Source organism: Lagenorhynchus albirostris, chromosome 1 (genome assembly GCF_949774975.1).
Source record: "Lagenorhynchus albirostris chromosome 1, mLagAlb1.1, whole genome shotgun sequence".
Classification (NCBI taxonomy): domain Eukaryota; kingdom Metazoa; phylum Chordata; class Mammalia; order Artiodactyla; family Delphinidae; genus Lagenorhynchus; species Lagenorhynchus albirostris.
This window is the reverse complement of record NC_083095.1, coordinates 141,564,052-141,708,230: the sequence shown is the minus strand read 5'-3', so window position 1 is coordinate 141,708,230 and position 144,179 is coordinate 141,564,052. Positions and strand designations below refer to the sequence as shown.

Below are 144,179 nucleotides of genomic sequence, written 5' to 3'. Positions count from 1 at the left end.
GCCTGTGCTCTGCAAAGGGAGAGGCCACAGCAGTGAAAGGCCCATGTACTGCAGAAAAATAAATAAATAAATAAATAAAATAAATACTCTAGAAGGGATCAATAGCAGAACAACTGAGGCAGAAGAACGGATAAGTGACCTGGAAGATAAAATAGTGGAAATAACTACTGCAGAGCAGAATAAAGAAAAAAGAATGAAAAGAACTAAGGACAGTCTCAGAGACCTCTGGGACAACCTTAAATGCACCAACATTCGAATTATAGGGGTTCCAGAAGAAGAAGAGAAAAAGAAAGGGACTGAGAAAATATTTGAAGAGATTATAGTTGAAAACTTCCCTAATCTGGGAAAGGAAATAGTTAATCAAGTCCAGGAAGCACAGAGAGTCCCATACAGGATAAATCCAAGGAGAAACACGCCAAGATACATATTAATCAAACTGTCAAAAATTAAATAGAAAGAAAACATATTAAAAGCAGCAAGGGAAAAACAACAAATAACACACAAGGGAATCCCCATAAGGTTAACAGCTGATCTTTCAGCAGAAACTCTGCAAGCTAGAAGGGACTGGCAGGATATATTTAAAGTGATGAAGGAGAAAAACCCAAAACCAAGATTACTCTACCCAGCAAGGATCTCATCCAGATTTGATGGAGAAATTAAAACCTTTACAGACAAGCAAAAGCTGAGAGAGTTCAGCACCACCAAACCAGCTTTACAGCAAATGCTAAAGGACCTTCTCTAGGCAAGAAACACAAGAGAAGGAAACGACCTACAATAACGAACCCAAAACAATTAAGAAAATGGGAATAGGAACATACATATTGATAATTACCTTAAATGTAAATGGACTAAATGCTCCCACCAAAAGACACAGATTGGCTGAATGGATACAAAAACAAGACCCATATATATGCTGTCTACAAGAGACCCACTTCAGACCTAGAGACACATACAGACTGAAAGTGAGGGGATGGAAAAAGATATTCCATGCAAATGGAAACCAAAAGAAAGCTGGAGTAGCAATTCTCATATCAGACAAAATAGACTTTAAAATAAAGACTATTACAAGAGACAAAGAAGGACACTACATAATGATCAAGGGATTGATCCAAGAAGAAGATATAACAATTGTAAATATTTATGCACCCAACACAGGAGCACCTCAATACATAAGGCAAATACTAACAGCCATTAAAGGGGAAATCAACAGTAACACATTCATAGTAGGGGACTTTAACACCCCACTTTCACCAATGGACAGATCATCCAAAATGAAAATAAATAAGGAAACACAAGCTTTAAATGATACATTAAACAAGATGGACTTAATTGATATCTATAGGACATTCCATCCAAAAACAACAGAATGCACACTTTTCTAAAGTGCTCATGGAACATTCTCCAGGATAGATCATATCTTGGGTCACAAATCAAGCCTTGGTAAATTTAAGAAAATTGAAATTGTATCAAGTATCTTTTCCGACCAAAATGCTATGAGACTAGATATCAATTACAGGAAAACATCTGTAAAAAATACAAACACATGGAGGCTAAACAATACAGTACTTAATAACGAAGCGATCACCGAAGAAATCAAAGAGGAAATAAAAAAATACCTACAAACAAATGACAATGGAGACACGACGACCCAAAACCTATGGGATGCAGCAAAAGCAGTTCTAAGAGGGAAGTTTATAGTAATACAATCCTACTTTAAGAAACAGGAAACATCTCGAATAAAAAACCTAATCTTGCACCTAAAGCAATTAGAGAAAGAAGAAAAAAAAAACCCAAAGTTAGCAGAAGGAAAGAAATCATAAAGATCAGATCAGAAATAAATGAAAAAGAAATGAAGGAAGCTATAGCAAAGATCCATAAAACTAAAAGCTGGTTCTTTGAGAAGATAAACAAAATTGATAAACCATTAGCCAGACTCATCAAGAAAAAAAGGGAGAAGACTCAAATCAATAGAATTAGAAATGAAAAAGGAGAAGTAACAACTGACACTGCAGAAATACAAAAGATCATGAGAGATTACTACAAGCAACTCTATGCCAATAAAATGGACAACCTGGAAGAAATGAACAAATTCTTAGAAAAGCACAACCTGCCAAGACTAAATCAGGAAGAAATAGAAAATATGAACAGACCGATCACAAGCACTGAAATTGAAACTGTGATTAAAAATCTTCCAACACACAAAAGCCGAGGACCAGATGGCTTTACAGGCAAATTCTATCAAACATTTAGAGAAGAGCTAACACCTATCCTTCTCAAACTCTTCCAAAATATAGCAGAGGGAGGAACACTCCCAAACTCATTCTACGAGGCCACCATCACCTTGATACCAAAACCAGACAAGGATGTCACAAAGAAAGAAAACTACAGCCCAATATCACTGATAAACATAGATGCAAAAATCCTCAACAAAATACTAGCGAACAGAATCCAACAGCACATTAAAAGGATCATACACCATGATCAAGTGGGGTTTATTCCTGGAATGCAAGGATTCTTCAATATATGCAAATCAATCAACGTGATACACCATATTAACAAATTGAAGGACAAAAACCATATGGTCATCTCAATAGATACAGAGAAAGCTTCTGAGAAAATTCAATACCCATTTATGATTAAAAAAAACCCTGCAGAAAGTAGGCATAGAGGGAACTTTCCTCAACATAATAAAGGCCATATATGACAAACCCACAGCCAAAATCGTCCTCAGTGGTGAAAAAGTGAAAGCATTTCCACTAAGATCAGGAAGAAGACAAGGTTGCCCACTCTCACCACTCTTATTCAACATAGTTTTGGAAGTTTTAGCCATAGCAATCAGAGAAGAAAAGGAAATAAAAGGAATCCAAATTCGAAAAGAAGAAGTAAAGCTGTCACTTTTTGCAGATGACATGATACTATACATAGAGAATCCTAAAGATGCTACCAGAAAACTACTAGAGCTAATCAAAGAATTTGGTAAAGTAGCAGGATACAAAATTAATGCACAGAAATCTCTGGCATTCCTATACACTAATGATGAAAAATCTGAAAGTGAAATCAAGAAAACACTCCCATTTACCATTGCAACAAAAAGAATAAAATATCTAGGAATAAACCTACCTAAGGAGACAAAAGACCTATATGCAGAAAATTATAAGACACTGATGAAAGAAATTAAAGATGATACAAATAAATGGAGAGATATACCATGTTCTTCGATTGGAAGAATCAACATTGTGAAAATGACTCTACTACCCAAAGCAATCTACAGATTCAATGCAATTCCTATCAAACTACCACTGGCATTTTCACAGAACTAGAAAAAAAAATTTCACAATTTGTACGGAAACACAAAAGACCCCAAATAGCCAAAGCAATCTTGAGAACGAAAAACGGAGCTGGAGGAATCAGGCTCCCTGACTTCAGACTATACTACAAAGCTACAGTAATCAAGATAGTATGGTACTGGCACAAAAAAAGAAATATAGATCAATAGAACAGGATAGAAAGTCCAGAGATAAACCCATGCACATATGGTCACCTTATCTTCGATAAAGGAGGCAGGAATGTACAGTGGAAAAAGGACAGCCTCTTCAATAAGTGGTGCTGTGGGCTTCCCTGGTGGCGCAGTGGTTGAGAATCTGCCTGCCAATGCAGGGCACACGGGTTCAAGCCCTGGTCTGGGAAGGTCCCACATGCCGCAGAGCAACTAGACCCATGAGCCACACTACTGAGCCTGCAAGTCTGGAGCTTGTGCTCTGCAACAAGAGAGGCCGCGACAATGAGAGGCCCGCACACCACTATGAAGAGTGGCCCCCACTCGCTGCAACTAGAGAAAGCCCTCGCACAGAAACAAAGACCCAACACAGCCCAAAATTAATTAATTAATTAATTAAAATTTAAAAAAATAAAAATAAATAAGTGGTGCTGGGAAAACAGGACAGGTACATGTAAAAGTATGAGATTAGATCACTCCCTAACACCATACACAAAAATAAACTCAAAATGGTTTAAAGACCTAAATGTAAGGCCAGACACTATCAAACTCTTAGAGGAAAACATAGGCAGAACACTCTATGACATAAAACACAGCAAGATCCTTTTTGACCCAACTCCCAGAGAAATGTAAATAAAAACAAAAATAAACAAATGGGACCTAAAGAAACTTCAAAGCTTTTGCACAGCAACGGAAACCATAAACAAGACCAAAACAGAACCCTCAGAATGGGAGAAAATATTTGCAAATGAAGCAACTGACAAAGGATTAATCTCCAAAATTTACAAGCAGCTCATGCAGCTCAATAACAAAAAAACAAACAACCCAATCCAAAAATGGGTGGAAGACCTAAATAGACATTTCTCCAAAGAAGATATACAGACTGCCAACAAACACATGAAAGAATGCTCAACATTATTAATCATTAGAGAAATGCAGATCAAAACTACAATGAGATATCATCTCACACCAGTCAGAATGGCCATCATCAAAAAATCTAGAAACAATAAATGCTGGAGAGGTTGTGGAGAAAAGGGAACACTCTTACACTGATGGTGGGAATGTGAATTGGTATAGCCACTATGGAGAACAGTATGGAGGTTCCTTAAAAAACTACAAATAGAACTACATTATGACCCAGCAATTGTACTACTGGGCATATACCCTGAGAAAACCATAATTCAAAAAGAGTCATGTACCAAAATGTTCATTGCAGCTCTATTTACAATAGCCAGGAGATGGAAACAACCTAAGTGTCCATTAGAGGATGAATGGATAAAGAAGATGTGGCACATATATACAATGGAATATTACTCAGCCATAAAAAGAAATGAAATTAAGCTATTTGTAATGAGGTGGATGGACCTGGAGTCTGTCTTATAGAGTGAAGTAAGTCAGAAAGAGAAAGACAAATACCATATGCTAACACATATATATGGAATTATAAAAAAATGTCATGAAGAACCTAAGGGTAAGACAGGAGTAAAGACACAGACCTACTAGAGAATGGACTTGAAGATATGAGGAGGGGGAAGGGTAAGCTGTGACAAAGTAAGAGAGTGGCATGGACATATACACACTACCAAATGTAAAACAGATAGCTAGTGGGAAGCAGCCGCATAGCACAGGGAGATCAGCTCGGTGCTTTGTGACCACCTAGAGGTGTGGGATAAGGAGGGTGGGAGGGAGGGAGATGCAAGAGGTAAGAGATATGGGAACATATGTATATGTATAACTCATTCACTTTGTTATAAAGCAGAAACTAGCACACCATTGTAAAGCAAATATACTCCAATAAAGATGAAAGAAAGAAAGAAAAGAAAGAAAGAAAGAAAGAAAGGAAAGGAAGGAAGGAAGGAAGGAAGGAAGAAAGAAAGAAAGAAAGAAAGAAAGAAAGAAAGAAAGAAAGAAAGAAAGAAAGAAAGAAAGAAAGAAAGAAAGAAAAAGAAAGAAAGAAAAAAAAGAGAAATAATGGTCCTGTTTGTTAACATGTCCAGGCTTCAAGGACAGAAATAACATTTTCAGTAGAACAGAGGAAGTATATAAGTACAGTTTTCTACTTTAGCATTATCCTTTCATTTCAAAGAAATCTAGAAAATCAATCAATTCATGTTATGTAAGTGTAAATAAATATGAATAGGTACTTAATTAAAAACCTATTTTGAAAAAGGAGAGAATAAAGAAGCACAATAAGTATTTGATAAACTGAACTGAAGAGGGAAATGACAGATCTTAGCTCTAGAAGGACCTTAGACTAAGATGAAATTTCCTGAACTTTCATTTTATTGATATAGAATAGAAGGGAAAAGTCCAAGAGGAAGAAAAGAGAACGTGAACTTCTGCTCCCATGTAAATGGTTCAAAGTTAGGTTAATTACCAGGGAATGAGTCTCAGGTTTGCTACTACTGCAGAACTGAGCCCTCAGATGGCCTCATTCAGACACCCACATAGCCCGCTCTTCCTTTAGCACTACATCAGTTACCTGTGAGCCAAAAGCCAAGGAATCCCAGAGCACTACGCCCCACATATTTTTTTTTTCAATATTGTTTTGTAGAATAAAAAAGAAGGCAGGCCTAGGCTGATATTAAGCATGTGAGGGCTTCCCTGGTGGCGCAGTGGTTGAGAGTCCGCCTGCCGATGCAGGGGACGCGGGTTCATGCCACAGTCTGGGAGGATCCCACGTGCCGTGGAGCAGCTGCGCCCGTGGGCCATCGCCGCTGAGCCTGCGCGTCCGGAGCCTGTGCTCGGCAACGGGAGAGGCCACAGCAGTGAAAGGCCCGCGGCCCTCGAACCGCAAAAAAAAAAAAAAGCATGTGAAGTTTAAATACTTCTCCTAAACAGAAACAATAGCCTATTGCCATTAAGATTGATTCCCATTTCCTAAGGTTTGAAAGGCTCTTTGACCAGATTTAATCAGAGGGTTTTATATGAGAGAACAAAATATCTGAAGTAATGCAAGTCTCAGATAACATTTAAGTCCAATGTACTATTTTGAGACTGTTTCAATTGAAGACAGTTAGCAACAATCCTTTTTCAACTCCTGTAAACTGCTACACCTACCCTTCTTTAAAGAATCCCATCATGCCCTCATGTTGCTCAGTGGAAATGGTAGAGGTGGGGTATCTATTCATTGTACCGTTAAGTAAAAGCAAAAAGATTACCTTCTGATTTTACCACCCCCATCCCTGCCTTGGACTCTTCCAGGACCATAAGTTACTCTGAGATAATGTGCTTATTCCACAAGTGCTTAAATTTGAGTAGCTTAGATCCTCTCTAAATCATACTTCAGACACAAAAAAGAATGTATAGAAGAGTCTGGATATACTAGTTAGAAATTGTTATTCTAGACCCCTCCCCACCAAAAAAATTAAAACATAAGGTAAAACTTGTAAGGAAAGGAAATTCTAAATACAAAGCAAATGTCAGTCACTTTCAAATGATCTACTTGTTTGTTCTTTATCCATCTGTCTCTCTACTCCTTTCTGGGAAGGGCCCTTACTTCCTCATCTTAAATGGCTCCTGGTTAGTACTAAAAGATAAAAATAAGCCAGCCAAATCACAACTCCTGGTCACTTCCTAGAATGAGGAGGTGTAACACAAACACAGTCCAGGACAAAAGAAGGAAGCGTTCTTGTGATACATATACCATAGGATATGCTGAAACACTGTGTCAAATTTATACGAATTTTTGATAGTTAAGAAAAGTTCACATTTGCTATCATTCCCTTAAGCCATGTCTTCTATACTCCCAAAGGATATTAATTTACTCTCTTTTGCCACCAGGAGTATATCATTGTGAAAGTCCAAGAAGTACCGGTACAGGGGAAAATAAAAACCCAGCAACCCTGAACCTGGTGTCATACCATGGGGGTTAAAGTCCCAGATCTACTCCCGACATACTAACCATGTGACCTTGGCCATCTCACTTACCTCTCATTTTCTTGACTGAGATCACACCACTTATGATTTTCTGTACCTCTTAAAATATAAGTTTCTATTCAAATGCAAGGTGTAAGTAATATTTTATTTATGATCTAAGTGGTTTAGTCTAAGGCAAATGATATAGAAGCCCTGAAAAAATATAAACTTATACTTCAAAAAGCATGATCTTGCTCCCATGTTAAATTTTCCTTCCTTCTATTGCATTAAAAGAAATATGAAAAAAAAGAGAGATATGAGATTAGTGGAGCAACACATAGTTTTCTGTAGTGTCATGGGATGGAAAAAACTAAGCGTGAGTAATTGGTAGTTAAAGTTATAAGGAGTTACAAAAGACTATACTTAACTCCATGAGAAGAAGCAAGAATGGTCCTAGGAATTAAAAGAAGATTGGATTCCTTCCTGATAATTGTTGGAGAGGCCAAGACCAGGGCATAACAAGTTGGTCCTCCACAACTATGCTGCTTTGGCAAACAAAAATTTTTCTAGTTCACTGTCTGATCAAAATGTTAAAAATGGATCTGTCCACCAAAAAGTAGGAAATCTGCAGTGCAAATAAGTAGAGGACCTGGATGACAAGTTCAAAGATCACCAGACACTGCAAGAAAAGCAAGTATTTCAGGACAGCAGAGTAATTTGCTAATTTGGAAGTGCAGTGGCACAATGCTACTTTATTTAGGCATTCTTTGACAAATCCAAACATGTGAGTAAAAGTAAAATTAACTGTCAAAAAGGGAGAACATTTTCAAATGTTCTCAGCTAGAGCTTAGTGGTATTGAGGGGCTTTCTTTTCCTCCCAATAGCAATAGCACATTGTTGGCCCAAGTGAAGCTGTTATTTGTACAAAAACCTTTTGGACAATCCATGAAACAGAGTTGGTCAAACTAACTCTTGAGATAAGGACCCTGCAAATGGTTATAAACATATGATCTGCATTACAGTTAGTCTTGGACAAAATGATCTTTATCAGATTTTGTCTTAAGTTTATCCAAGTCTTGACATTTGAATATTGTTTTTGCTCCAAAAAAATTAATGTGCTAATAACAGTTTTTTGAAATAGAGACAACTACAGAGATTATAGATGAACATTTATCTTCAGTTATCATAACACTAGTACAGTTTTAATAGAAGGTTGGAGGTAATATCTATTTAAATTAAATTAAGAAAAAGAAAAGAAGTTTACTTTTTCTGAGAAAGCAAATTGATATTTTTCTTTGATTTCCTTATACCTTGGAATGAAGGTCTGCTATTAAAACTTTCAATAAACCTTTAAAGTAAACTATGCTATAAAGCAATATTAAGTTTGGTCTTTAATGAGCCATTTTTGCTATTTTATAGGCATTCTAAAATGATAATGCATCCCCTAGTCACACTCTCCTAATACTGCCAACAAAGACATGGGGATGCATATCCATTGTCAGACAACATGGTACATGGAACATAAGCTGAGTTCTTGTACCGTCATTGACACTAATAAGCTCTGTGATCCTTAACCTCTCTTGATCTCAATTTTCTTCATTGTAAAACTAATGTACTTGAGGAGATTGTGTTTCTAATTTTTATTTGTTCAGTCTAGATAATATTTAGTGTGCATTTAATTTCATGAACTCCCCTAAGAACCTGTAGCCCATTAGTGGTGACCTCCGAACAACACATTCTTTAAGAATCTTACCAAAATTCTTTATTCTAGAGGTGGGGCAAAGAAGGGGAATGGGGAGGAAAGACATACAAACACTACTTACTTTTCAAAAAAATGTCTGATAATTATCAAGACAAAAGCATATGGAATGGTCATACATAAATGAGAGGGTTTCACAAAGACGAGTCCATCATGATCTTCAAGATCTGACCACTTTATTGTTGGAGGAAGCCAGAATCTTTCCAACCAAAACCATTCTTTAAACATCTGAAACATTCTAGAGAGATGGAAAAAGAATACATTAGACTTATAGAACAAATACTTAAAATTGAGACAACATTGACACCTTTAATCAAAATAACTAAACCCGAGAGTTTAGAACACAGGGTACTATTATTGAACAGAACGGAGTACTATTATTTACCGGGCTCCATGGAGCTTCATTGCATTAAACAGGAATTACTCTGCCAACACTCTCAGAAGAATTTCGGCTGTGGCACGGCAAACTGAAGTTTAATACACCACTGTTCACACTCTTGGCACAACATGTGTTAATATTATGGGTATGTGTCTTCCTCTTATATGTTTCTATCATATGAAAATTAATCTAACAATAATCTCTACAACTTCAACATGCCAAAGGCCAACCTCATGAAAGTTCCAAGTATGTATAAACCTTCGCTAGTATCCTAAGAACTTCTCCAGGAGATAAAGGGCAAGCATATTTAACTTTGTATTACAATAAAGAATTCAAATTAGTCCATGTCAACAAATATTTACAGAGATTCTATTATTTGTCAAGCCCTGTGCTAGGCACTGAGGATGCAAAGATTAAAAAGACAGCGTTCTTGCCTTAAGGACCTTATATTCTGTGGGCAAGGCAGGCCTGACAGACGACTCTGACACACTTTTTTCAGGTACAATGAAACAGGTTTGTAGTGGGTGCTGTGGGAACAAGGTGACCAGCACTGAGCCCAGCCAAGATGCGTCGGGAAAGCCCACTGGAGCAGATGATATTGAACAATGTTCAAGATGTCTTAAACGGTAAGTGGAAGTAAACCAGAGAAAGGCAGGAAAATGGGAAAGAGGGAATAGAAGTTTTAAGGAGAGGAAGTACACTGATCAAGTAACCAGAAACATAGAAGAACATTTAGATGCTCCAATCTCATCATTTAGGCTATGACAATTTTAATCTTGACATTTTGACCTTGAGGATGTTTTGATGTAATCCTTTAACAGTTAATCAGACAAAGAAGTCAAACGTCCACAGATTCACAGCAGGGTGGTCAAAATAACTCTGTCAAACCCTCTTGATTTGTAAATACCACGTGCCCATGGAACACCACCAGCAGTGTGGTTCCACCACAGCCTAAGAATCCAAGGTGTGGGATGCTGGGTCACACACAAGTGCCCAGAGTCTCGGTTTATTGTCCTGGCATAATTAATAATAGTGCCCCTTCCTTTCATAAGTGTCCCAGTTTGCGTAATAAATCATACAGTAACTCTCATCAAAAGGCTGGTGAGGGCTTCCCTGGTGGCACAGCGGTTGAGAATCTGCCTGCTAATGCAGGGGACACGGGTTTGAGCCCTGGTCTGGGAGGATACCACATGCCGCAGAGCAACTAGGCCTGTGAGCCATAACTACTGAGCCTGCGCGTCTGGAGCCTGTGTTCCGCAACAAGAGAGGCCACGATAGTGAGAGGCCCACGCACCGTGATGAAGAGTGGCCCCCGTTTGCCACAACTAGAGAAAGCCCTCACACAGAAATGAAGACCCAACACAGCAAAAATAAATAAATTAATTAATAAACTCCTACTCCCAACATCTTCTTAAAAAAAAAAAAATGGCTGGTGAGACAGTTCAGACTTGGTCACAGAGTGTCTGCAATCCAGGCTAAGGAGCTTGGGCTTTAACCAATGGAACCCAGGAAGAGTATTATGCAGAGGAATAAAATAATCAGATATTTTAGAAAGGTTGCTTGGGCAGCCAGGTCCTCTGAGAGCCCATGTGGTATCTTTTTGTCGATTACAGGATGGTGTCCCCTCTGGGCAGACACAGCCCTTCTTGCCAGCAGAATGAGATCTGGGTTTCAGCCTCCAGAACCCTCGGCCAGGCACACACATGGCTGCTCTCTGGCAGCAATATGGAGTACATTTCAGGACACAGGAAGACTGAAGAGCAATTAGGAGTTTGAAGCACTAAATATGGTCAGAAATTGGAAGCTGCAGAGAGCAGTGGTATCAGGCAGCTGAACCTGCTGATCACGCCATTTATGAGATTACACATGAGATCTAAACTGGGTAGAGAATAAAGAGAGGCCAAGAAAGAAATGAGAAGGAGGGAAAAAAATACAAAACTCAAGGGACCAGAGGCCAAAGAACAAGTCTGTTGGAAGTGGGACCCAAGAGAGCGGAAAGACTCAATCAGAGATGAGGATCAGAGTTGAGTATCAGCATTACAGATTTCTGATTTCAGATGAAGAAGAATTCCAGAGTGTGGACATCAATATGCTTCAGAAAAATCCACACCAAAACCAAATAACTAACCATGGTGAGATATTCCCTACTTTATTTCATTTCTCATCTGCTGCTCAGAGACACGTGCGTGCAAAGTAGCAGGAAACTGGTCACACCCACACCTGCAAGCCTTGTGTGGAGAAGGAGAGGGGCTGCCTTCTTTTTCATGTATTAATCATTTTACTGTAACTTCTACCCTGGAGGAGGGTAAGTAGCATTAATACAGTCGCAAAATTGTGCAAATATGGTGGAATAAAGATCATCAGGAAATATTTACTGAATACTTCCTATCAGTCTTTGGGTCTACAGAAAGGAAAGGGATGATCCTAGACTTCAGGGAGCTTACAACTGAGCCAGGACTGACCTGGATTTGGACTAGGGAGGAGACAGTGAGAACTGATGAAAGAGTTGTTAGGAAGGAAGAATTAACACACTTTGGCAAGGGAGCTGAGGATTCCAGCCTGGCTGCCTGGGCCATCTGACATAACTAACCAAAGAGGGAATTAAGAGAGGAAATCTGCATTGAAGTGCACAGCCGGATTGGGTCAGAACAAGAGCAGGCACAATTCTTTGAGTGAGACTACAGCTAAAATTCAAAATTCCTACAGATCTTAGAAATGAGCCCAGGTCACGGGAGTCTCTCCTGTAACGGACAAACCTTGTACCGTGCCTGTGTCCCTCACTGCATCAGAACGACCTACTCCTGCAAGGGGAGGTCTATTTCTTCCTAAAAGTTTGCCTTAGCATGTTCATTACTATATTAGCTCCAAATTTAATAGACTATGACTCAGGGAACAAATAGCAATGGCAGTGAGTTAGTTTTGATACTATTATAATAATCATTATACAAAATAGTTTGCTCACTCCTAAAATGTAACTCCAGGCAGTAAAGATTATTTTGTCCAGTGTGAAATATAACTAAATAAACAGCTTACAATGGTTATATAGGGGTTGCCACGCTAAATAATATGCAAGCAATGAAAAAAGATTTGTTGAAAGCCTAATAACTTTAATATCAAACAACCAAAAACATATATGGGGAGAGAGAAAGAACTCAGAAGTTAAAGGTGGCCCCGGGGTATATGTAGTTCAAATTGAGAAAAAAAATCTACACTATTTCCTCTTTCTTCATGTGCTGCCACCAAACATCAATTACTGCTGCTTCAAAAGAGTTAAGAATCTGTTCTTCACAGGACATACAAAAATTAACTCAAAATGAAGCACAGATCTAAATATAAGGGCTAAAATAATAACACTCTTAGAATATTATATAGGAGTAAATCTTCAACACCTGGGGTTAAGCAAAGCCTTCTTGCATATGACACTCAAAGCACAAACAACAAGATAAAAAATAGATAAATCGGACTTCATCAAAATTAACACATTTTGTGTTTCAATGGATACCATCAAGAAAGTTAAAAGACAATCCATATACAGAGTGTAGAGAAAAGGGAACTCTCTTGCACTGTTGGTGGGAATGTAAATTGATACAGCCACTATGGAGAACAGTATGGAGGTCCCTTAAAAAACTAAAAATAGAACTACCATATGACCCAGCAATCCCACTACTGGGCATATACCCTGAGAAAACCATAATTCAAAAAGAGTCATGTACCAAAATGTTCATTGCAGCTCTATTTACAATAGCCAGGACATGGAAGCAACCTAAGTGTCCATCGACAGATGAATGGATAAAGAAGATGTGGCACATATATACAATGGAATATTACTCAGCCATAAAAAGAAATAAATTGAGTTATTTGTAGTGAGATGGATGGACCTAGAGTCTGTCATACAGAGTGAAGTAAGTCAGAAAGAGAAAAACAAATATCGTATGCTAACACATATATATGGAAGCTAAGAAAAAAAAAAAGGTCATGAAGAACCTAGGGGCAAGAAGGGAATAAAGACACAGACCTACTAGAGAATGGACTTGAGGATATGGGGAGGGGGAAGGGTAAGCTGTGACAAAGTGAGAGAGTGGCGTGGACATATATACACTACCAAACGTAAAATAGATAGCTAGTGGGAAGCAGCCGCATAGCACAGGGAGATCAAAGCTCGGTGCTTTGTGACCACCTAGAGGGGTGGGATAGGGAGCGTGGGAGGGAGGGAGACGCTAGAGGGAAGAGATATGGGAACATATGTATAACTCATTCACTTTGTTATAAAGCAGAAACTAACACACCATTGTAAAGCAATTATACTCCAATAAAGATGTTAAAAAAAAACAGACAATCCATCGAATGGGAGGAAATATTTGAAAATCATATATCTGATAAGGGACTTGTATTTAGAATATATGAAGAACACTTAGAACTCAATAATAAAAGGACAAATAACCCAATTTAAAAATGGGCAAAGGATCTTGAATAGACATTTCATCAAAGAAGATATACAAATGGCCAATAGGCACATGGAAAAATGCTCAACATCATTAACCATGAGGGGAATGCAAATAAGAAACAAACCCAGAGATATCCTTCATTATACCCACTAAGATGGCTATAATCAAAAAGATAACAATGTTGGCAGGATGTGGAGAAATTGGAACCCTCATATATTGCTTGAGGGAAAGTAAAATGGTGCAGCTGCTGTGGAAAATAGTCCGCAGTTCCTTGAAATGTTAAACACGGAGTTATCATATGACCCAGCAATTCTACTCCTAGGTATATACTCAAGAGAATTGAAAGGATTCATGCTACGACATGGATGGCTCTTGAAAACATGCTAAGTAAAAGAAGCCAGGCAGAAAAGGCACATATTGTATAATTCCGGTCATGTGAAATGTTCAGAATAGGCAAATATAGGGAGACAAACAGTGGTTTAGTAGTTCCTTAGGGTGTACACGGGGGTGTGGGGGGAAGTGGGGAGTGGCTGCTAATGGGTACAGGGTTTCTTTTGGGGGTGATGAAAATGTTCATAAATTGAATGTGGTGCTGGTTGCACAACTCTGTGAATATACTAAAAAAACATTAAATTGCACACTTTGGGTGAATTCTATGGTATGTGAGTTATATCTAAAATAAAAAAAGTTAAAGTCTCCTTCTGACTTATATATACTACCAAATGTAAAATAGATAGCTAGTGGGAAGCAGCCACATAGTACAGGGAGATCAGCTCGGTGCTTTGTGACCACCTAGAGGGGTGGGATAGGGAGGGTGGGAGGGAGACGCAAGAGGGAGGGGATATGGGGATATATGTGTATGTATAGCTGATTCACTTTGTTATAAAGCAGAAACTAACACACCATTGCAAATCAATTATACTCCAATAAAGATGTTAAAAAAATTTTTTTAATAAAATAAATAAATAAAAGTCTCCTTCTCAGCTTCATCCTCCTTTAACTTTTATATCTTTTAATCCATGACTCAGCCTGAACTTCATGCTAAAGCTTCCTATCATCTCATTTAAGGGTCTTGAGTTTTACCTCCCAAATTCACCTGAGTCAAGGTTGTGTCCACGGGAAATTCCCAGGCAGTGCAGTGGTTAGTGCTCCGCACTTTCACCGCCAAGGACGCGTGTTTGCTCCCTGGTCAAGGAACTAAGATCCCACAAGCTGTGTGGTGCAGCCAAAAAAAAAAAAAAAAAAAAAAAAAAGATTGTGTTCATGAACCCAGAAAAATAAATAGTGAAGGAAAGACTATATCCAGATTCAGACTTCAGCATGATTTTGAAGTTAATGGCTTTCTGGGAGAAAATAAAAATTTCATGCTTTAAAAAGTAAAAACAGACTAACTCCTCTGAAGGAGAAATGGCTCTCTCAGATGACAGACTTCGGTATAGAGTGTTCAGGTCAACAGTCTAGCTCTGGGCAGTGGGCTTTACTCATCCAGGCTAACCCTCCAGCCAGCCTCTCTACCATACTTGCTCTCAAGACGAGATCCAGGGCTAAGCAGAGAGAGAACTGGGACTGGCACTCTCCTCCTCTTTTCTGCCATTTCATTCTAGTAGCAAGAAGCAAGTCACATTCTCTTAGCCTCTCAGTAGCTGTCTTAAGGCCACAAGCCTGTTCCAGGACCTCTGGCATCCTTTACAGTCATCTTTCCCTGACTCTAGTGTACAGGACGTGCTGTTCTAGAGGTAGCCCAGCTTTCAGCCCTCCTAGTAGCAGAGGAAATCAGCAATGTGTGTAGAGTTGGTACCATGCCTTTCCCACTGTGAAAGCCAAGATGGACAATTTTCCATCTGCTAGCAGTTGACCTGGGATGGCCTGGGGTTGGCAAAAGGGAGGCTTTACTCAGGACTTTGAATCTGGACCAGACCGGGACGAGCTGCATCAGCAGCAGATGGCATTCTGCCTAGGCTGCTGCTGCTGAGAACACAGTTGTCATCTCTCAGCTTCCTGGCTTTCCTGATCACCTTAGTCTCTTGGTTTCTACTGTGGTCCAGGTCTGGTCCATCAGACCTGGTGCTGTGGGTCACTTTCAGTGAAGCCTTTTGTTTAAGGTAGTAAGAAAGAGGTGGATTCCATTGCTTACAATCAAGAGCACTGACTGATACACCTAGCATTTTCCCCACTCTCCTTCAGGAGAAACAGACAGCTCCAATTCAGCTGTCTGAACCTTAAATTTAGCAGAAGTGCCTGTTCTTAGGATTTCCTTCTAAAGTTTAAATGGGGAAGCAGGAACTCCCTTGAGTAACTGAGGAGGGACTGGCAGCCTGTAGCATCTGTCAGTTTCTCCCTCTGGTTAGCCTTCGATCTCATCTTGCCCACAATGGGCACTTGTTGGTCCCCTTTTCTTTCTTTCTCTCCCATTTTTGCTCCTGTTCCGCCTACATTTCAAATGCGACAGTGGCACTCAGTCACTACTTAAGGGTTTTTTGGTTGTTCAGTGTAACAGAGGCTGCTGGCTTCCCTGACTCAGCCTTAAAAAGATGCCTGGTGAATGACAAACATTCACACAGTGAGTGGAACAGTACCTGTATGCTGTGTTAACTATTGTGATATTTAAACAATCCTCAGATGGAAAGAGAATTAGAAAATATTGAGATGGAGAGATACCTGTGTTTTTAAAACCCCACAAGTTACTGCTCTAAAAAAAAAAAAAATCCTGAGCATTTGCAACAATGAATCTGTCATTCAGGAGCCCTGCCTGTGACTCAGTCACTTTTGAACACTCTGAGAAGCTCACTGACTCCCACATCAAACTCATAGCCCATATCTCATCTTGATTCATTTGGCTGAACTCTAGGCCTTTCTGGCAACTGAAAATTGCCAACCGTATTGACAACTTTTCAGTCTCTGCTTAGTGTTCTCTCAGAAGCAAACGTATTCATTTACTCCTTGGCCATTCTCAGTCCCTTTTTTCTCATCAGCTACTCAAACTCCATTTTTTCCCATCCTTCGTACATTCTCTAAGTACTGAAATTCCTACTTAACATAAAAAAAATCTGAAGGAACTACAATTTTTATTTATATAAAAGAATCTGAAGCTATTTTTAAAAATAGGAAATATTTACAAGAAAAGTACCTGCAGTTATTTCTTTTTACTTTGGGGAAGTTCAGTAATGGAGGTGGCATCATAGCCCAGCTGTGTTTTCCCACTAATACTGTGGAAATTTTAAACCCTATTTTCAACTCCAGCTGCCAGTAGTTTGCAGGAAGACAATCTAATGAATGTAGGTTTTTATGACTCATTATTTTCTGACCTCATGGATACAGAACCCATCAGGGTGAAGGAAGCCTGTTGAGCCACTTTCTCAGACACACACCATTAAATCTGACCTTAGTACTTGAAGAAATAAAATTATCTGGGTTACAAGTTTATCACTATTTGAAGCAACATTTTTGTAAAGTACTGAAAAAATGTGGTACTCTAACTATTGCTGAGGTAAGAACTCCAAGTCAAGCTGAGTCTTTGGACAGCTTCTGGTAACTATCCATCTAATCCCTACTGTAAACATCACATCAGTTTAGAAGATAACTCTACAGAACATATCTCTTGGATGGAGGGGAGTGACAAGAAAGTATCTCTACAGAACAGAAAATATCTCTCAGATAGAGGACGGTGATGAGAAATGGGAAGTTAGGAAAACAAGTTAAATTGAAGTAAAGGCATATTCCTGAGCAATGCAGTGAGAGACACTCTTGAATCAGTATTCACAATTTCTGAGTATTATTATGGTTGGAGGATATGAGAGTTGGTGAGCGTTTTTGTGACTGGGTGACCAGCTGGATTGCAGAGGGGCCAGGGTTCTCTGGTGAAGAGAAAGTCAGCTCCAGAAGAGCAAGGACTTTGCGTGGCTCATACACTACTGTATACCCAAAGTTTGCCACACAGTAGACACTATACAAGTGCTTGCTGAATGAACTGATGGAGGGTTTACTGAGGCTGGAATGGAGTTTTGAACAATAAAGGCATGACACTATGGCCAGAAATTATATCTAATTTATTGATAACTATGTACAACTTCATTTTCGTTAGCTGGAGAACAATTTTTAAAATTTGGTGTAGGAGGTCAGGTAAACATGTTTATCTAACTTTAGTCTACCTTAACTCTACTAACTCAACCAAAAGAACTGGTTTATGCCTTTAAGATAAAACACAAAAGAAAACATGAGCAGCTACTTGCTTCCTGTGAACAGTGTAAGGACTGAGCCAGCTGTAACTTCCAATTCTGAAAGCATTTTGAGTTGTGCCATTTCAAATGGATAAGACAATGCAAATGACAGAGCAACTTAACTCTGAAGGATATTTATTATGACTAAGTTAGTTTATAAAAATATAATAAATGCCTGGGCTTATAACTTTAGAAAACTGAAGAGAAGAAAAAAAAAACCCTATACTTTATGTAAAGAAGTAATTAACTTACAACAAGATAAAAACAATTTTAATTCCCTCATATTGAATTTTACAATTATACCAATTTAAAGCCTCAAAGAAATTCAGAACAGATTTAGAAATGAAAAAGAAAATTTCAGAAGATCTGTAGCAGAAACATGGTATTGCCTCAAAGATGCCGTTGAGGGGTGTCGGGATGTCCTAAGTATCCATTGATTCTGCCTTTTAGTTACAGACACCACCCCCCCACCCCCAGTTTAACCTGGCATGTGGCTACCCTGCCACACGAGGCAACATTTCCCAACCTCCCTCTATCACGGCTAGGTGCGGCCATGCGTGACCATGTCTGGGTCAATGACACAGGAGTAGGAACTGATTTGGGTAATCTCCCTAAAGACCAAGCTGCATGTCCTGGCTTCTCTCTGTCTTCCTTCCTGACAGCTGGAAATGGGGATGACAGAACTGGAGCAATTTTTGAAGCCAATTAGCACATTAGCCCTGGTCCACCCATATCTGAACTGTTATGTACAAGAGAAATAAACTTCTATTTCATGTAAGTCATTAGATTTTGACCCTGTTTGCCTGCTCTGTGAAATAAGTCTGGTCCCTTTGGTCCCTTTACCTACTTCCTTTGCCAGCTGGCCCAGGACCTTTCCAAGTAGGGAGTAGTGGAGAGATACTGCAGGAGGAAGAAGTTTCGCTTTTGGCTCTGGTGCACTCCCAGTGAAGCCTCCAGCAGCCCCCATCAGCCAGCAGAATCCACCAGCACCTTCCTGGGGAGTTTTGTGGCCAGAGTGTCTCCAGCGAGACACCTCCCGATGAACAGCACCCTAGAGGGCAGATTTCCCGCAAGTTTCTGAGGGCTAGTTCCATAGCCAGCCAGTTCTGCTGGTTTTCCGTAGCGACCCCTCTGTGCCCTCTTCATCAGGGTCTGCACATCAGCCCTGGAGGCCTCTTCCTTGTGTACTGTATCTCCGCCCCAGGGGTCGTGACTGCTTCCTATAGCTGTGATTCCTATACTCTTTAGAGTTCTTCCTACTGGCCAATCCTTCATTCTCTAATCCTGATTGACTTGATGGAAAAGTCCAACAAACTTTATGTGCTTACTCTAACACTAATTAACAAAAGCTTAAGTTATATGGAGCAAATCAAAAAGGCCTCTGAAATTGAAATTAGAAGAAAGGGCCTTCTCATTTTCCCCTTCTAATACTGTATATAGAGTTTGCTTATAGAGTAAAAGTTGACTTGAGATTTTAGGAAGATGTGCTTCTGCCTTTTTGCTTCCACTGATTCCAAAGCATAAGTTAATGTCCCCATGAGCCAGCTATCACTTTCTACTAGAACAATACTCTTTCATTGTTAGTACACATTTTGGAAAAATTTCCAGCAAAACTAATAAACCCCTAAAATGCCAACAAGGCACTTGGCATCTGTACGGGGTCATGTTCTCCCTCAAGTGAAGGCTCTCCCCTGGTGCTGTTCTCTTCAGGCCATGTTTCTCTTGGCTCTATAATAAGACTTCACAATATGCCTTGATCTAGGTTCCTAACTTAAATATCCCCTTCCTAACTCAAATAATGAGCCAGTGAAGTTTTAATTCCTAGAAAAGCACAGGCAGGGTCACCATTTGCTGTTGTGTGCAGAAGAAACCCCACCTGGGGATGGCTCTGCCTGAGGCTTATTGCCCAAAACAAACTCCAGCTGTGTCTGGAGGCAGCGCTCACCTTCCTCCCCCTGTGTGCACTCTTCTGTGAGTGAGAAGCTTGTGGCATGGCCCTGGACCACTGGACCCCTGTCTGCTTTTCCAGGCTCACTTGTGCATCCCCTTCCCCTCACTTTGTGATCCCACAAGCAAGCCGGTCAGCTTCATGACCCTTAGAGCAGAAGGGAAAGTCCTTTCCTGCCTCAGGGCATATGCATAGACTATTCCTTCTGCCTAGAATGCTCTTTTCACCCATCTTCACCCTACTCTCTCCTCCTTATCCTTCAAGTCTCAATTTAAGTATCTCTAAGATCTTCACCAAGACTTTCCATGACCCCTGCACCCCCATCACTCTTACAGCTAAAAGAAATATTCCTGTTAGATGCTACCATCACTCCATTCTTTTTCTTCATAACATGTATCAAATTTGTAATTATATGTATGTTGATTTGATTAAAGTCTGGTTCCCTCTCCAGACTTCCAGATCCATGAGGTCAGGGGCTAAAATTGTTTTACTCACAATAGCACCCATAACTTGGCATACGGAAAGCGTACAAACAGTAAATGCTAAATAGATATTAAGGGAGCCAGTATAACACAGTCGTCAAGCACATGGACTCTGGAGCCAGACTGCCTGGGTTCTGACACTTAACTAGCTATGTGCCCTTGGACAACTAACTTATGTCAGCTTCCCCATCTACAAAATGGAAATAATAATTGTACCACCCTGATGAGGTTGTTTAAATAACAAAGTGAGTAAATATTTGTAAATCACTGTATTACATGCCTGTTAAACGTAAATTGGAGTCAAGCTATCAAATACCAGGTTGCCCTTCTAAAGAGAGCAACTAAATGAACTTCCAGGTCATAAAATTCTATAATTTACACCTATTAAATTAGAAGACATTATTTAAAAATAATACTCAGTGCTAACTATGCTATAAATGTCTCATATATATCATTTACATATAAATGTACATTCCTATGTTACTGGTGGCAACGTAAATGATACTACCCTTTTGGAATCGGATAATAAATTTTAGGAGTCACCAAAATGTTCCTGCCTACCTAGAAATACATGTAAACTGGAAAGAAAACTTTTTAAACTATAGTTAATAAGTAACACTTCAGTACTAGTAAATAATGGATTTTTAAAATATGGAATGTTTAAGTACATTTTGAAATGTTAACTCTAATAATAATCAATTAATGCTAAAATTGTAAAATTTATAAACATGAAAAGTGTTATGACACGTTTAAAAAAGAAAATTCAAAATTATATCTATACTATGATCATATGACAGTATATGATCTCGTATAATATACTATTTTAATCATACACATATATGTGTGTGAGCGTGTGTGTAAAGACAAAAACTAGAAAGAAACATGAAAAAATAATTGATATGCTAGAACAGTAAAACTCTGCATATTTAAGATTTTAAATTATTGTTTTCCCAGTATGCACCCAGCTTCCCATACTAAAAGGTGTTATTAAGGTGATTTATTTCACATTAATATATTTTAAGAGGCTATCTTTTTAAGTTAATGTTTCATATACAAAAAGTAATAGATGATTTGAAGTAAGGCAAGTTTGCTACCTACGTAAAACTTATCACAGCCTTTTTACACACACAAACAGGTAACTGAAAATTTAAAATGTGCTTCCTTGGTCAACAGGAAGACAGGCTCTTGTGACCTATCTATAAACTGACTTTAGATTCTGGAGATAATAAAGATAATGCAGAAAAAGCCATTTAAGGAGGGAGTATTCACCAAAAAGTAATTCTCCTGGATGCCTCTTCACCTTTATCGGATCTCTGGTTCATCTCTGTCCTGGTCATTAATTGACAAAGATTGCCAAAGGCCAGCTCAGGAACAAGAGAGGTAAGTGACTGAGGAAGTTTATTTAGACTGGTAACATGGATAGGAGGTTGCAGAAAAACAGGTAAGACTGAAATCAGAAGGGTGTAAAGCAAAGTTACACAATGGATATGTTTTAGAAGAATGCAAATCCTGGGGTTCAAAGAAAAGGGGTCCAAGATGATTGAGAAGAAATCTATGAAAAAGTTACATAGATTTGATAATTCTGCCTTCAAAGGTGGAATTCCCTTCCCCTCTTCCCCCTGTTCCCGCCCCCCTTTTTAGTTAACTTTAGAAGTCTAAAATATAAATTAACAGCTGGGTAACCACGCAATGGTGTTGCAATGTAAAGAAATTTTAACCCAATTACCATCATGTCAGCATTTCCTTTCCAGTTGCTGTTAAATATGTTGCTCCTCTCCGCCGCGTCCTTCCTTGCAAGCTCTCCTCCCTTGCCTGGTGAGTCACACATCTTGCTTCATAAATTATATTGTTATTAGTCTCAGGCACAAGGGACTGATGCAGGCAAAAGCAAGGGAGTTGAGAACCTCGCTGCTGCTAGTGACTCACAGAGGAACCCGAGGTCAGGCCCTGATTCTGTCTCAGGTTTTCCCACTGGAGAAACTGGAGGATTGGCTGGGTGCAAAGCCCTCCTGTGCACTGTGGCAGGTTCTGCAGAAGCTCCCCACAGGCAAAAGCAAGGGAGTTGAGAACCTCGCTGCTGCTAGTGACTCACAGAGGAACCTGAGGCCAGGCCCTGATTCTGTCTCAGGTTTTCCCACTGGAGAAACTGGAGGATTGGCTGGGTGCAAAGCCCTCCTGTGCACTGTGGCAGGTTCTGCAGAAGCTCCCCACTCACTTAGCCTCAGGTCAGGAAGACCACCATACAAATCGCAAGCCTGCAATTTAAGAATTTTTTAAAAAGAATGCAGTGCTACATACACTGCCTCAAGTAGCTCACTGTCTTTCAAACACCTGAAAAAGAAAGAACCTTGGCCCTGGAGTCAGACAGCCCGTTCAAGGGCCAGACCTGTCAATAGCTAGGTCTTGGACAACTCAATCTCTGAATCTTCGTCTGAATTAAATGGTGCTAATTCTACCTACTGCAAAGACCTGCTGTGGATTAGAGTGATTAGGTATGTATGTACTTTACCTGAATACAGTAAAGTACAGAATCAGTGTTATGTAATGATACTATCTTATTATCCTGACTTTATTGGGTAGGGGCAAGAATCCCATGTCAGGCTGGTTTAAATAATAAGATTAAATGCTAAGTTTAAAAAGATTCTCCAAGGGAGAGGAATGGGACATCTGCTCCTTCACAGCTGCCTTCCCGCCACTATTTCCACATCTTTCACTACTGGGAAAAGATAACTGGTTTCATATTCTTCTTTCAGTAAAGGAAGCCCACATAATGGGCAAAAACTCTGCTAAACAGAAAGTCCAGAGACAAGTCCTGGAGAGGCTGTCCTGCATAGAGTCACCTAGTTCCAACCTTCCCAATGATCAGACTCACCTGGGGGGATGCCCAGACCTTACCCCCACAACACACTGGGATAGAATTTCAGGACAGGATGCGTAGGAACCCAAGGCCTATTGGCTTGTCAAGAATAGATGTTTGGGAATCTGAATGCCCATCCTACCCCTTTCCAGCTATATGACCTCATCTGTAAAACAGATATAATGACTTTTATGTTTGTAAACTCTAGGTCAGGATGAAATGAGGTCATGTGTCTAAATCACTTTGTAACGCTCGGTGTATAGTAAGTGCCCAGTAAGCTGCAAGTGTTGGTACTGTGGTCACTATTTACATTTCCTCATCAATGGCACTATGGATTTCCAAGTGGCATAACAGCCAGCCGTCATTCACTAATTTCCTATAATACCCTGATCAGTATTGAGGTTACCCGACCAAGTGTTGGTGGCAGAGCAGCTTTTCTGAGGGATAATCCATTTCCTTGACAGGGTAATTCATTTCCTCAGTGTCAGCAGGATTTCTTACAACACGGTAGTCGTCAGGGGCAGTGTCACCAAAGGAATCTCTTATGAAAGAGAGTGAAATCTATAGAAGGGTACAGAGCCACACCTTGATCAAGAAGGAATCTGGAACATCTGTCTCACTCACTGATAAAGAGGAAGCAAGTTACTTTTAGGGAAGGACTTGGTGTTATTAGAGAACTGATGAAGAAAGCCTCCAATTTTAATATTTAAAATATATGCTTATGAAGTGTTTCCTGCTGCCACTGCAGAAGGAAACATCCCTTAGAAAAGAACAAGATGACAAAGATTCCCATAATCTTCAGATGAGGGTGAGGTGCAGTGGGTGTGAGAACCTAGAGCAGAGGGCAGGGAAGCAGTGAAGGAGTACAGAAAAATAATCTCAATTACACGTTCCCAACAGTTTCCTTCTTTAACTCAGAAATCATTAATAAATAAATAAATAAATAAATAAAAGGGGAGATTTCCCCCTGGCAAGAAGTGCTGGCATGAGATTAGGAAATTGGGCACCTGCTGGGATAGTCACTGTTTCCTCCTCTGAGCAAACAGGGATGGGTCATCTCCCTTTCTCAGCCCAGCCTCTCCCTCTGTCCATGGCCACTAGCTCTTGTTATTTACTCACCAAGAGTAAGTAACTCATAAGATCTCAAAACTGAAAAGAACTAGTCATTCCTATCTAGCTCTATCTAATGCAAGAAGCCCCTTAAAGAAAAAAAAAAAGCATAACACCCAGATTTTAAGTAGATAGGGGGAAAGACAGAGACACCGAGACAGACAGAGACATAGAGAGACATATAGGGTATCTGCAAAGTCTGCAACATAGAGAAAATATTTCATTTATTAATTATACTTTTGGGGGAGATTAATGATTAAATCCATGGCTTTAAATTTAGGCATCTTTTGGGATTTCCCCGGTGGTCCAGTGGTTAAGACTCCGTGCGCCCAATGCAGGGGGCCCAGGTTCAATCCCTAGTCAGGGAACTAGATCCTGAATGCTGCAACGAAGATCCCACGTGACGCAACTAAGACCCAGCACAGCCAAATAAATAAATATATTTTATTTTATAAAAAATTAGGGATCTTTTGACTGCAAAAGTATCTGGAAGAAAAAACATTCTGGGTATATTATACGAAAATGTAACATATTGTAAAATAAAAATTTCCCTAGGTTTCCAGACTTTTCAAATATACATTCTTTTCAAAAGGGCATCCTTAAATTTCTGTCCAATATATATTTATATGATTTTCATTTGTCTCTGATTTCTGCCATTAGCTGTTGTGAATCAGAGAAAACACCATGCTGACACGTACCAAGCAAGGTACCAGGTCAGTGTCATGTCAGGCACAGAGCCAACTCCCGTTTCCCTGGTCGGGGGAAGTCCAACATGTGCCATGTGATCTGCTGGCTACTCCTCTATTGATCTTGATCTGGGGTCTATGGGTTTCTAAGCCTTCTTTTTAAAATCTTCTTCTCTAAACTAAGACTTATTGGGTATTTCCTCAGATTTTTTTCTGCCAAAACATACAGTTGCCATTAGTGCTACCATGAATGACTAGTCTGATTCTGTAAAGCAGGACCACATGTGAACCTAGATGAAAGTGGTGGAACTGGGGTTGGGTTGACCCGCAGGGCAGATTGCTGGCTCCACATGCTGTAAGAGAGGATTCAAGTTCCCCTGTGTCATTCATGTCAGTGAAATTTAATTATAAATGTCTTAAGGTTAACCAAAAAGAAAAAGATGCTCTGAACGTGAACAATAGAATAATGATATTCAATTTCTACTGCATGGAACAGTACAGATCCAGAAGTTATATTATTTTACCTGTCACATCCATACTAACATTTAGGTCTCTATATATTTTGAGGTTAGAAACAAGGTTAATTTTTTTCCATATGGATATTCAAATGGTCATTCTTTCCTTATATTATCAATACTGTCATAAATCAAGGGTCCAATATGTATTGGAGTAAATGTGTCCAATATGTAAAGTGGAGGTTTATTTCTGGAATTTCTAGTCCATTTTATTGGTCTGTTGTGCCTTTGGCTTTAGTATTTTTTTTAAAGTTTCCTAGTTGATTCTTACTTTCAGCCAGTATGGAGAACCACTACCAGCTACAAAATTAATTAGTAGATCATGACCAGAAATTTTATAGAGTGGAATGGAATAGAAGAGAAAACATCAATACATATCAAGTATTGTTTTGTGAAACTTTTATTCCAGTTAATGTGTGTGTGTGTTCTGAGTTGAGATCTAAAAGTATTTACCATCAGTGATCATTAAAAGAGGTTTGAAAACCACTGCAATAGTGTAATCTGTGAAACAATTACTTAGGAAAATCCAACTTGAATATTATTTTACAGTCATCATCTAGTAATGCTCTGACGTTTTCTCTTCCACAATTGGTTGTAGACCAGCATTCCACAGAAAGTGTATTTCCATTGGAAACAAGTCAGGGAAAGTCAGTTACAGCTAATGGAACAGGAGGAGCTCATTATAAGCCCTGTAACGCTGACCCAAGGTCAGAAGTGACAGTGAGCCTGTGGGAACATCACAAATGAAAATTGCGCATCTGCACAGTTTGAGATTTGCTCAGCATCAGCATATTTTACATTTTTAATCAGATGGCAAGCAAGAAAACAAAATTTGAAGGGAAGAAATTGAAGCCAATTTAGTTATTAAATGATGTCAAGTCATCTTCATTATTGAAGAAAATGCTCTCAGAATTTTTGCTTGAATCTTGAAATAATTATTCTTCAGCCTGTGTCAGGATCAATCTAACCAACAAGTATTTATTGACTACTTGCTAAAGTATGTCTGGCAAATGAATCAAAATAAAACAAATAGGGCTTCCCTGGTGGCGCAGTGGTTGAGAATCCGCCTGCCGATGCAGGGGACACGGGTTCGTGCCCTGGTCCGGGAAGATCCCACATGCCGCGGAGCGGCTATGCCCGTGAGCCATGGCTGCTGAGCCTGCGCGTCCGGAGCCTGTGCTCCGCAACGGGAGAGGCCACAACAGTGAGAGGCCCACGTACCGCAAAAAAACAAAATTAAAAAATAAATAAATAAAAGAAATAAGACTTGTTCTTGAACACAAGTACTCTATAAAGAACAAATGGATTGTGGCATATGCTTTTTCCTCCCTAATCACTTCATTTAAGAACATGGAAATATAAATAAAAATTATTTCAAGTCCCTTAATGTAATATTTTATCTCTTCATATAACCTAAATATATGCATTAGCTGTGAATTTTACAGTTTTCCCATTAACGAGAATTATGTTTGGTGATTATTTCACAATATATACAAATATTTAATTATTATGTAACAACACCTGAAGCCAGTATGTCAATTATATCTCAGTTTTAAAAAAAGCTAGAAAACTGCTTCCATTTCTCCCTTCTCCAGGCCCAGTGACCACACGTCACATGTTTCAGAAGGCAGAGCTACAGGATGGAAGAAGGCAGCACAATCTATGACAGGAGAACTAAACCGTTGCTGCACACATGCAAAAAGTATGTATCTTTTGATTTTGTTTTTATATTGTGCACATGCACACGAACGTGTGTGTGTGTCTGTGTAGTGTGTGTATGTGTATGTCTGTGTGTATCTGTGTCTATGTCGTGTGTGTGTGTATGTGCATCTGTGTGTCTGTGTGGTGTGTGTTTGTGTGTACCAATACTGAGCAGACAAATTTGGAAATTTTGGTTAAATGTATTAGTTTCCTGGTATTTCCTGAAGATAAAATTCAGGGAAAAAAAAAAGGAAAGTTTCCATTGAATTGGAACTTCTGTAAACCGAATGCCAGCTATGCGTAAGGCCTCTGGTCTGTTCAGTTCACACTCCTTAGAACGCTGTACAGATACCCTCCACAGACTTTCCAGCAACCAGGTTGGCAAAAAAAAAAAAAAGAGGAAATGGTTTTTTAAATGAACCAAAACCCTTTAACTTTATATTTGAGCAGCATGTAAACACTCCCTGCCTGAGAAATTTTAAATCCTCCTACTTGGGAAAGGGGAAATGTGTCTCAAGGTCAAACTCCCTCTCACACAGCCCTCTTCTACTTGTTAATGGGCTTCCTCAGACTTTAAGGTCTGATAATAATGAAATTTGGAAATAATTTAACTGTTTCAAAAATACAGTGATTGCTGAAGTCCATTTACAATGGAATGTCTGTCCCCTATCCACAGAAATTCCTGGGGAAAGTTTAGGCTGTTACAGTGTTGTATAAGGTCAAAGGTTCTTTTTTAAAAAAATATTTATTTATTTTGGCTGTGCTGAGTCTTAGTTGCAGCATGCGGGCTCTTCGTTGAGACTTGCAGACTTCTTGGTTGTGGCATGCATGCGGGATCTAGTTCTCCAATCAGGGATTGAACCCAGGCCCCCTGCCTTGGGAGTGTGGAATCTCACCCTCTGGACCACCAGGGAAGTCCCAAGGTCAAAGGTTCTTAATCTCTCCATCCACGTGCTGTTTGATGTTTTTATACCTAAGCCCTAATTTATTCTAATTAGGCTTTTAACTTAGTTTATATTTTCATCATTTAAAATCCTTGCTATAAGACACAATCTTAAGGCAATATATAGTATGGCCCATAAAATGATGAGACTGATTGTTGCACTGGGCTTAGGAAAGTAAGTCCTGCCACTTAAGAAAGTCTTCTTTCAGAGTGCCAATTGTCTGGTCTGTCTGGGATGACACAAAGATTTCTTCAATCATTCTGGGTCTACCAGCTAAATAAAAACAAACTCACGATGTGTAAGACCAATAAGGTCAGTGGTATTGTGTGCGCAGGTGTCTCCAGGAAAAGGAAGAATACAATTGCATTTGATTCCAGAGGGAGCTTCCCTGTGTTCCTCTCCTATCTCTCTGCTATGATCTGCAGTTCATTGGGATTCAAAGTTAGGGACAGATGCCGAAATGCCATTCCTGATGCCAACTGGCTTACTTAACTCCAGGCTTTTAGCCAGTAAATAAATCAATCACTCTTGTCCTGAATCTGTCTTTATAAAGGTATATTATCTCCAGTTCAAGCTTTGTATTGCATCCCTAAATTCACACTATGAAGGCCTTGGAAAGCCCAAGGCTCCTGAGTAGATGGCCTGGGGCCCAAAGCAAATGAATGGTTGCCACACTATACTCTGTTCCATGAGTTCTTGGAGCCAGACCCTCCTCCCACATGCATCCTGCCAACAAGGTTTCTGCTATGGCTTTGGGAGCCCAGGAAAACTCAGATGAACTCTGTGTGTGTGTGTGTGTGTGTGTGTGTGTGTGTGTGTATGTATGTGTGAATGTGTGCATAAAAACACATCTTTCCTGACCTCTAACTCTGAAATGATTAGCACAACAAACTGACTTTTGTAAAACAAGTATCTGATGTTCTTGCTTTTTGCCTGATTTTACTATGCTTTAGGGGAATCTTGGCACAGGACTTTCACTACCCTGTTTCAGAGGCTATGTCAAAGCTGGATGGTAACCACTATAAAGGATCTCAGTAATTACAACGTGATATTCAAAGAAAGTCAATCACACGATGTTATAATAAACAAGCACCAGGCAGCTCCATGAGGGCAGGTTCTTGCCTCCATTGTTCACTGCTGATACCCCCATGCCCAGAACAGGATCTAGCATGACAAAGCATCAACAAATAATTGGAGAAATGACTACTATTTATCGAAAGCCTACCATTTTTCAGTCATGCAGATGACACACTGCATAACTTGTCTCTCTATTCCTTATAACAAACAATGCCATGTGATGGACGTTATAATAAATAGCTTATAAATAAGGAAAGTGAGGTTTGAAGAATTTCACTGACTTGCCTAGGTCACATAATTAGTAACCAGGAAGGAGCTATTCAAATCTAGGTCTGTCTGCCTTTCTAGCCCATGTTCAGTCCACTTCATCATGCCTTCACCCCAAGAGTAGAAGCAAATTATAGATTGGCTCTTGATCTTGCTATGACACCAAATTAACATATTTGCATATTATTTTGGATTCAGAAACACCTCCAGGTGACAAGGACTCTGTAAAGGGCTGATGGAATACAATAGGAGAATAGAAGGCTCCAATCATATATATATATGATTGTATATATATATCTGTGTGTAGGAAGGCAACAGAGTTCTGGCTTTTTCACTTCCCTATTATACTGCTAAAATCTCACTGAGCCTAAATATCCTTATCTGAAAACTGCATAAGATGAGTCTTGCCTCACTGAATTAAATGGGAAATGCATATACATACAGCAAGAACCCAATAAGTGCAGACTATTGCTAACCCAGAATTATCTTCAGACTTATATAAATTTGATTGCTTTTAGAAAAGACAGAATATTTTTAATGGGAAGACTATACAATTACTGTCAGCATGAACATATGCCTATTTTCCCCTTCAAGAATTTGTCCCTTTGTCCAGCAATCCTACTGATGAAATTTTAAGTGGAAACCCCCTTTTTAAAAAAGGTTTGTAGGGGAGAGGAATGAAAGGTGTTTAAAGTCTGAATCCTCACTCATGGTAGAGAAGGACCTTGGACATTATATATTAATGAATAAATTAATATTCATCATCTGGTGAGTCCCAAAGGTTTCTTTCCTTTGCTCTGTGTAAGGCTTTTCAGGAAATAAAATTGCTTAAAAGAACATCTTCACTAAACATGGGTTAGAAAAAATAAAGTTTTGTTTTTGTTTCGTTTTTCTTCACAAAGCTGGCAGTTTTAGAATTAATCACCTAATGTCTTCTGGACATGACATTTAGACTATCTCCCTTAAGACAGAACCAGCTTAGAAAACCTTCTTACTGTGAGATGAGCAAATTCTGCCTTGTTCCAAATTTAAGACATTCTGAAATGGCTTTTGCTATGCTGCCTGGAGATCCTCGGTCACCCTTTGCATTTCAGCTTGAGTCAAGGCTTTCCAAATAAACCAAGCTATGCCGATTGAGCGTTCAGCCTCATGTGATTTCACTCTCTGAACAATTCTTCCTGTCCCTTCAGTGAATCAGTTTAAACTCGCCAAAGAGCAAGTAATACAAGTTAGAAGTTTGAATTCAACATTTACTCTCCACTACTAAAGACTTCTGTAGTAAAACTCATCAAGCAAATGGCTTCAAAGCTCTCTTTTCTGTATCTCTCCCACAATCAGGCCAAAAACAAACATTTTCATCTTTCTCTCTCCCTCTCTCTCTCTCTCTCTCTCTCTCTCTGTCTCTCTCTCTCTCTCTCTCTCTCTCTCTCTCTCTCTCACACACACACACACACACACAGAGCCAAGGCCAACTTGGTTTTGAAGTTTCTCAAATAGTAACAACATCCACAAGATGATGCCTACCTTTCTGAAACTTCAGTCCACAAAGATGCCCCTTGGTTGTGAAGAGACAGAGCCAGACTCTCAGTGCTCCAGCCAGCTTTGTTCTCATCAGAGAGCAACACACCTCAGCTCTGTGTAAGCTCTGAAATTCTTTCAGAGACCCACCCTCTAAAGTTGCAGGTCAAGATTTCTGACTGAGGGCAGTCAGTGACGTGAGGCACAGCTACTGGATGGCACCTTCAGATTCTTTCCTGATGCAATGTTGTTTCCTGTTTGACCACATGGAGAGGAGAAAACTGGAATTCAGTGGGACACCGAGTCACAAATGCATCAACTGCTTCATCATCATTGCATTTCAGTGCACACAGTCATTAGTCAACTACTGAACAGGATAGTCTTGCTGTTTGTATTAAAAGGAAGGGGTTTATGTGGCAGAAAGAGACCTGCAACACTGCTGACAGCCCTGCACTATCCTCTGAGCTAGTCTGACAGCCGTAGTACTCTCCAGAAGCCTGGAACACAGGCAGGGCTTTTTGCTAACTAAATCACTACCACCAGCACTGCACCACAAAACTCATTACCAAGGAGCATCAGTCTCAGAAATGCAACTTTTCCACCTGTTTCCTAGCAATTGAAAAAGAAAACCCTTTTTTGAACCATAAAATGACCAAAAAAAGAAAAAAAATCAGATCATCTTTTCTTTTTAGAATAGTTGGATGCGATTCGCTTTGTTTTTATTTGTGTCTCAAAGAACAATCATCACAGACAAGGAAAGACAAATCTATTAGTAGCACAATATAAATGTTGTTTGTCTGCTTGAGACACTTCAACTTTAAAGGCAAGTGTCCCTCATTTTATAGTGTTTATTTGAGATGTTGCACCTTTTGGGGCCATTTTCACTTTCTCTTGCCTGAAGATGAAACTGCTGCAGGCGTGGATTATTTAAAGGTGCTTTGACAAGAAAACTTCAACAAGTTTATTCCTGTCCGTCTTATAAGCTGAACCTTGCCTCCCAGGAGGTCTGGGCAGGAGGTGCTGCCTCCTCTGAATGCCTGATTCGAAGCTCTTCTCATTGGCTGACTTCAACTGCTGAAAGACAGCTTTTTTCTTCTATCAGCTTAATAGCTAAGAGCAAATTAAAAGCTGACTAGAGACGGAGAAGGGGAAACGCCAGTTTCAAGTTCTTTGAAACTCCATAGTTTCTCAAATTTCTCTAATGAATTCAGTTCAAAGAAGGAAGCCTGGTCAAGGCCCTTTCACTCAACACTTGCTCACTCAGTTCTCCTAGGCTGTTTTTCTCTACCCAGACTTTCTTTTTTCTATTAAGGTGGTCATAAAATTTAAAGCTCATCTGGCAGGTGGTGAACTTCCAGCAGAGTGGGCACTAAATGTGCAGATTGTGGTTCAGACCCTCATCAGATCTTGCCAGGAGACTATGCAGAGTTACCTCACACTATCCATTTCTAGTCTATTGTCTTCTAACTGCCACCAGACTTATTGTAATAGGCAAGAACAAATCTAACTTCATGTTGGATCTGTTTCTTTTTCTTTAAACCTTGTATTCTATTGCTTTGGCTACAAGTTAAGAATGTTGCCTATAGCCTGAAATATACAGGATAGCTCATTCACAAGGCTCTGACCTTTAAATATATAACACTTTTCCATTCACATGGAGATAAAAAGTTGCAGAACAGAGAATAACATTTGTCTTGTTGGAAGTTTATAGGATCATTGTGACTGGACCTCTGCAAGGACAAAGGATTCTGGCACCAAGAAACTGCAGAACCAAATGCACCCCCAGTATAAAAGAAGCTTGAATTCTAACTCAGGGAAGATGGTTCTTTGGGACACTAGTCCACTATTTTCTTGGTCTGCTGGCTTTCTGAATAAAGTTGCTACTCCTCACCCCAACAACTCATTTCTCAGCTTATTGGCCTGTTGTACAGTAAGCAGTACGAGCTTGGACTGTGTAACATTATCTTCCCAATTAAGTTTTTTTTCTTTATCATGTCTCTTTCCCCTGCTGATAGAGCTCCACCAGCCACCTTTTCCTATAGGTCTCCTTAGCACAGGAGATAGCTACTCCTCCAGAATCTTCTCTTGTCTCTTCCCACTACCTTCCAGGCAAAGCAAACAGGCAGCTTCCATGCCCTTCCATTGACTGCTCTCTGCCCTCTCTGAGTGATGAAAGTCTGACTCCCCTGCCAAGTCCTGCAGCTTTCAGCCCTCCCTGTTCTGTGTTTATACCTATATTACAATGCTCACTCTACTATTACTACTTAGCTGGTTCTGTATCTGCTTCCCCACTATACTGGGAATCCCTCTGGGACATGCCTTACACATCCTTATATTCCTGGAGCTTAGCACAGTGCTGAGCTGTTCAATACTTGTCAACAGTTAACACTTGTCAACAGTTAAATTGTGGGCATCAAACACTCAATTTCACTTTGCAGATATCTGGGGAAGAGGATACTCCTGAACTCTACTCTGGATGCCCTTTCTCAGAATTAAACAAGCCAAGAGTGTTGTAGGACCACATTTTTTTGTTTGTCAATTATATAACTAAATACATGTCATCTACTGATGAGATACAATGTTCAAATCAAATATGAAGTATTTATACATAGCTCAATACCTTCTCTATCATTAAAAGAATTTCACATCTGCTGTATTTTTTGAGTCAAGGTCAAGGTGTAGTTCCTCCTTCTTTAGAGACAGATGAAAAACCTATGCAACAGGGGACAACAGCTAGAGGGATGGAAGAGAGGAATTCTGGAGGTTTGCTAGTTGTGACTTGGGGGAGCTGTGAATTGGGGGAACTCCCAGACATGTAAGCCTCATGTCTGGGAGTTCCTCTGAGGAAGATAAATAAATATAAACATGGTTCTTTCCAGGACTCCTACAGTAATGCTTTTCTTTTTCTCTTTTTTTTTCTCTCTTTCTCACTTGTGCTTCATGATAAATGTATCAGTTCATTGCTAACAGAAAACAGAGAACCTGAAGGAAGCATGATAGAGCAAGATGCATGTGTGGGTGTCACTTCTAGGCGATACTTAACTGTTTCATTTTATGAGAAAACTTTAGGAGTTAAGACATTGAATCAGTTTTATATATTTGAATCTACATTATGGATATTAAATCATTTATTAAAATCTTAATGATCATTGCTTTTTAAAAAGTGAATATTACCTCTGACAATTAAATGTAGGCAATTAAGCCTGATAAGAGTGGAGAAGTTTCGAGGGGAGCAATAGGGGGTACATTACAAAACTGATGCGTTTTTATACACAGACCAATCTTGTCACTAAAGGTTACTAAAGTATATAAAGGATATTTCACAGAGTAAAAGAGGGGCAGGGGATAAGAGCAGTGTGGACTCAGGTAAATCCAATCAAGATTCTGGAAGGCTACTTAGGATCTCAGAAGAGGAAAACAGAGGAAGCAGGACACAGGAAAATGGACTGTGGGCCCCAGCAGGAAGCCGACTAGACATGGTGCCACAGCTCTGCTAGCAAGGAGCAGAGGGTACACAGCTGCACGTGGTGTGGGTGTGGAGGAACGGGAAGTGGGGCAACTTCTGATATTCTAAGCTGCATGTTATGTTTGACACTGAACCTTAATCTAACTTTCCAGAGAAGAAAATATAAGTTTAATAGAACTGATCTGCTTTTCTCCTCAAAGGAGAAAATCCCTTCCAAGAAACATAATGAATACAGTTTTGGCCATGTCGATCTTAACCTAACCAGTCAAATTTTCTGAGCTTTTGCTATCAACAAACTCTGTTTTCTTGTAATGTTTCATCTCATCGTTTTCACAGAGTTTTCAAATGCAAAGGTTTGCTCAGAGATAGAAATACTAACTCAAAATGCTACCAAACCGTGTATTCTTTAAATAGGTATATGGGAAAACTCATATGGGATATCATGAAACAAGGAAATGTCTGCACAAATACCTACACCGATTGAAAAATTGACATAAAATAGTCCCCCTGCCTCCATGATTCAATCTCCACAGTAGATTACAGACTGTAGGAACTGAATTGTGTCTCCCTTACCCCAACCACCAGGGTCCACACTTTCCCTGGCCCAGTGTTGCAAGGGTCCCTGACAGGTGATTTGAGAGGCTACTTCGTGAGAAAGTGAGGAAACTGAAGAGAGAATCATCAGAACTAAGGGTTCTCCTGCACTCAAGTGCCCTCCCTTTCCCAAAGCTCCATCCCCTCTCCTGCTTTTTTTCCCCTGGTCACTCCTCACTATCTCTTACTTCTTTGTTTTACTGTCTGTCTCCCCATTAGAATGGCAGCTCCATGAGGACTGGGACTTTTATCTGCCTTGTTCACTGCTGAGTCCTCAGGAGTCCAAACAGTTCTTGGCAGAGTGGACACTCAGTGCTGAGGGAGTACATTCAGTTATCTAGCTATTTACCATTGTAACTTCCTCTCTACCACAACGGGTAGTTACTTTCTCAAAGGTAATTCACTGGGCTTTTTCAAAATTGAAAGTCGGCATTTGTGTGTCGAGAAGATGGCCAGTTCTACTTTGAGCTTGTTAGGAGAAGGGGAGAGTCTTCCCTTGAAGACTTAAGTCTGTCACATATTGAGTACTTGAAGCAAAGGAACTTTAGAATCCAGCTGGCACATTCTCTGGGAAGGCTGTGGTGTCACATGCCAGCCAGATCACACATCTCCACAGCTTCGTTTACCACCCCCAGTGATGGCCAGCAGATGGTCTCTGCCTCAGTGATGGGGCAGGCCACATCTCAACTCGCCTCCTGCAGAAAGGTTTTGTTGCTAAGCCCCAGTGCCACTTTGTGCTCATTATGTGATCTTATTCTTATTGACTGTGTGAGTCTAGACAAGTCATTTAACCTCTCAGTTCCTCAAGTTTCTCAACTGCAAAATGGGGAAGACAACAGCAATACCTTATAGAGTTAGGAAAACATTAAATTAGTTAATATCCATCAAAGCACTTAGGAGAGTACCTGGCATATAGTAAGCACTCTGTGAATTTTAGCTATGATTATAATAATAATTATTATTAATATATTTAATCTATAGGTTTTATTCCTATGTTTATTCCTAATAGACTTTATTTCTTGCACATAGACTTAGTTTCTCCAATTAAATCTTGAGTATAATGACTGTATAAAGTTTCCAAGTAGCACCCATTACCATTCTCTGAACAGAGTATTTGTTATTCAATGAATAAATACTCATTCAGCAAGTATTTATTGGGTTCATACTAGTGCCAGGCACATCACATTATGTCTTTTGAAGGAGCTAAGGATCTCAAGAATAACAATATAGCATGACTGCCCAAACTGACACAGATGCATACTCACACAAATGAGCAGAACTGTTCACTAACCCTATTATACAGAGTGTAGAGGGAAACAGACACATGTGTATGTGGTGTGGGTCTATTTATATGTTCTACCCAGGTACAAATTGGGAGGATAGAGGAGATGGACTTCAAAATTTATTATTTCATATCCTTTGTGCATGCAAGCATAAGCCATGGATTTTAAATGAGGAGTTCAGACTACACAGTATGGCATCAGGAATCAGACTGGAGTGGGCAGATAAACTTTTCATCCTCAAAATCATTAATCCCATGATTATCTCAGTCTGTGAAGGCTGAACTTGGCAGCTTTAACATCTACAGTCCCTTTATCCAGCATTGTGCTGGGCATTCCATGTGCTTTATGAGTTGCATCAGCACTAAACAGGTAGGAAGGAAGAGGAGGTAGGAAGAAGATGAGTGTTTGAATAAATATCTGGGCCATTGATACCATGTTATGTGTGACTAGACCGTAAGGAAACAAAATGCCCCTTATCCATCCATCCATCATTCATTCAACACATTTATTATATAAGCTGCTTGAAACACAAAGACGAACACAAGACCCCTGACCTCAAGGAGCTTACTGTCTATCTTTTCCCTCCCATTCTCCCTCTTACCCCATACCCTACATGCCACCTGCCGACAAAGAACTGGGAGAAGATGTGCTTGGCAACCTGAGACCCCCAAGGATGGGTACCTCTCTTCAGCTTATGAATTTTGGGGAGCAATTTTTTAAAAATCAGGATGGAGTGCTTTATGGAAAACAGAAGCTGGACTAAATTTCATGAGATCAGTAACTAAGACTCATTCCCAAGAACAAGAACTCACACTTCTGCCTCCTTGTTAATAAAAGACTTTGTTACTCCACAGGGCATTAGAAACACAGACAGGCTTGAGGTTGGGAGTGAGCATGTGTAGTTCTGTGGCAGTTGAGCAGACTTGGTCACCCTTTAGTCATTTCCAGACCCTCCTAAAGTGGAGTTCTAGGCCAAAGGCATTTCCCCTCATCAGTTGCTTTTGTGCCACCAAAGCATCCAAAGTGACCAGGACATCCTGGTGTAACTGAAAGTGGTGCTGAGGTTCCAATCCTGAGGGCTGCTTCCTGTCCCTTTCTGGTCTCTGAGGGAGAGCTGCCCTCCTGCTTGCAGCTACCAAGTACTCTGAAAACACAGCCTTCAACAAAATGCTTCCTTGCTCCAGAACTTATGGCTTCTTTATGCTGGTTACATGAAATCTAACTTCCATGACTATCTATTTCCTAACCTCTCCTCCAAAATATAATCTCCACCCAGGCTATCCCACTTTACTCTCCACTGTACCCCAATACAAATCTCCCCTTGGCCTGAGCCAGTGGCTATGCGCATGCCCCACCTGTGATCCCTCCTTATCCCAGCCCCACACATTTCCTCTGGGAAACTTTGCCTCTCAAATCAACCTGAATCAACCTTTCTCTTTACACTTATTATCCAGATCACACCATTAGCCCCATTTTATGTGCAGCCCCATTTTTTAATAGTAGTACAGAAAATCCTCCTGTAACACAACTTGATCAGTATGTGCCTTGTCTCCCCTAGGCTGTAAACAGCCCATGAGCCTAGAAACACTACCAGGTTCATAGGAGACCCTCAATAAATATTAAGGATCTGATAATACTCTTTCCCCCATGTTTTAAGCTATATGTACCTTCTGCTGCTGCTCTTCCTCCTTCCATGGTATTTTCATTCCTTCAACAATTATTTATTGAGCACTTCCTACGTGCCTGAAAATAGGAAATCACAGTGAACAAGGCAGCTATGGTCCCTGCTTTCTAGCTACTTAAGAGTCTCAAGCTTTGGCTATGGCTGGAAAAAGCAAGTACATTCCCTGAATGTCCGCAGTCATTTACTCTCTCTTTGTGGGAGACTATCAACAGATCAGCTGAACTACACAGCAATTGCTGGGGTCTAACACTTTGAAAGAGACTAAAGGGATATGAGCAAAATACCACATACTAAGTTGATTATAAAATGCCCCTCACTGGCTTCTCCTGAGACCTCAAATAAGGAAAAATAATACCCCCTCCCCCTTTTTTAACCTCTTTTGTGTTAGGCTGGTTTTGAATTAGAAATTCAGATGTCACATAACTTGTTTCACTGTTAGGTGCTGTTTGAAAGTGTTCTATAGGAAAAGATGACTTCTATTCGCTTATTTCATTTAAAATAGATGCCTTACAATTTCTGTGGACTAAACCTGCCAAATATGTTTCTCTTAAAAGAAACCAGTTTCTCTTAAAAGTTGCTACTCAACTACACAACCTTTCCAGGTATAAAAATCGTTTTACTAAAAACTAATAATACGTATCACCAAATGTTTACATAAATAATTTATAGTGTTCATTCATTCATACATTTATGGAATTCCTATCATAGCAGTTACTACACCAGTAAGCATGGTTAAAATAAAAATATAATAGTTTGCTTGATCACGTTAAACTGTCTGCAAGGCCCATTTGCAAAATAAAATACTAGCCATTTACAATTAAATGTCTGGCCTAAACATTAGAGGATAAATTGTACACTGGGAAATTAGTTTCAACAACTATAGTCCAAACTTATAGTTATTTAAATCCTTAAAATCAAAATCAACCAACTAATCATTCAACAAATAAATACAAATACAAAATATAAAAAATAATTATTACAGTAAGATTTAAGAGCTTTAAATTTTAGTCAAAAATTAAAAACAAAAATCTTTTGGGCCTTGCCTGGTGGTGCAGTGGTTAAGAATCCGCCTGCCAATGCAGGGAACTCGGGTTCAAGACCTGGTCTGGGAAGATCCCACATGCCGTGGAGCAACTAAGCCCATGTGCTACAACTACTGAGCCTACGCTCTAGAGCCCGCGTGCCACAGCTACTGAGCCCGCGTGTCACAACTACTGAAGCCCACGTGCCTAAAGTCTGTGCTCCGCAACAAGAGAAGCCACGGCAATGAGAAGCCCGCGCACCGCAACGAAGAGTAGCCCCCCCTGTCCGCAACTAGAAAAAGGCCGTGTGCAGCAACGAAGACCCAACACAGCCAAAAATAAATAAATAAATAGATTTAAAAAAAATCTTTTATCAAAGCTGAAAAGAAAAATATCTTTCAATAGCAAAAACCCTTTGACCTCAGATATGCTCTGCATCAAGTTTTCAGAGAAAGTAACATCATAACTAGAACAGACCAGAAAACACTCAGACTGTTCAACGTCACCACTGGCTTTTAGTAAGGACAATGTAAAGCAAAGATCTTCATATGGTCACACATGGTAACAACAGACATAACCTATAAATCATGCATATTTTCACAGTAACAATGATGGCTTGTGGCTTCTATAATCGGCAACCACCAGAGTGTCTGATCTCATATATTGGAGCAATTCTGCCATTCCATTCCTTACACATCAGCAATGATCTATAATGAATGTGAAGGATCAGATACCCAAATACATGCCATGCTAATACCATGTAAAGTAAATATCAAACATGAAGCTAATTAGGGCAGAAATACCATTTGACTCTTTCATAGTTCCAATCTTTGCAAATAATTGTTATCAAGATAGATTATCACTACTGCAAGGGTACTTTGTATATATGTAACATATTTGTCCTGATCTAAACCTGTAACTTAATTTTTAAAATGTAATTCACAATAAATACATTTTGCATCACAACCTAGTACAAATACACCCATAAATATATATATATAACTGAAACCAAAGTTTTGCACAACAATACTTATCCATACTATTTTTGATGTACTCTATTGTCTATTCTAGTCTAATCTTTTAGAAAAATGCTGGTCTGGACTTACTAAATTGGTTTACTGGCCTATTAATGGATTATGAGGCACAATTTACAGTGCCCAAACCAACCTAACTGGATCGACTTACCCTTTCTACAACTCCACATACTACTTAGATGTTTCCTCCCCTCATTTCAGTTGATTTAAAGACATTTTCTGATGGGGTAAAAGAAAAATTGGAGTAAGCATCAAATATCGGAGGGTGATTTAGGCCTCCAAACTATGACTATGGGGAATAGGATGGGTGCCTTTTTCATTTTTGAGGTCCCAGCACCCAGATCTCATACTGGGTCTAGGCACATACTGGGTCCTTGATACATTATGTTGAATTTTTAGAGTAAATAAAAGGGTATTGTTAGAGTTTGTTTAAAGTCACATAGGAATAATAACTTTCACCTGAGAAAAAGCCCACACAGAAAGATGTCCTGGACAGGAGTACAAAGCCCACAGTGGCCTGTGGAATCAAGTCTAGGCCTTCAGTCCACTTCCCGACAGTCTCTGAGGTTCCCTTACTTCGAACTCGGCAGAAATCTGGGCTTGACCTCTACTCACCTGGGTGAGAAGATGGAGCCAACCCAGCGATTCACAAAAACCCATGAAGGCAAAGACAAAGGCAAAGATGGAAACCTGCTTGGCACTGTAGCCCTGGGACGCGCCTAACTGACTTTGCAAGGCCTGATAAGCAGGGGCTGCAGCAGGAGGGGCACAGACTCGGCCTAGGACGTGGCCTCGGCCTGCGTGGGGACAGGTAGCCGGACTCGGCCTCGGCCTGGGCGAGGAAGGGGCCCGGTATACAGCCTGCGTGGGGACAGGGGCACAGCCTTGGCCTGCGTGGGCACAGAGACCCAGACTCAGCCTCGCCCTGCGCAGCGACGTCTCCCGGCGGTGAGGTATGGCCCGCCCGGTGCACACCGGCCGCAGGGCCCCTGAGCCGCATCCTTCCCACGCACCTTTCTCCTCCTTTGTCCTGAGGCCGAGGCTCCAATCGCTAAGCTGGGCTGGGCGGTCAGCGCAGCGGTGCATCCTGGGACGCGGGCCGCTCGAGGCCTGAGGGCGTGGGACCCCTGGGTGGGGCCGAGAGGGAGCCCCAACAGGCCACCATGCTGCACCGTAGTAACAACAGCTTGCTTTTGGTGGCAGGAATTTACCTGGGCCGACACCTCTCCTCCTAATAGGCACACTGACCTCGTAACACAGGCATGTAACGGAGGAGCTAAGTAACTTGCCCAAGCTACACAGCTCGTACATAGCACAGCTAGGGCTCGAATCTGGGTTTTTCGTGAGTCCAAACCCAGTGCCCTTGCTACTCAACTACACAACGTTTCTAGGGGGAAAATAACATTGTAACTGGCCTATAGACTGTTCACAATTCGGGGGGTAGGGAGAGGAAGAGGAAACTTCTAGAATAATTACATAAACCCAGGTCTGCAGTGATCTGTCATTACAAGGTTGAATTAACAAAGATAGATCATAAATAGAAGACAGATAAAATGGGGTAATGAAAAAAAAAACCCTCCAGTAAAAGTGGGAGTATTATTCCTCTGAATATTTTATTAAATATAAACCTATGAAAATCATTTATAGAGAAGATAGTATAGTGTAGTAAGGAAAACAGGCTTTGGAGCCAGACAGCCCTGGGTTTAAACTACGACTCTTCAGCTTATTAACTTTGGGATGTGTGACCTTGGGCTTTTTAATAGTCCTTTTAAATGCTATTTTCCTCATGAGTAAAATAAGGATAATAATTCCTCCTTGCAGGGTGTCCTGAGGATTAAATGAGGAGAAAAAAAGTCTAGAAAGCATTTAGCATAATATCTGGAAAAATTAAGCACTCAGAAAATGACAGCTATTTTTACTATTTGAGTGCACAAAAAATGTAGAAAATGTTCTTAATAATGAGCAACTTAGTGATTAAGTCTTATTAAGTGCTAAGTCTTAATTAGTTCTCCATGAAATAAAAACAAAAAGGCATCAAGGAGAGCTCAGGATGAGATAAGAAAACAAGGAGCTGGGATGCAGGTAATATATGAATAGAGATAGATGAAAGGAGATTTCAAGGAAGTAGAAAAATAACCATAATTTAACACCTGCTTTGGAGGTGATGATGAGCTGAACTGACATTGAGGAACATCAAATCAGGTATGAAGAAGGAAAGAGTTCAGATATTCCACCAGAACACTCAGAAAAAAGAACAAAGATGAGGGTGTTAAGAGAGGAAAGTAAGCATGGAGATTAGAAAGCAGAAACTCAATCTACAAATGATGATTTAAAAAATGAAATGTAAAGAATACTGAAGGAATGGCAAAAGAGAACCTAGAAAACATATCTGGGATGGTATGTAAGACTCATCTTGTTCTAGGCAAGAATACTCAAAAGAGAACCAGACGTAGTCAGAACCTCAGGAAATTTCTGGATTTCAAGGACAAGAAATTATTTTGGATGCATCCATCAGAAAATTAGTTAACCTAAAAATAATCAAATGAGGATGGATTTAGCTTTCTTCTCCAGAAGCTAAGGATAGAAAACAAGAGCAAAATGGCAATGGTTTAAGAAAAGTTGTAACACAAAAACTATTCTCAAACAAGTTGTTATTCAGGTCAACAAAGGAATGGCAACCAAAAGACATTCCGATATATGAGGTCTCAGAAAATATATCCCCCTTCCTGGAAAAATTGCTGAGAGACATACCCTAGACTTCCTTCTTGGAAACATTACCCGAGAGGAACCAAAATTGAGATTAGTTCATTGGACAGATTGTGAAACAGAGTTAAGACTAAGTAATAAATAAATATAATGGTAATAATAAAATGGAATGTAAAAGGAAAAAGTAAAATTGGGAGAAGCTATATAATGTACAAATTTTGGGGAAACAGCAATTTGGTTTATGAATTCAGATGAAATTAACAATGGCCAGAAAACTGGAGGGGGCAGGAAAAGTGAAAGTGAACTAAATTTGCATATAATGGAGTCTACACTTATGGCTTCAGTCTTGGCTTTGATGAAAAAGGAATTTTCAAACATTTTTTTGAAAGCATAAAAGGTAATGATTTGTATAGTTAAAAAAGTAGGTATGTTTTCCAAATAGCTACAAGACTTAGTACAAATTATTAACAACCCATCTGCAACCCAAGAGTAAACAAAGGAAATAACAAGAAAGAATAAACTGTGATGGCAAAAATGTAATTTATGACAAGAAAAATCATTTTAAGCTTAAAACTATGTATGCTATACTTCAATAAAAAGGAACAACTTTTCAACTATTAAAAAGGAACAACTTTTTGATTGTTTATAATATAAAGTCCATTTATTTATTGTCTGCTGCTTGTACATGACCAGACCAAAGAACTCTTACCCAAAGGTTTAGGTTAAAAGTCACATAATACAGTTGGAACCTCAAACGCTGGTCTTGGGTGGTCCCAAAGCACTTTTCTTGAGATACTACAGTGATTTTTTCTTCATCAGCTGGTTCACAAATCAAGTTGCACAGCCCGGGTGTATAACACAGATGGCATAAGAGTTCTAGCATCATATTTTCTACTTATCACTGTCCCACATGGCATGCTACTGTGTTTGTGAGTCCAGCCTCCCATGGTGGGTATGTCACCACTGACCTATAACACCTGGAATGACATACCTTTGCTGTAGATGGTCCTTTGCCACCCTCCATAACAGACTATTAAAGAACAAAATAAACAATACTGTTAACTAACTTTTTATAATGCTGTTAAAAGAAAAACTTCTGATGGAATCTTGGTTGTTTCTTCTCTCTCCATGCCGATCTAGGAAGTGCAAGTGCTGTTCAAGATCCATTTCCAAATCCCTATCTGAAGGTGTCTTGACATACTTTTTTGTCCATACGGACCTTTCAGAGAATCAGGCTGTTTGTGATTACTCCTAAATGTTACTCTAATTTCACTCTTAGTTGTTAATAAAACTCATTAGTATAAAGCTGTTGCCAATCAATTTTATTTTCTAGTTCACCACTCATTTTCACTTCCATATAACCATCAAATCATTCATTATACATATTAAAAGTGACACACAAGAGGACATATGCCATATTCAAGCAAAGAATGCTACATGACACCAAAAATGCTTTACTTGTCAACAATCTAGTAAGGGGAATCTTTCCACTTTATTACAGAAAAAAATAGCAAAATCAGAAAAAAAATTTAAAAGACAATTTATAGGAAAATCGGCAGTCAAAAATCCAATTCTATTTTACAGTAGTGGGCTATACTACTCTTATGTTTTACAGAAATGAACAAACAAAGTCAGCAATTTAGAAATGGAAAATAAACTTCCTTTCTTAGCACATAAAAAAAAGTTCAGCTGCAGGAAAACCTGTGCTTCCTTATTATAGTTTGTTAAATAACTTAAAAAACAAAGTCATAAGCAATCATAAATGTGCTGCTGGTGTGTTCACTTTGTTGGCCTCAAGGGAGAAATGTGTCTGGCAGGAGGTCTAAAGCACTGTAAAAAAACCCCACATGCTATCATGATGCCACAGACAATCCCAATCCCCACTCCTAGACAATATCTTTAATGTAAACCCATGTTTTAAACTCTACGGCTTTCAATGATTAGGTAGACTCTTGTCTCAAACCAGACTAAAAACACCTGAACTTTTCTCACTGGAAAGGAAATCATACCCTGATCACATTCCATTTCTCAGTTCTTCTAAGTATTAGAAAACTGTACTTTCTTTGAAAAAATAGCTGAAGTTCCAAAGAGAAAAAAACCCCACAAGCGATCCAGGGTATATATAAACATGTATTTTACCCAACACAGTGAGTAACTGTACTACAGTTTAGTCAATCTACTTGAAAAGGTTAATGCCAATGGCAAATTTAGAAGGGGATCCCTGTTTTTTCTATATCTTAAAAAATACTAGTGAGCTGTATAGTTAGGAGGGGATACATGGGGTTAACTGTAAAGGCTTTGATCTGCTTTGTTCAGCTCCACTTTCCTTAGAATAATTAGAAAAACTTACAGTTGGTTTGCTAGTCTGACCTATAATAATATAGTCAGAAAAGGCATTTTATCAACCACAGTTTTCAAATGAGTATTTTAATATAAAGCAAGACAACTCTATACGGTGTCACAAATGACAATTCATAAAAGACCAATTAAAGTTCAGTATTTAGGTCAAGTTTTTCCAAACCCCTGGGCAGCCCAGGTGGGCTAAATGCAGCATGAGTGGGCCACATGTGCCCTGAGGAGAGGTCAGGAGGCAGGTCAGAGTCCCAGCAGGTGCTTGGTGACCACAATGTTGCCTCTGGGGATGGCATTCAAGTCAGTGATGACACAGTCATGTCACAGGTGCCACAACAAATCCCAGTATTCAGATGGCACAGAGAACACAAATAAGTTGAAAATCACTGTCCTGGTGGTTTCTACCTCCTCTCTGTCTCCTCTCTCCGGGTCCAACTAAAGCTGGTTTGTCACAAGTGAACAACAGCTTCCTGATGGTCAAAACGCCCAGCGTCTTCTTCTCAGATACTAAACTCCATATACATTTCCCTTCTCAAAGCCCTACCTGACCTTAGTTTCTGCAAAGTATTTCTTGTTCTCTGGCCTCTGTAATTTTTTTCACTTTCCTTCTTCATCCAGATCTCTTTCCCTTCCTCTCCCTAGTCTCAGGGAAATCAGACCTTCTGTGATTTTCATAATGCATAGGCAAATGACTCCTATGTCTTGCTCTAACACTGATCTTCTCATTTTCAACACAGGATTTCTGTCTGCTGGGCATGAATATGTGCTGAAGACAGTGCCCAAGTCACTCTGGTGAAGATGGAACTCATTTTCCTCGAGACTGTAACGATCTACTTCCCCTATTTCTGTGAACAGCAGCAGCTGCATCTCCACCGTGCATGTGCGAGTGAGAAAACACCTCCTGTCTCAGGCTGATCCTCTCCGTCCTTTGTAAAATTTAGGTGTATTTTTTTTCCAGTTATATATTCACACATTGTTGAAAGACTCAGTCTTTCAGTTCTGGAAATTTTTCCTGGATTACTTTAGTACTTTTCCCTCTCTGTTTCCAATTTTCTGTCTAGAACTTCTGCTATTCAGTTATTGAACCTCGTGAACTGTCCTCAAATTTTGTCATTTTTCTTTATTTTCCAATTTTTTTCGTCCTGCTGTTTTCCTCAACTTACATTTCTATTGAGTTTTTCATTTCTGCTATTGCATTATTCATTTATAAGAAGTTTGTTTCTCCTGAATATTTTTTATGTATTATCTTTTATAACCATTTATCTCTGAGGATATTACTAGATTAATCTCCTCCTTGCCTAATCTGTCTTGTTTTGGCCTCTGTCATGTTAAGAGGCTTTCCGCAAACGCCTCGTGATCCTTGGCTGTTCACTCCTATGTAAGAGTTGGGCACATAAATGCCAACTAGAAACTCTGCCCATGGGTGGTCTGTGACTGTGGGCTTCATAGTTGGGAGACTTGGCCGAGTAATTTCTTTGGGGAACACCCCCCCCCTCCACACACACACAATGTATCTTTAGATCTTTCCTCTTAAATCTGTGTCTGATTCCACAGAACTCTCTTCTAATTTCCTGGGGGAAAAGGTTAGGGGTGGTGGTGGTTCTCAACATTCAGTATGTGTCTAATTAATCCCATTTCAGTGTGGTAGCCCTGTCCTCAGCTGTGCCTGCTGTTCCTCAGTCCAAAGACCTGCTAAGGATTTGGCTTTCTTGGACTGCTCAGTCAGTGCTTGTGTGTCTCACTGCTCCTTTACTCATGTCTTAGTGGGTCTATGGAGGGAGGGGGCCTGATGCAGGCATTCAGCAAGAAGGCCTTGCTCCCCCTCTTCCATTCCCATTGCCCCTGATGCCAGTGGGACTTCCCCAGGATTCTTTTCAATCTTTCTACTTGTCTGCCTAGCCAATATATTGCTACAGAAGTCACTTTCTTCAAACACAAAACCAGTCACTTACTTGAAAACCACACTGGCTCTCCACTGCCTACAAAACAGTCAAAACTCCTTAGCACAGCACACAAGGTCTTGGATGCTCTGACCCCAGCATAGCTTGCCAGCATGACTTCTCTTCATACCACTTACCACACATAGTACAACGTTAGTTTTAATAGTGCACGTGTACCACCCTCTGCTTGAAGACAGGCAGTTATGGAGAGAAGGTTGGAACTAGACTGACTAGATCCACTGTCTCGGCTCTGCCACTTTACCAGTTTACCAAGTTAATCTCATCTGCAAAATAGGGATCATAATAGTACCTATTATTGTGAGGATTTATCAGAGCACTTGGAACAGCAACCGGCATATATGCGTTAAAGATTTTAGGTCTCTGCACACCTGTCTGCCCCAGAAGACTATCAAGTCCTTGGAGAGGATCTCTTCTCATTTGCTTAACATTTGTGGTGTGTTTATAATAATGGGGCAGACATGATGCTGTTCACAAGGGACAATGTAAAAAGAGCATGGCAAATGGAGACGGTTGGCAAATTATTAAAACATAATGTGACAAATGCTACAATACAGGAAAGAGCACAGTGAAGAGAACATAAAGCATGTAAGATCTAATGGTTCAAAACAGGTGGAGAAGGCTTCACAGGTCCAACATTTAAGATGGGGCTTGACCAAAAAAAAAAAAAAAAAGATGGAGCTTGATGAATGAATATGTAAGGCAAAAGGTGGTACTCCTAAGACAGTGAGTGGGGCAAGAACCACAGGTGAGACTAGAGGAACAGGTTGGGGCCAACTGCACAAGGCCCTGTATAACCTGTTTGAGTCTCTATTTTGTTTCAACCACTGTTTGTCAATTTCACCATCCTAGCACACTGGGAGTGCCATAGACAATTTTGAGGAGTTATAAGTATTTTGTTACTAATAGCTGAAATGCAGCTACTTGGCAATTATTTAAAAAATAAATTAGAACACGCTTCCAAATAATGTTGAAGAAACCAGATATAAAAGAACACATACTCTATGATTCCATTTACATAAAAGACAAAGCTAGGCAAAATTAATCTATGTTGTCTCAATTTAGGGTATAGTTACCTTTACCGGTGGATAGTGACTGGATGGGGATCCAAGGGGGACCCCTGAGTGCCAGTAACGTTGTTTCTTGATCTGGATACTGGTTTCACAGGTATGTTGTTTGTGAAAATTCATCAAGTCGTATACATGTATTTTGCTGTATCTGTTGTATTTTAAGTTAAAACAATAAATTAGATTCATGACACTTAGTGGTCACTTGGACACACATGCGTTTACTTGAAGAAGAGGTGGAGTTACAGACTGGAAACTCATCGTGCAAATATCACTAGTTTTGTGTTCCTTTATGGACTACCTCAGGACAGCTCTGGTACTCTGAACAGCCAGGAAAGTTATCACATGGCCAGAGTCAAGTCACCTTCACCAACAGCAGGGCTTCAGTGAGGGTGGAATTGGCTTACACCTAAGGGTTAGTTATATTGAATATATGTAGCGTCTCTGAAATGCCAACATTCTGCATACATAGGAGACTGCCTTTTCCTAATTTTAGATATTATAACAAGGGACTGATGGTTCCTTATTAACCTTATAGAGAAACACAGGTCAAAAACACATCTTTATAAGCATGACTTTTAATGCATTTAACATTTATGTACCCTTAGGAACATAAAGAATCAAGTTTGTTTTTTTCCTTTCCTTAAAAAAATTTTAACTAAAAAAAAAGGTACCCAATTAAAAAAAAGAGTAGAAAGAGATATATAATGAGAAGTCAAATTTTGTACTTCAGATCTGTTTCCCAGGGCAACCACTATTAGTATTTTCTTATATGTTCCTACATAAATATTTTATAAACACACAAAGGCATATATAAATGTGTGTGTATTACTCCTTCCCCACCTTCTTTTCTTAAACAAATGGGAGCCCAGTATACTCACTTTTTTTAACTGTAGATGTTTCATTTCTGTAAACATGAATACAGCTCATTCTTTCCACAAGTATATATAACTGAGCATACATACTATGAATATATATATTATGACTTACTTAACCAGATTATTTCTAGTCTTTCGCTTTTATAAACAATGTGGCATTGAAAATCCTTGAAGATACATACTTTTTAATTTATGTAGAAGCTGCTCCAATGTATACCCCCAACTCTGTTACCAAACAGAGTTTTTGACCTCTGCATTTCTCTTTGGTTAACATTAGTATCTGTTATTTTGATTAGCCATCCTCTGTTTAGTTCCACTGATCTTCCCATTTCTACCTGAATGAGTACTACCCTGTTTTGATTAACACAGCCTTAAAATATATTTTAATGTCTGATAGGTTCAGTCTCCTTATATTTCTCTATAAAAGGATCATTTAAAAAATATTTTAAGAACATTTCAGACTGTCTTAATGACAGACTGACCAGCGCAATATAGTTATGCTCTCAGTATATAAATCCATTACAGACCTTGGAGATATTGTGGATTCAGTTCCAGATCACCACAATAAAGCAAATATCACAAGGTGAGTCACACGGATTTTTTGGTTTTCCAGTGCATATGAAAGTTATGTTTACACTATACTGTAGTCTAGTAAGTGTGCAATGGCATTATGCCTATATATCTTAATAAAGAAATACTTTATTGCTAAAACATGCTAACCATCATCTAAGCCTTCAGCGAGGTGTAATCTTTTTGCTGGTGGAGAGTCTTGCCTCGATGTTGATGGCTGCTGACTGATCACGGTGGCCGTGGCAATTTCTTAAAATAAGACAGCCATGAAGTTTGCCCCACTGATGGACTCTGCCTTTCATGAACCATTCCTCTGTAGCAAGCAATGCATGTGACAGCAGTTTACCCATAGTAGAAGTGCTTTCAAAATTGGAGTCAATCCTCTCAATCCCTGCTGCTGCTTTATCAACTAAGTTTATATAATATTTTAAATCCTTTGTTGTCATTTCAACAACCTTCACAGAATCTTCACCGGGAGCAGATTCCATCTTAAGAAACCACTTTCTTTGCTCATCCATAAGAAGCAACTCCTCATCCATTAGTTTTATATTTGTAACAAATAATGAAAAAGTTTGAAATATTGCAATTACTAAAATGTGACACAAAGACACAAAGTGAGCAAATGTTGTTGGAAAAACGGCACCAAAAGACTTGTATGACACAGGATTGCCACAAACCTTCAATTTGTAAAAAATGCAGTATCTACAAAACACAATAAAGTGAAGCACAATAAAATGAGGTATGCCTGTAATGACGTGAAAACTTGAATTTACTGCCTCCTCTCAAAAAGACAGAATATAATTATCCATATCACAACAATTTTAAATAGGAAAATTACCTATTAAAACTCTTTTTAAAGAATACATTTGTGTTCGTAGACCACATATATACATATAGAGCTAATCACCTCTCTTTAAAAAACTGCTAAGATTCAAGTTTTTTACATATTACATTACACGTAAATACCTCAGGGGGAAATAATAGCCATACTGGCTTAAACAGCATCCCTCCCCAAATTCACATCTACCCAGAACCTGTGAATGTGGCCTTATTTGGAGATAGGGTACCTGCTGATATAATTAAGCTAAGATGCGGTCACACTGGATGAGAGTGGGCCCTAACCCAGTGACTGGTGTCCTTACAAGAGGGAAACTGGATACAGATAGACACACAGGGAAAATGTCATGTGACAACAGAGAAAGAGACTGGAGTGATGTCCAGGAAGTCCAGGAATACCAAGGATTGCCAGCAATGGCCAGAAGCTAGGAAGAGGCAGGGAAGGATTCTCCCCTAGAGCCTTGAGAGAAAGTGTGGCCCTGTAGCCATCTTGATTTTGAACTTCTAGCCTCCAGAACTGTGAAAGGATAAATCTCTGTTGTTTTAAGCCACCAAGTTTGTGGTAATTTTTACAGCAGCAATAAGAAAGTAATACAATAACTATCCCAAATTTGTGTAAGTTGAACTACCATAAATTTTGAGTGCTGTACTTGTATCAAGTGACTTATCATTTGATATATCTTTTTCAGTCACTAGGCAGCTTCCAAAAGGCAAAGGAAAAGCATGTTAGAAAACCCTTTTGAAGTTTTTTGTTTTTTTTTTTACTGTTACCTCATTAAGGCACAATTATATTACGGAAAACCAGTTCCTGTTTTACAAAGGAGTCATACTTCTATTATATATTGTCTCAATATGTTTTAACAACTTCAAAAGTGCTGTTGGATTATATGGGAACAGATTTTTCTTCTGCAAACGATAAATGGCACCTTGTAGCTCTTCAAAGCACTTTACTGTTCTGTAAGATATTCCCACTTTAGAAACAATGTTATTTGGGCCTATGTCACAATCAACAGAGAAGGGAGTATTAGATTCTTTGGGAACCAGAGACCTCGACTGAGACTCCAGGATAAGTTCTTTTTTATCCCTACTTGTTCCAATTGTGTCCTGAATTTTCTTCATTGCTTCTTGGTGTAAAGATGTTAGTCTACTGTTTGCTAAACGCTGGTCTGTGGATTCTTCTTCAGAATCATCAGAGGTTTCATAATCTACCAGACTTTGAGAAGTTCGTTGGGGAGACAGATTATTAGCCTGGAGTGTGGCCTGGGCCTCCTCAGACATCACAGCATGGTTCAGTGGTTCAGAAGACGCTTCAGAAGCCCAGGAGACCCAAGCATGAGCATCTCTGTGATTACCAAGAACAGCCAAAGGACTAGGCTCTGTTTGGTTGCTGCTTCTGTCTTGGACAAGTGAGGAGATACAACAACAAATATTTACATTATCTTTAGATTCAGTTATATCAAAGTACTTGCAAATGGTGAAAAAATTATCCCAGTCTTTTTGCAATAATTTTAAATACCTAACAAAATACTCAAGAAAACAGGTTTCTGATGAAATCAAAAAATCAAGAAGAACTGTAGAATCAAATCCTATATTTTTTAATAAGAATAAAAAAACACAGTGTGGATTATAGCCATTTTCATGTGTGTGATGGTTCCACATTTCTTTTTCTTGGGTCAAGCTTTCAGTAGCTTCACATTCTCTGAAAACAAAGAGAGCAGAGACTTCAGATTAATGACTGTTTACAAATACAAGTTTTGACAGATGTAATTCACAAACCATAAATTCTCCTATCAGATTTCTTTTTAATGTATGCATTATTTTAAAAACAAAAAAAATTTCAAAACAATCTCTTTTTCCACAAACTCCATATAAATCTGATTCAGTAAAATAAATAAAATCCATTGACTTTGGTAGTTCTAGTTTTTACCTGCCCAATTAAAGTCCTCTGTCTTCCTGTCTCTTGACATCAGAATTCCTTGCTCCTACAGGTAACTAATTCCCTGTGGTAAGGTGGGAATTAACCTCCTTCCTTTCCTTCCACACTTGCCTCAACAGGGGTGGGAATGTGACCCAGAATGACCAATCAGAGTACCCAAGCTCCTGGCCACCATGATTCCAACATGAATCTGTGACCCACGTAGGCTAATCAGATCTCTCCAGGACTTCTGCTGGCACCATTAAAGATTATAACTGTAAGGCTGCTGTAAGCCTGGCACTGCTGGTGGCCCTGTCTGAGAATTAATTCAGAGCCGTGAGATAGAAACAAAGAGAAATAATCAATGACATGGTTTGAGTCATATACAGTTACACCTGATGCCAGTTTGACCCCTTAGAATTCCCAATTAAGAGCCAATAAATTCCATTTTTTTTTCGCTTAGACTAACTTACGTTGATTTCTATCACTTATAGCCAGTCACTCTTAACTAATACAGTTACATTAAAAAAAATACATGTGACATGAGCACATGCCTCTGCGAGCACACTAAACTCAAGCTAAGAAAGTTAGAAATTCACATACAAAGTAAATTTAATTCAGAGGCTTCCTCTTTCTTGATGAGTAAGAAGTCAGCTTTGAATACAACTAAGATATACTCTAAGAGGCATGTGCATTCAGACAGAATTTGTATTTGACCGTTTCTAAGCCTAATTCAAATCGCATGCAGGAATTCTGTGTTCTTGATTAGAACCTTTTGAAAATTGGCCCCAAACTCTTACAGTCTGAAAGCAGCCACTGCCAGCAGTGTCATAATACAAGTAAGAACTGGCAGCACAACACTGCACCGACAGTCATTAGTAAGAAATCCCTTTCTCTGAAGCCAAGAAAGAAATGGAAATAAAGCAAATACTTTAAGGTTTTAATAAAGCAGAAGCAGAAACAGTGTAAAAGGTCTTCAGTTATTAACTTCATTACCAATTACAGATATTTGCCACAAGAAGATTGACCCAAGATTGACCAAGTACAGCTGTTTTAATAAACAGAAATAGGATCAGCATAAAATGTCATCAGTAACGTAAGTTCATAATCAATTTCAGATATCTGCCTCAAGATGATATCAATCCCAGTTCAACTGTACATTAAAATGAAAATTTACAACAGCTCCTTTGATTACTTACAAGATTGTACTCACCTTTAGAAAGGCAAAAATCACCTTACAGAAGTTCAATAAGACAAGTTAGTCTTAGAGGTGAAGAGAGTTCTTAAACATCAATTAAATTAAGACTTAGACAAGTGTATTAACTTATTCCTGATCACACAGGTAAAGCAAAGGTGGTGACTCAGCCAGAACCCATGCTGTCTAATATCAGTCTAGTTCTAATCCCTAGATCTGCCTAGCCAGCCAAGTTTTCATAATGAGAACTCAAATGTAATCTATTTTCATGTAGGGCAGGGTTAAAGAAAGGAATTGGAACTTATAAGGAAACCACAAGATTGTTAGGGATTTTTTTTTTCCCCTAATGATGGAAAGTAAATAGTATGTCCAACACATTACTAAAAATGTTTTCTGCTTTCCTGGGATGTAGTTAATAAAATTACTTTAAAATATACGAACCTGGTCAACTTCAGGTAGATGCCCATTGCTGTTTTGGCAGCCTCCAGCATGTCATCGTCTTGTTCTATGAAGACCCTAGACAACCACTCACAAAGATTGTGTGATCGCAGAGACGGCTGAAGGTGAGGCTTTAAGAAGGTCAGTAACTCAGACATGAACCTCTGTAAATCAACTTCAAAAAAATGCAAATTTCAAAGAGCAAGCAACAGTTTATGAATGCATTTATAATAACCTCCCTATATATAAATTTATAATATCTAGAGTATTTTAAAATTCATTATCATAATTCATACTTTCAAAAAGTTTGTGAGTTAGGGATTATCTCCACTCTGTATATTAGGAAACTGAGCTTCAGAGAAAAAAAAGACCCAGTCAGTAGGATACAGTTAAAATGTATAGCCAGATCATCTACTTCCCACGCTGCCAAATAACTAATTATCTCTGAGAAATAAAAGTTACATAAATGCTTGCTAAAAGCATATAAATGAATGAGTGGTAGGCAACAGAAATCACTTCACTGGATGTCACATGGTTTGTTACTAGAGGCAACAATGCACCCAAACAAAAATAATTTGCCCTCAAAATAACAGAAAAAAATTTTTTTGTTTGTTTAAAATTGTTTAAAGTATTAAAAGAAAGTACTACTATTAAGCACAAAAGTCAAAAAGGTTTTGAGGAGTTTTAACTGCAATTTAAAATTCTTGACATATAACACGCGCCATCTAGTGTTGTAAATGATAACTGCACAGGATTATATCTTGCAATGTTACTACAAGCTAAATGTTACCTAAAGCAATTCAGGGAAGTCACTGCTTACAATTCAGACCTTTCACTGAAACTCTATGCTGCTTGCTTAGAGATGTTTACTATTCATTTTTCTCAAATGAAACAGAGCACCTACACTGAATACTTTAAATGGCTCTCTTTGGACTCTAAGTTAACATCCTGGAAATTTTATACAAAAATTTCTTCATCAATATAACTTCTGACATAATAGTTTCGATTCAACTCCTAATTGTCAAAAATCTGTATTAGTAGATATACCAATTTTATGAAGGAAAATATGAATAATATACTACAAGTATCTGAATATGAATTGACTTACATTGCTTACTTTGAAGTGACTCAACAGCATCTTTATTTTTTAAACACAATTTTTAAATATACTATGCAAATTCAGTTTAGAGCACAAAACTGAAACTTTATTTCTTAAGGTAATTCTAGTTTTTTCTCTTTTTTTTGAAGAAAATTAATAAATTATAACTAGAATAACATATAGCTTAAATTGTGAAATTACAGTCCTGAGATTTGATAATTACGAATAATTTTACTTCAGTAAATAATTCATTACTTTGCATACAAAAGGAGTTTGAGAGAGTTACCTTTCATTTCATTTGCTGAAGCACCATTTTGAAACTTGATTTCTAAGGATCTAATGATAAGTAAGCTCGCTGCTCTAAGGATCACATGATCTGGACCAGGGACACATTCACATCCAGGTTGGACTTCATCGCCTCCAAAGCAGGAAGGTTTTCCATAGACAGACAGTGTCCTCAAAAAGCCCAAATCCACAGCTTGCAGAACAGCATCAGCCAAAGCCAACAGGTCCACATCTAAAGGATGATCTGGTGCCATGAAGGTAGGGACGGATCCCCGACAAAGGTCTTCACCCACTTTGCAGAGAAGGCACTTTTTGATGAATATGATGAATTTCCTTTTGACAAAAGCCTGAATAGGCCAGGTAATAACGTTGAACACACAAGAAGGTTTCAAAAATAACATCCTCTGGCAAGAGAAATGTAACTTCAGGTGGATTCTGGAGGCTATAAGAAGTTCAAGCAATTCCAGGAAACATATCAAGCTGTTTATTAGTTTAGAAGTATCTTGGTGGTTTTCAAAATGCTGAGAAAATAAGGAATTGTAAAAGACTTCAAAAATAGTGTCAAAAGGAGTCAGGAACTGCTTTAGAATTTCTGTGATTAAAAAAATAGTAATTATAAGCAACAGGAAAAACAAAGACTTCTTAAAAAGCAATTTTACAATTCAATTTTTATAATTATTATCCTTTTATAAAATGAAAAAATGGATTGGATTGTTTATCTCTAACATGAACAAATGAAGATACACAGACTAAGTAAGAGCTAATAACCATGGCTAATACCCATTTTACAAATATCAGTAACATCAGATGATGCAAAGGATATATAAAAATGAAAAGCTTTAATTTCAATTTTTAATAATAGTGAAGTTTTACTTTTTTTCCTTTTAAAAAGGTATCCTCAATCAAAAAATATGGGGCAAAATTCTTTAGTTTTTCATACTTCAAGACAGATCAGACGTTGTAAAGTAAGTTTTACTCTTCATTATATAACTATAATGCTCCTTGGGAACAAGATAATGACCATTGTTTACAGGGAAACATAATTCATACCTGTTTTTTGTGAACATGTATCTTTAAAGATTTCTTTTATTACAAAGGTAAGCATCCAGAGGCAGTGTACTACTTTATCACTTTCAGTATATTCAGAAAGATTTTTTTGGCAAAAAGAAATCCAGGAATTACTCAATGTTATCTAGAAGTTAGAAAAAATTTAAAGAAGTTATAATACAATATTTTCTTTACAATTACAAATTACCTATTATATACAACTCAATACAACATTGCTTACTCCCTTCCAAAAAAAAGTATGATAATATTTGTTAAAACAAGGACACAAATATCCTAATATTCCTTAAATCAAGAAATTCAATATGCCATAGAAATAAAAGATCAAAGGGAACATGAAAATATTACCAGTGATTATTATCTCTGGTACCTGGAATGATATGTAATTTTTATTTTGGTCTTTATACATTTTCTCTTTTCCCAAATTTTCTACTGCAAATACTGCCTTTTTTAATTCAGGAAAGAATGTTATTTTAAGAAAGGAACAAGCAATTATAGCTGAAAGAAGTCAGTAAATTTAGATTTGTTTATTAACTAATTCAGAGATAAGAGAAAAATCTGATAATTTGTTCATATTTTTTCATTATGCTGAGGACCACTCTTAGAATTTATTTATATTAAACCTGTGAAAATGGTCTTAGTCTCAAGCAGGGGTTCCTAAACCTTTTTTTGGAGGGGAGAAAGGAGGCCCACCTACTTCTTTGACAATCTGAAGAAAGTTATGAACTCTCTGATGTGAAACCCATCTTTTGGGTTAAGAATCTGATTTGTGAATATTTACAACATATTTAAGACTCTAATCCTTGATATAAGCCATCATCATATTATTCTATTCTTACACTTTTGTGGATTTACACGTTATTGTGTGAGCAAATATTTTATTGATAAAATATTGAATGCCAGAGAGCAATTTTAAAGAAACTATAAAAGAAACAGTAGCATAATTTGATTACTTATCTTACCTTTTCCTTCAATTGGAAATACAGAAGTAGTGCAAGGCACTTTGCAGCCATGTGAGATAACAATTTATCCGAGTTTTGGAACATACAGGTCTATAAGAAAACAAATAAATTTACCTACTGTTACTGAATGTTAAAACTTATATTTTAAAAATCTAGATCTTAAAAAAAAAACCCAAAAGCAAATGGGCTTACTAATTTAGAATCGATGTCAGATGATTTTAAAAGCATTTTAATTATATCTCTATATTTCTCCTTTGCATGCAATTCAGTTTCGACAGATAATATTCTGGTCATCATCACTTTAATCACTGTTAACTGAAGGAGCATTATTTCTCGGGTACTGTTCATCTGAAAATGTCTCTGCAAACACACAGGTGCTACAGAAGGGGTAGCCAAATTGACAGAGGATGGCTGATGCTTGCCCTGAACATCAAGGATGTTTGAGCAGTCTGAGGAGGTGGTTGTAGAGCAATCTTGATCTGAAAATGCTGGGTTGAGATAAAAGATGTAATCATGGCTGTCATTTTCAAGTGTGGCTCCAAGAAGTACTTTCCTGTATAATTGTTCTAAAACTTCAAAGAAAGCTTTCATTTTGATTGCCAAATATATCTTACAAGAAGGTCGACAAATCCAAATTGTAAATATTAATCTTAGAAATGGGATGAATCTCTGTTTCTTCAATAAAACCTAAAATAGGAAAAATAATTTAAAAATATAAGTGTTATATACATTACATTACAAGGGAAAGGCATCTGTTTCCACTTAAACATTTAGTCTCTCAAGTTAAAGGTAATACTGATGGCTTAATTTCTAAAAATGGAAAATTGGTAATAAGATTATTTTAAAACAATAAAAATAAAATTTATGTTTTTCATATAGATTTAAGATCATAAAATTATTTTTAATTTTATTACAGTAAAACTTTAGCTTTCCTCTAACATTTTTCAATGGGCTGTCAGAGTTTCTCAACCTTGGCACTATTAACAGTAGGAACTGGGTAATTTTGCTTTGGGGGAGCTGTCTTGTGCATTGTAGGAAGTTTTAGCAGCATTCCTGGCCTCCACCCACTAGATGCCAGTAGCATGCCCTTGGGAGGCAAAATCATCCAGGTTGAGAACCATTTGGCTAATTACTCAAATTCATTAACTTTTACCTTCAACTTATAGATGAAAACCTAAAGTTAGATTGCTATGTGGTCAAACTATTATGGTTATTGCTGATTAACTCCCAACTTAAAATTATATGATAATATAAAGAAACCCTGGTTATCATTTATAACATTAAATTAAAAAATTTTAAATGCCATCCCAAGAAAAAGACAAGACATTAAGCAAAAGCAATCCAAACGTGAGCAAACTGTATTTTGTATTTGCAGCTGGATATAAATTTAGACATCCTGGTTGCCCCAGGCTCCTTTGACCTGATGGAGACCAGAAAGAGTGGGGAGAAAGGAAAGGATCAGACATGGCTTTTAAAGCAGAGAAATGGGCAATCAACTGATAACTGAATATTAGAGAAAGCATGTAGTTACTATACAGCAAGCGTGGCTAGGAAAAATGAAAGACTTTGGTGCAAGCAAAAGAGATTACTGAATATCCTTTCAATGGAATACTGGAGCCTCTGGGAATTATCGGATCCTACTAGGGCTTGGTCTTTTCACTGCCTTTGAGCTATTTTACACCTTGGTAAATTGTAGGTGACTGATAGCAATGCAAATAATTCTTGTCTGAGGACATGCTCATAATTGTCTGGTGAAGGGGCAACCCTTCCTGCAGTGGGAAAAGCCAGTTTTGCTTCCATCGGTAAACTCATTTCAACATTCCTTTACTCTATATAAAGTCAACTTTTCTTTTAAAATGGTTGTGACATTTGTCTAGTTCTTTCATTAATTAACTAGTTAAATAAAATCGTTGTTCCACGTTCATTTTATATGGGTCATGATTTTGTCCTTTTAAAATTTATATTTAACAAAATCCACAAAATTCCCTCCTTTACCCGGACCCACTTATAAATGCCCATCTTTAACCTCCTTCCTTCCTCACTGGAAGAGACCTCATAGGGAGGGCTGTCACTTTTATCGGGTCTCACTTTTACTATAGGGCTACTGGCCTGCCCTTGGTCTTCAAACCTCCCTCTCCACTGGTTTCTTCCCCTTGCTTAGCTTGTGAGGAATTTCAATTCCTGGTCACCCCTACAAGACAAAGCCACCCTGTTCTAGTCCTCCAGTGCAGAAATAAATATTAAGAAACCTATAGATTTTAAGGTTACAAATGAAGCTTCTGTAAAGTTTTCACTGAATTCTATTTTCAAACCGTGGTGTGTACCTCACACAATTTATAAACATAACTTAATACGGTAATATCAGTAACCTTGTTCCATCTGATAATGTTAAAATTTACCTGAGCCCTGTGCTCCCAGAAAGCAGCCATGGTTAAGAAGCACTGAACCTTCTGTGTTCCAAGAAAGGGCTGACTGTATTTCCAGATAGGAGCCACCTTCACCCTTCCTTACTGACTCCCTAGTTTTATAAAACTCCCCATTTTTTCCTTCTTTGAGAGGTTTTCCATTAATATACATCCTCCCTGTTGCAATACTTGAATAAAATCATCTCCTTAATTGTCTGGTATATTTTGTCTGTCACATACTAGAAATTAGTTTTCATATTCTACTTCGAAGATGAATTCCATCATACTTATTTTACTTTATATTTTAGTTATAACATTTCTTCCCAATAAAACTACTGACATTTTTATATATATCCTATTACATAAAATATTCTGTGACAATATTTTTTATTTTAGAACTAATTTAATCAGTAAATCTATCTAATTAGGTTTTAATATTATATGCTCAACTCTATTAATATAATTTTCAACCACAAATGGAATTATTTTTATTTCAATGTTATAGCAATAAAAATACTTCTAATAATATTCCTATACATCTTAAGTCCTTAAATTTTACCACAAATGAGAATAAAACTGCTATTTCAACTATTTTTCAACCTATAAAAAGACCCATTTCAAATGGTTCAATCATTTCAGCACACAAAACTAAAGTGAATGCCAATAAATAGGTAAACAAAAAAGCATTTTGGGGGTTTGGCGGGGGGGTTGGAGGGAAGGATGGGCTGTTTTCTATCACGGTGGGACCCAGGACCTTGATAAGAGTGGTTATGAGAAATCAGATTGAAAAGTTATAAACTTGAAGATACAAAGAGTCAAAATGATGCTTTATAGACAGAAAGAAAAACAAAAGCATCAGCTAGGGGTCACAAATGCCAGGCAGATAACAAATGAACGAAGACAATAGGTGCTAGGCTGCTTCTACTGTGACTATTATAAACCCTTCCTAATTACAGTGTCTTTTAAGATATTAATGCTGGCCAAAGAAACCTGCATTGAAACAAATGTCTATGGTAACCCACTGAGAATTGAGAACTGCAGTTGTTGTTTTAAAGCAATCATAGCACTAAAGGAAAGGACAAACCCTGAAAAAACGAACTAGGGGATTAACCAACCACACTTTTTTCCTCGTAGTGGCTGCTATGAGATTGGGACATCTCAACCTGCATTACCATGCTGGTCTGGAGGAAGGCATACCCCTCCGACACCAAGCTCTTACGAGACATCGCCAAAGCGAAGTGTCTGGGGAAGGATGCTCAGAATGCTGAGAGGCTGTGGAGCCAGCTATCCTGGATAAATGAGAGAGATCTGTCTAGCCTGTAAAGGACACAAACGTTAGGAGAGACCTAATTAGGAAAAGTGAATGAGCAGTGCTTCTCAGAGTTCTTTCAGAAAATGCCTCCTGGAAAAGGAAAGTGAATCCCCACGTCAGGGGGCCTAAGGGGGTGCCCATTACAAACACAAAATTTGTTTAAAGTCTCTCTTTTATTGTTTAAGGACTGTAAACTATCTGAATTTTGCAGTCAAATCCTAATAGAATCATGCTTAATATAAAAAATATATTCCCCACCCAGCTTCACATAAAATCAATGATTTAGGGATAATAATTACTGAAGTTTATCGAGCGCCCACTATGTATCAGAAACTGTTTTAAGTGAGTAATAGCTTCATAACAACTGTAATAGGTGGGTACTTAATTACCACACCCATTTTATGGTAAGGAAACTAAGGCAAAAAGAGATCAAGTTACAGAGCCAGTTAAGTGGCAGAATCAGGATTTGAACCCAGAAAGTCTAATTTCACAGCCAGTGCCCCTTCTCAAATTTCCTCTGATGTTCCAAAGCCTCAGGGCAATGGGTGAATAGAAGTTCTCTAATAAACTTCTTAAGTGTAAGGAGTAACTTGCACAGCCTAATCTTGAACAGTTTCTATAGGTACTCCCACAATAACTTAAAGCAGAATACTGATCCTCAGAATCATTTCTACATGCTGCACAAATTCTAAAATCAAGGCCAATTACTATACAACTTCCCAACTATGCAACTTCCTAGTGCAAACTACAATTAATTTTTTCAAATGATACTCAGCAACCAAAGGTTGAAACATTAATTAGGACACCCATTTGATTGATTTTTACATTAAATTACTTTTAGTAGCTACATCAAACCCAGGGTGAAAAGTCTAACTATCATACTTTGATATCAGTTCATCAACAGTTTAAAGGCAGTATAAATAGAAGTGACTAAGACCTTGATTTAACTTCATTTAAAATAATTTCAACCTTTTACAACAATTAACTCAAGATGGATCACAGGCTTAATACTTAAAATTAACCTTTTAGAAAAAAAAGGAGAAAATCTTTGGGATCCAACGCTAGGCAAACAGCTCTTAGACTTGGCCTTCAAAGCCCAATCCATAAAAGTAAAAACTGATAAACTGGACCTCAACAAAATTAAAAACTTTTGCTCTGTGAAAGACCCTATTAAGAGGACAAAAAGATAAGCACAGACTGAGAGAAAATATTTGCTAACCACATTTCCAACAATGGACTAGTATCTAGAATATATAAAGCACTCTCAAAACTCAACGTTAAAAAAGATAATAATAATTAGGAAATGGGCAAGAGACATGGACATGTTCACTAGAGAGGATACAGAGCAAGTAAGTACACAAAAAGATGTCCAACTACATTAGCCATTAGGGAAATGTAAATTAAAACCACAGTAAATACCACTATCAATATGATTGAAATAAAAATTAGTGACACCAAATTCTGGCCAGAACATGGAGAAAGTGGACCACTCTACATTGCTGGTGGGAACACAGAATGGTACAGTCACTGGAAGACAGTTTGGCTGTTTCTTAGAAAACTAAACATACTCTTACCACGTCGTTCCAGCAACTGCACTCCTCGGTGTTTCCCCAGAGGAGTTGAAAACTTATGCCCAGAAAAAAACCTGCACGTGCATAATTGCCAAAACTTGGCAGCAATGAAGATATCCTTAAGTAGGTGAATGAATATATATAAACCGTGGTACATCCACTCAATGGAATATTATTCATGCTAAAAAGAAAGTGCTATCAAGCCATGAAAAAGACATGGAGGAAACTTAAAAGCGTTATTACTAAGTGAAAGAAGTCAATCTGAAAAGGCTACATAGTGTATGATTCCAATTATATGACACTCTGGAAAAGGCAAGACTATGGAGACGGTAAAAAGATCAGTGGTTGCCAGAAGTTGGGGGATGAGGGGAGGGATGAATACATGGAGCACAGGACTTTTAGGGCAGTGAAATTACTCTGAATGATACTACAATGATGTGATTATACATTTGTCTATTATAGTCTAAACCCATAGGATGTAAAACACCAAAAGTAAACCCTAATGTGAACTATGGATTTGGGTGATTATGACGTATCAATGTAGGCTTATCAACTGTAACACATGTACCACTGTGGTATCCCATCTGCAGATGCTGATAATGGAGGAGACTATGCATGTGGGGGGGGCAGAAGGTATACAGGAAATCTCTGTACCATCCTCTCAATTTTGCTGTGAACCTAAAACTGTTCTAAAAAATATAGTCTTTAAAACAAAACAAAAAAGCTAAACATGCTACCATATGACCCAGTTATTACACTCTTGGGCGCTTATTCCAGCAAAATAAAGACTTATTTTCACACAAATACCTGTATGTGAAAGTCCGTAGTAGGTTTATTCACAGCAGCCCCAAACTAGAGACAATCCAGTTGTCCTTCAACGGATGAATAAACTGTGGTACATCCATACTACGCAGTAATAAGAAGGAAAGAACTATTGATACATGCAATAATTTGGATGACCCTTAAGGGAATCATGCTAAGAGAAAAAAGCCAATGTCAAAAGGCTGCATACTGTATGGTTCAATTCTTGAAATGACAAAATTAGAGAGCTGGAGAGCACATCAGTGGTGCCAGAGGTTAGTGAGGGCCCCTCCCACTTGGTGGGTAGGGTCATAATGGCCTTGTGATAATAGAACTGATGGGGAACACGCTAACCTATATATGCGATAAAATTGCGTTGAACTAAATACACACACGTAAATTAACAGAAGTAAAAGGGGAATCTGAGTTGGAGCAGCAGATTGATTGTATCAATGTCAATATCCTGGTTGTGATACTGTACTACAGTTTTGCAAGATGCTACCATTGGAGGAAACTAGTTGAAGGGTACACGAGATCTCTCTGTATTATTTCTTACAACTTCACGTGAATTTACAATTAGCTCAAAATAAAAAGTTAAATTAAAAAAAAACAATTTCAGCTATAGGCATCAGCCTTCTGATCCTTAGCAACAATATGCATAAGACTTCATTAATATCAACTAAAATATAAATGTAAACTCATTAGAACTTTGATTTTAAAAATTTCTAGACTGAAAACTGAGAATGGTATTTAAAAATATTTTCTTAAAAAGTATTCCTAAGAAATAGAGCTTTTAAGTGCATAGTCTATTCACTAGAAGACATTCTCCCACAACTTAATTTTAAAATTATCAGAAAACAAGCTGCTAGTAATTTACTCCTTTGTCTAAAAAAAAAAAAGATGACATTACTTTTAGGGAGTTTTTTTTTTTACATAAACTCTACATTAAATTCAGAATACAGAAAAATAATTACTTTCATGGTCAGTATGTAAAGTAAAAAACTGCTTTTCTTTCTATGAGAAGCTAATGGTTTGCTAAGTGACTAGAATCTCTCAATACTGGGCTTTGGCCTAATGGAACAATAGGTTCAAATCTGACCACAGCCAGACAGGTTACTTAATCTCTCTCCAATAACAAGGCTGCTGTGATTCTTGAGGCAGAAGTTGAGGCACTCTAAACAAAGGCTGCTTCTAAGATTCCAGTTCCTTCCCCCAACTGAGATGGCATTTACTTTGTCCAAAAAATTAAAGTGGGTCTGGTTAGACTCCACAGAAAGTTGGGAGGGGGCGGGGAACCTGGGTGGCAGTGCCAAGATTAGGAAAGTCTGAGAGGGCAGTGAAGGCACTGAGAAGGCCCAGAAGATGAAAGGACAGAGGTTCCCATCATCCATGTCCACCATCAGGGCCATCATAGCTGGCCAACTCTGATTTCAAGAGCACCTCTCTACCCTATTGACAAGAGGGGGAAGGATATGTTCCAACAGCACATCCTGTGTTAGGCACCTTCCCTTCGCTCTGCTAGTTCTACTCTTCCCCTTTCTCTGTGTCCCAACATGTTCCTGTAGTAGATGGGGGGGGAAGGGGGGAGAGGGAGAGCAGGAGACTGTTCTTTCCAGTTTCAGGAATGGCTCCTTCTACTTACCTCCAGGCCTAGAGCAGGTACTGGCAGTTACCAGCCCCCAGGGTACACCATCCCTTGCTCATTTCCTTAAAACAAGTTTTAGCTGCCTCAGAATCACTTGCCAAGGCACGTAAAAGCAGACTGCAGGCCTTACCCCAGGAGTTTCAGATATAGAAGTTCTGGGATGGGGCCCCCAAATTTTTATTTCTAACAAGTTTCCAGGTTATTGCTAAAACACTAAGAACACTTAGACCCTGCCTCATGTTTGTAAATCGTCCTCCTATTAAACTCTTGTTGGCAGGACTCTGATCCAGGTCAGGCATTTTTTTTAGCATAAAGAAAAAACCTGATAATTAAGTTATAGATAAAAGATAAAATGTATGATTAAGACAATACTTAAAAGTGTTTTTCTGTCAACGTGGTATACTGGTAAGAACCTGGGATCTGGGATCTAGAGTCATATGTCTCTACCACATCAGGGTCACCATGGGGCAAGCTACCACCTCAGCTTCAGTCTCCTTCCATGTTCAAGGGCATAATGACGCTGGGAGGGTTAAGTTAAATGATTGTCTCCGTAATAATCCCCAGTGCACATCTGTCAGTGTTTCCTACGCCCCAGGTGGCCCTGTTAAACAAGATAACACACGGCAGGAATGACTCCAGGCCCTGCCCACCCCACTCCTTCCTTTTACTTCCTTTGCACTTCTATTTATGGTGTGAAATTGTTAAAAAAAATGAATGAACATGATTTATTTTGAGAAAAAACAATGCTCCTCCCCCATTTCTTAAAGGAGTGGCAAGTTAAGAAAGGCGCAAATAGAAGACACCGTTTACCAGATTCTTTTTTTAATTGAGGTATAATTGATATATAACATTATATTAGTTTCAGGTGTACAACATAATGACTCTCTCTATATATATATTGCAAAATGATCACTACAATAAATCCAGTTAACATCCATCAACATAGTTTCAAAAATTTTTTTGTGTGATGAGAACCGTTAAGATCTGCTCTTAGCAACTTTCAAATATGCAATACAGTATTATTAACCATAGTCACCATGCTGTACATGACATCCCCATGACTTATTTATTTTATAACTGGATGTTTGTAACTTTTAATCCCCTTCACTCATTTGCCCTCCACCTCCCCCCACCCCACCAATCTCTAACAAACACCGATCTGTTTTCTGTATCTATGAGCTTGGTGTTTTTGTTATTTTCTTTATCATCCATCGACACATACTTAGGTTGTTTCCATTAATTGCAAGCAAACGAATCAGGCAGCAAATGCAAAGGCAACCTACAAAATGGGAGAAAATATGTGCAAACCATATATCTGATAAGGGGTTAATATCCAAAATATATAAAGAACTCATATAACTTGATAGCAAAAACAAAAAAAACTGATTAAAAAATGGGCAGAGGATCTGAATAGACATTTTTCCAAAGACATACAGATGGCCAACAGGTAACACTAAAAGATGCTCAACATCATTGATCATCAGGGAAATTCAAGTCAAAACCACAGTGAGATACCACCTCATACCTATTAGATTGGCTGTTTATCAAAAAGACAAGAAATAACAAGTGTTGGTGAGGATGTGGAGAAAAGGGAACCCTTGTGGGAATGTAAATTAGTGCAGCCACTATGGAAAACAGTATGAAGGTCCCTTAAAAAAATTAAAACTAGAACTATTATATGATCCAGCAATTCCACTTCTGGGTATTTATCCAAAGGAAGTGAAAACACTAACTTGAAAAGATATATACATCCCTATGTTCACTGCAGCATTATCCACAATAGCCAATACATGGAAGCAACCTAAGTGTCCATCAATGGATGAATGGATAAAGAAAATGTGATATCTATATATTTATATATCTATAGATATAGATATTATTGTTCAGCCATAAAAAAAGAACAAAATCTTGCCATTTGTGACAATGTGGATGGACCCTGAGGGCATTATACTAAGTGAAATAAGTCAGATTAAAAAAGACAAATACCATATGATCTCTTTGATATGTGGAATCTAAAAAAAACCCCAAATTCATGGATACAGAGAACAGACTGGTGCTTACTAGAGGCAGGGGGTGGGGTGTGGGAAAAATGGTTGAAGGTGGTCAAAAATAAGTAAGTCATGGAATGGAATGTACAGCATGGTGACTATAGTTAACAATATTGTATATTTGAAAGTTGCTAAGGGAGTAGATCTTAAAAGTTCTCATCACACAAAAAATCTGTAACTATGTGAGAAGATGGATGTTAACTGGACTTATTGTGGTGATCATTTTGCAGTATATACAAATATTGAATCATTATGTTGCTCACCTGAAACTAATAATAATGACTTTCTCCATCAAGGTTGGGTCCTCCTGAGATACTCTCAGTCTCCCAGCACCACTGCTGTCTTACAGAATGTGTCACAATTGTACTTTAAGTTATCTGTGCAATAATTTGTAACACTCCTGCCTTAAGAGGAGTCTGGTTCATCACTTCTTCCCCAGCTCCTAGCACAATGCCAGGTACACAGTAGTATTAACAAATATTTATTGAATATGTTCATGGCTGAATATTCTGCTTCAGTCAAGTTCTCAGGGATTTATTAACTTCATTCATTTAGTGTCCATGAGTAGTGTGTATGTCCAAAATAATCCTAAAATCAGTTCCAAAGTTCATTTTAGTACTGTTTTGATCTCAAAAAAATTTTTAACTGCTGTGTAATTTTTAACTTATGAATTTTAAAATACAATAAAAATTTCATGTCAATAATTATAAATGCAGTACTATCTATAGCAGGGCTTGAGTTCTGAGCTCATTCAGTCTTTACTGTGTTACACACCTAACAATGTGCTCGAGCTGCACACGTTGAAGTCAATAAAGTGCAAATTAAAACTACCCTTGAGGGAAAAAAATCCCTTAAATTAGCAGAATCAGGGCTACAAGAAGCTCAAGAGCCAGTAGTTAGCTTCCTTTCCTTCAGCATTTTTTTTTGCTGGGACCGTGAGGTCAAAGCGGAATTTCTCTATCCATCCCCATCCTCCTTTCCTGCCAGGTACTGCTGAACAAAGTTAGGCTAAAAGGCAGATGATGGGACTGCGTGTCTGATGGCCCTATTTACAACACACAGGTCCCGATCTCCCTGCAGTCCCAAGAATGGTGTCTGCTGTCATTAGGGCATAACCTGCTTACCCTCTCCACCAATACTGCGTGCTTTAAGACACAGCCTCCTGGGCAGTGATTCTTGACTTCAGTCACACACTGAACTCTCTGGGGCACTAGGAAAAATGCCTGAGCCCTAGGCACCAACTGAATCAGAGTTGCTGCAGTGGGGCTTGAGCATTTTTCCAACGATCAAGTCCGCTTCCATGCAGGGTATAAACTCAATTCAGGTTGAGTCAGGGTTTTATGAACTAAAACATCATAAGCGTTGATCATGAATTATTTCATTTATATGTTGTAAAATTAGTGTTTCCATTTGTGTGAATTTGATATCACCTAACTGAATGGAAAATGAAGTATGTCTGGTGAAATCTAATCAATTTTAACTTGTTAAAAAATATTATGCAATCTAAACTTTTAAATCAATGAAAAGTTATAATTTAAGAATTACCAAATTTGAGAGCACCAATACAAGAAAGCAACTTAGAATTATCTAGTAGCACATTCTGTGAAAGTGTGGTAATACCATGTTCCCTGGTTGTGATATAACTGTATCTGTCAGTAATCTTAAAAATTGTTGCAACGTGATCAAAGGATTTCAAGTGAAAAATAAATGACCAGAGAAGTGGAAAAGCTAGGAAAAATTAGGATTCAACTCAGATACCAGTTTCTGTTAAGCAGCTCATAGACCTTCATGTCTTGGTTGAAGCAGCATTTTGCAAACACACTATCCAAACTGCGTGGGTGCTGAGGATGCTTTAAGACTGAATGTGTTCTCCATAACTATTCACATATTTATTCATTCCTTTCATTCCTTTTGGAATTCAAAACTGCCTGATTCTATAATCAGTAAACGTTATAAAACTGAACTTATAACTTACATTCATACTAGTAAAATACCACTTTTAATAGACTTTTTTACATTGGAGTCCCACTGCTACGAAAATTTGAAAATCACTGGACCAGGAGATTCCTAAAGCCTCTACGCAATTCCAGAAACCAAGAGTACTAGGGATGTCAGGTAGCAATCCAGGTTCCCAAGAAGGAAGCAGTAATTATTTACACAGAATGCACAGATAAAGTCTAGAAATTCATGGCATGAGGTTTTTTTTGGCCACGCCATGTGGCTTGTGAGATTTTAGTTTCTCAACCAGGGATCGAACCTGGGCCCTCCGCAGTGACAGTGTGGGAGTCCCAACGACTGGACTGCCAGGGAATTCCCCATAGCACAAATACTCTTGGAACCGTGTGAAATGTCTGAAGACAAAAAGAGTATGCAAAAATACAGTTGGGGTCTTCCCTGGTGGCGCAGTGGTTGAGATTCCGCCTGCCGATGCAGGGGACACGGGTCCGTGCCCCGGTCCGGGAAGATCCCACATGCCGCGGAGCGGCTGGGCCCGTGAGCCATGGCCGCTGAGCCTGCGCGTCCAGAGCCTGTGCTCCGCAACGGGAGAGGCCACAACAGTGACAGGTCCACGTACCCCCCTCCCAAAAAAAATACAGTTGGTGGTGGTACTGAAGTTGAGGTATTGTAAGTTGTTTTCCAAACTTTTTGTGATGTTATTTTGTTTTTATAATAAACCAGTAAGAAATCATGGCAGAATTGAAAGATCAGAAGTTGCTAATATGTAATATCATTTAATATGTCTGAATATAACTGGTTTCTAATTATAATTCAGCTATGTACTTCAAGGAGGAAGGGAAATTTAGAAATTCAAAGTTATGAAATATTGCTGAGAAGTATAAAGATATAAAAAATAGCTTATTTTTTATTTATTTATTTTATTTTTTTTTGCTGTATGCGGGCCTCTCCCGTTGTGGAGCACAGGCTCCGGACGCGCAGGCTCTGCGGCCATGGCTCACGGGCCCAGCTGCTCCGCAGCATGTGGGATCTTCCCGGACCGGGGCATGAACCCGCGTCCCCTGCATCGGCAGGCGGACTCCCAACCACTGCGCCACCAGGGAAGCCCTAATTTTTTAAAAATTGGAAATTATACACCAAAAATACGTAGTAGCCTTCAAAGTAGTTTTTTTATGAAGTTACCTCCAAATAGAGTACCTCTGTTCCAGGCTCTTGTTGAAACCCCTTTGGAAACTGCTCGCAGAGTTTTGCACTGTATATTCTTTTGAATATACAGTTAGATATGATACTTTCTGGGTGGATTTGGTTTAAAGGAACAGCCAGAAGTAATTAAAAACTTTTCTTGTATAATTTGCAGCCTGGCTTTTAATAATACACAACTTTAATTTTTTCTAATCTAAGCAAATGTTTAGCAAGAATGTTCTTTTAAGAATTTGTATTTTCTGAAAAGCCTTACACAGGACAAAGGAAAGAAGTCTTTAGGGCTCACCAGATGTGAATATTAATTTAATCATCAATCCACAGAATTTCAGTGCCTTCTCTATCATGCATGAGGGTTCTCACTTTATAATACATCTTTTCATTCCCCTCCCCCTGCAAGTCTTCAAGTTTTCTTCTTAAAAGGGGCTTCTGCTTACAATTTCATCAGTAGACTTGCTGGCCAAACGGGTATATTCTTTAAAGGAAAAACGGGCACATGTTCACACAGATAATAATTGTGTAGTCCTTCCATTAAAAGTATTTTAATGGAAGTATTTAATCCTTGACAAGTCCATTTCTCTTGGACTTCCTTCTTCCTCTCTGGAGATTCCTTCTCAGACACGCTTGCTGGACCCCTTTCCTTCTACAGTCATTTCTGGGTATGAGACTGGTTCTGGACCCCTCTGGGATACCAAAATCAGTGGATGCTCAAGTCCCTTACATAAAATGGCATTGTATTTGCATAGAACCTATGCACATCCTCCCTTATACTTTAAATCATCTCGTACTTACAATACCTAATACAACATAAATGGTATATAAATAGTTGCTAAGCTGGTGGTAAGTTCGTTTTGGTTTTTGGAACTTTCTGGAATGTTTTTCTTTTTACAAATATTTTTGATCTGAGGTTGGTTGAACGTGGAACCCTTGAATACAGAGGGTTGACTGTAGTCCCTTAAATGTTTCAGGGACTTTCAATGTCTTCAATTAATATCTACATGCTAACAACTCAGAACCCACAGTTAGGTCTAGCTCTCTTCTGGGCTCCACACTCATGTATCTAAATGCCAGTGGAGAGCTGTACTTGGAGTTTCCACAGCACCTTCAATACAAACTCAACTCAGTCTATGGCCTCTCAAACTTGCCATCTCAGTGTACGGCACCTGTATCTCACAGTCACCCAAGTGAGAAACCTGGCTATGTTCCTGGACCCTTCCTAACCTTACTTCTCTCTATCCTCACTGCCACTGTTACAGTACACCACTCCTACCCTGGACAACCACAACAGAGTCCGTGCTAAGCGGCTGTTTCTTCGCCCACCCTACACCAACTTCTTTCTGAAAGACATCTCAACTTTCATTCGGATAAAGTCCAAATCCTTGAACATGGCTTAGCATGTCCTTTGAGATCTGGCTCTTGGGGTCTTCTCACCTCTGTGCCCCACAAACTTAGCTCCAGGCTTTCTCTGAGGGCCTCAGAAACTCTGTGCACTTTAAGGATTCCCAAGCTTTGCTTGGCCCATTCTTTCTAAATCACACTCAACCATTTCCCTCCCACTCTCAACCTTCAACTAGGAAACCTCCAGTCTTGGGGAGCCCTCCACATATCCAAGTCAGGATTAGAGGGCCCTGCCAAGTGCTCCCTCAGCCTATACACAGTATTTCTCTCACTGAATTGTCCATAACTATTTTCTAGTTTGGTTCCCCTATGCTTGACTACGAGCTTCCCTGGGCAGGCCTGAACCCAGTTTGCCCACCTAAACCAATAAGTAGCTCATGTAGAAGGCACCAAAACTAGTATTCTTGATAAATGAATGATAATGTACAATAAAATACGAGGATATCAATTTAAAGTGTTTGCAGTGACCCCCATCTGCCACAAAACATCTTAATATATTTTATTAAACAAAAACAGCTGATACGTTGAAATGCATACTTCCTTTATACAATTAGGCCTTTCTTTGAGGACATCGGTGGTAGTCAAACGTCTGGTGTACTGGGTGGCTTAGTTTAAGATAATGTCAACTACTGCCTGGACTACTGCAACAGTCTTTCACATTTGCCTTAACCTCACTCCCCGCTGCAGTCTTCTCCACTGAGCAGCCAGTGATCTTTTCAAAACATAAACAGATACGATAACTTTCCGACCACCCGCTACAAGGTCTTGCAAGATCCGCAGCCTGTCGCACCCCCCCTCCCCCACCCTCAACTTCATTACTAACCATGCTCCCTCTTACGCTGCTTGACTACCTGGCCTTCTTTCTTGCAGCTCCTGTCAACAGCAAAGATTATTCCAGCGTCAGAAGCTTTGCCCTTTTGATGTCTCTGCCTGAAAAATTCTTCCCTCAGTTCTTGGCATGGCTAGCTCTTCCTCACTCAGATTGATACTCAAATGTCACTTCCTCAGAGACCTTTCCTATCTAAAATAGCCATCGCGCCCTAGCCAATCTCGATCCCATTATTCTGCTTTTCTTTACATAACCTATCCCTATCTGATAAATAATTTTGTGTTTGTCGGTCTCTCTGTTAAAGTGACGAGGGCAAATGATTGCATCTATCCTATCTCGTTCACCGTTGTCTCCCTAACGGCTAGAACAGTGACCGGAGGGTAAATACCGGCTAAACGAAAAAAATGCACTTAATAAACACGTCCATCTCCCATACTTTCCACTCTTTTCCCTTTCATTCACAGGAATTCGTGAGGGTCGCTGTTCTGGCAGGAAAGCCCTTGAAGCATTACCGTCACCCCACAGAGAGTCCTCTTTGCCACGCTAGGCGAGGCACGCCCAGCCTGGGAGCTAGCGGAGCCTCAGGGACCGAGAGAGGAGCCCAGGACCCGGCAGTCGCGTCTAAAAAGCTCTGAGGAGAGCGGCGGGACAAGGCGCCCCTCTCCTGACTTCCTGGGGACTGACGCCTCCGCAATCCTAAGCCCTGGAACAGCCTCTCAGTCGGCCGCACACACGCCTCCCCCGCAGCCGAGGTCAGCGGCTGCGCCCACTTACCTACCAGGGATCTGACTCAAGCCACTCTGCTTTTGCACCGCCATTCGAGCAAACCCCGGCCCCTTCCGAGACACCGTAGTTCACGGAAAGTACAAGGCGTTTCCTCTTCCGCATGCGCAGAGGACCTGTTCGGCCTACAGTGTTTCTTAGCAACCGCTTCGAGTCCATCCGCCAGGGGCGGAGCAGCGGAAGCCACGGGGAGGGGGAAGTGACTGAGGCCAATCGGAGACGAGTCCTAACCTCGATCGGCACGCCTCCTCTTATTGTCGCGAATGCACAGGCGGCTTTACGGCAGGCTAGGGGTGGGTGCTGCTGGGGTAAGGAGGAGGGAAGGAAGCAACCAACCAACCAAGTCGCCTCCACCCCCAACCCCCACCCACCCCGGACCTAGTTTACGGCTCCGGGCTCAGGCTCCAGTGCGGCCGCTGATTGGCTGCTGAAGGCTTGGTCCCATCCCAGTGACCCCAAAGTGCTGGAGGGAGGGGGCGGGGGTGGATCAGTGCAAAGTGCATCCCGAAAGCCCCCTGCCTGGATCCCCCGCGGCTGGCACTTCGGACCCTGAATGACCTGGGACCTCGCTGCCCCGAGACCTCCTGTGTCCCCTCGTAGCTGGGAGCCTCCGGCCCGGAGCGCGGCAGCCCCCTGCTCCGAGCCCTCAGACGGGCACTGCCCCCCCACCCGAGCCGGGACTTCCTCCCTGCACCCCTGCCCCGAGGCTGCCCGGCGGCCAGGACCGCCGCCTTCAGTCTTTTCGGCAGTCTGGATGCTAGCCGGGCTGGGGCCGTGAGGCATCGAGGAGGATCAAGAACACCCGTGTCCGGCCCTGCCTGGGCTGTTTCTTCAATGGAGAAGTTGGTGAGTGTGGAGGAGGCTGAAAGAAAGAAGAGAAGCAGCAGCTGAGGAGACAGGTAAAGTCAGTTACCTCCCCTGAGGGGAAGGGGGCTAGCCTGGGAGGGAGGAGAATCACTGCTTCTTCCTGCTTGCCTTTTACCAGTCTCTTCCTCTGCTCCCCCTTCCTCAGAGCCCCCTCCTCCTCGCCCCCGGGGTACTGCACCACTCACAGGTTTCTGATTTCCAGGTTTGAGCTGGCTAGGGGAGGCGAGAGAGCAGGAACGGGGCTGCCCACCCACCAGAGAAGCAGCAGAGAGCCTCTGACCAGCATCCTCCATAAAGGTAATAAGCCAGCCCTCCCCTCCCCCACTGTTTATTCCTGGCCCCAACTCATTAAGCCGTGCTTTATTTCAGGATGGTTACCTGGGAATGCAACCCTTTCCTGGCTCCCAGTTTCCCAGCAAAAACAAAAACACTGTCCGTGCCCCAATCCTTAACATTTTAATAACTTTTCTTTCCCAGGAACATGTTTTCCCCCTTTCTCTCTGTACAGTGTGTTTCCGTGTTTTGCTTTATCTTTTGGTGCACTGTACCATTTACCCAGCTCAGAGACTTTGAGACCTTTTTGTAGCTCCCCCTGCCCCTCTTACTCTCATAGGAATTCCTCAGTTCCTTGTTAATGGCTTGTTAGTTCTGAATGACTCTGCTTTTCAGTTAAACCACAATTTTCTGTTTTCCCCTGTTCTTTCCTATCATCTTTCCTCTACCTCCATCAGAAAATCTTTTGAGTTACCTAACTGACAGGGGTTTGGTAGAGGATGGTACAGTAATACCTTGAAATTTGTAAGTTTCAGAAAATAATGTGACTTTTTTTTCTCTAGTAAAAAGTGAATCTGTGTACCTTAGTAGTATGAATGGTATGAAAGCAATACTCCCTCCCGAAGCACTTATGTATAATTAACTCTTTGAGCTTTTGTGTGTTTCTGTGTGACAGATGTGGATGGGCTCTGAAACTCTTATAAAAAGATAAATCGTATTTGTTATACCTCATTTTCTAATACTTATAAAACTTTACAGAATGTCTTGTTAATCATTTGACAGTCAGGAATTTTAAAACAAAAGAATGTTTTGGTGTGTTTAGAATCTAGGATTTTATTTTGGCACTCTTCATAAGATTTCTCATTTCAAAACCTTTACAGAGAATTTGTTAAATTGAAATTTAAGCATCTAATTCATGTGATCACATTTCTGCTGCTGTATTTCGTTGCTGCTTCTGAAAATGCACTAAAGGTAGGTTTAGGACATTCATGTAAGTCCTAAAGAGTGGATGTGAACAGGGAAATTATGTAAGAGTTAATTCAGAAATTAGCCAAATGAATAGCTTCTCCAACATCCAATAGCAGGAGTATAAAGTGACTTGTTAATCTCAGAGTTATTTTAATATCTCAGATTGTTTAGGGAATTTTAGGTACAAAGAAGTACTTAAAATAGCAGAAGTTGTTAGGAAATCTTTGACTTACTCTGTTCTACTGGACTTTCTGCCTTCCAGAAAAGGAAATTAATGTCTTTCCTGATTCTTCTAATTGTCAAGGTACAGCTAAAGAGACTTTTAAGGGGCTCTGAGGGTTTGCATATTCTTGAAACCTGGAACTGGACACCAAAATGAGAGCGTATGCTACTGAATGGGATTTAAAATCAGTATCTACCAATGACTATTACACAGTGAGCATTTAGGGCACCCTTTGTATGTATATGTAGGGTCCACTTCATTTCAGTAAAAGCTAGGTAGAATGCGTCTTTCATTATTTAAATATGTGAATCACTAGAGAAATGCCTAATGATTCCTTTAGAACTTTTAAAAAATGCTAAAATACTTGAAATATGTTTTTAAGATAAAAATGAATTATGTATTTTTTATTCAGGCCTTCTCAGTTAAATATATTTCTGCTTTAGATTGAACTCTAGCATGTTTTCATTTCTGAGGGATATTATCACCTGTGCTGAGTCAAGTATGTAAGGTAAAGAGAGGAACACTGCTTTCCTCTGGTTTCCAGTGAGTTCATTCTCATTGTTTAAATAATGTTTCGTTGATCCTCTCAGCTTTTAATGATTTTTCTAAGATTACAGAATATATATAAATTGTCAGCATCTGTTCTTAATATTAGCATGATTGAGAGTATTTGGTCTAGGTTATGCCAGTCATGTAAAATATTTAATTTAGTACTTCGTTACCAACATCGCCAGTTAGGTAGTTTATCTTTTTCAATCTGGTAGTTAACTTTGTGTTAATTCTGTTGTCAGTCACATTGTTTTGAAAGGAAAAAAAATTTTAAATACCCAATTTTTTTGGTAACCAAGTAAGATTTATGATCACATAGGAAGAATCACTGATTTTAATTGAAGTGTTGTATTTTGAGTATGCTATGGCCAGTACTTATTTTCTTCATACCTAAAGTGGTGCCATTCACAATTATGACACGTACAATATCTCTTTATTTGATAACACAGAAGTACATACTGACCCTAAAAAGTCTAAAGTCAGGTAGTTTCTATAAGCATATCTAATACGTGACTTTTAGCCTTTCATTTCATTCTCAACAGAAGGCATGCCTTATGTGGAATGCTTGTCTCATTTCTTACAAACTTAGGTACCGACATGAGGTTGCTAAGGTGGTAATGCCAGACATGGGTTAATGAGATAAGATTGACAAGACTTCATCATTTATAATACTTGTGATTTATGCTTTGAATTGGGTCTGGGTAGGTGAATTATGAAATTTCCTCTATTGCCTTGTCCACGTTTCATGAAATTTGTTGGTCTTTCTGTTAGAACTTAGGAGACTTATAGATTAAGTCTTGCATGATAATAACTCCTTATGTTATTTGGAGGCCCAGTAATTTGAAGGGATACCCTCACTTGTTTTGGAACATAAACACTATGGTGCTTTGTTGAGTGTTACTAAAATAACACTTCTACTTCATTTTGGGTTCCAGGCTCTTAGTTATATGAGTAGACCTCGTTAACATCTATCTCACCCATGTTGCACACTTCGGGCATTGTAGTGTTTCTGCACCCATCTTCCTTCTTAGGACTTGTGAACTATTGGTTTTTTTGTTTTTTGTTTTTTTTTCTCTCCTCAGGGCCAGTATCCTTGGAGTTGCTGATTTTCTTTCCTTTCCAGCCTGTATCTCTGTTTACTCTGCAAAGAAATGCTTATTTCTTCTTTTGAGTAGCAAGCTGTTATCTTGTTTCTAGTTTGTGTGAAATCTGAAAGCACAGTTCTAATGTGTGTCACTTAATCAAAAAAATGTGTGGCCTTTTAGTGAAAATAATATGTAAAAAGCCATTAATGACTAATCATTTATGTCAAAGGAAACTGGGGACATGTGGGCAAATTCGGTGGAAGTTATATAATTTTAGACAGATCTTAAATATATTTTGTTTTATAGCTATTTTATTCTTTATTCTGTGAATATAGATTTCTTTTAATTATATGAAGCAAGAAGCTTTGGTTTTAACTTAATGAGGTTCACTTGGCATCTATATAGAAATTAGATGGCAACATTTTAATTCCTAAATTTATAGTTTCTAATACAGTCAACAGTATAAAAGCTCGGATGCCTAGATTGTTTTCTTTTGTAAGAAAAGTGTAGAGTAGAAAAGATGAATTCGTAAAATTTAAACACACCATTAACATTGGGCAGTAAAATCTTATCTAAAAGTGATATACATTGGGAAGCAGCTCATTTTGATACATAATTCTGAAGTCTTCCTTGTTAGTATGTTTTTTTTTCTTTTTCTGACTGTGAAACCTAGAATGGGATTTCTAAAGATTGTACCCTCAGAGTTTTAGTCATTCTGAGTCAACTTACATTGTACATATGTTTATTTAGAAAATTGCCTCCTTTGCCGTATTTTTTTATTTTATAGGTCACTACCATGAGCTATCAGACTTTCAAACTTGCACTTTTTGAGGGGGAATAGACTTTTTTCCATTCTCATCTCTGGGCTTCCTTTGTAGTTTTTAATAGGTAACTTTACCACTGGATATTATATTTACTAAGTTCAATAGTCTTTTTTCCCTGTACTTATATATACATGGATGGTTCTACTCTAGTAAGTACAAACTCTCATAAAATTACACCAGGATGAAATTAACTCATCTGATGCTTTGAACTATTAGGATGTTTTGCTAATAAGTCATTGGCCTTCATAATTTAAGGTATGCAGTTGACAGGGGTCATGTGTGCATGTTATGTGTGTGTCTGTGTTTTTTCCCATAGAGACTGAAGCGCTTTTTTGGTTTAAACCTATGGTTATTATTTATAGAGCTTGGTATTGTCAGAAAAGAGAAAAAGGATCTTAACCATTCTAGGAGTATTTGATTCATTTGAAGTATGCAGAACTCTCTATTAAAGTTCTACCCAGGAATAATACCAGTGGCCAAAGCCTAGTAGTATGCCAGGCATGTGTCAGGCACTCAGTAGACTTTCATTTGTCTAATTGAAGCAGACCATGTGGGATTATCACAAGTTACTATTGTTTGTGCATCTTTCTTATAAGAGAGAAATAGTTGAGTCACTTTGACTTTTAACAAAGCCTTTCTTGATATTATTAATAAATTAATACCATTTCATATTCTTCTCAACCCCCACCTCACATGTCCTCCCCACCACTCCACTGCATTCATGGAAGTGATGATGGCTATATGGAAAGCAACAACAAGAACAAGGACTCTTAAAGACTCAAGACCGTAGAGGGTCGTCTCCACTTTTCTTGGGAGGCAGGGCGCACTTAGAAGTAAGGCTTCAGTGGTGTTCATTCTTGCACTGTAGGTGTAGCTCACATGTGAAGTAATCACATGTTCCTTTGTGGAAATGCTGCAGGCTCATCATTGGAGACATTGGTTTGCATTTTTTATTTTAGTACAGTTTTAGATTTATGGAAAAATTGCAAAGGTAATACAGGATTCCCATATACTGCACACTCACCTTCCCCTAATTAACATCTTATATTAATAGATACGTTTGCCACAATTAATGAACCAGTAATGAACATTCTTATTAACTAAAACCCATACTGTATTCAGATTTCTTTAGTTTTTACCTAATATCTTTTTTTCTGTTCTAGGATCCCATCAAGGATATCACATTCCATTTAGTCGTTTCTTTAGGCTCCTCTTGGCTATGACTGTTTCTCAGACTTCTTTGTTTCCTTGCTTTTGATGACCTTGACATTTTGAAGAGTACTGGTCAGATATTTTGTAGAATGCCCCTCAATTGGAATTAGTCTGATATTTTCCTCATGATTAGGCTAGGTCTATGGGTTTGGGGGAGAAAGAGCACAGAGGTAAATTGCCATTTTCATCATATCATACTAACAACATGACTTGGCACTCTTGATTTTGACCATGATCACCTGGCTGAGGCAGTGTTTTTCAGGTTTCCCACTGTAAAGTTTCTTCCCCCCTCCCCCATACTATCCTCTTTGAAAGGAAGTCACATTTAAGGAGAGAGGAGTTGTGCTCCACCTCCTTGAGGGGAGAGAATTTACACAAATTATTTGGAATTTTGCACAGGAGATTTGTTTCTTCTCCCCCTTTAAAAATTTAATTAGTTATTTATATCAATACAGACTTATTGATATTTATTCTGTACTTTGGGTTAGACTCTAATAGTACTTTGACTATCTTCTTGTTCGAATTGTTCCATCTTGGCTATTGAGAGCTCTTTTGGTTGGCTCCTGTGTCCCTTTGACATACCCCCATCATTGCATTTTTCTTGGAGCACTTCTTTGCTTTTTGGCACTGTGAGATGCTCTAGGCTCATCTTCTATATTTCTTGCCCAGTCTTAGAATCAGCCATTTCTGTAAGGATAACTGTGCATTTTTTACAGCTTGCCATGTAGGAGTTGTTCTGATCATGCCTAGTTCAGTTAGAAGTGTTAAGCAGAGTTTTAAACCAAATATTATTTATTTCCAAGTGCATGTTTGCAAAGTCTTTGGCCTTCCTTGAAGAAATTTGACAAGGAAAAATAAGGTGTGAAAAGAGGAAAGGTTCAAAGTAGACCATACTAATTTGGATTGGTTGAAAATTCTGGTCTGTAGCCACCACCACCTATGACTGTCACTTTTCTCCATAGCTCATCAGGTTGCCAGGCAGCTTGACCATTCCTTGTTTAAGTGATGGAGGGCTTATTAGCACATCCACCCCACTGGGATGGGGTGGCAGTTCTCCCAGTGAGTAATTCCTAGAGGGATTCTGGTGTAATGCATGGAAGTCACTTTGCCTGTGTTAACCTTAATGGAATTCACAGATCTAGGATTTATCTGACATGGAGAAAGATCCCTATTCTTTTAGTTGTAGAGAATTTTTTCAGAATCCATATGGAGAAGCTGGCAAGACTGTTAATCTTTTACCTAGTTTGGTGTATGCATAAAGGAATAAAAAAGTTTCAAAATTATTAACGTGATGCCTTTTGCATGTTTGAAGAACCAGCATTTAAAGAAAATCTCCTTTTAGTTGTCATAGATTTCATTTTGACCCTGGCCACCTATTGTATTGAATGCAGATATATTCTCATTTTAATTGTTTAGAAAGAGTAAGAAACTTGCGATGTCAATTAAAAAGTAATTCAGTACTGAAAATATATTTTGAATAGAGCAAAAAGAAGAATTTGTGTTTGCATCCAAATTCCAAGTGTGTGATTTATTATTTTCCTTATTCATTAAAAAAAAAACCCTGCCTTTTTAGAAAAAAAAAAATTCCTGAAAATAAGTCATATCCTGTACCACCTTGCGGGTTAATGTAGATTTGAGATCATTTTTTCTAAGCATTGATTTAAGTTCTTTCTTTGCTCTGTAAGTTTGTTGTAAAGTGCTAAAATATAAGCTCATCAAAAGGTAGACTACTCAGGCAGCTATGTTTCTTTATTTTTTTAGAAAATTTCCCGTGATTGTTATTTCATTCGTTTTTAGGTTAAGAAAGAGCTCATTGACAGTGGAATCTGGACACACTCTGAGCCCCCTACTCACGATGCTGTATGTGCACAATGGTTATTAGGCAATCCACGTATCAGGAAAAGGGGCATTCTTCCCGTAAGGTAAGTGACTGAGGGTCATAGGTCATCTGTGCTGTTCTGGGGGAAAATCCATTTAGCTTTTATTTCTCCTTCAGATCACCTAATTCATACTAAACACAGCACTTGCTAAAAGAAAATCCAGGTTTGTTTGATATTGTTTGAATCTTTTTCCTTGCATAGTATGCCTTAAGTGCCAAGGTGATCATCCCAATTAAAAAAGAAAAATCTGTTAAAGATGATTGTTTTGAGTATATGGTAGTAGTTTCTATTAACTCCTTCTAATGGTCTTCATCTTTCCTTATAATGCTAAAAATAAGCAAAAACCTATTCCAAAAGGATTCTTGGTTTTAAAATTTCTAAGACAAGAGACTTAATTTTAGTGTCAGTTGAAAAAGTAAGTGAAGAGATGGGGGAAATCACGTTTATTAAGAAAACAAATTGTCAGGAAATTTCTAATTTCCCAATTTTCCTTGAGGAGATAGCCTGATATTTTTAAATTACATTACTTAGTAGTGATACTTAGGAGTTTTGTAATAACCATTTTCTATGTATGAAACAAGGTAGGATATGTGATTATACTATTAAGCTGTGATAATATGACCTAAGTTATGACCTAAGTTAGGCTTAAGTTGACCTTTGTACAGTCTATAAGGAGAAGTTTTACAAGGTAAACTATTATTGGTAACAAGATTATCCCAAGATGTCTAACCTACATATGAGACCAGAATGTCTTTAAAGGACTTTCACATAATTTTTTATTTTTAGAAGTGGAAGCTACTAATTAGGAGGTGAGTTTAATCTATACCTTAAAGTTAGCCCAGATGGAATGGCTTCCTAGAATTATGTAGTTTAAGTTTCTGTATGTATTTAAAAGCTTAAAAATGCACTAAAAAAGTTTTTGTATACACACATATAAGATGTAACTTTTCACCAGTTCAGTTTGGACTTCCCTGTTTGCATGAAGGAGATCTCATTTTACATTGAGTTTGAGTACACACCTCGTTTGTGACCTATTAGAGAGTGTTAGAATTCTATATACTGCTTTTACCTTTTTCATGTGGTTAATCAACAGATTGATTAGATTCCTTTAGTTTTTAAATATTTTGTATGATCTTGCTACTTTGAGTATTTGTAGAATAAAACTTCTGGAAAATGGAAATTAAATAAGTGCAAAAGAAATGTGGCAGAAAAAGAGAAGTAGTAAATCGTGCCTCAGAGGACATAAAGTGGGGAGGATAGAAAGAGACAGAAACAAAAGGAAAGTAAATATAATCTACACATTTTCCTCTAATTTACTTAAACCCCACCCACTTCCCCTTCCCCCCAACTTTCCACTCTTTGGGGCTAAAAATAAAATATTGTTGAAATACTTTAGGGGACCAGCCTAAAGGTTTTTGCTTTTTTAAAATTTTAGACTACTTCTCATAGCTGGAGGTCTTTAGTCCTAATTTATGAATTGTCCATTTGATACTCGATATGTACTCACTGATCTGTGATAGAATCCTTGAATGGTTTATAACTTAAATTTTCCGTGTGCATCAGGTAAATGCGAACTCCTAAGACAAGTACTCATTTGCTTCCTCTGTTGTCTCCATCTTCAGCTGCCTAGCATCACTTTCCATTTTACCTAAAATAAATGTTGTGTTCATTGGTGTTTGCTTTGAGTTTACAAAAGGCTGCAGAAGAAATTGCCTGTTTTGGCATTTTAGGGCTTTATGCCTCACTTTCTTTTTGAAATCTTTTATAATCTTAGGGAAATAACTGAAAGTTTTGGTCAAAACTGATACATGTTAATTTGTTATAATAGTATGAACTGTCATCACTAAAGTTTACATGATTTAGCAATGGAAACTTCTGTGCTATTTAATGAACACACTGTCAGGTGTCAAGTATTCTAAATTTTATGTATTCTACCTACCCTTCAAGGCTGATCCCTGTGACCTAATGAATCCTTTGTAAAAAGTGGACTCAGCTAGGATGTTACACCACCATTGTCGAAGGAACCCTGAACTCCAGGAAGAGTTGCAGATTCAAGCTGCAGTGGCTGCCGGGGATGTTCACACGGTACGAAAGATGTTAGAACAAGGCTATTCTCCAAATGGCCGGGATGCTAATGGCTGGACCCTGCTTCATTTCTCTGCAGCAAGAGGAAAGGAAAGATGTGTTCGAGTATTTCTAGAACATGGAGGTGAGTTTATTAGAAGCAAACCCTTTTTTCCCAAGGAGAAACTTAAAATGAAATTCTATTTAGTTTAAAATATATGAGTGCTTGTGTATATAATTTCTAATGCTTCTTTTTGCTAATACTCTACTTCTTATTCTCTCCTTTGTGAAGATGTGTTAAAATTATGCTGAGTCTTGTTTAAAACCAGATTGTCTAAAAAATCAGTTTGTTGAATGTGCTTTTTTCCCCTTGTAACTCTAGTTTCTATACAGCCAGATTTCCCCAGATTATTTCAACCAAAAGCAGCCCTTCTTCAGGTTGTCAAGTTGCTTTGTTTCAGAAGCAGAAGTGGCTGTGGTCCCAACAACTGAGAGTTGCTCAAGCTCCCCCTTTTGAGACTTGCTCAAGCTAACTGAGCTGACACAGGCCCCCTGATAATACCATGGCCTTCAGGATACCCTACCTTTTGAATTTACCTCTTCATAAAAAAATTTTAGTTGCTTTTATTACTGTTTTAGAGCACTTGCCTTTTCTAGAATTGTACATAGTTTCTAGGTATCCTACAAGATTGGTTAGCTGAGGTCTAATTTTGTGTAAACATATGCAGTTGGAAACTACATTTGACATTTAATGTTTTTGCTTGAAAAACTGTCCATTCCTGTAATTAATAGTAACTAATAATTGTCTTAAAGTAGTTTACTTTTTTCTCCCATTATATTTTCACTTAATTTATTTTCCTAAAGATGAACAAGTGTATTTTGTCATTTGTACCCATATTATTTTTGTAAATTATGGTGTAAAACAGCTTGGTTGGGACTCAGGATCCATTATGTACCATTCTAGGGCCTGGATTGCTTATTAACAGTCATTTAGTTCCATTTCTATGGTGTACTTTGTTACAAGACTAGTCAAACTTACTTGCAAACTAATTTGAAGTACAGAAAATGTTAGAAGTCACACAGCTCTCATTAGGGTCTTGTGAATTATGTGAAGATAGGAATACAAAGGCTATGAGCGTGGACTTACTGCAAAGTCCTGCTATACCTGAGACTAGGAATCATCACACATCCGAGTGGCCCTGTAATAAGAATTATATCCCTGAAATAGTTGACTGTTGACAGGACACCACCATTTGCTAGCCTGTGCCTCCTTTGTAGCCATCCTCCATCCCTCCCTGCCACCCTTGCTCATATCTCATTTCACCTTGAAACTTGAAAACCTCAGCTCTGAAGGCACCGAAGGAGAAATGTAAGAGGAATGCCAGGAGAAAGAGCTGAAAAAACTAAGAAGTGGGTGTAGGATCAGAATACTTAAAATTCTGGCAGTGCTTAGTAATATTAAGACCAAGATCAGAACTCACATTTTTAAATTCTACCTAGTCCTGTTACTTTTCTGTTTCTGCCAGCCTTGCTTTTAAAATATTTTAAATATTAATTAAGAAAGAAAGTTCAATTACTCAGGTAATGTATGAACTTGTCTCCTTAAAACAAATAAAATACATTTTCAAATAAATTACAAATAAAGCCAAAGTCCCCTTTGGCCAACTCCCAATCCTTATCTGCCTACCCCTGCCCAGACGTAACTCATGGGTATGAGTTTGGTTTGGTCCTTATCTTTCTAGATCATTTCCTAAATGTACTTATAGAAAATATGTCTTATTGTGTTGTGTGTGGTTTTTAGAACATAAATGATATCATACTGACTGTATTATTCTGCAATTGTTAGTTTTTGCTCAGCTGTATATAACTTAAGACTTTTTAAATATTGTGTTGGCAAACTTTTTCTGTAAAAGGCCAGATGGTAAAGATTTGGGGCTTTGCGAGCCCTCCTGTCTCTGTTGTTAACTACTCAACTCTGCCTTTGTAGCATGAAAGCAGCCATAGACAATATGTGGATGAATGAGTGTGGCCATGTGCTGATAAAACTATATTTATAAAAACCAGTGGTGTGCCGGATTCGGCCTCTGGTCCCAGTTTGCTGAATCCTATTTCCTCACCATCCCCCTCTCTCTTTTTGTGTATGTATGTGTGTATAGATATTTTTAACAGCTTTTATTGAGATAGAATTCACATACGTTACAATTCACCCTTTTAAAGTGTACAATTCAGTGGCTTTTAGTGTATTCATAGAGTTGGGCATCCATTACCACAGCCAATTTTAAAACATTTTCATTACCCCAAAAAGGAACCTTGTACCTATTCAGTATTAATACATATAGGTTTACTCTGTTCAACTGCTAGATATAGTATTTATTAGTATGGATATACTATTGTTTCTTTAAACCATTCTTTTTTATTTTTTGAGTGGATGAAATTTTCTCAGTAGGACATTTTATTAAGAAGGTAACACATACATATATATACATGGTTAAAAACAAAAGGAAAGGTGATACGGACTGTTCAGTGAGGGGGAAATGTCTGCTCTTCAGCACTGGCCCCTCCTCTCCTTCCCAGAGGCAGTCACTCTTACTGGATTCTTTTGTGTCCCTGCAGAGATAGTCTGTGCATATAAGTGTGCATATTTTCCACCCTCCATCTTCTAGCCTGCTTCTCTTTTGTTAATGGTCTGTTCTGCATCTTGATTTTTTTTACAAAACAGTTTCTCTAAGTGATAGATCCTTGTCATTGATTCCATTGTATAGATGTAATTTATTTAAACTTATTCCCCATTGTTGGACATTCTAATTTTTCATTTTTCTGCTTCTAGAAACAGTATTACAGAGAATGTCCTTGACTAATCTTTTTACATATGTGAATTTATCTCTTGGATAATTCCAAGAAGTACAACTGCCACATCAAAGGGTTGTTAGGTTTTGTTGTTGTTGTTTTGATGGATATTGACAAATTGTCCTCCAAAGAAGGTTGTTAATGGCTCTGCCCTTAACCAGGTGGGAGGGTGCCCAGTCCCCTGCCTTTGCCAGGAGTGTATCACTAAGTGGTTTGCTCTTCCTCTGTGTGATTTGCTTGCCTCCTTTTTTCCCGAAAATGACATATGAGTAACAAAGCATTGCAAGACTGGGCTGCTTGCTTGTCTTTTTCTTATGACTTGTAGGAGTTGTTTATGTATTCTCTGCTGTTAGTTATATGTTGCAACAGTCTTCTCCCAGCTTGTAGCTTTTCCGCATTGTTGTTTTGCTTGTTTTTTGGGAGCAGAGTTTGCATTTTAAGTAGGTAAACTGTATTTTTCTTTTGGCTTATGGTTTGTGCTTTTTGTGTCTTGTACATCATACCACAGGGTCATTATTTGCCTATATTTTTTTCTAAAATGTTTCATGGCATTTAGGTCTTTAATCTATCCAGAATTGGTTTTGGTGTATAACATGAGGTGGTCAGGTACAATTGCATACATAAAGGTAGCCTAAATCATCCTTTCTTTCCTCATTGTTATGTCTTGCCAACTCAGGTATAAAGTTTTTATATACACATGGTTCCGTTAGTTCTATTGTCTGTTGTTATATCCCTGAGTCAGTATAATATTGTTGTAAATTATTATTATTCTCTAATACGTTTTAATATCTGGGGGAGCAAATCTCCTCTCCTTGTTCTTTAAGGCTGTCTTGGCTATTCTTAGCACTTTACATTTCCATATAAAATTGTAAAACAACAAAATTACATATTTTGCAGAAGCCCCTCACTTATTCTTGTATAGCACCTTTTACTTCCTCCTTTTACCCTAGTACAATAAGAGATTCAGGGAGTAGTTTTTAATAGCACATTATGTATCAATTTGGAAACACAAATAGGAGAGGAGACTTCCTCCTCCTTGCTCCCGTTGGCCACATGTGATGCTTAGACTTGCTCTGTATTTAGTCTAGGCCTGGCTTCTGATTTCTAGACCAGTGTACCCAGCTGCCTGTTCAGCTTCTCCACAGTTGTGGCTCACAGCACAGCGCAGCATGAGCTGCTGCTTTGACCGTGTTCTTTTGCAGTAGATGGCACTACAGCCTATGACTGCTGTGCCAGAAATCTAGAAACCATCCTTCTAAACAGTTGTCAGATCTTTTCACTTCCTTTCGTTGGATGCACTGCCCCACCTTTAGGCAAGGAAACCTTGTTCCTCACCAGGACGGTTATGATGTCCCTGTCATCCCTGCTTCCAGTCCTGCCCCCTTCCAACCAGTCTCTAAATGGAGTGATCTGTTAAAAATGGCAATTAAAATATTTCCTTTTAAAATCCGTCGGTGGTTTCCCATTTCTCTTGGGACAATATTGAGTCCTTAATGTGACCTACACGGCCCTGCAGCGTCTGCTCCTCTGCGATATCTTTCCAGCTTGTCTTTGAGCCGCAGCCCATCTGCATTCTTTCAGACTCACTGAGCTCAGAGGCGTGTGCCCAGGACCTGCTGGGGTCCCTCTGCTCCCTGCACTGCTGCCACCTTCGCCTGGCTCCTGCCTGCCTCTCCCTCACCTCTCCCTACACTTTCTCAGGGAAACCTTCCCTTACCATCTGGACTTGGTCAGATCCTTCTATCGTGTGATACTATCGGGCTCTGTACCTTTTTATTGTAGTTCCTATCACAAGAATAATAAATTATTTTTGTAGTATTCTATTTAATTCTATTCTTGTTAGTCTGAGGCTTCATGAGGACAGAACCTGTATCTGTACTGTTCTCAATGAGAGAGAGAAAGAGGAAACAAACACAAGTTATCTAAAATAATTGTTCCCCAGCCTTACAGAGACAAGGCTGATCCTTTTCTTTTTTCTTTTTTTTTTAAAGAAGATATTGGGGTAGGAGTTTATTAATTAATTAATTAATTTTGCTGTGTTGGGTCTTCGTCTGTGTGCGAGGGCTTTCTCTAGTTGTGGCAAGCGGGGGCCACTCTTCATCGCGCTGCGCGGGCTTCTTACTATCACGGCCTCTCTCGTTGCGGAGCACAGGCTCCGGACGCGCAGGCTCAGTAGTTGTGGCTCACAGGCCCAGTTGCTCCATGGCATGTGGGATCTTCCCAGACCACGGCTCGAATCTGTGTCCCCTGCATTAGCAGGCAGACTCTCAACCACTGCGCCACCAGGGAAACCCCTGATCCTTTTCTTTTTATTAAAAAATATTGATTGAAAATGGGCCAGGTGGGATTAGAAAAGTCCCTGAATTCATCATACCTGCTCTTTTCCTTAAACCACAGTTTCTTTAAGAGCTTATAAACTTCCAGTTAGATTGATCCCCTCCTGTTAATACGTTTATTTTGTGATGGACATTAAGGTGAAATGCAGTCAAAGATTCAAATATGGGAAAGTGAGCAAAGAAATGCACAAGAAACAAGGGTTCACCTTCCTCTTTTCCTCTCTCCCCTCCCCCACCTCTGTGCCGAGATAGAATTCATATAGATAGTTAGATGAGGATGAGGTGGCCAGTTGGTCACTTATTCTTATATTTATTCAGCAAATATTTATTGGGCACGTAACGTATGCCATGCTCTGGCCAGGCCCTGAGATATGGACGTAATCATTGTGCTCGCCTTCTGGCACTTCATAGTTTAGTGGGTGGATGGATTTGTAGCCAACATTTGTTGAGCATTTAGTATCAGCCTAATTCTTCACAACTATTCTGTGAGGGTAAGTAGTAATTTTTCCACTGAGAAAACTGAGCCACAGGATGGTAAGTAATTTGCTCACAGTCATTCACTTCATAAATTGTAGAGCCAGGATTCAAACCCATTGTCTTAACCATGATTCTGTATGACCTGTAAGAAAACAATGCAGTCCCAGCAGAGTGAGCTAAGCGCCGTGTATAAAAGACCACCCCATTTGTTGGGGCAAAGGTGGTGGGAGTGGCATGGAAGGCTTACTAGAGAAGGCATGGTTTGCATCAAGTTCTTGAAAGGTGAGGCTGCATGGGGTGCTGGAAGGGTGGAGGTGTGGGGTTCTTTCAAACACAGAAGACACTGAGTAAAGGGCTGAAGAAGAAAGGGAGCATGTTTGGTTTTAGGAACTGAAGAAAATTCAGTATGATTGGAGCATATCTGGTCATTTATTTGGGGGACAGTAGTGAGCCATTTGACAGAGAGGAGTGGGAGAAACAGCTGTGTGTTGTAGAAAGCTCACTGGGTGTAGTATTGGGAGCTTAGTGAAAGGGCCCAAGACCTCAGGCACTGCTGCCTGGTCAGGACTGCAGCCTCATTTCCTTGCACCCCACACGTATTTATTGAGCACTGCTATGTGCCAGGCACTGTTCTGAGGGCTGGGAATACAGTAACAAAGTCCCTGCTGTCGTGGCACTTACATTTCAGTAGTTGACAGTAAATATATGATATCAAGTCATGAAGAAAAAGGAAGCAGAGAAGGGATAAAGAGGTACAGGCTTCTGTTTTAAATTAGGTATTCAGGGAATGCCTCTAATGTGACATGTTAGCTGAGGCCTGAAAGAAACGAAGACCAAACCATGTGTGTATCTGGGAGAAAAGTGTTAAAGTAAAAGTGTTAAAGTAAAACCTCTAGGCTGGGAACATGCTTAGCACTTTCAAGAAAAAGCCCGGAAGACGGTGGCTGGAGCAGAATAATGGGAGAGGGGGGCAAACAGGGCTAAAGAGAGTCAGCTGACATGTTCTGTAGCTCCTAGAAGGCATGGAAAAGACTTTGGACTTTGTTCTGAGTGAGAATGGGGGTGGCATTGACTACTTCTCAACTGAGCAACAATATGAACTTACTTAAGGGTTTACTCTGGCTGCTCTGAGGAAGATAGATTGTGGAGGAGCAGAGGAGAAGTAGGAAAACCTGTCCGGACGCTTTGGAATAGCTCAGGTGAGAGATGTTCGTGGCTTGGGCTACATGATAGCAGTGGATGTGTTGAGAAGTGGTCGGATTCTGGATATATTTTGAAAATAGAGTCAAGAGTATGTGCTGATAGATGGGCTATGAGGTGAGAGGGAAAGAAATTAAGAATAATAGGTTTGGGGGCTGAGGATCAGGAAGAAAAAAAAGAGTTGTCATTTACTGAATGAGCAGGGGAAAGATAGCCAAAGCAATTGAAAAGAAGAAAGGATATAGATGTTTAATATCAGCCATTTACCCTACCAGAAATTTTTAATCTCAAGTACATTAAAGGAGCAGATCTTATAATTAAATGTGTACACCTGCACCATGAAACCACCAATGAGTGATCACACAGAGCTTTCAAAACTCAGAGCTAAGAGGTTGCCTGTCTCTGTGCTGTGGTGACAGCCATGTGACCACAGAGGGAAGCCTGGTTGTGGAGCAGGTATGTGAAGTACGCTTGCTGCTGCTTGGGAGAAATCCAGTTTCATTGAGGAAATGAGCAAGTTTGACTTGAATCGCTAATACTGGCTATATTCCAAAAGGAAAAAAAAAAGGGAGGCTCTCTTTAGTTTAATCTAAACCTGTGCTGTCTATAGCACGTGTGGCAGCAGGCATACCTCAGAGATACTGAGGGTTGGTTCCAGACCACCACAATAAAGCGAATATTGCAACAGAGGAAGTCACATGAATTTTTTGGTTTCCCAGTGTCTAAAGAAACAATGTACATATCTTAGTTAAAAAATACTTTATAGCTAAAAAATTGCTAACCATCATCTGAGCCTTCAGTGAGTCATAATCTTTTTGCTGGTGGAGGATCTTCCCTCATGTTGATGGCTACTGAGTGACCAGGGTGGTGGTTGCTGAAGGCTGGAGTGGCAATTTCTTAAAATACGACAAAAATGAAGTTTGCCACCATTGATTAACTCTTCCTTTCACGAATGATTTCTCTGTAGCATGCAGTGTGTTTGATAGCATTTTATCCACAGCAGAACTGCTTTCAAGATTGGAGTCAATTCTCTTAAACCCTACTGCTACGTTATCAACTAAGTTTATGTAGTATTCTAAATCCTTTATTGTGATTTCAACAACCTCCACAGCATCTTCACTGAGAGTAAATTCCATCTCAAGAAATCACTTTCTTTGCTCATCCCTGAGAAGCAGCTCCTCACCTGTTAAAATTTTATCATGAGATTGCAGCAATTCAGTCATATCTTCAGGCTCCACTTCTAATTCTAGTTCTCTTGCTAAGTAATCTGCAGTTACTTCCTGCACTGACGTCTTGAACCCCTCAGAGGCATCCATGAGGGTTGGAATCAACTTCTTCCAAACTCTTGTTAGTATTGATATTTTGTCCCCTTCCCATGAATTATGTATGTTCTTAATGGCATCTGGAATGGTGAATCCTTTCCAAAGAGTTTTCAATTTACTTTGCCCAAATCCATCAGAGGAATCACTAATTATGGCAGCTGTAGCCTTAGGAAATGTATTTCTTCAATAATAAAACTTCATAGTCGAAATTACTCCTTGATCCATGGACTGCAGAATGGATATTGTGTTAGGCATGAAAACAACATTAATCTCATTGTATATCTCTATCAGAGCTCTTGGATGACTAGGTGCATTGTCAATGAGGAGTAATATTTTGAAAGGAGTCTTTATTTCTGAGCAGTGGATCTCGACGTCGAACTTTATATATTCAGTAAACTGTGTTGTACACAGATGTGCTGTCATCCAGGCTTTGTTGTTCCATTTATAGAGCACAGGCAGAGTAGATTTGGTAGAATTCTTAAGGGCACTAGGGTTTTGGGCATGGTAAATGTACACTGGCTTCAACTTAAAGTCACCAGCTACATTAACTCCTAACATTGAAACTTGGAAGCCGTGCTTTGACTTCTCTTCTCTAGCTATGAAGGTCCTAGGTAGCATCTTCTTCCAATATAACGCTGTTTCATCCATATTGAAACACTGTTGTTTAGTGTAGCCACCTTCATTAATTATCTTCTGGATAATTTGTTGCAGCTTCTACATCAGCACTTGCTGCTTCACCTTGCATTTTGATGTTATGGAGTTGGCTTCTTTCTTGGAACCTCGTGAATCAACCTCTGCTAGCTTCAGACTGTTCTTTGGACGTTTCCTCACCTCTCTCAGCTTTCACATAATTGAAGAGAGTTAGGGCCTTGCTTTGAATTAGACTTTGGCTAAATTAGGGAATGTCATGGCTGGTTTGATCTTCTATTCAGCCCACTCAGACTTTCTCCATATCAGCAAAAAGGGTGCTCTGCTTTCTTATTATTCCTGTGTTCACTGGATTAGCACTTTTAATTTCCTTTGAGAACATTTCCTTTGCATTCACAACTTGTCTACCTGTTTTGCACAAGAAGCCTAGCTTTTGGCCTATCTCAGTTTTCAACATGCCTTCCTCACTAAGTGTAATCATTTCTAGCTTTTGATTTAAAGTGAGAGACATGTGACTCTTCATTTGAACAGTTAAAGGCCTGATTTCAATATTGTTGTGTCCCAGGGGACAGGGAGGCCTGAGGAGAGGGAGAGAGACTGGGGAACGGCTGGTTGGTGGAGCAGTCAGAACACATAACAGCATGTATTGATTAAGTTCGCTGTCTTATTATGGGCGTGATTCATGGCAACCCTAAATAATTAAAATAGTCACATCTAAGATCACTGATCACCATAACAAGTAGAATAATGATGAAAAAGTTTGAAATATTTTGAGAATTATCCTAATGTGATACAGAGACAGAAAGTGAGCAAATGCTGTTGGAAAATGGCACCGATGGACTTGATCTAGGAGGGGTTGCCACAAACCTTCAATTTGTAAAAATTGCAGTCAGTATCTCTGAAGTGCAATAAAGTGAAGTGCAATAAAATATGTGCCTGTATTTACATTTAAAGTAAACAAAAAATTCAGTTCCGCAGTCACGCTAGCCACGTTTCAAGTGCTCAGTAGCCACACGTGACTAGTAGACATATTAGACCTTGTAGATACAAAATGTTGGCCTATGCAGATAAGTGATATTTTGCTGCTTTACTTTCAAGTATCCTGCTTCAAAATGATGAACACTTAGGGTTTTATAATGTCCAAAAATATTAGTGTTTCTAAACACAAATGTGATGCATATAATAGTACCTCTGTCCAAATCCTGGTAGTCTTTCTGACCAGGTTAGTGTGCTGTTGGAATTATGGGGAAGAGTCACTACTATAAGAGTGTGAATTTTAAGAAACCCACTATTACTATATTCATTTTCCCATTTTGAATCTTTCTGAAAATTCTAATACTACACTGGACATTTCAAGAGAGTAACATTAAGAGACCCTATATTAGCTAGTGTGTTTATTTATCTTCAGATTCAGTGTTTATGCAGACTGACCTGGAGGGCGGTCAGCTGAAGCTCCAGAAGTTAATTCCATAAAACACATCCCTGGAGGAACCTGAGATGAGACACCTGATAAGTGTCTCAGGTCTCCTCTTGGTACAGTAGGTAAAATCCTCTTGATGAAACACAAGAAAATAAATGAAAGAAATAAGTGATTAGAAAAATCCATAGCAGAATTGTGAGAAATTATTTTTAGCTTTTCAAAAATGAAAGATTTTACAAATGGTAATCCCAAATGTGATGAAACAGGAACATTGATGGTAGAAGTTTATTAAAGCAGTTGTGGAAAGAAGTTTAGTAGTATGTTAGATCCTGAGAAATGGGAGATTTTTTTGCCAATATATCTACTTCTATTAATTTATTCCAAGGAAGCAGTCTTAAGTACAGGAATTATTTTCTGTATGAAAATTTTACCCTTTATTATATATAATTTTAAAAATGGAGGCATTTTCAGTGCCCAAATATAGAGGAAAAATAAAGTAATTAGACTATGATTACAATTACGAGTAATTTTTTAAAATGTATAGAAGGAAAGCTGAAAGAAGTCTATCATCAGTGTTGACAGTAGTTATTAGAGAATGCTGGTTTTTGCTTTGATGCTTTTCTAAATTTTTAGTTTTTCATTAACAAAAAAGTAATATTACTTGGGGAAATTCTGTTTGGGAACATTATACCATCTGACTTTCTGGCTCTTTGTTCTGTGTTGAATTATTAGTCAAGTTTTAGGTTTTTGTCTAGATTTTTTATTTCCTCCATTGTTGCTTTTTTTTCCTATAATAACATGGCACAATGCATAACTGGTTTTTAGAACTCCAAGCAGTGCCTGTGCCTGTGTAACTTAGCTAATTGCATTTGGTGCTTTCTAAAACTTTTAAGAAGAGTAATCACATAAATAGTAAATTATGGTATAATGCTTATACATATATTTTGTAAAATTCTGACTTTCCTGCTTTTAGGATTTTGTAATGTCCAAAAGTATTTGAGCTTTTAGACACAAATGGGAAGCTTATAATAACCTCTGTACAAATCCTGGTAATGTTTTTGAACAGTTCAGTTTATATATTCCAAGCCTCAGAGTAACCAGTAAAAAAAAAAAAAAAAAAGATAATGCAAAGAAGTATAACTAAACTGTCAATGGAGACATTAAAATGGAATGTTAAAAAATGTTCTGATAGTACAAAGAAAAAAAATGGTAGTAAAGGGAAGAAGAGGGACAATAGAGGAGACAGATGGAAAACAAATAATAAAATGGTAAATCTAAACTCAACTATATCAATAATTATATTAAACATTAATGGACTGAACAATCCAATTAAAATTTAGAAATTATCAGAAAGGTAAGTAGACAAAACTCAATTACATGCTGACTACAAAGATAATACTTTAAATATAAAGGTACAGGTAGGTTGAAAGTAGATGAATGGATGGGATATATCATGGAAATATGTCATGCAAATGGCAAGCATGTGAAGGCCCAAGTGGCTACATTAATATCATATAAAATAGATTGCAAGACATAGACTATTACCAGAACTAAGGAGAGACATTTCACAGGGACATATGGGGCACTTCATTAGGAGGAATAATAGTCATAAAATGTGCATACATCCAGGAAGAGAACTTCAAAATACGTGACGCAAAAAATTTGAAGGGAACTTCAAAATATGTGTTAAAGGGAGAAATGGACAGTTTCACAGTCTTGAATGTTGGAGATTTTAACATCTCTCAGCAATTGATAGAACATCTAGATATAAAAAATCAATAACTATAGAAAAATCTAAAAACCATTATCAAACACATTGACCTAATATTTTTGAAAATTGCATCCAGTACCTTCAGAATGTACATTCTTTTGTGTGCATGCTGTGGACACTAGGATAAACCATATGCTGGCAATAAAATACGTGTCAGTAAATTTTAAAAGGCTGAAATCTTAAGGGTATATTCCCTAACTGCAATGGAATTCTGTTAGAAATCAACAACAATAACATGTCTAGGACAAACTCAGACATTTAGAAATTAAACAAATTTTGAACTGAATGATAGTGAAAATACAATATATCAGAATTTGTGGGATGTACTAGAGCAGTGCTTAGGAATTTATAGCTATAAATGTTTGAATAGCAGAGAAGAACCATCTTAAATCAATTACTGAAGTTTTTACCTTAAGAAACTTGAAAAAGAAGAAATTGAGCCCAAAGTGGCAGTTGCCATTTACCCTCTCTGCTCCCCAACAGTCTCTGTGTCACATTATCATGGGAGCTGGAATCCTCCTCGATGATGGAAGGGACTGACCTGATTTTGGAGCCCATGGAAATTCCCCATGCCTGGAGCATTGTTGAAAATAACTGTGGCAAACAAACTGGGAAGGCCAACAGTAGTTGGCCTTTCTTAGGCTGTAACTGAGGCTGTAACACCAGTTGGGGCAAGCAACAGAGCAGCCTCACATTTAACAGGAGACCTGGCAAATGAGACAGCCATGTGGGCTTTGATAAGCTACTACATATTTCTGGGAATTTGGAAGGCTGATACATACTTAAGAAAGGCCAGAGAGGGCCCCAGTTATCTACTCACCCCTGGCTGAACATGAGACCAGAAAATGGAAGCTGTAAATTGTAAATTGTCTGTTTATTGAATGTGTGTCTCAACCTATACACAGATCTCTTGGGCAAAGGGTGGAAGCCTTACTGGCTCAAATTGTTTAAGCACAACCTCTGACCAGTTACTGGTCAAACGTAAGTTATTCCTAGGAGCGGCCCCTAGAAGCCAGACTTTAATAATAACAACTGAGCAGAGACGTCAGTGGCTGTATACTATAAGGGAGACAGACTATGTAGAATTAGTCTAGGCAATTCACTAAAACAAATAGCAGCAACAGCCCACCTGGAAGAGGTGAGGTTCAAAATCCAGGGGTGCTATGATATAGTCTAAAATCTTCAATTTTCAGTAAAATTATGAGACATGCTAAGAAACAGGAATGTATTGCTCATACACAAGAAATGAAACTAGCTAATAGAAAGTGTTTATGAAGGGGCCCAGATGTTACACTTAGTTAACAAAACTTCAGAATAGCTATTATAAATGTATTCAAAGAACTAAGGACACCATGTTCAAAGAATTAAATGAAAACATGTGACAGTGACAAATCAAATAGGAATGATCAATAAAGAGATAGAATACATATAATTTTATATATGAAAATGGGAATGTATGTATATACATATATATAAATAGAAATTCTAGAGTTGAAAGTACAGTAACTAAAATGAATTCATTAGAGTGGTTAACAGCAGATTGGAGCTGGCAAAAGAAGGAATCAGTGACCTTGAAAATTTATCAATAGGCATTATCTAGTCTGAGGAACATATAGAAAAAAGAATTTTTAAAAATATCAACAACAATAAGATATGTAAGACATCTTATGGCCAAAATAACTTATGTTTGACCGGTAACTGGTCAGAGGTTTTGCTTAAGCAATTTGAGCCGGTAAGGCTTCTACCCTTTGCCAAGGAGATCTGTGTATAGGATGAGACACATTTAATAATCAGACAATTTACAAGTATGCCCCAGCTTCCATTTTCTGGCCTCATGTTCAGCCAGGGATGAGTAGATAACTGGCGTCCTCTCTGGTCTTTCTTAAGCATGCATCTGCCTTCCCAATTCCCAGAAATATGTAGCAGCTTATCAAAGCCCACATGGCTGTCTCATTTGCCAGGTCTCCTGTTAAATGTGAGGCTGCTGTGTTGCTTGCTGCAAGCAGTATCACAGCCTCAACTCAGGGCCCCATAGACCTGTGGAACATTATCAAGCATACCAATATATGCATGAGGCATAATGGGAGCCAGAAAAGAGAGGGGAAAGCGAGAAAGGGAAAGAAAAAAATATTTGAAGAAGAAATGACTGAAAACTTCCTATATTTGATGAAAAATGCTAAACTATACATCTGAGACACTCAGTGTCTCCAAGTAGGATATTCATCTAAGAGATGTAATTGTCAAACTGGGGAATGTTAAAAACAAAGAGAAAATCTTGAAAGCACCTAGAGAAGTGATGCATTATGTACGAGGGACCCTCAATGATAAGATTAACAGCTGATTTCTCATAAGAAGCAACAGTGACCAGAAGACAATGGGATGACATCTTGTAATTACTGAAAACAAATAACAGTCAACCAGCAATTTTAAATCCAGCCAAATTGTCCTTCAGAAATGAAGGTGATAGGGCTTCCCTGGTGCCACAGTGGTTAAGAATCCGCCTGCCAACGAAGGGGATATGGGTTCGAGCCCTGGTCCAGGAAAATCCCACAGGCCACGGAACAACTAAGCCCGTGAACCACAACTACCGAACCTGCGCTCTAGAGTCTGTGAGCCACAACTTCTGAGCCCTCACACCTAGAGCCCGTGCTCTGCAACAAGAGAAGCCACCACAATGAGAAGCCCGCACACCACAACAAAGAGTAGCCCCCACTTGCTGCAACCAGAGAAAGCCCACGTGCAGCAACAAAGACCCAACTCAGCCAAAAATAAATTAATTAATTTAAAAAAAGTAAAAGCCAATAAGAATATTTTAAAAAAAATTTTAAGTGAAGGTGATATAAAGATGTTCCCAGATAAATAAAGGGAATTTGTTGCTCTCAGACCTGCCTTACGAGAAGTACTGAAAGAAGTCCTTCCAGCTGAAAGAAAAGGACCACGTGTAATCCAAATTCACAGAGCAAATAAAGATCACTGGTAAAGGTAATTATGCATGTAAAAAACAGTATATTTGTTTTCTATTGCTGTGTAACAAATTACACAAATATATGACAATACAAGATATACTTATTACCTCACAGTTTTAAGGTGTTGGCCAGACTGTTCTCATCTGTAGGCTTAAATGGAGAAGAATTTGCTTCCAAGCTCATTCAGGTTGTTAGCAGATGAATTCCCTTGGATGTACAGGACTGAGGGCCTCAGCTTCTTGCTGGCTACTGGCTGAAGGTTGCCAGTAGTTCCTAGAGATAACCTGCAGAGTCTTGGCCTGTGGGCTTTCCCATCAAGGCTCCTTAGTTCATCAAGGCAGCAGTGAAAGTTGCTACAGTGAGTCTGCTAGCAAGATGGAGTCTTGTGTATCATAACATAACCACAGTAGTGACATTCCGTCACCTTTGCCAGATTCTGTTGGTTAGAAGGAAGTCACAGTTCCTGCTCATACTCGAGGGGAGAGGATTACACAAAGGCATGAGCATCAAGAGGCAGGGATTATGGGAGGGGCCCCCTTAAAATTGTGCTGCCAGAGACAATGGAAATATATTCCCCCCTTTTCATCTCTTAAAAGACAACAACATAAAACAATAATTATAAAACTATTGTTGGGCTTATATAAAGATGTAATATATATGACAATAATAGGACAAAGGAAGGGAGAGGAAAGGGGGCTATCTTGGAACAGTTTCTATATACTGCTACAATTAAATTCAAAGTAAGAATAGGAATGAAATAACAAAGCGAAGAAAAGAAATCCGTGGAATTGAAAATGGACAAATGATGGAGAAAATTTATGAAACAAAGAAAAAGCTGGTTCCTTGAAAAGATCAGTAAAATTGATAAAATCTCTAGCTAGACTGATGAAGAAAACAAAAGACACGTACCAATATCAAGTATGGAAAAAACTGTTTTCACTACAGATCTTATAGATACTAAAAGGATAATAAGGAATATAATGAACACCCTTCTGCCATTTAGAAGAAATGAACAGATTCCTCGAAAGACACATATGGCCACAACTGACCCAAGGGAAAAATAGAACAATCTAATAGTCCTACATCAAAGAAATTTAGTTCATAATTAAAACTTTACACTAAAAGTCTTTAGGTGGGCCCAGCTGCCTTTTCTGTTGAAATATTTCAAATATTAAAGGAATAAACAATAACAGCACTACCCAAACTCTTTGAGGAAACACTTCCAAACTTATTGTATAAGGCATATAGTACCCTGAAACCAAATAAAGACATTGCAAGAAATGAAAACCACAGACCAGTTTCACTCATGACAAAAGTTAGAAATAACCTTAACAAAATACTATCAAATCTCATCCATCATTATATAAAAAAGAATATTACATCACGACCAAGTAGTGTTTATCCCAGGAATGCAAGCTTTAACATCTGAAAATATGATGAGTAATTTACCCTCTTAATAGAATAAAAGTAAATACCAAATGATCCTTTCAATAGATGCAGAAAATGCATGTGACAGTATAGTATACCCATTCATCATAAAGACTCTCAGCAAGCCAAAAGCAGAAGACAACTTCCAAACCCTAAGGAAAGACACCTGTGAAAAACTACAACTTACATCATAGTAAATGGTGAACTGCTGAATTCTTTCCCTCTGAGATTAGGAACATGGCAAGGGTATATGCTTTTACTACATTTTGTCAACATTTTATTGTTCAAATAAGGGTCCTGGGATTGGAAAGGAAGAAGTAAAGCTGTCTTTATTTGCAGAGAACATAATTGTATGTTTAGAAAATCGTAAGAAATCTCAAAAACATTCTAGAACTAAAAAGTGAATTTAGCTAGATTACAGAATACACAAGTTGGTATACAAAAATCAGTTTTATTTCTCTATACCAGTAATTAACATTTAGAAAATGAAATGTAAAAACAATTCATTATGATAGTAACAAAGTTTAGTAATAAATGTAATGAAAGATGTGCAGTACTTGTATGCTGAAAAGTACAAAACATTGCTGAGGGAAATTAAAGAAGACCTAAATAAATAGAGAGGTATTCTGTGCTCATGGTTTGGAAGAATAAATATTATTTAGATAATTTGGGGCAGATTTACATTTTTAGAGTTGGTAGAGTTCCAGTCAACATTGTAACAGGCTTGTTTGAAGAAATTGGTAGGTTGATTCTAAAATTTATTGCCCAAAACAGTTTAAAGAAGGTTTGAGAATGTTACCTGCTATCAAAACTTACTATAAAGCTGCAGTAATCAAGACAATCTGGTACTGGTATATGGATACACTTTTAGATCAGTGGAACAGAATAGAGTTCAGAAATAGATCCACACTTGTATGGTAAATTGTTTTGTGGCAAAGGCACCAGGATAAATCATCGAGGAAAGGTAGTTTTTTAAACAAATTGTGCTGGATTAAATAGATATTTATATGGAGAATAATGAACGTTGATCTGATCTTACGCTGTACACAGAAATCAGCTAGGAATGGACCATTGCCCTAAATATAAGAGTTAAAAGTATAAAACTTCTAGAAGAAAACAAAACCTATGTGGCATTGTGTTGGGCAAAGATTTCTTAAACAGGACACAAAAAGCACAAACCATAGAAGAAAACAAATGACAGTAGATTTCATCAAAATTCAGAACTTTTGCTCTTCAAAAGACACAGTATAGGAAATGAAAAGGCAAGCCATAGACTAGGAGAAAATACAAAACATATCTGACAAAGGGGCTTGTATCCAGAATATATACACAATTGAGTTTTAAACTAATAATGAGAACAACTACACAATAAAAATGGGTAAATGATTTCAACAGACACTTCACAAAAGAAAGTATATGCATAAGCCCAGTATCAGAACAAGCCCAGTATCAGTAGTCATCAGGGTAATGTATATTAAAATCCCAATAAGTTACCACTTTATACTCAATAGAATTGATAAAATTAAAATTACTAATAATGCCAAGTATTAGTGAACATGTAGAACATTAGGAACTCTCATACATTGCTGGTGGGAGTGTAATATTGTATAGTCGCTTAGAAAAACAGTTTGGCCCTTTTTTAGGAGGTTAAATGTACATTTAACATATGACCAGCAATTCTCTCCTAGGTATTTACCCAAGTGAACTGAAAACATATATCCACAAACAGACTTGTATATGAATGTTCACAGTAGCCTTATTCATTATAGCCTAGGAATAACCCATTTATCCATTTGCTACTGACTATATAAATAATAACTATATATCCATATTATGGAATACTGTTCAGCAATACAAAGGGATTAAATTTTTTTTTACATCTTTATTGGAGTATAATTGCTTCACAATGGTGTGTTAGTTTCTGCTTTATAACAAAGTGAATCAGTTATATATATACATATGTTCCCATATCTCTTACCTCTTGCGTCTCCCTCCCTCCCATCCTCCCTATCCCACCCCTCCAGGCAGTCACAAACCACCGAGCTGCAAAGGGACGAACTTTTGATGAACCACAACAACATGTATGAATTTCAGAAACATTATGATAAGTGAAATAAGTCAAATACAAAAGCCTAATACTCTATGATTCCACTTATATCAAATTATAGAAAGGCAAAACATTAGTGGTTGCCTGAGGTCTAGAGTCTGGGCAGGAAATTGTCTATAAAGAGGCAGGAAGGAACTTTTTGAGATGATGGGAATATTTTGATTGTAGTGGTAGTCACATGACTGTATACAATTCGTCAGAGTTCATCAACCTGTATACTTAAAATGGTTCAGTTTTATTGCACCTCAGTAAAGCTGTTGGAAAGAAAGAACCATATTGGTAGGGAATGTTTGTCTGCTTTTATTTATATATGCTTTCAAACTTTTCAAATGGGTTTCTTGAGACTGATACAATTTGTATTAAATAGGTTGCACCTGGGGGGAGAAAGCTTGCTAAAGCAGACAAAGTTATGAGGTGATGGGGCTACCATGTTAGTGTTCAGCGAAGGATTTTCTGTTGAAGGAACATTTGAACAGACACAGATGAAGTGAATTCAGTTAAGTCAAAAAAGGTCTCTTCACATGTGCCCTGCACATTTCTTACAGAATTTATATCTAGGTGTTTTGTAGTTTCTGCTACTATTACAAATAAGATCTTTTTCTTATCTTATTGCGTTGGCTAATAATCCTTAAATTAATTTTTGTTTTCATCTTTGTCTTATATTTCCTATTTGTTAATTTCTTGAGGAAAGTAACTATACAGATTGTATATGTTGTTAACCTACAGTCTTCCTTCTGTGCTGTGTTTCCAGTGTGTGCTCAATTAATGGATTTTAGTGGTTTTTACTTAGACTAAGCAGATCATTGCTGTATTTGTTAATCTTTGTTTTTCCTAGCTCAGTATAGCACCAAGTTGTAAGTAGAATCTAAAAAAGACCTGAGGTGGAAAACTAAAGATGCCAGTGCAATTTTATGTAACATAATTTTAATTTTACTGTCAAACAAAGCGAGTATAGGATGCACATGAGACTGTTTGCTGGCAACTTTAAAGGCACCCATGGTGGATGAAAGGTGGGAGAAGTGAAAAAAGGTATTCTTGAATTTCACTAACAGATTAAAAGAGAATGTCTGGAAGCAGTTGATTGGTCAGGTATAGATTAGGGATGGCCATCTTGGCAAGATTTACGGTTTTATTTGAATAGAAGGGGTTCTTTTATATTTCATGCCTGTCTTAGTCTACTTTAGGTAAGTGAGGTATCTGAAAACAGATTTGAGGGCTCAGCATCATCTGTCAAAATGGCAACAGTAGCTCATGTTCATGCCTTACCAGTAGATGGCAGCAATGTGCATTGTTTAAATATTCTTGCTCCTTTTTTTTAAATTAAGTAGTGAATAGGTACTGTATATTTTTCTTTTAGTGAAGACCAAGGCAGATATGATACCCTCATTTTCTTTAAACACATAAAAGTCATATTAGTGTTGTGTAATATCAGTTTATATGAAATAATCTTAGAAATTCAACTGATATAGCTTACCTAAAAAGTGTTAACTTTTTATAGCTTTTGTTGTAACTATTTCTTAATTGAAATTTGTATTCTCCACAGTATTATTACTATTTTAGATACAGTTTTCTGCCTCATAGGTTTTTCTAAGAGACCAAGCTGTCATAAAATGTTTTAGAACTAAGCAACATTTTCCTAAACAAAATGCAAGTGTTTTGTTTAATCACATGATTGTGGAGGCTTTTTGTTTGTTTGTTTGAAGAACACTTATGAATTTTTCTCTTTCATGAACAAGCTAAAAATTAATGGTGACTTTTATAAGAAGAAAGTATTTTAATCCTTGGTAGTTAGGTCCAACCAGTTATCTTCACACAGAATTGCTGGCCTCCAGGAAGTGACCTACCTATAGCATATGAGGGTTCTTGCCCCTTTTCTGCCCTTGTCCAGGAAGGCTAGTGGGATGAGAGCTGTGTAGAACTGACCCTCAGCTTTAGGAAAGACTGGGGGCAGGTGACAAAAGTCTGTGACTTGAGGAGTCATACAGCAGATAAATCATTTTAGTTTCTTTTCTTCTCTTTTATTTCTTTTTTTTCTTCCAGAAATCTGTCGATTTAGGAGAGAGGTTTGGAACTGTTTTAGAAAATAATATTTATTCAGTGCTGAGGTTTCTCCCAATTTTTCACACAATGTGTGCTGTTTAATTCTTAAAAACTGCAAAATTCTTGTAAAACGAAGAATTCAGAATAGAGTTTTATCTTATAAAAACATGATTTATCAAGATCACTTAACATATATCTTACATGTTTTGGAATTCTTACAGATCACAGAAAACCTTTTTTTTTTTAATCTTTACCTAATACACCCTAAAACAACACAGTCTGCCAGACCACAGTACATCCGTAATTTAGAGCAGCAGATGTTGCTACACATGCTTCTTTTTAAGACCAAGAAGCAGCAGAAGAGAAAATAAAACAAAAAGTTCAAAACAGAAGAGCAACATGAAACAGTACAGAGATGAGGGAGTTGGGAAGCCAAGGGCAATTGGTGAAATTAGCAAAGAGAGGGGATGTGGTGATCTGGACTCTGTGTTTTTTGTATATAGCTTTTAAATGCTTTGTAAGTCATATACTCATCCTATTAATCGAGGTTTGATAACTTTCTACTAAATTTTTTTTTCCATTAAAACGGTATTTCAATTAAGCTGAGGCAAGAAGGAATTAATATTCATTATAGTGTTTAATCATTTCACATTTCATATGAGAATTGGCTAAGATGTGCTGTGCCATGGCAGAGTTCGTTGCTTTGTCTCAGAGTCTGCTAATGTTTTCATTTTGGTTTTAACTCTAGCTGATCCCACAGTTAAGGACTTAATCGGAGGCTTCACTGCACTTCATTACGCAGCCATGCATGGCCGGGCTCGGATTGCACGCCTGATGTTAGAATCTGAATACAGGAGCGACATTATTAATGCAAAAAGCAATGATGGCTGGACTCCCCTTCATGTGGCTGCTCACTATGGTAGGGACTCATTTGTCCGACTCCTACTGGAGTTCAAGGCTGAGGTTGACCCGCTCAGTGATAAAGGTACAACGCCGCTTCAGCTCGCCATTATCCGAGAGAGGTCAAGCTGTGTGAAAATCCTCCTGGACCACAATGCCAACATCGACATTCAGAACGGTTTCCTGTTGCGATACGCTGTGATCAAAAGCAATCACTCTTATTGCCGAATGTTCCTTCAGAGAGGAGCAGACACAAACTTGGGTCGCTTAGAAGATGGACAAACTCCTTTACATTTGTCTGCCCTTAGGGATGACGTGCTTTGTGCACGGATGTTATATAATTATGGAGCGGACACGAACACAAGGAACTATGAAGGACAGACCCCACTGGCTGTTTCAATAAGCATTTCTGGAAGTAGTCGACCGTGTTTGGATTTCTTACAAGAAGTCACAAGTATGTAATTTAATTATTACTACTATTACATTTTTTTTAAATTTTGCATCTTCTGAGGAGCTTAAGGTATTTTTACAACTTAAAATGACCAGACATTAATGATTCTTATTAGCCTTGCTCATTCCATTCATCTCAACTGAAAAGAAAGCTCTATATCACAGGATTTCATTAAAAATTCAGTTATGTTACTAAAAGTAAATGGGGGTAGATAGGGTGTTAGAACACCCTCGATGTTAGATGTTAAGATCGATGCTAGAACAAGGCAGTTCCTACTGGTCATAAACATAGTCTTTCCAGGCTTTCCTGGAATTGAGACTGAGGAATTAGGAGAATTTTGGATCTTAGCATCCATAGCTATGGAAGTGTCCTAGAATTTGTGCTTTATTGCTAAGCTGTTGCTCATGTTTTATTGTTGCTTTTCTTCTTCTTTACAATGTGAACACACATGAAATGGAACAGCAGTGTTATTTATCAGACATCCTAGTAATTCAGGTTAAGGATGATAGAAATCAGAAAGTGTTGTAAAGAAAAATTTGCTCCCAGTGGAAAATTTGGTGCCACTGTCTCTGGCCCACACAGGACTGTATAACTGACCTGTTTTTGTGTGGGCACTTTTTTTTAAAGCCAGGAAAAGTGTCTGACCCATTGTGTGTAGTGGTGCATGTATTCGTGTTGTTTTTCGGATAGAGGTATTAGTTTGTGTGGAGTAGCCACCCTCTCCTGTCCGACTTCCTTGTGACCAGTCGAGTATGTGTCTCAGAGCTTAACATCACACATGAAGCCACAGTCTATAAACAGAACATTTGTCTGCCACACTTTTTAATGAATTCCCCTTCCTTACCTAAGTTTTATGTTTCATTCATTGTTATGGAAGAAGAAACACATTCTGGGTACCAGGTACTGGAGGGTGAGGAGTTTACTTGACCTGCTTGTAAATAATCCACTGCCCCCCTGAGAGCTGAATTTGGGAGTAGAAAACTTATGAAGAAATGAAATGTAATTTGTATTTTGTTTATTCATAAGAAAGGAAGGATGAAATTATTACCACTAAGTATATTCAGACTCAAGCATAAAAAGAAATCACACTCAGGATCTAACTCATGCTGTCCAATAGAACTTTCTGTAATGATGGAAATGGTCTCTGTGCTGTTGACTGTGGTAGCCACTAGCCCCATGTGGCTGTTGAACACTTATTATGTGGCAAGTGCCACCCAGGAACTGAATTTTTAATTTTATTTAATTAATTTAAATTTAAACATCCACAAGTGCCTAGTGGCTGTCGACTTGTACAGCACAGATATGCCTGCCTTGGGAGAGATGTTTTGGGCTATCTGGTAGGTGGTCCCTTGCAGAAAGCTTTTGAGGCACACTGATGTACCCAGAGACAGGAGATGTTATGTGTGCTGATTCCTCCCCAGCTGACCCTTCAGATCCAGGCCACATTTTAGGAAAAGACTACAGCAAAAATTCAAATGCTGATTCTCTCAGCAAATGTTCTAGCAGTTTTCATTTATATAGACCAGTAGGGGTGTTGGTGTAGTGAAAGATAAGATTACTCTTGAACTTGAGGTTAGAATTCTGTCGTGGTATGTAGCCTATAACGTATATCTTATTCTTAATAAATTCTGAATATATATTTGTTGTTGCTGCTATTGTTGTTGTTTTAACTTAACACTAGAGGCTCATGGTTAAATTACCTTGTCTGTCTTCAGGAAGGCATGTTACACACATAAATGCCGCAGCCTTGTTTGTTAAATACTTTGCTCCGTGGTTAATGGTGGTAGACTAGGGCTATACTATGTTAGACCAGCCATGACTCTACCACATATTAGCTATAACTTTGGGTGGGTTAGCTAACCACTTTGTGCCTCTGTGTCCTCATCTTAAAATTGGGGTAATTATATCTGTCTTACAGGCTTGTTGTGAGGATTGAATGAGTTAATATTTATAAAGCACTTGAAATGGTACCTGGCACATTTTAAGTGCTATATATGTTTTTTTTTAATAAAATAATTAATTAAGTGAGGGTAGATGAACAGCAAGAGCTGGCTTGCTACCTACAGAGTGAATCCCTTAGATTCTTATTCTACCCTAGCCTCTATTTTCAAATCTATAAACTGTTGTGTGGTCTGCATCTGGAGACAGGCAGCCAGGGGGATGGGGGGAGCTGCCCCTTCATCCCCCGGCCCTTGGAGCTGCTCAGTTCCACCATGGAGTGCTGCTGGTGAGCAAGAATGTTGAGTTAAAAAAGAGATTCACACATACCTTTAAAATTAGGACAGATAGAAAAATCGACGGGACTGCCTCTTTGTGTTTGAGTTCTCCACTGCACCTAGAGCAGAGCCATACACCTCAGTAGGTGTGGGTTGGCTGATTGGCTGCATCTGTAAGGATGGTAGCTGAGCAAACTTGGGATGCTTTTCAGAAGTGAAGGACCATCTGTCCTTGGAAGGCTGCAGTTATCCTCTGTCTTCAGGTGATGCAACATAATTCATTACTTCTTGACTTTGCTGTCAGTGGTGTTTCCTGCCAAAAGCAAATTAAGTGTTTCTGCTTCACCTGTGCATTATTTATTAGATTTTCTTTTCCTAGTGAATAATTATGTGCTAGAAGGACCAACTGTAGCTGATGCCCTCTGGAGGTCTGTACTGGCTCTCTTGGAAACCAGAGTGAGGACTTCCCTGGTGGCGTAGTGGTTAAGGATCCACCTGCCAATGTAGGGGACATGGGTTCGAGCCCTGGTCCGGGAAGATCCCACATGCCGCGGAGCAGCTAAGCCTGTGTGCTGCAACTACTGAGCCTGCGCTCTAGAGCCCGCAAGCCACAACTACTGAGCCCATTGCCACAACTACTGAAGCCCACACGCCTAGAGCCTGTGCTCCGTAACAAGAGAAGCCACCGCAATGAGAAGCCCATGCACTGCAACAAAGAGTAACCCCCCACTCGCCACAACTAGAGAAAGCCCGCGTGCAGCAATGAAGACCAAATGCAGCCAAAAATAAATAAATTAATCAAATAATTTTAAAAAAAGAAAAGAAAACCAGAGTGAAAGATGGTTGGGTGGTTCAGGGAGCCATCAAGTCAAATCCCTGAGCTCCTTTCAGTCTTTACTGCTGCTGAGAGCTACCGCTCTCTAGGCCCCGAGTCCTTGGCCTCACATCTGAGAACTCAGACTCCTGAGGTGTAAGGACAGCAGAAATACCACTTGGTGGTCTTTATTCAGGGCCATTTTACTAGAGAGCAAGTTATTTAAATTGGAAGAACTCAAGACAATCATAATCCTAGAATCTAAAAGCTACTGTGGCTTTTTAGAAAAATTGCCATAAAAACTCTGATACACACACTCCATAAAAACAGAGCAGGTCAAGTGGCTTAGTTATAAGGTAGTATCTGTGGGTGCCTTGTTGGTCACAGTAGAGGGAGAAGCCACAAAGAGGTGGTGTTAATTCTACAGACAGACTTCCAGAAACCTCTGCCTTCTAGAATGGCTGGAACTCAATGTGGTCACCTCCAGAAAGCCAGTCAACTGAAGGAGCAGCTTTTTTGTGCCCTGGAACGGTAAATACAGCTAAGAAGAGCCAAGGATCCTACCTGGAGAATGAGGATCACCTTGCTGAGGGAAAGGTGTTTCCTGCTTAGAGAAGCCAGTTTTTGGTCTTTTAGTTCTTTTACTAGATAAAAAAAGAGTGGCGCAAATAAACTAAAGGGACAACAACAGAGAGAGCAATGAAGATGTGACTGATGACAGGTAGAAATGGTGGTGATGACAGACAGCAGCAGACGTTCTGATGGAGGTCCATTGATGGAGGATGATGGAGGTCCGTTGATGGAGGTCTATTGGAGACAGTCATTCTGAGGGTCATGCAAATGCATGCAGTTAATTAAAGTAGAATAATTTGTACGTAGCATTTGCACAGACACCATTTGGAGCTAAGAGGATTATGGAAACTCTGGCATATAGGAATGGGCAAAAATTCTCTAGCTGAAGATAAAGAGCAGAGATTGTAGGAATGTTTGCCCAATTCAAAAGAAAAAATTAACATTTATGCACAAGAAAGGGCACAAGAAAGAGCACAAGAAAATGTTGTTAAAAGAGGTGCAACGTTAAAACTTCAAGAAAGACTATTTCATAAGTAAAGCTTACCCTGAGAAATGGTTAAATAATAATAGAACTCTCCTTGAGCAATGGGATTTTAATCTAGTGCTCTTTTCCCCTTATCATCTCCCTGCCCTACAATGTAAACTTTCCGAGTCAAGGAGTTACTCAGAATATGAAAGTTTTTTAAGAAAGAGAGATTTCATGAGAAAGCAGTTTTGCCCTCTCCCCTGTTTCATGCCCTGCCCCCCACCCCCAAATACCCACACCTTGGTGAGCTAGGAGGACTGCAGTGACTGGAGTCAGAGAAACATTTATTCTCCAGGTGGGGTAAGACTCTGGTGAAGTCTCTTCCCTTGGAGAACAGACTTTGTTATGAAGTTTCTGAGTGTATGTCAGATAGTTATTCTCACCCTCCCCCTGGCAGAGCCATGAGGGGGTCTTTATTGGCTCTTCATGTGAGAACCTGATGGGGTTCCTGAAAGGAAAGCTCAGAACATCGGGTGTTTCCTAAGACTGTGGCTCTCCCTCTCAGGCTGGTCCATGCACAGCTCCTGGCAGTTTGTCACAATGACCATTTAAGTGTTCCTACCAGTTTGTGGCTCCAATAGCTACTGCTGCAGGTGCACAGATTTCAGCTGTGACTCTAGATCTGATTCTCTCTCCAGATTTTATGGTGGTTTGCCCTGTGACATCAGTTTACTGATGGGTCCTAGATAAGTCATTAATTTCAGTTTGTTTGGCTTTTTCTTCTTATAAGGACTGGAGCGAGGACTTCAAGTTCATTATATGTTGGAGCTGAAACCAGAAGTCTATTCATTATTTTTATCATTTTTACTTACAATGCGAAAATCATCCTATCCATGGTCCCTTGGGCTGAGTAGAATTTTGCCCACTTGTATTCAGAGGCATGTGTCTCCTTTATAGCGTCCTGAAGGTTTCTCAGCTGTGCCTGTGTCATGGGTGCTGTTGAATCAGCTGAGTCTGGTGGTGGAGAGAGCAGTTAATGGGCTCTTGACCCAGTGTCTGACTTACCTAATAAACTTGGGCAAGCTGATTAGCCTCCACCTGCCTCATGGGTCTGTTTCCTTCTCTGAAAGATGGGGGTATTAGACCATAGTCCGTGGAGTCCCTCCTTTTAAAAATTCTTGCCAATAAACACTCTTAAAGGGGATGATATCCTGCTGCTTGTGGTTTTATTTTGTTTCTGGATTCATGTAGAACAGTGTGGACTCTTGGGGGTCCTCAAGACAGTTTTAGGTGCCCATGAGGCCAAAACTAATTTCATAACAATACTAAGATATTATTTGCCTTTTCTTTTTTTTTTTATTGGAGTAAAATTGCTTTACAGTGTTGTGTTAGTTTCTGCTGTACAATGAAGTGAATCAGCTATATGTATACCTATATCCCCTCCCTCTTGGACCTCCCTCCCCCCTTCCCCCCCCCATCAAGGTCATCACAGAGCAGGGAGCTGAGCTCCCTGTGCCGCACAGCAGGTTCCCATGAGCTATCTGTTTTACACATAGTAGTGTATTTATGTCAAACCTAGTCTCCCAATTCATCCCACCCTCCCCTTCCCCCCCGTGCCCACATGTCCGTTCTCTGCATCTGTGTCTCTGCACTGACTTTTGCACTGATGGTGTAAGAGCTGTGGTGGGTAAAATGGCAGGTACCTCAGCATTAATCAAGGCAGTAGTCCCAGAGGGTACTAGTAGTTGTGTTCTTCACCACAAGGCAATCTCAGTAAAGACTGTTCCAGTTCCATTTAGGAATCTCTTTGATTTAATTTTATTAAATCTTATCCCTTTCAGTATGTACCTTTTAAATATTCTGTGGGATGGAAATTGAAAGTATTCTTACTGTGTAATGAAGTGCTGTGATTGAATGGAGGAAAAGTACATCTGTGATTTGTTTGAGCTGAACCAGCAGCATTTTTGGTGGAATACCATTTTTACCTGAAGGATGGATGGACAGCCAAACTATAGCTGTTTAGGCTTTGGTATTTGGTAGACATTTTGTTGAAAATGAATAAAGTGCGTTTGTCACCTTAAGGAAAACAACTTACAGTATTTATGGGGAGTCATAAAATTTGAGCTTTCAAGTGAAAGTTAGAATTTTGAAAAGCCTGTATTTTTGTATTTGCCACTGGGATATTGCCAGTTTCCCAACATGTAAAGACTTTTTTGAGATTAGTAGAGATAATAACAAAAGTAATTTTTTGATATCATGTAATAAATTGGGTCAACATTTGGAAGATCTGCATAATAACCCAGGTAACCAGTATTTTCCAAATGACTAATGCATGATGTTACAAAATCATGCATGGGTAAAAGATCCATTCAGAGGGCAAAACAGACCAATGGATTTTAATGTGAAAGAGTATAAAGAAGTTCATTGTTGTGGTTTCAGATTCCATATTGCATCTAACCTTTAAAAAAACAACTCTTGTTGAGTTTTGGTGAAGTATCAAAGAAGATCCATGATTATCTAAAAAGGCCATTAAAATATTACTTCCTTTTCCAACTACCTATGTGAGTCTGGATTTTCTTCATCTGCTTCAATCACGACAGCATATTACAACAGATGGTACGCAGAAGCAGATCTGTAAATCCAGCAGTCTTCTCTGAAGCCAGACCTAAGAGATATTTGCAGAGATGTAAAACAGTGCCAGTCTTCTCATGAAATCTTTCTTGTTTTGAAAAGCAGCTTTTTCTTCCCATAAAAACTTATTTCAACTGATAATAAATTTATTACTATTATTTTAAGTGAATCAATAAGTATTTTTAAAATTTCTGTAGTTTATTTTCTAGATATGATGAATATAGATGGATATAACACACATAAACAAAAATTCTTTGAGGTTCTATAATTTTAAGAGTGCAAGTCAGTTTAGAAGACTAGTACCCTGGATTCTAGATCCCAGTTTCAGAGATTCACCGTGCACAGCAGCATATCAGAGGTGCCAAGGAGTCCTTGAGTAAGTTAACCACTTAACTGTTCACTAAACACATTTTTTTTTTTTTTTTACATAGCATAGCAGGCTCTCGTATAAATTACTCTTAAGGCAGAGAATATGCCAATTGGGTTTGTGTTTAATATCCAGAGGAGTCTAAGGTAATGCACTGATCTGTGTTTCTAGTAGATGCTGTCCAAATACTTGAAGCAGCTGCTCAGTATGCTTCAGTGGTAGGTAAAAGGTAGTGCTGGGTTGTATCAATATTTTGATTTGTATGTTTTAAGGAATTAAAGGAGTTAATAAAAGGAATTAATTATTTAAATTAAATTTTAAATAATTTTAATGTATTTAATAATTTTAAAATATTTTATTTAAATAAAAACTTTTTAAATAAGTAAATTGACCAAAAGGAATTTGAAAAATAAAGGGCTCATACTTCTAAGAGAAAAAGATTAGGTAAATGGGAATGAGTTGGATAAACTGTTTTGCAGAAAATTAATCCATCAAGTACTTAAGATTGTTACTTTCTAGAACATCAGTTACGGGCATTTAAAAATACTATTTTATAAACACTACAGTAACTGAAATCACAGGCATTTAAAAATACTGTTTTATAAACACTATATGTTTTTATTTAAATATGTCTTTAAATTTTAGTCATAGTCAAGTAGTATGTTTTAGCTGCAAAGTTTTAAACTTTAAAAAAAGTAAGAATATAAATCATGACTTTAATTTTAAGAAAGTGAAGTTTAGGCTGTGGCTTTCTCAGCTAAGTCCAGCACAGCAGCAGGTAGGTATGTAAGCAGATGACCCCATACAACCCCTCGGCATCAGGTGACCTTACTCCTGTGTTCCTTTCAAATGCTTCTTTAATCAATTTCTTCGCACTTTTTTTTCTTTTTTTTTTTTTTAGTATGACTTACCAAAATAGTGTTACCTTAGTATAACTCTTTGGGGAAATAATTTGTGTAACACATTTTAACTAAGGTTATTTTTGATTATTGATTTTTCTTCTCATTGGGGATTTTGCTACACATCTACATTGTAGTCTTATTAGGTTATTTAGTCCCAATGATTAAAATCACTTTTAGAAATAAATAAATAGTACACAGTTTTAAGTCAAATTACACCACATTTTAAGGTTCTTTGATATGGAAAGTATTACCTTATTCTGTACTACTTCTGTCATATTTGTATTACTTTCTATTTTTTATGTAGGTTTCTAGGGATTTCTGTTATTTGTTAGGAAGCAATATATGCTTTTGTTTGGCTTAGTGCAAATGAGAAAAATAGGTCAAAGCTCGTGTGCCTGTGAAGAAAAATGTAACAAGTGGACAAATGTCATCAAGGCTGACATTGTGTACTTTTGGATTCTATCTAAGAGTTAAATCAGAGTAGCCTTTTATTTTACAATACCATGATTTTTATTTTGAGGTGAGCTCGCAACTACCTTTGTCCTGTAAAATAAGATTTAACACATTTCATACTAAGTCTCTGTGAAGGGAATTCAGAGGCAAGAGCAAAGGAATAAAACGTGTTTATGGTAGGGTCTTAAAATGGGAAACTGAAATAAAACAAAGAGGTATTGGGAGACCATTCCAGATGTTGACCAAAGATGGAGAGTGCTAAATAAATAAGTTTAGCCTATTATAAATGCAGTGGTGGTCATGTCAAAAGGAGGTGCTTTAGGATATTTAATTTTCAAAATTATGCTGCTGCCCTGGTTTTGTAATTATACTAGACCAGACCCTTCAAAAGCTGATTTCCTATTTTATACCAGCCCAATTATTACTAATGATGGGCTTCTTTACCAAATGGAAAGACTAATAACCCTTTGAAGTATTATGTAATCCCATTGTAGTTCATTAGTATGAATAATAGTTTGTAGTGTTTCTGCATCCCCCATAGTGTTTATAATTCCTTAAATTATACTCTTTTTGTGAGATGTCCCCCAAGGTCTCCCCTGTCATCCCATGGACAAGGCAGTTGCTATTTAAGAGGACAGGAGTAATTTTCTAAGACGCCTGGTAAACAGCATGCACGTGTTGGTTTTTTGCTTTTGTTCCCTTTATTCTCTTTCTCTGCCTTCTTTTCCTCTGCCACCACCTCCTTCTTTTTCTTGCCCCTTTAATCTCTGGGACAGTGCATTTTTAAGTACATAGTAGGTGCTCAGTAAATACTTTTGAGTGATATATTGACAAGAAAATAAATAAGAGGCACATCTCAGAGATACTGCAGGTTCTGTTCCAGACCACTGCAATAAAGTGACTGTTGCAATAAAGCAAGTCATACAAATTGTTTGGTTTCCCAGTGCATAGAAAAGTTATGTTTAGACTATATTGTAGTATATCAAGTGTGCAATAGCATTATGTCTAAAAAAACAATGTGCGTATCTTAATTTTAAAAATACTTTATTGCTAGAAAATGCTAATCATCATCTGAGCCTTTAGCCTAGTAGTAACTTCAAGAAAAGGATCACTGATCACAGATCACCATAATAATATAATAATGGCAATGTTTGAAATATTGCAAGAACTACCAAAATGTGACACAGAGACATGAAGTGAGCAAATGCTGCTGGAAAAATGGCACTGATAGACTTCCTCAATTCAGGGTTGCCACAGACCTTCAATTTGTAAAAAATGCAGTATCTGCAAAACACAATAAAACGAGGTATGGCTGTACTTCTTTTTCAGTCATAATCTTCTATTCCTAAAATGATATTCTTGAAAAAATGGGTCCTTAAATAGTCTTAGAAATAACAGTCATTACAATTAGTCTTTATTACTCTTTATTATGTAGCCCGCTTTTCACTCAGTGCTACTACCTGGCAAGGTGAGGGAATATCTGTATATTTGTGGAGCAGTAGTATAACGACACAACCTCACTTCATCACTGCACAGCTTTTTTATACTAAGTTCTCACATCTCTGCCGAATCCAGGTCATGTAGTGATTTCCAGAATATGATTTCCATCAGTTTGCTCAGCACTGTTTCCCAGGACTAGATTACGAGTTGTTCTTTTACTGTTAAGTTGTCAGCTAGTTTTCTTACCGTCTTAACACCAGGAAGCTTCATCTTCCAAAAAGGAGCCCTCTACTTTTCTGAGAAGGGGAAGCAAAACATATCCTTACAAGTATTTAAAATTACTATTTTAACATTTATTTACCAAATACTCTATAGCTCTTACTATATGCCTGGGAACTATTGTAAGCACTTTACCAAAACTAATTCTTTTTGTGCTTGTAAGGCCTATTATGTAGATGGTGTTATCCTTAGTTCATAGATGCAGAAACCAAGGCAGGAGGCTAAGTAGCTCACCCAGGAGCTACTGGGACCAGCACTTGATGCTGGCTGCAGAGTTGATGCTTTTAACCACTCTGGCCTTTACCGTTCAAGGTCTTTCTGCAGACAGGAATTATACATGGTCAGGAAATCTTCAAAAGATCACATTCTCCCCAAACATTAAAAGACTGCCACAACACACTGCTTAAGAAGAAGAAAATTCGGTAGCAAACTGAGTAAAACTTTCTGATATTTAGGCATAGAAAGTGCATTTTTCCCTGGGAAAGGCTAATGCACCAGTAGCTTCTGAGGGTGGTAGTATTTCTGTAGCTGCCTCCCTTGAACTTATTAAACAATTAAAAGTCTCCCCTTTCCTCCAGCTTCTAGTAACATTTTTAAAACTTTCCTTTAAGCCCTGACCAACAGCCTCGTCAAAGCTTTTCCCCCCTGCCTGGTCCCAATGACAAAGCCATCTATTTTAGATTTTTTTTTTTAATGACAACCCCCTACTTCCACGTCCCAGAATCTCACTTGGTTATCTAATGCTGCAAATTTTAGTGGCTTAAAATAATAATTGATTATTTTACTTCTCTACTCCAAGCAGTGTCATCTGGAGCCACTTGACTGGGGCCTCTCCACTGTCAAAAGGGCTCACCCTGATGGCTGGCTAGTTGTGCGGGCACTTGGCTGGGAGCTCAGCCTGGATGTTGGGCAATGACCTCAGTTCCTTTTTGTAGACTGCTGAGACTTCTTCATGGCGTGGTGATAGCTGTGTGCCAAGAGTGAATGTCCCAAGAGCCAAGTGAAAGCTATGATCTGAGTTCCACCATAGTCATGAGCCCACCCAGTTTCAAGGAGAGGGAACCTAGATACTGTCTCTTAATGATGGGGTATCCAGTCACATTGTAAAAAAAAGAGCATGAGGCATAGGAGGTACTGTGGTCGTTTTTGGAGAGTATAATCTGCCACAAAACGAGACCATCAGAAGATCCCCTATTTGGAACCTATTGTCTCCATCTTTTCTATCTTAGCTAAGCAAATTCCAATAATACAGGTTTTCCACATTGTTAGATGATATGTTTTCATTTAAGTACACATGTATATTTATATATGTCAATTCTATGTCATCTGTTTTTTGCCTGAATATATCGTGGTTGTTCTTTTCATTAATATTATACTTGAAAAGAACCTGCCATCTATTAGGAAAATCAAATTCTTTAAAAAAAGAAGATTCAAATCTGATACATATTCTGGTTTGCATTTGCAGATCAAATACTATAAGCATTTATTGAAAAATGACAGTGATAATTTATTCTCTTCCTAAAGGTAGCCCATGAATGGTGATGAAAAATAATTCAAAACAGGTTAGAAAATGATTTGCTGTTGACATGGGTGTGTTTTGCAATGAGCTGTTTTATACATTAAGGACAAGCCTATTAAGTGTTCATTTGTTCAACTAGTATTTGTTGAGTATTGTGTTAGGCATTGGACTTTTGCATTGGCAGGCAGAAATCATCTTACCCTCATGGAACATGTGAGGAAGATGGACATTAATGGGTAATCACCAAGTAAATGTAAAATCATAGCCTTGTTAAGTACTGTAGAGAAAAGGAGCTCGGAGAGAATCTGATGGGGAACCTGACCTCATCTTCCTTTCAGCAGTGCCCTTTTAGTAGAGATCTGGACGATGAGGGGGACGTACCTCACCAAGAGACTCATGAGTGAGTGCTACAGCCTCACAGGGATCCTTATGCAGACATCCACGGATACACGTGCCCCTAGCTTACAGCCATTTTTAGGAAAGCAGTAGCTTCAGCTGTGATTCTGTTAAGAGACCATGTATTAAGTACCTCTTGGAAAGCACAGGGCTTACAGAGCAGAGGTCTAAGTTTTAAGGACTCTTTTTCGTTTATAAAGAATTACTTAATTTTGAATAATGGTGATCCCTGTAAATGAGTACTATTCAAGTAAGTACTAAATATAGCAGTAGTACTCCATGTATGGCCTGGGGACCCCTGGAGTTAGCCAGACCCTTTCAGGATATCGAGGTCAAAGCAATTTTCATAATAATACTAAGACATTATTTGTCTTTTCCACATTCCTTCTTTTATGAGAGTAAGTGGACTTCCCCAGTCTGGATGATGTGGTTTCATCACAACAGATTGGGTGTAGGAGCATATATGAGAATTCAGCTATCATCTGTTAAGCCAGACCTTTAAAAGGTTTTCAGAAATGTGGAAGAATGCCATTCTTCTCATTTATTTTTGAGAATATTGTTACCTTCATAACAATGGTATTTATGCTAACTAACATATAATGGGTTTATCTTTGTTATTTTTAAATGAATTAAGTATTTCTGAAATTTCTGTTTTAACTTCTAATATGGTGAAGTGTAAAGAGGTTTTTTTTTTAATTATTTATTTATTATTTATTTATGGCTGCGTTGGGTCCTCACTGCTAAGCACGGGCCCCCTCCAGTTGTGGCGAGCGGGGACCACTCTCTGCTGCGGTGCGCGGGCCTCTCATTGCGGTGCCCCCCCTGTTGCGGATCCTGGCTCCAGGCGCACGGGCCCAGCAGTCGCGGCCCACAGGCTCTAGATCGCAGGCTCAGTAGTTGTGGCTGGTAGCTCTAGAGCGCAGGCTCAGCAGTTGTAGCTCACAGGCTCTAGAGCCCTGGCTCAGCAGCCGTGGTGCACAGACTTAGCCACTCCGCGGCACGTGGGATCCTCCCGGACCAGGGATCAAATCCGTGTCCTTTGCATTGGCAGGCGGATTCCCATCCACTGTGCCACCAAGGAAGTCCCTGTAAAGAGGTTTTGAGGCCAAGAAGTTTGAGAATCGCTGAAGTATAGCATCCTGCTTGACTTTGAGCATGTTACTTAGAGATGCAAGCAGTCTGTAAAATGGGGATGATGATCAAAGTACTTCCCTCGTAAAAGGATTAAACGAGTTAGTATATGTCGGGAGCTTATAAGACTACATGGCACAGAGTACACATCCAACATATGTTAGTTTGTATTATTATTACCATTTAACATGAAAGTAGAATTTATGTGAATCCAAACACTTCTGAGGCTCTGTGGCAAAGAATTTTTGCTTGTGTTTGTGGTCATCTGTATTGATTCGGTAAAACGAAGTATTCAAAAGTGAAAGAAATTGCATTTTGTAATTTTTCTTTTGAGTTGGGTTATAGCAGAGGTTTTTATTGGCAGATGGTCAGGGTGGCATGTCTGAAGAGGTGGGGATTCAGAATAGCTTGGGGTGCTTTTTCCGCCCCCCCCCCCGCCCTCCCAGTCCACGCTCTCCCCACAGCCAAGTTCTACTGTGTCCAGAATCATGGTGAACAGCGGGGCAGATGTCATTTGGGAGAGCTCCCCGGGATTGTGTTCTGTGCCGTGGACAGTGAGCTGACAGGAGGAGCCATGTTAGAAAGCATCTCTTTTAGTTCTCTCACTTTTCAGGTTGAGAAACTGAGGCCCAGAAGAGTGATTTGTCTCACACTGGTTCACTCAGCATATTAGAGGTCTACCTGGGACAAGAACTGACATTTCAGTTTGTACTGGTAGGCATACCAGGCTTAGAGTCAGAAGATATGGTTTTAGCCTCTGTCTAAAAAGCTTTAATTGGTCGTCTGACATTGAGCAATTGACTAAAATCCCTGATCTTTAGTGTCCCTATTTGTAAAATGGAGGTGAAAATATCGACCATCCCAGGGATGTGAAAAGGATCAAATGAGATGCCGTATGAAGGTACCCAGGACATGTCCTCTTAGCTAGAGTCTCTCTGATCCTTTGCATGTAAAGTCCACAGAGAGACACTTCCCAGTGAAATAAACTATTCTTTCCAGAACCTTAAAGCCCGCCTTAAATGTTGTGCTTTTCAGCTTTGTAACATTTTCTTTTTTGTGTCTTTATAGGACAGCCCAGAAACTTGCAGGACCTGTGCCGAATTAAAATTCGACAATGTATAGGCCTTCAAAACCTAAAGCTACTTGATGAACTACCAATTGCCAAGGTCATGAAAGACTACTTAAAACACAAATTTGATGATATCTGATATACACAGAACTGTGAGCAAGATTAGGAGTTATATTCCAGATACTTAAAAGGCTTTTTGCCTTGCACAAAGTATATCCTATGCAATTTCTGATTTGCTGTGAAATCAGAAAGCAGGTATACACTTTTAGGTTTTGTTTGTTTGTTTGTTTGGTTTTCATTGTAGGGGAGGGATGTTTTTATATATATAAACACACACACACACACACACACACACACACACACCCCACATGCTTGAAGGTCTTAATTTGGTTTCTTGGTCCAAGTTTACGAGGTTCAAGCTTTCTATACAATATTGCATTTAAAACAATTGTTTTTCCAAAGTGACACAAGCAGGTTAGGAGTGGAGAATTTACCCTTTCCAAATTTATGGTTTCGTTGACGTGCACAATATTATAAACCAGCAGAGCACTTGTTACAGTTTGGAGGCACAGTTTTACCCGGGGCATCCTGGGTTCTACTGGAAAATGCTCTAAGAAAATTTTAAAGTAACGCTGTCACCTCAGTCATTTTTAATGAGTACAAATTGGCTGTTTCAAACTGTTCTTTTCCTAATTAATGTAGCTTTGGATGACATAAATCCATTACCTCTGCTTTCCTGTTGGTGTGCTCTTGTTTTAAACTTATTTTTTTAACAACTGTAGTACACTACCCAGAGACGTTGCGTCTCAACTTCTGTCTCTAGTTGAATTGTGCTTTTAAAAAAACTAATGGGAAAGAAAATAACTTTGTAAAGCCCGTGTATTCTGTTTTTAAAACAGTGCCTCCAGTGCAGTACTCTTTCTGGTGTATTTTATCCATTATTTCACTTGATGTTCCTCATTCCACAGCTGGCTTTGACATGCCTGTGAGAACAGGAACCACCACTAATTTTAATTGCAGAACCATAGTATGTCAGTTGCAATTTCCATTTTAAGCTTTGTCTTTTACTTCACTTTAAGCCGAAAATTTCATGTCCTGGTGGTAGAGTATTCCCTAAAAATAGCCCCAAATATTGTTAAACCATTTGGCTTTAATGGTTAAATAATTTGGGGTGGTTTCATGGTGTTTTTTTCCTCCCAGTTGAAATAAAATTTCTAAAGGGTAAAATTTCTAATGGGTGCACATTTGTAAATCTGGTTAATTCCTAATATGCTAATTAAGCATTTCCTATCTATTTTAAAGTTATGCACAGTGACGCTCTTCAGAACAGTTATTTTCTGGGTTGATTGGCATATGTTTGCAGTGTAAACATAAATATGATAAAGTGTCAATAACAGTGGTTCTAGAGGCATTAGAGATCTATGGTGATGCCCTTGGAAATGAGTTCTGTGCTTGATTTGTCATCATATTAGTTTCAGAAGAAACTTTAAAAATATCCCAGTATTGTTCTTAGTGCTTTAGGAAATTTCAGAATAGTTACATACCAGTAATAAATTCGTTATCAGAAGTTTACAAGATGAAGGGCTTCTCTTGTCTGAATTTCACCTGAAAAGTATAACTAAGCAGAATTAGGAGTCTACTCTGGCTTTACCCTTTTCAGAGCCAGCAGTGTTATTTCCTCAAGCACAGAGTTTATTCTCTTGGATGCAGAGTAGCTGTGACATCAGATGTCTGATCTGCTGGGCCTAGGCTGGGTACAGGTTTCTGAAGAACGGGCAGTTTCGGGAAGAGGTTGTTGTGGGGGATCACGGATGGGCTACATAGCCTCTTCTACAGGGAGCCACTAAGAGTGTGGCCAGTTTTGTAACCATCCCAAAACTGTAACTGGAACATGATGGATAGAAATGGGTGGTCTGTCTTTTTTTTTTTCGTAGAAATATCTCCAAAAAGTTATCTTCTGAGAGAGAGTCCTTTATGAAGCTAGGAGCTGAGCTGTGTTCTCATTCTGGAAACCAATAGCCAGGTCAGAGCTAGGACACATTTGCGGCATCAGGGACCTGGCATGGCCAGAAATGAATTGTGTTACTTCTCCCTGAAACCCTGGGCCCAGGGAGACGAGGAGATGGGAGGGCTTGTGGGGTCCTGCACTCTGAGCAGTGGTGTTAATGTTACATTTGCACAGGACTTATTTCCTCATGTGTCTATTAATTTATTCAGTTAGTTCAAAATGATTTTCTTTCCCCAGCCAGTCAAAGGTTTCCAAATTAAGTTAGCCACTGAGTTTGAGTCAGGGAATTCCAAGTAAAAAGGTCGGATGAAGGTAAATTCTTTGTTCTGTATTGCTGCTGCGACTTCAGAAAAAAATTATGAATGCTCTTCCTGGAATCAAAATTTCTATTTAATGAAGAAGTGTATAATTCCATTATTTATTGTTTGAGGTTTCATTTTTCTGGAAGTTTAAAAAGAATGTTTTTGTTGTTGTTGTTAATAGAATCCCAATCACATATCATATTTAACAGTAACTAAAATGTCTCCAAGTTGGTAACTGGTGGAATATAGGGATGAACGTGCCGGTCTGCACTTGAATTTGATTGGCAGAGAAGCTTTTTTCTGTAGTAACATAATGAGAACAAATATTTTCAGAAAATCAACTGATTGGTTTTTCCAGAATCTTGACTGAAATGTTCAGAATAGTATCAAATTTGTCACTGATCCTTCTATGTTTCTTTTGAAATTTATTATTTAAGCCTATTACTAAACCTTTATAGACATATATTTGGCAAGTACACCAAAGAAACCAGCTCATAAAAGATTATGATCATTAATGAACTGCAAACCTCATCTTTTAAAAACAGATTTTTTTGTGTGTAAATATTTGTGTTTATAAATGTACAGCAGAGTAAGTTTTTTAGATTATTTAATTCCCATATTTCTAAACTATTTACCACAGAATAATCCATGCTTGTTAGTTTGGAGGACTTGACTATTTTGTTTTTTTAATTCATTATCAGTCATGCTTGGAACAGCATTTCCGCTAGAGAATTCAGTGTTCTGGCAGTAGCAAGAGTACACATCTGGAGCGTGAGGGAGTCTAGCTTGATTTGTCAGATACACACCCTATGAGACGAAAATGTGTAGTTTAATTACCAGAGTGGACCATACAAAAACTGAGATTCTAACTTTCTTGCAGAATTGCTCATCAGCCCAGAATGTGATTGGGATGAGGCCCTTTGCCCACAAATTTAGCTTTCATGTAACTCCTAGTGTGTTATATCATAATGTATTTTGTTCTTCCTTTGTAATGTAAGTTTTGCTTTGGGTCAATTTGAATTAAAAAAAAAACTTAAATCTGGTTTAAAACATATTGGAATTGTGTTTTATTTCTAGTCTACCTTAACTTTTTAATACTTCCAGCTATTTGGTCAAAAGAAACAGAACGCTGTCTTTCATTCCTCAGCATTTTAGATAATTGGGAATTGTGTAAGAATGTGATACAGAAAACAGCACCATTTTGGATCAGATAAGGAAGCCCCTCTCCCTTTTTTAAGGTATTCTGCAAATACCTACCAACAAAAGACTATCTATCCCATTCTTGAGTGTGTTGATCCAGCACTGAGCCTTTTGGGGCCGTATTCACCTCTGCCTCACCTTGACTGAGGACAGAGTTTGGACCACAGCATCTCTAAGCACAGAACAGTATATTCAGTTAAACAATGAATTTGAGGTAGTTTATTAGCTTACAAGAGGTAGAAGGAAGATAACTTTGCTTTCATATTTCCTCTGTATATAAGCACAGCTTGATTTAGGAGAGACCTCAGACTAATGTGAATGATGCTGTGCTAAGAAGAAGGGAGGACAGACGACTTAGCACCCCGTGCAGAAACACAGTGTTTTGCTACCATAACCTTGTTACAGACTTGTCCAGGGTTTGGCACAAATGAAAGCCAAGAATGGGACATCTGAAACTGTTCCTAATGATCAGCAGGGGAGTTCAGATGTGAAAAAGAGCTGTGTTGCTTGGAAATCTTGAGGTCATTCCTTTTCTAATATGATGTAAGTAGTGTATTGTTTTTTCAGCTGAAAGACAACTTAACAAAAATGGCTTTCTAGCTATTGATAAAACAGATTATCTACTTGATAAAAAAATATTTCCACATCCCATGTAGTTGGGTTTCAAAGGTAAAAGAAAGTGGATTTTTGTATCATCTTTGTATTTATGTAACAATGTAGCTTTGTGTTCTCTTAACACGTCTGACAAACTTTGATGTTAGCATTTATATTAGCTTAAATACCAGTAAAGATTTTAAATATCCACTGCCAGATACTGTTATTTAGGTTGATGTAGACTCCTAAGATACCAAGGCAAATTTGTCTTTATTTTATCATTGGTTACTCGGTCATTACCTATAAGGTCTCTTAAGTCTTAGATGAAAAGCAAAGGGTCAGCCAGCATATGGCTCTACTGGAGCCCATGACTCTTCTCGTATGCTGCTGATAAATAGTGTTCAAAATCTTGTACTATATTTCTCTAAGATCATTGTACATTTTATAGATACTTCTTTATCTTCCAGAAAAACTCTTGATTCCTGAGTGACAGTTAACATGCTCAATCCCATATGAAAAAAGACTGAGGTGCTTTGCATAAGGTCCTATGAGAGATCATCATTGTGTGAATAAAACCTAGTAATAGCTCTGTTGCTGCAGAGCGTGGTCTCTTGTCCTGCAGGGGGGGAGTGTCTTCCACCAAGTGTTGCTCTTTCCATTTCTCACTCACCTGTGCCCAGAGTGCCTTGTGCTGGGTTTCAGTTGTGCTAAAATGCTTTATCAATTCTGAAGACCCATAAACCATTAGAAGTAAAGGATCAGATTAAAGCAAAATATTTCTCTTCTGTTGCAGATATGACCTTTAAGAAAAAATCATGTAATTGTTTGTAGTTATTGTAAATATATTTTAAATTAAATCTTGGTTTGTTCCGGCATCTTAAAAATCACACTCAGAACCTTTTTTTTATGTTTTCTTGTAATTAGGAAATTGTTTTAAATGAATGCAAATGTAATTTATGTTACATTAGGTAGTAATTAAGTGACTCACTTTTCTGTGAAATAGTATTTTATGAATCAGAAATGAGATGGCTTAATTTGGATGAGGGGATTCAGCTGAAGCTGAGAAACTTGGTTATGTGCTGAGTAGACTGACCCTTTGTGACTGACACAGAGGTAATCCAGCTGCAGATATTTCCTATTTTATCTGGCAAACAGAGTCTTATTTTTCTTGCTGCTCAGTCTTGAGCTGATGTTGCTTTTCTTCCTCTGATAGTTTTGTGTCAGGTCACTGCTCAGTTTTCTTTTTCTTTACTGAAAAAGAAGAACACTTGTAGGGGTAGACTTACTGTACATGACCATTTTATATTTCTCTAGAGGTTTTCTAGATTTTCCCTCTCTTACTTCTGTCCACTTAACCCTTTTGTGAAGTACCGACACGTGCACAAATCATGGCCTCGCCAAGTTGCTTTTTTGACTTGAGTTCCCTGATTGCTTTCTTTCCCTGCCTTACCTGGATGGAAATACAGCTTAATATCATTAGGAAATATAGCATAATATCATTTAAGAAACCTAATAAGTCTGGGCTACATCCATTTCCCATCTTGGGTAGCACCAGAGAGGAACAAATTGCATTTCTTCCTGGTTTATTACGTGTTCTTAAGAAATCATTTTCTGTGAGTCCATTGCCCAGTGGGCTCCTTGAGGATGGACCCTGGGTCTTATTTGCCTGAATCTCAAACAGTATTTGCTGAAAGAATCAGTTTTCCAGAGCCATAGGTACATGTGGCAGTTGGTCCTCAGCCAGTAACTTTATTCCTTCAAGCTTCCAAGGAACCCAGGGCCATGTGGATGACAGCATCAGCATTTCCCAGCTCCAAATCTCAGGTAAGTATTGTCCTCCTAATTCCTGCCAGTGTTGTCTTTTGCTGTTCCTTCCTCCCTTCTGCCCCCACCTCTCTGCCCTCCCCTCCATCATGGTCACTGAGCAGTGGACCCATATGATCAATGGTGTGTGGACACTGGGATGGCAGACTTCCAAAGAGATGCCACAGGGCTCTGGTCATAGGGAATTCTGCCTACTTGGAGTCTCCCTCCCTGCGCTCCCACAGTGTGTTGAGCCTCTGAAGGATCACACTTCTCCTGAGGACCCTCCATGCGTGTCTAGCTCAGAGCTTCCCAGCAGTGACCCCAGCTCACTGATGTGTCTCTATGGGTTACGCTGTGCTCTCCTCACATCTCAGGGCAGCTAGGTGGGGACTGAAGTAGAGCCCCTGGTTCATCACCCCCGGCTGTGCTCTTCCCCACTTTCCCACGGGCAGCACGAACGACGTCACTGTTTACGTAGCAGGGGAGCACTGCATAGCTGGCTCCTGCGTCTAACTGTTGCTCCTCTCCATGGTGCCTGCCACACAGTGCCTTTCACATAGTGGGTGCTCAGTTGTTATTCTTCAAATGAATTAATCTAGTCCAAGCCCTTTCTTTTACAGGCAGGGAAGCCCTTTTTTATGGGTCGAGAATTGAGGTGACTCAGTAACTGTGGCCCTGCCTGTAGTGGCTGGCAGTGAAGGGCACAGCAGCCAGCACTCCTCAACCTCTGGTTCTTCAGCGATCCCAGCTTTGGGTGGCTTGGCCCTCACTTGCATCCGGTGTTTTCTGTGGAACAGAAACTGACCCCTTGTTAACAGAGCAATGATGGAATGAGTTACATTTTGGCAAGAGTTGGCAAGGTTCAGGACTCTATACGTATAGTTCCTGGATTAAAGCCCACACATCCATAAAACTGCCTCTAATTTCCTACAGAATGCTTCCTGAGGGTTCCATCTTGGTCTCCATTGTGCCTTTTTGAAAAATCATGACTGGGGCTTCCCTGGTGGCGCAGTGGTTGAGAGTCCGCCTGCCGATGCAGGGGACACGCGTTCGTGCCCTGGTCTGGGAGGATCCCACATGCCGTGGAGCGGCTGGGCCCATGAGCCATGGCCGCTGAGCCTGCATGTCCAGAGCCTGTGCTCCGCAACGGGAGAGGCCACAACAGTGAGAGGCCTGCGTACCGCAAAAAAAAAAAAAAAAAAAAAAAAAAAATCATGACTGAAAGGGCTTAGGTTCTGGGGGCGACCTTAGGAATGGCATCGCCAGCCTCCTGAGCGTGGGGATAGGAATTCTCATTGTGCTGTGCTTTTGTTTTGCTCTGTGTTTACAAGGCGAGTTGAATAACTGCATATATGAGGCTGCTCAACGATGCCAGTGGCGTTTATACTCAGCATTTTTTCCCTTTAAATTTTCATTACAGGCAGCTAAGAGATTGATCCACCAGTCTTTTCATCATATTTTATGATCCCTCACATTCACAGTATGTATTTCCATTGAGAGTTAAAGACACTTGTGGAGGAGTAGAGAGGAACTTGGACATTTTGACTTAGAATTAAAGTTGAACTGAAACAAATTGCACAAATCCTTGTATCACATAGCAATTGTTGTGTACACTTTAAAGTAAGCGTTTCTTACCTGGAGACCTCAACTGAAATTTTTCTGTAAGAAGCTGATTGATAAATTTTTCTGTCAGGTATTTATCTCTAACAAATAGAAAATAAGACTTGTCAATTTAGATGTGGTTGGCTGAGTGGAGCTGCCGACTTGGAGGATGTCACCTTATTAGTTTACCCTAATTCATCAGTCCTTGAGACTAAAGTTATAATGCTTTTATTCCAGAAAGTACTGTCGACTCAAATATACTATCCATAGAACATTTTGAGGTCCCATGGTTAAAATTACAGTGGACATGTCAGCAACAAGGTGGTCATTTCTGTTCCAGCTTCCTGTTAAACCCAATGAAAGTCACCACCACCTCTCCACCCCTGGCAGGTGTTTCTAGAGCATGAGGTGTAGGGAGTTAGGGCCTCCACCTGCTGATGTAATATCAGTGGTGGAGAGATGGAAGTCCCTTGCCTCATGCCTCTCCTTTTGGGGAGAGTGGACCCTGCGAGAAATGGGCCAGGTACACAGCTACAGTCTGATGACAAACAAGGTGCACCAGGAACCTAGTTCTGAGCCAGGCAGAACTGGTAGCAATAACAGCCTTGCCTTGGCTCCTTAAAGAATGAGGGACACTGCCTTGCCTGGACCTGCACAGCGTTGCCACTGCCTCCTACACCCAGTATGGCCTAGGAAGCAGCAACTTTGCTGCAGCCTGTTCAGAACACTTGTCTTTAGTCCTGATTCCTATTAAATCTGTCCTTAGGCATATCTGCTCTGTAACGTGTTACTCTCCTCGCCAGGGAGTGGGGCGGGCCTGTGGTGCCTCTGCAGAGAGGTCAGCTGTGGTTGTGTGTTGTGAGCAGGGCTTCTGTGTTGAGAGTCGCCTGTGGACTTACAGTAATGGGCTGGTCAAGTCTGGAAGGGGATGGGAAACTAAGGAGGTGAGGGAGGGGGCTGGTACTCAGGTGTGAGTACCTGGTAGCTGGTAGTCCTGTGGCTGGGGAGAGCAAGGGATGGGTCCCATCCTGCTGGGCTGGTAGTCGGGCTGCCCTTGCGACTGCTTCTCCAAGGCATTCGTGTCCCAGCCATGAGGATGCCCTTCCCTCCCAGCCTCCCACCTCTTGGCCCTGCCCCTTCCTCTGGGAAGTCCTAGTTGGAGGCTTTGCCTTGCAGTTCCTCTTTCTAGGGGGGAAAGTGGTCTGCATGTTGGTGTCCACCTGCCATGCCAAGAAGCCTCTGGAAGGCAGGGATCTGGCCTTAGGCTTTGTGGCCCAACAACAAGACCAGCACCTGCAAGTAGACAGTCAGTTGCCTCCCATATGTTTGGGGAGTGAGGAGGTGGGTGTGATAGCCCCTTCAAAGCCCTGGTAGCAGGTAAGAAAGCCGGAAGGGAACCAACATTAGATTCACTGTGTGGACTCTAAGCTGTGTGGACTTATACTTATTCTAACTTATTTATCACCCCCATACTGCCAGGTAGGTGTTTTGGTCATCTTCACAATGAAGAGACTGAGGTTGAGTCTTCCCCACTCCAATTTTCCTGTCTGGCTCTGCCCGGCCCTGGCCCAGCCTTTCATGCCTCCTCACCAGGGGTGCTTCCCTAAGCCTCCCACCTGGGCTTACTCCCCCTTCCCCAGGCTCCCCAGAGTCTTTACTCCCTGTGTTATCACAGGTACCAGCCACTCGCTGTTTTGTTCTCTGTGTACCTCTGCTCCTCAGGTTCTTAATACAGAGCTAGGAACCCCGCACAAGGCTGTGCAAATGTGTGCTCGCACACGTGGCTTTTCCTGGGAGGAGAGTCTGGGCCATCAAGTCGTCAGAGGGGTCTGTAGCCCCTAGTGTCAGAAACAGCACATTGACCGACCCCTGAAGCAGTTCCCGAGCATCTGTCTCCCTGCCAGCCCAATGCCAAGGGCAGCTCACCCACCACCTTGGGGGCCCTGTCCGTGTCCTTTGCCCAAGTTCCACGCTGAGCGTGGTGAGAGGTGTAGCACACACCTCCTGCCTCCTGGACATGTAGTCCCCATCTGGCCCTGACTGGGCTGGGGCTTGGGGTCTGCTTCCTTGGCCCTCTTCTCCCCGACCTTACCATTTCCTCGCTTAACTGTTTCCACATGGGTCCTGGACGTCTTTCTTCAGTGAGAAGGTTTTAGGGGGTAGAGAGACTTGTTAAGCTGGAGGAGACCTGCGGGATCCCACGCTGCAGATCAGGGATAGGAGAGGCTGGTGGGCTTTGCCCGCAGCCTGGCAGCAGGTGATGCTGCTAGACCAGCCTCCAGGTCATCGCACCATCAGTCTGTCCTCTGCAGGCTCCCGTGTTACCTTGAAAGGAAGACTCGCAGAGCTGGGAGGGGGACAGTAGCAACCTTGAGTGTCCTGGATGATGAGGCTTCATGTTACTCACGTGCCTGAGACAACCTGGAGGGTCACTATATCACCAGAGTAGGCCCTGCAGTGGCCCACAGTGAGCAGGGCCAGTAGCTGGAAACTAGGTTCCCAGTCTTGAGCCAGGCTGGCTCCCCAAAGTATGTAACCCCTCGTTGCATCCTCTTCTGGACACTTTTGTGCGTTAAGATAAAAGGGTGAGTATACAGGCTCCAAGTATGGAACATCTAAACCCTGTTATATGAGGATCCTGGCTATTCCTTTGAGAATTCTGTAGAAGTGCTTACTCATAAATCCTGTAATTAATTGGCTAGCTTCATGGAAATGCTTGATGTTTAAGAAGTTATTAGGTGGGCTTCCCTGGTGGCAGAGTGGTTGAGAGTCTGCCTGCCGATGCAGGGGACACGGGTTCGTGCCCCGGTCCGGGAAGATCCCACATGCCGTGGAGTGGCTAGGCGCGTGAGCCATGGCCACTGAGCCTGCGTGTCCGGAGCCTGTGCTCCGCAACGGGAGAGGCCACAGCGGTGAGAGGCCCATGTACTGCAAAATAAATAAATAAATAAATACTTCTGCCTAAAATGTACTACTTAAAAGAAGTTATTAGGAGCTTCCAAAAAAACCTGACCTGAGATTAACTGATACCATTACTACCTTCTTCATTTAAAATTTTTATAAATTAAAAAGTGCTTGAATCACCTTCTGTTTTAATGGACAGAAATAAAAATCTTGCTTAGTAGAAGCTCATCATCACATGATAGACAAGTTGAATTGTTCCTCCAGTCAGACTGGACCCCTGGTAATGATAATAAAGCTCCTGAGAGCAGTCCCTTGGTCTTCCTGATGCAGTAGAACCCCAGCTTAGTGTTTCTGGGAGGTTCCTGATACAACCTTCATAGATTCCACCCTCGTGTCGTTTACTGAGATGTTCACAAAATTGGGGAAAGTTTGGAAATGATCAGTTGAGGATTGGTTGCCCCTTAAATACATATTTTTGGAACACCTGTGCTGAGGTGCCAGCATCGTGCCAGCACTCATAGCCAGCAGCACCTGGGAAAAGAAGGAGGCAGGGCTGGTGTGGGGAGACCAGGTGTGTGGAGATCGGGTAGGGTTATGCTTGACCGAGGACTCCCACGTTCTAAATTCAAAATGTGTACAATTCCCGAGTGTGGAATTATGGTGCTCCACTGTATACATTGCCGGGTGTGGGTCTTAAACTTGAGTGGGCATCAGAATCCCCTGGAGAGCTTGTTAAAATATTGCTGAGCCTCCCAGAGTTTCTGATGCAGCAGGGCTAGGGTGGAGCCTGAGAATCTGCATTTCTAATGCAGATGATGTGGACGGTGCTGGTCTGGAGACCGTCTTAGAACCACTGCATTTGGGTATTTAGGTTCTTCCATGGCAAATGGAAGAGAGAGAAAAAGAGAAAAATCCAACAGTTACTATGAGATGTTTCAGAAACCACCTACCTACTTGTCCATGAGTTGTGCGTATAGTATTTCTAGTGATTCTCAGAAGCCACATGTGAAATGAGCCTTATTCTATGGGCAGCCTTGAATAGTTCTGTATGTGTTATGTGAACAAAGACTACAAATCTATCTTGCCATATTACAAGCTGACTCTACATCTGGGCCTTTATATCTCCAATTACCTTTTGCAACTGCTTAATTTAAGTTGGGCACAGACAAAACTGGTAGCCTGTAGTTCTGTTATCCTGCTGTTATTATTCTTCAGCCTAGTTTAGCAGCTCGTAAATAATATGTCTGCCCAACATTAATAATGACAGCCCTGGGTGGGGGAGACAATGACTCTGGCTGCTCCAGCCAGCATGTGCCTTGGTACTGCTGACAAGTCAGGCTGCCAATGGCGTGTCCTGAAGATGGGAGAAGCATCAGCAGCCTTGCCCCAAGCGCTGATGGCAGATGGGAGACACCTTGCCAGGTCAGGCTGGGTGCAGCCTGAGCTCCCAGAGGGGCCCAAGGGAACAACAGCACCCACGAATCCTAACCCAGCCCATGGATGCAGCCTGGGTTTCTTGGGAGCTAAGCTGGTGTTACCTGCTTTAAGAAAGAAAAACTAATCAGCTAGGAGATGAGTGTAGATTTGCACCCGATGCTGCTGCTACCGGTCCAGGAGCCACTCTGAGAGCCACTGACATGGAGTCGTCCCTGGATGGAATCTGCCTGCTAAAAGGAAGAACCAGTTACTTAAGGAAAAAAAAAAAAAAAAAGTTTTATTGAGGTGTAATTATTATAGAAAAAATTGCACATTTTAATGTTTACAATGTGATGGGTTTGATTGTTCTCACTGGAAAGTGGTAAAACAGACAACTTGAAGGAAGGAGAATGTCCCAAGTTCCTCCTCATGGTAGGATAGGCTACTGCACATAATCCAAGGCCTCAGACAGGTAATGAGTGGCACAAGTTTCTAGTCTCCAGGGGCAGGTGGCCTTGGGGTAGAGGAGCAGGTTGGAACTCATGTGGCAAGGACAGTACATAGTGGTGTCCCAAATGTTCTGAGGGAACTCCCCAAGGGAGGCTCAGCCTATCCCTCGTTCCAAAGCCTGGCCTGGCAGGTCTTGGGAGGTGGCTGCAGGCAGCCCGCCCTGCCCCTGTCAGCCATGTGGCCTCCTTACAAGGGTACAGCTGGCTGAGGTGGAGGTACAGAGGGCCAGAAATCCTTTGTCAGGTAAACGTGCTTAATGAAATATTTAGGGTCTTTGGATTCTTGGAAGGATTTTAACAGTCCTATTCTCCAACCCCTGTATCTCCTAACTTACCTAATCGAGTAGTTTTCTAAAGGGAAATGTAGCGGAATCCCCAGCCTGGAAGTCCAGGGTCATGAGCAATCCCTGGCCTGCTGTAATATTGGTTTTATTTGTTTGGTTTTTGGCTTGGGGAGAGACCACGTGAATATGACAAAATTTATATGTCTGGGTTGTGAGTAAATGGGTGTTTGTGCTATTATTCTCTGAGCCTTCATTTAATATTTTACCCAAAAATGAAAAGAAAAATTGTCTTCTTGCCCACTTGACTGTAAGTTCTTTGCAGACTGGGTCTGTTTTTTCCTTTTTGGATTCCAGCACAGAGGCTGGCACATTGCAAACAACCACTCATTAGGTGGAAATTTTGGTCTATTTGAGTAGAGGAAAGTGATTCCTAAAATTCATTAGTTATTAGCATAGAGAGGTTTCTTTCTTTCAACACAGCTGTACCTAGTGCCTACTAACTGCTGCAGTTGACCCTCCGGTAATCGAAGAGAGATGGGGTCAGGAACCTGTCTTCCAAATGTTTAGAGCTTTGGGGAGAAGAGGAGGTAAACAGAAGTTACTAATGCAGTGGGAAAGCAGGGAGGGCCACAGAAGAGCACCAGACAGAAAGCTGCAGAGCAACACTTCTGATTTTGCCTCCTGAGATGCTGCTCCCTGTTTTTTCTTTCTTTTTTTTTTTTATTCAAACAGAAAGTCACAAAAATTATAATCATCCTCATCAGTTCACTCAGTCCCATGTAATTAATTATTTTTTTCATCTTAATCTTTTGTTAGCACTTTTATGAATTCATCAGTTTTCCATTAGAGTTCTGAAAATGCTTATTCGTTCAGTTCAGCAGTATAGTCAGTTACCAGAAACCTGTACTTGTCAGAGTCTTTTCCATGAATTCCTTGAAGATGAAACCCTTTTACAGGAACATTTTTGCGAAAGCATCAGAGTACACCCAGAACTGTCTGTAAATGACAAAAGACTTAAAAATGACCATGGTTAAAGATTTGATGAAAGTTCATAATAATGCAGTTGACAAGGAAATTTAGCTATTTCTGAGATATACATTTTAAAGTAATAACTAGAATTATGACTTATAACATTATACCAGAACATATAAGACTTTTAGAAATTTCATGTAATGTCTGAAACATTTATATTAACATATTTCCATACAAATAACCCAAAGAAAGTTTAGTATTAGTTGGGTTTTTTTGTTTGTTTGTTTATACTGCAGGTTCTTATTAGTCATCAATTTTATACACATCAGTGTATACATGTCAATCCCAATTGCCCAATTCAGCACACCACCATCCCCAGCCCACTGCAGTTTTGCCCCCTTGGTGACTATACGTTTGTTCTCTACATCCGGGTCTCAACTTCTGCCCTGCAAACCAGTTCATCCGTACCATTTTTCTAGGTTCCACATACATGCGTTAATATACGATATTTGTTTTTCTCTTTCTGACTTACTTCACTCTGTATGACAGTCTCTAGATCCATCCACGTCTCAACAAATGACTCAATTTTGTTCCTTTTTATGGCTGAGTAATATTCCATTGTATATATGTACCACAACTTCTTTATCCATTCATCTGTCGATGGGCATTTAGGTTGCTTCCATGACCTGTCTATTGTAAATAGTGCTGCAATGAACATTGGGGTGCATGTGTCTTTTTGAATTATGGTTTTCTCTGGGTATATGCCCAGTAGTGGGATTGCTGGATCACATGGTAATTCTATTTTTAGTTTTTTAAAGAACCTGCATACTGTTCTCCATAGTGGCTGTTATCAATTTACATTCCCACCAACAGTGCAAGAGTGTTCCCTTTTCTCCACACCCTCTCCAGCATTTGTTTTTTGTATCCCTGTTCTTTCTGATTGGCTTGCTGAAGACAGAAAAGGTCTGTGACATGGATGTCACATGGCCTGGGTTTAATTGGCTTTGCTGGTAAATGGCCGTGTGCCCCTGGGCAAGTGCTTTGCCAAGGATTAGAGGATCTGAGCTAAGGGCTCCTTCACCCACCATCACTGTCTGATTCAAAAGTGACAGAGAAGACAGGAAGGGGAAGAATGGGCACCTAGGACAACAGACCAAACTGTGAGCTCCAGTGGGGGGGTGGGGGGATGTTCGTTACTCTCCTCCCCTCCCCTCCCCTCCCCACCCATCCTATTACAGCAACTTATTAGAGGTGGTTTATGAAAACACTGGAATCCATGCTCCGGGGTCTGTACTGCTCTGGCGGAGGGTTTAGCACCGTAAAACTCACTTTGTAAAAGTGCAGCAGCTGTGATAAATAAGCTTAAGTCTCAGTAATCACTTTTTCACTTTTACCAATTACGCTAGGCTGCTTTGTGACAGAAGTTAATACCAAGTAAGAATTTTAAAGAAGCCTCATTTTCCTTGTCTAATTAAATTAAATACTTGAAAGGTGATTCACATGTTGATTTTCCCACCATTAGTCAACTGAAAATTACAGGGTTTTTTAGGAGTTTGAGCCCCGTGATTCTCCTGCTCAGCCTGTAGGGTCAGGGAACCCTCACCCCTGGATGCTCTCCTGCCGGCATCCCACCCACCCGTTTTTTGTGTGCAGCTGTCCACGGTGGGGCTTTTTGGCCGCCACTGCCCAGGAGAATTTATGGAGGGCATGCTTGTTAGTTTTTTAATCCTTCCACAAAAATCTGCACAGGATGCCTTTGTTTCCAGGTGTTTGATATTCCCACCATGCGTCAGGTCTCTCTAGACTGAGAAACAAGGATAGGCTCGTCCTTCCTGGTTGGTCTTTTTTCACCTGGAGAGTTCATCCACTCAGAGTCTCTAATCTTCCTCCAAGGTGACGATCTGGGTTATTTAAATACCCGTAGGTCCTGACAATTTTATTTCAACAGTGTCACCCGGATGCTATAATTTGAAACGTGAAATACTTTTCTCTATTTTCTGTTTTTACACTTGCTTTCTGCTCCTTGTTTCTGAGATAACACATATGCATGCGTTAGAAAATGTAGCATGCTCCATACAGGTATTTCCTGGACACGTGCCAGGCCCGGAGGAGCATCAGAGAGCCTGGCTGATGGATGGCACTGAGTGTGAGTGAGCTTGCTTTGCCCAAACGTTTGAAGAGTCATCACCTGTAGAGTGACTATCTGGTATAAGTTTTCATGATTGGATCAAATTATTCACCAGTTTTCATGCTCCATTTCCAGGTCGCCCCTCTTGAAGCATATAATCATTGTGTGCATATTTCTTTTTTTCTTAACATCTTTATTGGAATATAATTGCTTTACAATGGTGTGTTAGTTTCTGCTTTATAACAAAGTGAATCAGTTATACATATACATATGTTCCCATATCTCTTCCCTCTTGCATATCCCTCCCTCCCACCCTCCCTATCCCACCCTTCTAGGTGGTCACAAACCACCGAGCTGATCTCCCTGTGCTATGTGGCTGCTTCCCACTAGCTATTTTATGTTTGGTAGTGTATATATTTCCATGCTACTCTCTCACTTTGTCACAGCTTACCCTTCCCCCTCCCCATATCCTCAAGTCCATTCTCTAGTAGGTCTGTGTCTTTATTCCTGTCTTACCCCTAGGTTCTTCATGACCTTTTTTTCTTTTCTTAGATTCCATATATATGTGTTAGCATACGGTATTTGTTTTTCTCTTTCTGACTTAATTCACTCTGTATGACAGACTCTAAGTCCATCCACCTCACTACAAATAACTCAATTTCGTTTCTCTTTATGGCTGAGTAATATTCCATTGTATATATGTGCCACATCTTCTTTATCCATTCATCCGATGATGGACACTTAGGTTGCTTCCATGTCCTGGCTATTGTAAATAGAGCTGCAATGAACATTTTGGTACATGACTCTTTTTGAATTATGGTTTTCTCAGGGTATATGCCCAGTAGTACAATTGCTGGGTCATAATGTAGTTCTATTTGTAGTTTTTTAAGGAACCTCCATACTGTTCTCCATAGTGGCTGCATCAATTTACATTCCCACCAACAGTGCAAGAGTGTTCCCTTTTCTCCACACCCTCTCCAGCATTTATTGTTTCTAGATTTTTTTATGATGGCCATTCTGACTGGTGTAAAATGATATCTCATTGTAGTTTTGATTTGCATTTCTCTAATGATTAATGATGTTGAGCATTCTTCCATGTGTTTGTTGGCAATCTGTATATCTTCTTTGGAGAAATGTCTATTTAGCTCTTCTGCCCATTTTTGAATTGGTTTGTTTGTTTGTTTGTTATTGAGCTGCATGAACTGCTTGTAAATTTTGGAGATTAATCCTTTGTCAGTTGCTTCATTTGCAAATATTTTCTCCCATTCTGAGTGCTGTCTTTTGGTCTTGTTTATGGTTTCCTTTGCTGTGCAAAAGCTTTTAAGTTTCATTAGGTCCCATTTGTTTATTTTTGTTTTTATTTCCATTTCTCTAGGTGATGGATCAAAAAGGATCTTGCTGTGATTTATGTCATAGAGTGTTCTGCCTATGTTTTCCTCTAAGAGTTTGATAGTTTCTGGCCTTACATTTAGGTCTTTAATCCATTTTGAGTTTATTTTTGTGTATGGTGTTAGGGAGTGTTCTAATTTAATACTTTTACATGTACCTGTCCAGTTTTCCCAGCACCACTTATTGAAGAGGCTGTCCTTTCTCCATTGTATATTCCTGCCTCCTTTATCAAAGATAAGGTGACCATATGTGTGTGGGTTTATCTCTGGACTTTCTGTCCTGTTCCGTTGATCTATCTTTCTGTTTTTGTGCCAGTACCATACTGTCTTGATTACTGTAGCTTTGTAGTATAGTTTATACTATAGTATAGTTTGTAGTATAGAAGTCAGGGAGCCTGATTGCTCCAGCTCCATTTTTCATTCTCAAGATTGCTTTGGCTATTCGGGGTCTTTTGTGTTTCCATACAAATTGTGAAATGTTTTGTTCTAGTTCTGTGAAAAATGCCAGTGGTAGTTTGATAGGGATTGCATTCAATCTGTAGATTGCTTTGGGTAGTAGAGTCATTTTCACAATGTTGATTCTTCCAATCCAAGAACATGGTATATCTCTCCATCTATTTGTGTCATCTTTAATTTCTTTCATCAGTGTCTTATAATTTTCTGCATACAAGTCTTTTGTTTCCTTAGGTAGGTTTATTCCTAGATATTTTATTCCTTTTGTTGCAACAGTAAATGGGAGTGTTTTCTTAATTTCACTTTCAGATTTTTCATCATTAGTGTATAGGAATGCCAGAGATTTCTGTGCATTAATTTTGTATCCTGCTACTTTACCAAATTCTTTGATTAGCTCTAGTAGTTTTCTGGTAGCATCTTTAGGATTCTCTATGTATAGTATCATATCATCTGCAAACAGTGACAGCTTTACTTCTTCTTTTCTGATTTGGATTCCTTTTATTTCTTTTTCTTCTCCGATTGCTGTGGCTAAAACTTCCAAAACTATGTTGAATAATAGTGGTGAGAGTGGGCAACCTTGTCTTGTTCCTGATCTTGGTGGAAATGGTTTCAGTTTTTCACCATTGAGGACGATGCTGGCTGTGGGTTTGTCATATATGGCCTTTATTATGTTGAGGAAAGTTCCCTCTATGCCTAATTTCTGCAGGGTTTTTATCATAAATGGGTGTTGAATTTGTCAAAAGCTTTCTCTGTATCTATTGAGATGATCATATGGTTTTTCCCCTTCAATTTGTTAATATGGTGTATCACATTGATTGACTTGTGTATATTGAAGAATCCTTGCATTCCAGGAATAAACCCCACTTGATCATGGTGTATGATCCTTTTAATGTGCTCTTGGATTCTGTTTGCTAGTACTTTGTTGAGGAGTTTTGCATCTGTGTTCATCAGTGATATTGGCCTGTAGTTTTCTTTCTTTGTGACATCTTTGTCTGGTTTTGGTATCAGGGTGATGGTGGCCTTGTATAACGAGTTTGAGAGTGTTCCACCCTCTGCTATATTTTGGAAGAGTTTGAGAAGGATAGGTGTTAGCTCTTCTCTAAATGTTTGATAGAATTCATCTGTGAAGCCATCTGGTCCTGGGCTTTTGTTTGTTGGAAGATTTTTAATCACAGTTTCAATTTCATTGCTTGTGATTGGTCTGTTCATATTTTCTATTTCTTCCTGGTTCAGTCTCGGCAGGTTGTGCATTTCTAAGAATTTGTCCATTTCTTCCAGGTTGTCCATTTTATTGGCATAGAGTTGCTTGTAGTAATCTCTCATGATCGTTTGTATTTCTGCAGTGTCAGTTGTTACTTCTCCTTTTTGATTTCTAATTCTATTGATTTGAGTCTTCTCCTTTTTTTTCTTGATGAGTCTGGCTAATGGTTTATCAATTTTGTTTATCTTCTCAAAGAACCAGCTTTTAGTTTTACTGATCTTTGCTATCGTTTCCTTCATCTCTTTTTCATTTATTTCTGATCTGATCTTTATGATTTCTTTCCTTCTGCTAACTTTGGGGTTTTTTTGTTCTTCTTTCTCTAATTGCTTTAGGTGCAAGGTTAGGTTGTTTATTTGAGATGTTTCCTGTTTCTTAAGGTAGGATTGTATTGCTATAAACTTCCCTCTTAGAACTGCTTTTGCTGCATCCCATAGGTTTTGGGTTGTCGTGTCTCCATTGTCATTTGTTTCTAGGTATTTTTCGATTTCCTCTTTGATTTCTTCAGTGATCACTTCATTATTAAGTAGTGTATTGTTTAGCCTCCATGTATGCATATTTCAAAAAGTCCTTGGTATTTCAAAATGAGTGTGTACCCTTTAAATGTAAACAATAAATATATATTAAGTAAAAAGTGGAAGTCCCTTCTCTTTTCCTCCCAGTGTTAACCATGTAGTGTATATTCTAACAGCTCTTTCTCTGTGAATTTAGTTTTACATTTAGTTTTACAAAAATGAACTCTCTGCAGCTTACCTCTACTCATAGAGACCCTTTTGTGTTACCATGTGTAGATGTGTAAATGTACCTAATTCTAGTTAATGGCTAAATAATATTCCATGTTCTTTTTCTTTCATGTATATTAAGCATTGTCCATGTGCCAGGCGCTTCTCTAGGGACTAGTGATATTGCAGGAACTAGTTATTTTGTATTGTCTGTTTCTTGCTAATTTGTTTCTAGAATCTAAAGTATCCAACCTGCTTCTCAATCGCTATATCATCAAGAGCTTTTATTTTCTCAGGCTGAAATGTGCTTAATATGTATATTTTAATTGTCTACATTAAAATATAAACTCCACAAAATCGATGATGTTGCCTATCTTATTCACTGATACATCCCCAGCACTGAAAACAGTATTTGACAAGTAAATACCAGCAGCTCAAAACCTATTGAGTCTCTGCATAGCTGGATGGACATGTGGATGGACACACAGGTGAATGGATGATTCTTGTATTTCCCATGAATAAAGGGATTAGGGGAAGAAGTAGAACTGCTCATTGATCACCTTGCTTGGGTTTCCTTCAACTTCCACCACAATCCTAGCTACTTTAGACAGAGATATGATTTAGTCTTATTTCTATTCATTATATCTTTATACAAGCATGTATTTACCCATTCTTTTGTTAAAATATTGACCACTTCTATATTTGGGCATCAGGTATTCCCTGAGCCCTCCAATGTCCCCTGCCCCCACTGCCCCTGCCCTCCTCGACATCGGAGACCTCACCCAGATCCCGCAGCTTCAGAACTGGCCACCTGCCCTAGCAGGGGCTTACCAGCACGTGGCCCTTTTGCAGGACCAGTGTCAGTTCTGATTGGTCAGGACCCTTGTCTTGAAAGTTGCTCAGTGTTTTGGATATTACCCGTGCCTTTGTGGACACAATAACGTTCTGGTTCACTTGTTCAAGAGAATCATTCAGCTTTAACCTTTAAAAACACAAATCAGGTATATCACTTCCCTGCTCAAAACCACTGATTGCTTTGAATGTACTGAATCTGAAGTGTTTATGATGGCCTCAGCACCTTCTCTGACCCTCATCACTTCTCTGGAACTGCTCTGACCTCCTGTGTTCCCTGACACAGGGTACGCTCCTGCCGCAGAACCTTCCTCTGCACTTACTGTTCCTCTGCCAGGAATACTCCTGCCCAGAGAACACACAGCAGCTCACTCAGTCATTCCAGGCCTGCCCAAAGAGCCCCTTCTCAGACAGCTTGCCCTTGGCCGCTTGGCAAAAAATTCAGGCTCTCTGCTCCCAAGCCCCTTTATACACTTTATGTTGTCTTCATAACCTTTGATTTATGCAGACCCTCTGTAAATATATATCATGCATTTATATATAACATCTATATAATACAATATGCCTAGAATATAGCAGACCCTCAAAAAATTATGTATATGTTTATATACATACTATACACCTGGAATATAGCAGACGCTTAATAAATATTTGTGGACTGAATAAAGGAGTGGATAAATAGAAACATCACGTAATGAGTATAATTGTTTGCTTCAGTATTCAGAGGACTGAAGACTCCTACATGAGGAAATTTCTCATTATTCACATAGCCAAGTACAGGAACTGGACAATGATTTTACAAGATATTTGAGCTACCATCTCCGTTTGTGCATGGCCCACTCCCATTTTATTTATTCATTTATTAATAATATGTTATAGATATCAAGCTTCCACAGAATCTAAGAACTAGAATACTGATAACAATGTTCACTGATATCTGTGCTCCTCCTTCCTCCTGAGACATCACCACTAACCTGCATTGGGATTTTATAATGCTGCTCTTTCCTTGTCTCACTAGTATGGTCGGCCCTCTATATCCATGGGTTCCAAATCTGCACATTAGACCAACCACAGATGAAAACTATTTGGAAAAAAAATTCCAGAAAGTTTCAAAAAGCAAAACTTGAATTTGCTGCCCACCAGCAACTATGTACATTAGCATTTACATTGTATTGATAACTATGTCCATAGCACTTACATTGTATTAGATATTACAAGTAATCTAGAGATGATTTAAAGTATAGGGGAGGATGTGCAGTAGGTTATATGCAAATACCATGCCATTTTATACAAAGGACTTGAGCATTCGTGGATTTTGGTTTCTTCTAGATCTTGGAACCAATACCCCACAGATACTAAGAGATGACTGTAGTAGTGCAATCTTGTGTATGTGCTTGCTGGCAATATTTTCTCCACTATGCTTCTCAGAAGGCAAAGCAATGGAATGTGTGTCTTCTAATTACAACAAATTCCCCTTCCCTTTTTTTTTTTTTTTTTGCGGTCCACGGGCCTCTCACTGCTGTGGCCTCTCCCGTTGAGGAGCACAGGCTCCGGATGCGCAGGCTCGGCGCCCATGGCTCGCGGGCCTAGCCGCTCTGCGGCATGTAGGATCTTCCCAGACCGGGGCACAAACCCGTGTCCCCTGCATCGGCAGGTGGACTCCCAACCACTGCACCACCAGGGAAGCCCTCCCCTTCCTTTTTTAAAATTTTTAATTTTTAAAATATTTTTCCTTCTATTTATTTTTATTCTCTTGGATTTCCCTTTATTTTTATTTTGCTTGTTTTTTCCCCCAGCTTTTTAACATGAATATCTTCACATGAAAAAGTAGAAAAAAATTATACACTGAATACCTCCATGTAGATCCAACAACTGTGAAGATTTTAACGTCATTGCTTTATCCCTGTGTGTACACACATAGGGATCTTTTTTGTGCCATTCAAAAGTAAGTTGTAGACATCATGACACTTCACCCCTAAACACTCTACGCTGTATCCAAAAATAAAGACATTCTTCAATATAAACATGATGCCAACATCATTCCTAAGAAAATAATGGTAATTCCATATTCTAACGTAATATCCAGTCCATATTCAGATTTCCTCAATTGCCACAAGAATGTCTGTTATAACTATTTTGATACTTTTAATCAGGATTTAATATAGGTTTATATATTACATTCAGTGTGTCTCTTCCAGTCTCTTTTAGCCTAGAACACTGCCTCCTACCTTTATCTATCTATCTATCTATCTGTCTTCTATCTATTTAATTTTTATTTTCATGAGATTGAGTAAAGAGTCTAGAAGAGTTGCCTTGGAGAATATCCCATAATCTGGATTTGTGTGACTGTTTATTCCTCATGTCATTTAGCTTGTTCATCATCTACTGTTGGTATTTCCTGTTAAGCTGGAGGTCAATCTGGCAGCTAGGCTGTATTCAGGGTAAACATTTTATAGATGATGCTGTGTATTAGAATACATATTAAGAGTTTCATCTTTAAAGGCAGTTGAAAGTAGACAGTTCCTAGGCCTTGCCAAAGGACTACTAATCTTGCATTAAAAAAGGCAAGAATCATTTCTACCTTAGGAAAGCCTTAATGAGGAAAACATCTGGCCACTTAGCAGGGGCTGGGAATGGCTTATGTCCCTTCCAGGAATAGCTAGTGTTTGGTGATGCACAGCACTGCATCCGAGTTGCATTTCCCTTTCCTACACGTTTACGCTAAGCTAAAGTGAGGTGAGGAAACAGGCCAGCCGATGGAGGGCAAGGCCTGGCCAGGCCTGTTTGTTTTGGTTTGGATGGAGGATTTTGTTCCTCATTTCTTTACACATGGTGTTTCTTTTTTCCCCCTCTCTTTCTCTAATCTTGTGTTTCATCTCTCAGGCCAAAAACCAAATAACAAAGTAAATAGATGGCCCAAGCTTGTTGGTCCCACAGAGTTGGAGCTGAAGAGACTCACTTGAAAATTCCCTTCCTTAGGTTTTAAATTCTGTGGCTCAGACCTGCTTGTGTTTAAACACACACACACACACACACACACACACACACACACAGACACACACACACAATCCTCCCAGAAATGTACTGCGCTGCATTTGGTCTGAGCCCTTGGATGATGTTCCTGGGGCGTTTCTAACTGTTCACCCAGAGCCCCGTTGATGTGGCACCATGGATTGGGTTTTGATGGAAGACACCTGGGCACGTTTCGCTGTGAATAGTTTTCTCCACTTAGACAAAGGTCACTGGGGCTTTTGGTCAACACTCTGGCGTTGCTCACATTGCCAGAGTGTTGGGGTCCTTGTCAGCCCATCTGGGGAAGGACAGGCAACAATGTCCCCTCTAAAGCAAGCAGCACCCAACCAAAAACCCATGGCTTTCTGGCTCGAGAAGCTTAATGGTGCTTAAAACCATCCTCCCATCCTCCAAGAAAACTTGGTAGTTGGTTTTACTAGAATCATCTTAATTGTGTCACTGTGGTGGATTGGGTCACTGGCAGCAGGACTGAGACGTGTTCAAGCACAGACAGGCAGTGACGTACAATAAGGAGCCCGTCGGCTGGGCTGGCCTCCTGCGCACTCAGCAGGAGAGCAGGGCAGTGAGAGCAGGAGCTGGTACCGCAAGCCGGGAGCATCACTGTGCATGCTGGCTCACTCTCGCAGAGCTTGTCTGAGAAGAGTCTGCTGGTCTGTGCGGGCACCACAGGGGCTTGCATGGATGGAGCTACACATGTGGTGTCCATGTTTTCTGAACCCTAAATCAAGATTTATGGTCCTTCAGTGGGTTTTTGCTGCTTTTAGGGAGTCTGGGAGGCAGCTTGGGAAAGAATATTTTCTAGCTGAAATTTGAATTTCTGGAATATTTTGACAGCTTATGAGGACTCAGGTTTAGAACATTTGGAATTGTAACTTTTCTGGAGAATCCAGGATGTCGGTCACTGTGTTAGTGTGTGAGGGCTGCCACAGACTGGGTGGCATAAACAACAGAAATATATTGTCTTCCAGTTCTGAAGGCCAGAAGTCTGAGATCCAGGGATCAGGAGGGTTGGTTCC

At 39.2% G+C, this 144,179-nt stretch overlaps 3 protein-coding genes across 12 annotated transcripts in view; 1 reads left to right on the top strand and 2 right to left on the bottom strand.

Moving 5' to 3' along the window:
- The window catches only part of CERS3 (ceramide synthase 3), a 122,698-nt gene extending 91,309 nt beyond the window's left edge, over nucleotides 1-31,389 (bottom strand). For 2 of the 4 annotated variants that reach the window (XM_060155552.1, XM_060155525.1), the window contains exons 1-3: nucleotides 31,266-31,365; nucleotides 22,311-22,416; nucleotides 9,178-9,351 (exon numbers count right to left, since the gene is read on the bottom strand). In XM_060155552.1, coding sequence (XP_060011535.1) covers nucleotides 9,178-9,350 — 173 coding nt within the window. In that variant the 5' untranslated portion in view covers nucleotide 9,351; nucleotides 22,311-22,416; nucleotides 31,266-31,365. Of the gene's footprint in view, nucleotides 1-9,177; nucleotides 9,352-22,310; nucleotides 22,417-31,265 lie in introns of all 4 variants that reach the window. The other 2 variants (XM_060155544.1, XM_060155535.1) reach the window with 2 other exon arrangements.
- Nucleotides 31,390-49,013: 17,624 nt separating this feature from the next.
- LINS1 (lines homolog 1) lies at nucleotides 49,014-73,687 on the bottom strand. Of its 6 annotated transcripts, none has more exons than XM_060170448.1 (9): nucleotides 73,609-73,676; nucleotides 72,829-72,878; nucleotides 72,543-72,717; nucleotides 57,862-58,356; nucleotides 57,670-57,759; nucleotides 56,693-56,834; nucleotides 55,644-56,234; nucleotides 54,262-54,433; nucleotides 49,014-52,409 (listed from the first exon to the last, which is right to left on the bottom strand). In XM_060170448.1, the coding sequence occupies exons 4-9, from the start codon at nucleotides 58,258-58,260 to the stop codon at nucleotides 51,524-51,526; spliced, it is 2,280 nt and encodes a 759-aa protein (XP_060026431.1). In that variant the 5' UTR covers nucleotides 58,261-58,356; nucleotides 72,543-72,717; nucleotides 72,829-72,878; nucleotides 73,609-73,676; the 3' UTR covers nucleotides 49,014-51,523. The 6 variants fall into 6 exon arrangements, with proteins under 6 accessions (XP_060026431.1, XP_060026424.1, XP_060026458.1 ...); XM_060170441.1 differs by having other exon boundaries at nucleotides 58,092-58,356; XM_060170475.1 differs by having other exon boundaries at nucleotides 72,844-72,878; nucleotides 73,609-73,654.
- A 417-nt stretch (nucleotides 73,688-74,104) lies between these two features.
- ASB7 (ankyrin repeat and SOCS box containing 7) lies at nucleotides 74,105-123,094 on the top strand. 2 transcript variants are annotated; one of them, XM_060155502.1, is made up of 6 exons: nucleotides 74,105-74,516; nucleotides 74,687-74,781; nucleotides 81,417-81,541; nucleotides 83,447-83,708; nucleotides 104,874-105,479; nucleotides 119,732-123,094. In XM_060155502.1, exons 4-6 carry the CDS (start codon nucleotides 83,498-83,500, stop codon nucleotides 119,869-119,871), a joined length of 957 nt encoding a protein of 318 aa, XP_060011485.1. In that variant the 5' UTR covers nucleotides 74,105-74,516; nucleotides 74,687-74,781; nucleotides 81,417-81,541; nucleotides 83,447-83,497; the 3' UTR covers nucleotides 119,872-123,094. The 2 variants fall into 2 exon arrangements, with proteins under 2 accessions (XP_060011485.1, XP_060011494.1); XM_060155511.1 differs by lacking the exons at nucleotides 74,105-74,516; nucleotides 74,687-74,781 and adding an exon at nucleotides 79,186-79,240.
- Nucleotides 123,095-144,179: the final 21,085 nt, after the last annotated feature.

What these genes read in the sequence shown, in the direction of transcription:
- LINS1 (XM_060170456.1), bottom strand. Translation starts at nt 58,260, where the DNA reads ATGAAAGCTTTCTTTGAAGTTTTAGAACAATTATACAGGAAAGTACTT. An exon ending in TACATGTTCACAAAAAACAG is followed by an intron (nt 56,235 to 56,692) that starts GTATGAATTATG and finishes TTTTAATCACAG; the next exon opens with AAATTCTAAAGCAGTTCCTG. An exon ending in ATCTACCTGAAGTTGACCAG is followed by an intron (nt 52,410 to 54,261) that starts GTTCGTATATTT and finishes CTTTGTTTTCAG; the next exon opens with AGAATGTGAAGCTACTGAAA.
- ASB7 (XM_060155502.1), top strand. Translation starts at nt 83,498, where the DNA reads ATGTTACACCACCATTGTCGAAGGAACCCTGAACTCCAGGAAGAGTTG. An exon ending in AGTATTTCTAGAACATGGAG is followed by an intron (nt 83,709 to 104,873) that starts GTGAGTTTATTA and finishes TTTTAACTCTAG; the next exon opens with CTGATCCCACAGTTAAGGAC. An exon ending in TTTCTTACAAGAAGTCACAA is followed by an intron (nt 105,480 to 119,731) that starts GTATGTAATTTA and finishes GTGTCTTTATAG; the next exon opens with GACAGCCCAGAAACTTGCAG.